Source organism: Anser anser (assembly GCF_964211835.1).
Source record: "Anser anser genome assembly, chromosome: W".
Classification (NCBI taxonomy): domain Eukaryota; kingdom Metazoa; phylum Chordata; class Aves; order Anseriformes; family Anatidae; genus Anser; species Anser anser.
The window spans coordinates 7816372-7960550 of NC_139731.1; the positions used below are offsets into that span (position 1 = coordinate 7816372).

The 144179-nt window shown below is 43.3% G+C and overlaps 1 protein-coding gene and 1 long non-coding RNA gene across 11 annotated transcripts; one reads left to right on the top strand and one right to left on the bottom strand.

Moving 5' to 3' along the window:
* Window positions 1-28310: 28310 nt before the first annotated feature.
* On the top strand, window positions 28311-104310 carry LOC310888727 (chromodomain-helicase-DNA-binding protein 1-like). Of its 10 annotated transcripts, XM_083815701.1 has the most exons (38): window positions 28311-29221; window positions 29328-29697; window positions 31542-31745; window positions 49989-50078; window positions 51520-51718; window positions 55363-55430; window positions 61157-61306; window positions 61580-61839; window positions 68420-68645; window positions 69586-69686; window positions 69945-70123; window positions 70607-70734; window positions 70807-71023; window positions 71581-71670; window positions 72466-72656; window positions 73721-73909; window positions 74079-74241; window positions 76953-77105; window positions 77413-77484; window positions 78981-79130; window positions 79806-79954; window positions 83457-83553; window positions 83648-83743; window positions 84738-84914; window positions 85096-85256; window positions 85993-86034; window positions 88732-88862; window positions 89252-89390; window positions 90133-90283; window positions 91883-92005; window positions 92361-92495; window positions 93824-94081; window positions 94524-94664; window positions 97523-97701; window positions 98680-98776; window positions 99579-99636; window positions 102403-102613; window positions 102833-104310. In XM_083815701.1, exons 3-38 carry the CDS (start codon window positions 31693-31695, stop codon window positions 103176-103178), a joined length of 5370 nt encoding a protein of 1789 aa, XP_083671827.1. In that variant the 5' UTR covers window positions 28311-29221; window positions 29328-29697; window positions 31542-31692; the 3' UTR covers window positions 103179-104310. The 10 variants fall into 10 exon arrangements, with proteins under 10 accessions (XP_083671827.1, XP_083671832.1, XP_083671828.1 ...); XM_083815706.1 differs by lacking the exon at window positions 29328-29697; XM_083815702.1 differs by lacking the exon at window positions 28311-29221 and having other exon boundaries at window positions 29251-29707.
* Window positions 104311-112468: 8158 nt separating this feature from the next.
* LOC310888731 lies at window positions 112469-134639 on the bottom strand. Its single transcript, XR_014576103.1, has 2 exons — window positions 133636-134639; window positions 112469-115585 (listed from the first exon to the last, which is right to left on the bottom strand). It is a non-coding gene; the product is annotated as an uncharacterized lncRNA (long non-coding RNA).
* Between the last annotated feature and the right edge of the window lie 9540 nt (window positions 134640-144179).

Sequence of the window (144179 nt, forward strand, 5' to 3'; positions counted from 1 at the left end):
CTAACCTCCTTAACCACACTGGCAATGAAATGTGGTCCCCTGTTTGAAGAAATACCCAATGGTACACCAAATCTAGGGATTATTTCTTGTAGTAACCATTTTACCGTTTCCTTTGCTTGGTTGGTGCGACAGGGAAGGGCCTCCGGCCATCCTGAAAAAGTATCAACCCCTACCAATAGGTATTTATAACCTCTTGCTTTAGGCAGTTCCACGAAGTCTATTTGCCAGTAATCTCCAGGCTCTATCCCAGCCCTAGTTCTTCCCATCTCAGCATGTTTCCTTGCTACCGGATTATTCTTTAAGCAAAGCTCACATTTTGACATTACTGACTTTGCCATTGTTAACATGTGTACCGAGATGACACCTCGTTTCAAATAGGTCACCATTGCTGCTGCACCCCAGTGACATTCATTATGTTTTATTTGTAAGATTTCTCGCATTACTATAGGAGGCACTATGAGTTGTCCTGTCGTAGTCACATACCATCCGTCAGGATTCTTCTGGGCCTTCATCAAATTTGCAAGTCTCTCATCTTCTGCCGAATACTTTGGGTCTTTAGGTAATTTAAAACAAGAGAGGCCTACCTTTGATGGAATTAGAGCCATTACTTTCCATACTTCACGCGCAACCTTCCGGGCCGTCAAATCTGCCAGTCTGTTACCTTCTGCAATCTCTGACACCCCTCCTTGATGGGCTTTACAATGCATTATGGCCACCTGTTGGGGTTTCTGTACAGCTGTTATTAATTTCAATATTTCTTCCTGGTATTTTATATTAGTCCCTTGTGAGGATAGCATTCCCCTTTCTTTCCATAATGCCCCATGTACATGAACTACCCCGAATGCATATTTTGAATCTGTCCAAATATTCACGTTCTTACCCTCGCTTAGTTCCAGGGCTCGTGTCAGGGCAACTATTTCTGCTCGTTGGGCTGAAGTTCCCGGAGGTAGGGAATTTGCCTCAATCACTACCTTTGATGTAGTTACCGCGTATCCTGCGTAACGAGTCCCATTTTCCACAAAGCTGCTTCCATCCGTGAAAAGTTCCCAATCCGGTCTCCTCAGAGGCTGATCCTTTAAGTCTGTTCTGCTGGCATAGGTATGTTTGATGATCTCCACGCAATCATGACTGAGGTCTCCTTCCTCCGTAGTTGTTCCTAGAAACACTGCTGGGTTCAATAAGTTAGTAGTTCTTAAGATTACATCATCTTGCTCAGTTAGTATAGCTTGATATTTCATCATTCGGCTGGGCGATAGCCAATGGCCCCCCTTTTGCTCCAATACCGTAGTCACCATATGTGGCACGAACACCTCAATTCGTTTCCCTAATGTGAGCTTCCTGGCTTCCTGTATTAAAAGGACTGTGGCTGCCATGGCCCTTAAACACGAGGGCCATCCAGCGCTTACCGCATCCAATTGTTTAGAAAAATACCCCACAGGTCTTTTCCAGCTCCCAAGTCGCTGGGTCAGTACTCCTAATGCCAATCGTTGTCTCTCATGCACAAACAGTTGGAAATCCTTTGATAAGTCCGGCAAGCCCAAGGCAGGCGCCTTTATCAGGGCTTCTTTTAATTTCTTAAAGGCCTCTTGTTGTGGCTTTCCCCAGGTAAATGTACAGGCCTTTTGGGTTTCATAGAGGGGCTTTGCTATGAGTCCATAGTCCATTACCCACAGTCTACACCACCCGGCCATACCTAGGAAAGCCCGTAGTTCATGCAAATTTCGCGGCTCGGGGATTTCACAAATAGCTTGTATTCGGTTAACTCCCAATTTTCTTTGTCCTTGAGAAATTTCACATCCCAAATAAATTACTGTTGTGCATGCGATTTGTGCCTTTTGTTTAGAAACCTTGTACCCATTTAGTCCCAATTGATTCAAAATATCAATAGTTACCTGAATACATTCTGACTCTCCTTCGGTAGCTATTAATATATCGTCCACATATTGTAACAGCAGGTATCGATCCTTTGGTACCTGAATCTGCCCTTGGTTAATCCAATCTTCTATTTCTTTAGCTAGTTGACTGCCGAAGAGGGTCGGGCTATTCTTGAATCCTTGAGGCAATCTTGTCCAGGTCAGTTGCATCTTTCGTCCGTTCCGTGGATTTTCCATTCAAAAGCAAAGAGTTTTCTACTATCCTTGTCAATGGGTATGCAGAAGAAGGCATCTTTTAAATCAATTACCGTAAATCACTTATATTTCTCTTTTACAGATGTTAACAATGTATAAGGATTAGCCACCACTGGGTGAATATCTTTTGTTATTTCGTTTATTGCCCTAAGGTCCTGCACTAGCCTGTATTCCCCATTAGGTTTCTTTACTGGGAAAATTGGGGTATTATATTCGGATTTGCATTCCTCCAGAATGTGGTAGCTAAGAAATTTATCTATAATCTTTACTATTCCTAGCCTAGCTTCTAGCTTCAACGGGTACTGTTTAATCCGTACCGGTCGGGCCCCTTCCTTAAGTTCAATTTTTACTGGCTGGGCTACTTTTGATTTTCCGGGCGCGTCCGTTTCCCAAATCGTAGGCATTACTGCATTTTCTACCTCTTTTGGTATATGAGGAACAGCCTTCTCTTTAGTCATTAATATTTGTCCCACTTTTGATTCCGGGATTCTCATAATCAATTCTCCATCTTCAAACGTTATGGTAGCGTTTAGTTTAGTTAACAAATCCCATCCCAAAAGAGGAATAGGGCATTCTGGTACATATAAAAATTCATGCGTAATTTCTTTACCTCCAAACCGTAAATCAAGGGGTTGTAAGAACGGCCGTATTTCCTCCTTCCCGGTGGCACCTACAATAGTAGTTTTCCTTTCCCCTATCTTACCACTTAATCTATTGAGTACTGAATATGTGGCCCCTGTATCAATTAAAAAATTTTACTTCCTTATTTCCTATTTGAATTTTTACTAAGGGCTCTTTAGTTTCTGCTACCGGATCTCCTAGTCAGCTACTATATTCCCCCAGAACCATCGCCTTAGCTGCTTCTTGGTTTCGGAACGAATTTCCCCCACCAACGATCAGCTGTCCACGGAGAGGGCACTCGTTTTTCCAATGACCCTCCCCCTAACAATGGGCACATTGGTTAAGACCCAGCCGGTTTCCCCCTGAGCTCGGGTAGCCTCTCCCTGTTCCTCTACCTCGACCATTAATATTTCCTCTTCCCCTGCCCCTTAATCCTGCATGTTCTCTCCCTTGAATTACTGCTAATAAGTTCTTTTGTTGCCTTTTTGTCGTTTCCTTTTCTCTGTTATTATACACTTTCCAGGCTATTTCCAACAGCCTATCCAAATTTCTCAAATCTGCACCTTCCAACTTTTGCAATTTCTTCCTAATATCCTCTTGGGCTTGTCCCAGGAAAATGAGTGCCAATTGAGCTTTAGCTTGCTCAGTCTCTACGTCTAAATCTGTATATTTCTTAGCAGTTTCTTTCAATCTCTCTAAAAAGGCGGAAGGTGATTCCGCTTTTTCTTGCTTGACATTATACAATTTTGACCAATTTATGGTCCGGGGCATGGCATTCTGTACCCCGACTTGTACCCAATCTTGATATCTCTTCAGCCTCCTTATTCCATCCCCTGTGTTATAATCCCATTGGGGATCCTCAGTGGGGAAGTTTTGATCTAGATTTCCAAGCACTAATCCATTTCGTATATCTTCTCGGGCTCTCTCTCTGGCTGCCCACAATACCATGTCTTTTTCTGTCGAGTCCATCAAAGTATCCAGGATCACCTGGAGATCATCCCAATCGGGATTTTAGGTTTTAGTTATCATTTTCATTACCCTGGCTACTTTATCTGGGTTTTCCCTGTAGGTGCCGGCTGCTTGTTTCCATATCATTAAGTCCCCAGCTGAAAAAGGCACCTTAACATATACCGGTCCTTCTGTCCCCACTCCTTGCCTGAGGGGAGCGATTATTTTCCCTCTCTGTTCATTTATAGTTTCTCCTGCCCTTCGCTGTTGCCGGGTCCTATGTGACACAGGGGAGACTAAAGTCGGGGATTCTCCATCACTACTGCTATCTTCCTTTTCTCTTTTCCCTCCCTGTCCTGGCTCTTCCCGGCGGAGCCGACGGCGCAACTTTTCCCAGAACATCTTTTCCCAGAATTCCTTTAATCTTTTTCATTTTGAGCTTATGATACAAACCCAAAAGCTGCCGGAGCAGCAGCACACTCCCCCAGAAGCTGCCGGAGCAGCAGCACGCTCTCCCAGAAGCTGCCGGAGCAGCAGCGTGCTTACCACATACCAATAATACCAGGTGCTGACCCTTCAGCACAAACCAATACAATTACCAATACCAAACCACCAATGCCGAACCTGCAGAGCTTTCGCTCTGTCTAACGGACGGCGCCTAGGCTTACCCCGGGAGCTCCCTGCCCAACCGAGCGTGGCTTTCGCCGCGTCTGACCGGCAGGCTTTCCCAACCAAATTGGTACAGAATACCCAAAGTTGAAAGCACCTTTGCTTACCGCTCCAGTGGTACGTCGTGAGCAGCGGAGGTCGGTCGCGGTCGACTGCTCCCCGAGAATCCCTCGGTGCTGGCTGGAGCGAAACCGAGACACGATCCGCCTCAGCAGTGCCCACGCCGTCCCATCTGGGTCGCCAAAATGTTAGCGTAGCAACCACATAACCACCAAGTGATTATATGAAGGTGCTTTATTCAGCGCTGGAAGCCGGGGCAGGTGCCCAAATCTGGCTTCAAGTCCCGTTACTTCCCAGCCATTATTTATACATTCAACATTACGTAAGGTATACATATTCATTACAGGTTGCAACATCAGCCTCGCATTCCATTCTAATTAGCTCTCCTCCCATTTGCACATGCGTGGTGCTCTCTGGTGGTCGTCCAGGTGGTCGTCCAGATGAAGTAAGGAGTCTTCCTCTCTGCTAAACTTTTCACCTTTCTCACTCGACGCATGCTCCCTCCGCTCCTTGGTTCTGCTTCAACTCATTTCAGCACTTCCAGGCCCTTATCCAAGGTCAGGTTGTACCTGTTCCCTCCCAGGGTTCCCCTTCAAAGATTCATTTGACTGTTCAGTATACTCCCTAAGTTTCCCAGTATACATAGATTATTTGATAATATACTCCCTAAACTTCCCAGTATACATAAATTAATTGATAATGTAAGTACATTTGGCAATGCTTAATTATACTGTATGACCCATCACCTAAGAGACATTAATAAAACATCCATTCGATTCTCCCCAACACTAAAAACAGTACTAACACTAACTGTGTATCCTCTTAAGTGAACTTCCCCCCCTCCTTACCAGCAGAGAGGTTAGGAGTTTCCTAGGACCTAACTTATACTCTTGGGGACGGGGAATTATGTATATAAATATGTTGTTTACAGGGAAAGAAATGGGAATGATCAGGAGGAGAGCTGCTATACAAAAATGGGAAAGAACTCATCCTCCAGGACCAGGGGTAATACCGGCAGGGCAGAAATAACCACTTGCTGATCCTGGCTGGAAGAATAATAGTGTGCGACACAGAAATCATATGAGAGACTTGGGGTCAGAATGAGAAAGTACTCGGGGATGAATCCTGAGGACCCGGTATCCCAAGGGCTCTTGAAAGTTCATTTTGTGATTGAAGCCTGGCAAGATACCCAGAAAATGCTCCAGAAGGTGGGGGGGATGTAGTGAACAGTCACTGGGGGGCCCTCCTGTGGGAGGCCCTGAAGGTGTGTGTCAGGAGGGGAGATGAGAAGGAAAAGCAGAGAGTGAAACTAATGGTATTGACAGTGTAGCAGGTAGTGAGGCAGAGGGTTGGAGAAAGAGGAAGAAAATCTTCAGGGGGAGTCAGGGCCAGGATGGAAAAGAGAGGAAGAGAGATGAAGGAATGGCAGGCAAGGAAAGCTACCCGTGTTGTGGCCTGAATCTCAGCAGGGACAGGCTTTGATGGGATGTTTTAAGTGTGGGCAGGCTGGCCACTTCAGGTAGGAATATCCGGAGTGGAAGAAGGAGGAGAGAAGGAAAATGGGATGAGGGAGAAAGGTATGGAATTAAGTTGGCTAATGACTGAGACTTTGGTGAAAGTACAGGCTGGAGAAAGATAAGAAGAAGTGTTAAAAAGGGTTATTGAAGGTGTTAAAGGTGTGGTATGTAATGTTTGACAGAGCTGTTTTTTGAATGAGTTGGGAAAGTTGAATGAGCAGGGAAAGAGGATGTAGGCATTATCTAAGTAACAGTCTAGAAGTTTTGGTATATTTGCTGTGGTGTTTGGTCAGTTTCCCAAGTATCGAGAAGGGGGGGGGCGGGGGGGGGGCAGCCTGCTCCACCAGGGGCCTCTCCACAGGCCACAGGGGGCTTTGGCCCCGGCACCTGGAGCACCTCCACCCCCTCCTTCTGTGCTGACTTTGGTGTCTGCGGGGAGGTTTCTCACTCCTCGCTCTCCCAGCTGCTGTTGAGCAGCAGGTTTTTGTTTGTTTGTTTGTTTTCGTGGATGTGCTCTCACAGAGGCACGGACTGTGTTGCTCATGGCTTGGCTCTGGGCAGCAGTGGGCCCCTCTGGGGCCGGATGAAATTGTCCCTTATCTGCCACGGGGCGGTTTCTGGATTCTCCTCGTGGGGGCTGCCACTGCAGCCCCCTCCCGAACCTTGCCATCAAACACAATACACTGGGGCAGCTAGGTCATTACTGGCCTGTAAAGTATCAGGGATTAAATTAACTAATGAAACCCTAACGAGTGATGGGGGTAGAAGGGGCTGGGATAACAGTGCCACCTTTGGGGGATACCAAGCTGAGACTAGGGGATAAAATGATCTCTGGGCAATTATTGTATGTACCCAAGGCAGGGACTAACTTGTTGGGAAGGGATTTGATGATGAAATTGGGCATTCAAATAGTAAATTGTTAGCCTGGAATAACAGTGGTATTAATGGAGTGTTCTCAGGCCCTGAGAGCAAAGATATATTCACCTCTGACTGGAAAGACTCTGAAGTGGGGGCGGAAGCAACAATACATATGGACAGTTTTACCTCAGGGGTTTACAGGGCCACCGATTTATTTGGGCAAAGTTCTAGAACAGATTTTGGAGCAATTCCAACCTCCCAAGGAGGAATTACTGTTACAAAATGTGGATGATTGTTTATTGTCAGGACAGGAGAAAACAGTTGTGAAGGAAGCTACTAACAAGCTATTCAACTTTCTGGGAAAGCAGGGCTTGGGAGTATTGAAAAATAAATTACTATATGTAGAAAGAGAAGTCAGGTATTTAAGGCATCTAATGTCTGAGGGAAAACGGAGAATAAATCCAGAGAGGATTCAGGGAATTGTTGAAAACTAAGAAAGAACTAAAAAGTTTTAAGAGAAAGATTTCTTTAAGGAATCAGGAGCCACGAAGTCTGAGGGAAAATGGATACTCCCTGATGGGAAAGAAATGCTGAATAAAGCACCAATAAGGCAAATATGATGTTTTACATCAAGAGAGTCATTGGGAGGTGCAAGCAATGTGTGATGTAGTGCTGAGAAAGTATGTCTGTGTAGGAATATACACTTTAGTGAAGCAAATATGCAGAGGATGTACCCTATGTCAAAAGGCAAATAAAAAGGTCATCCGTAACCCACCTAGAGGGGGATGGGAGCCAGGGATTCGACCTTTCCAAAGTATACAGGTAGACTTTACTGAGTTACCTAAAGCAGGGAGATTTAAGTACTTGTTTGTCCTAGTTGACCACGTGACTGGATGGGTGTAAGCTTTCCCCTCTGTATCTGCCACTGCGAACACGGTGGCTAAGGTATCACTGGAGCAAATAGTCCCTAGATATGGGATAGCTGAAAACATTGATTCAGATCAAGGAAGTCATTTCACTTCACAAGTATTGCAAGGGTTAATGCAGGCCTTAGAGATTGAGTGGGCTTTTCACACCCCCTGGCACCCCTCCTCTTCTGGGAAGGTGGAGAGAATGAACCAGACATTAAAGAAGCAATTAACTAAATTAGTGTTAGAAACCCAACTTCCTTGGGTAAAATGCTTACCTTTAGCACTCCTGCAGGTTCAAACAGCACCAAGAAACGATATAGGAATTTCACAGTATGAGATGCTGTTCGGATTGCCCTATCTGGGCAGAAGGGATGAGATACCACAATTCGAAACAAGAGAGAGTTTTCTTAAGAACTGTATTCTGGGGTTGTCCTCTTCTTTGTCATCTCTCAGGACCCGTGGGAAATTGGGTCCTGATTCAGACCTGGAAAGGATCAACTCTGGCCTGAATGGGAAGGACACTTCCAAGTACTACTAACCACTGAAACAGCCATAGGAACTGCGGAAAAAGGTTGGACTCACTATACTCGAGTGAAGGCATCCGTCAACCCTAGTACCTGGGAAGCTGTTCCTACAGAAGACTTGTTGGAAGCTGAAATCGAAGAGAAAAATCTCATAGTGGACTCTGAGCTGGATAAAAGCTTACAGTTGTAAACTAACCTTTTATTTTCACAGGTAACTAATGAGTGTGGCTTGTGATTGAGAGAAAGGACAGACCTATAGTGAATCGAAGTGCTCCCAAGGGGGGTTTATTATAGTAGTAGTGTATATCTTATTCTTTGTATTGATAATTATTTGGAAACCTGAGGTTTAAAAATAATGTCAGGGAAAAATCAACTATTAATTTTGTTTCTAGTGATTGTAGGCCTCAAAGAAGGCCTTGGTCAATTGTCTACTTGGAAAAGGCATGACCAGATAATAGTAAGACGGGATACCCCATAAAAATATGGGTGACTGTGGCAGAGGGTTATGTACCACAATCTGTCACGTTTGATGCTTGTGAGGTGTTAGCTTGTGGAGATTTAAATGCCCAAGGACAATTGAGCAGAGAGAACAAATAACTGGGAGGGACCCAACATCCAGATTGAGAATAGTTGTATGGAAACAATCCTCATTTCCATCAGAGAAAGGGAGAAACTCAAGGAGAAAACAGGAGAGAAAACAGGAGGCCCTCTTTGAAATGCGGCAGTTCAAACGTTTGAGATTGAAACAGGGTATGGGGATGTAAAAGCCTGGATAGAATGGGTCAATGTCCAGAGTCTCAACCATAGCGATTGCTACGTTTGTGCCTCGGGATGACCGATTGCCCAGGTAGTGCCCTTCCCGTTGGGGTGGACCAAGGAATCCCAAGGGATGCGATGTATGATTGCATTGTACCAAGAAAAGACTGCCTGGGGAAATGAGGCCTGTAAGTCTCTCTCTTTGCTGTTCCCTTCCTTGCGTGATAGCAATATCAGGGTTCCCCCTGCATTCTCCACAGCTCTGGGTAACCATACAGCTTGCCTCTCACGGCAGGGTGTGAGTGCTACCTGGCATCTGGGAGAATTTGCCTTGTGCACGAGGACCTTGAATGCTACCAAGGACTTGATGGGAAACTGCTCAAGACTTGAGATCCCCAGGGCAGATCTCTGGTGGTACTGTAGAGGGAAGATCTTACGGTCCACCTTACCATCTAATTGGGGAGGCACTTGTGCACTTGTTCAATTAGCTATACCCTTCACCCTGGCATTTCAAAGAGAAACATCACATGTATCCAGAAGAAGTAAAAGAGGCTTAGGAGTATCATTCGATGACAGAGTCTACATAGATTCTATTAGGGGTGCCTAGAGGAGTTCCCGATGAACAGGAAGCCAGGAATCAAATTGCTGCAGGGTTTGAGTCACTGTTCTGGTGGGTAACAATCAATAAGAATGAGGACTGGATTAATTATATTTATTATAATCAGCATAGATTCATAAATTATACAAGGGATGCGATAAGAGGAATCGCTGAACAACTAGATGCCACCAGCAAAATGGCTTGGGAAAACAGAATAGCATTAGATACGATGCTCACGGAGAAAGGAGGGGTGTGTGTGTGATACTGAGCAACCACTGTTGCACTTTTATCCCCAACAATACTGCCCCGGATGGCACAGTAACTAGAGCATTGCAAGGGTTTACCACCCTTGCCAGTGAATTGGCAGAAAAATCAGGCATATTTACATCCTTGATCGTAGTAGCAGGAGTTTTGACGGCCGTTGGTTGTTGCATTATCCCCTGTGTAAGAGGACTACTACAGTGGTTAACTGAAACTGCACTATTGAAACAAATGACCACAAAGCCACCACCTTACTCAGATAAGGTGATGATATTAGAGGAGATGGAAAGCAAAGAAGGTGAAGAAGAAGAAGAAATCTACCAAATTACACCTTAGAGAAAAGTTTTGCAAAAATCAACAATTTATAAAAAAAGAAAAGGGGGGAATTGTGGGAATAGAAATGTTGTTTTTGCAGTGTTACATTGTATAGAAGGAAGGAATGTGGTATTGAGATATGCTTGCAGTGATAAGAAAGCTCAGCAGGTGACCTCCTAAAATGCAGACAACCAGACTCCTTAGAGCAATCAGGTGAAAATCACTATGTTAAGTCAAGCCAGATAAGGGGAGAAAACATTACCACCTCAAAAACAGGCCGGCAACTGAAGGCCAGGCATTGTCTGTGAAGCATCAGATAGATTGTGAACCTGGATTACCCACTCCAGTGGGGAAACAGGGGAGGGTCCTGTCATCAAAAAGTATATAAACTGTGTTTTTGGAACTAGTGGGTGCGCTCTCCTGCTTGTGGGGCGCCCGCCATTGCAATCGCGAATAAATTACTACTTCACTGAGATCCTCGCCTGAGCCTAAGTTATTGGCTACGGAGTGTTTCTCACAAGAATAAGACATACAATTATTAACACTCCAGTTAGTATCCTTCCAGCAGCTGCAAATATTACCCAGGTAACCTTGTCACAACTGTGAGAGGCCCACTTACCCTTCTCCTGCTTCTTATACAGTCATTAGCAGGTCCGTCCTGGCTCCCAAAACCGGGATGCAGCGGTAAACTCGGATTTGCTCGATCTACTCCCAAGATCGCTAGCGGCCGCTCTATCGGTCAGCAAATCCCCTTAACCACTCTATCAGTCTGCCTGTAGGGTACCCTCCTCCCTTACGGGGACTATGCTGCACGCTAGATGTCTCTGCGCGATTTACCAGCTGCCCCGGCCATGCGTACAACTTACAGGCCCTTCCTGTACTGTAAAACATATCGTTTGTCTGCAGCTTCAGGAGGTCTTTGTCTGCTCCCGCGGTGAGTGGCTGGGAGTGGAGTCCCCTCTGAGCAAAATACTCGGGGTGCACCTAGGGGCGTCCGCTCTGCAGTTGATCCCGCAGCAGAGCAGAGTGTCTCCTGGCTGGCTCGCCAAAATGACTTGGGGAAAGCTGACTCCACAATCAGTAAGATTGTAAAGTAGGTATGTTTATTCAGCGCTGGGTGGCACGGGGGGTAGTCCCACCAAAGTCGTGCGCGCCCTAATGCGGCAACTTGCTTTGGTTATATATAGTAAAGAGTTACATATGCATGAAGTTTCCCAGTACGCCTATACATATGCATGACCAGTCCCCGCTTAGTATTAAAATTAGCTCCAAGAAGTCATTTCCATAAACTCCTCCCATCTGCACTTGCGCAGTGCCTTCTGGTGGTGGGTGCTGAGGGTCGTGAGGATGAAGTAAGATGTCTTCATCAGGGTTGAACTTTTCACCTCATCTCCTTGCGCATGCTCTCTGAGGCCTTGGTCACAATCTGGGCCATAAGGTTGGTTTGGTCTGGTTCTCGGGGTCCGAGGGGCTCCTGTTATCTCGAGGCCTTGCATGTTTGACATTCTTTATCTTGTCCTTTTGTGAACAGTCCTCCTTATCTCTGAGCCCTTGGTCAAAGTCCGAACCATAAGGTTGGTTTGATCTGGTTCTTGGGGTCCTAGGGGCTCCTGTTATCTGGAGGCCTAAGTGCAGCACAGGCACAGTACATCGCAAATGTAGCACATATTAAGCAATGAGTGTTGCCTACATATTCATTCTTAATCAATCACTCTAATTTCTGTAAGGAATAGTCCAGCAATTCGTGCCACTAAGGGGTGTGAAGGGTTAACATTGAGGCCTGGGTTTAGGCGAGAAGAGAACAAAGGGATTTCTTCAGAGAAAAACTGCTGACTTTGCACGGACGTGCAGTAACTTCTGACAGCCGGCCAAGAGACCACTAGATAAGGAGGAAGAATATGAGCCTCCCTGTCTGAGCGGCCCCCGAGAGACTAACAGAGACTGATAAGCAGGCGCACCTGGGAGGACTTCGGATTCGGGAAACCAATTATAATAACCCTGCCTCTTCTAGAAGTAGTAATGAATATGTATTAGCCTAGGAGCATAAAAACCAGCCGCCTTACGTAACAGGTGTGCGTCCTGGTGGAGCAGAGACTCCCGGCGCACCCAGCGCTGTTTGCTTGCCTCTATTCGTTTAATAAATTGTAAACTTTGATTGTAATCCTATTTGGGACTCAGTCATTTATAACATTTCTAATCCCATGTTTCAGTCCCTTCACCACACTAATATGAAACATATTCCTCACAATTGCTGCTTTCTTAAATTCTTCACAACTATTACATTCATAAAAAAAAAATCCAGTCCATGTTTTGCCCGTTACTTCTCTCGACTATCATCCTTATCTCAAATTCCTTGAGCCCCATGTTGGGCGAATAAAAAACCATAAGAAGTTATCACGGATTTGGGGTAGGAGGTTTAAAGAAACCAATCTTCCAGCAGTATCGGACAATAAATGGCACAGAAACTCTAGTAATGCTGATTCGTACTGGAGCAAACAATTTGTGAATAGCATATGCCAACAGAAATGTGCCTGTACCAGCAGCCCTTTTAGACTGCAGCGATGATTCACTGAAACCAAGTTTGAAGAGAACTGCAGTCATATCCACACCACTTGACACAGCCAGGTAGAAGATTCCTAGAGATACTAATGAAATTCCAACATGGAATGAAACTCCTACAGCACCATATTCTTTGAAAACTTTTTTCAGCTGCTGGGATTTATTGAGTTTGTGTTCACTGCTGAGATCTGTGGCTGCCTTTTCAGGGGATCCACCCCCATCCTTGGCCGAGCTGCCGGCGGCGGCCCGCAGCGCCAGCAGAGGGGCCGGCGGGCTGAGGGGGGGGGCCCGGCCCGGGGGGGGGTGGGCAGCAGCGGCGGCGGTCGGCGGCGAGCGGGGAGGCGGCGGCGGCGCTTGCGGCCGTGCCGGCTGTCGCGGAGCGGGGGCGGTGCGCGGCTCTGCCCGGCCTCGCAGGACGGACAGAGCGGGGGCCCGCGGGGCCACGGGCCCGGGCGCAGCGGCAGGCGGAACATGGCAGCGCCCGGTGTGCGCGGGCGGGCGCTCAAACCGGAGAAACGCAGCAGCCGGCGGCGGGGCGGGCGGGCGGCTGCCCGAAGCTGACAGCGGGGCAGGCGGCGGCGCTGGCGGCAATCGTACGGCACCAACAATTGACCAGTCATAACATTTTCTAACAGTGACTGAATAAATGGTGCGTGTAATCCATATGTAGTCACAGTCTTTCTTAATTCTTTAATTAGGTCCCATTGGAAGGCATTATATTCATTTGGACCGTTGGGTCGCACCTGCACCGGGAAAGCCATTCCTACCGGGTCCCCGTCCTTTAGCGCTTCCCGGCGCACCAGCTCCCATTGTTCCCGCGGGTCGAAAGCTCGGGCCCGCAGGGAAGCATTATCGGGGGCAGGCAAGGCGAGAGCCGAGGGGGTCAGCGGGGAGGGGCTCTGCGGCGGCGGTCCGCGGCCCTCTTCCTTGTCATCCCCCAGGTCTATCAAATTGCACTGCTCTGGTGACCTTGCAGGCTCTGATCTCGGTTCGGCTGCTGTTATAGCCTGGGCAGCGGCATTCTGTACTTTCTTTTCTGCCTGCCACGATCTTAAAGTCTCAGTCACCAGCCGCCACGTAGTCATCACCTCAGCAGCATTAGTATCCCCACTGGACGCTGCTTCCCATATTTTTTCCCCCACTTGGTCCCAAGTTTTTACATCAAATACTGTGGAAGCCATTGAGGGGAGCCCTTGTTTTCGCAAAAATTTCAATAATAGCTTTATCTTAAACGGAACATTTTTTACTCCCCTGTCTATTAGGAGTTGCGTTAGCAGTTTCACTATAGCCTCTTCCTCTGCCGAAAGGCTAGCTCCCACGATTAATGCCCAGCCGCTCACCTGTCCTTCAGGTGATGTCCCGGGGTTGAAGCTGCAGTCCAGCTGCGAGCTTGACTCGTTCGGCTGGGTTCCCTTCGGACACTCGTGCAGCGCTGCTCCTCCCCTATCACGTCGGGGTCACCATTTGAAGGGATGCAAGACACGGACTCCTGATGGCTCTTGAACAGGAGACATTTATTGCCCTTTTTCACTACTACATATACTTTCCCCGTAGCCCCACACGCTGTCCACATACCCGAATCTCTTACAATTGGTTAGAGACCCTCAGACACGCGCCTCGAGCCAGCCAGCAATTGGCCACTGCCCAAAGCTCATCTTTAACACTGTAGCCAATTTACTTTATCTCAACCTTGCTCAAGTTTTTGGTTCTACCGCTGTTTTCCTCATTATGTTTAACTCAGGGACATGTGAAACAGCACAAAGCTCCCTGCGAATTCCTTTCCCACAGGAGAAGGGGGGGATGTCGTCTTGTTATAAAGACATCTGTCCTCCCAAACAACTGCTACACATATTGAGGCCCTGCTTCCCAGGACGTGGCCAAACATCATTTGTTGATTGCAACATTCAGCAAGATTAATTTGTCATTAAACTGGGTGATTCTTACTGTAATAATATTGATATGGCATATAGCAATCATAGTAGTGATGTCATACAGTATTATATAGGAATTAAAATATCATACCATTTAAATCATGGGGTATTCTCACCCATCATTAAAGCTCCTTGAGGTACACACTAGACTTCCCCATCCTTCTGCATTACCCATGAAGTGCACCCAGATCCCTGAGCAAAAGCAATCCCAGGGATGGGTTTGCCTTTTCCCAAGGCAGAAATAACCGAGACTGTCTTACCCAGTATTTTTTTACATGGACTGGAGGGACTTTATCCCCATCTACAGTACGTAAAAGCTTTGATTGGGCAAGTCCAGCTGGACTGGCAAATCCCCTGGTGTTGACTAACCAGGTACCTTTTGCTAAATTATGGGTTTGCCTCTGCAGTGTCAGTTGCTGTATTCCACTGTTGTAACCACCCCCACAGGGTATTTGCCACCATCCATGAATCAGTATAGAGATACAGTACTGGCCACTTTTCTCATTCAGCAATGTCTAGTATCATAGACAGCACCTACTGCAGGGGTTGTTGGGTTAGCCGCAGCACCTGATGCAGGGGTTGGATCAGATCCATAGGCATTCTCTTCCCCTTGAGGGTGCTGAATAGTGTTGACTATTGTTTCATAGGTGCAGGCCAGACCCAACACAATGCAACAAACTATAACTGTGCCATTGCCAAGGTCAGGGCATACCTTTTTTATACATCCTTTCAGTTCTTTAGGATCCCACACTTTTTCATGTGTGAATTCCAAAAATATCCGAGGTGGCAATCATGATAAATACCTGTCCATATCCTCCCACTCACCTTGCCACCCGTAACTGTTTTGCCTCAGGGCAGATCTCTGGGAGATGTTCTTTAATAGTTGTTTAAACTGAAAAAAAAAAGAAACACATGTAGGAGACATAGCAATAGGATCATGCTAGTTTGAACATCCCAAAGATATTCAAAATTCTTAAGAGCTATTGTAACTAGCCTAGAGGAAAAGGGGAAGGTGAATGGGAAGGGGAAGGCATACAGCCTTTTCCCCCACCTAGGTTGGCTCCCCAAGAAAAAGTAGAGAGTGTACTTGTTAATAGTTTCTATAAGAAGGTTCCTGAAGTACAAGCATGATGGCAATAATGAATACAAATACCAGTTTAGGTTCATGACTGGTGTAACATGAGCATATGCTACATACAAACTGACAAATTCACAAACAACCGTAGGCCAGCCCTTAGAGTTGATAAACAATGAAGGGGTTAAGAAAAATAACCTTGAGAGCAAATAAATCAACATTATGGTGAGCAACTATTTAACCAACATAATGCTTATAACAAATTATATACAAGTTTGTTCTGCCATGCTCTGGTCAGATCTTATCCGAGACAGCCAGCATGGCTCCACCAAGGGCAAATCATGCCTGACCAATCTGATGGCCTTCTATGATGGAGTGACTGCATCAGTTGACAAGGGAAGACCGACTGATGTCATCAACCTGGACTTCTGCAAGGCTTTTGACATGGTCCCACATGACATGTGTCTACAAATTGGAGAGAGATGGATTTGAAGGGTGGATCATTCAGTGGATAAGGAATTGGCTTGAAGGTCTCACCCAGAGAGTGGTGGTCAAGTGTTCTACGTCCAGGTGGAGGCCGGTGACGAGTGGTGTCTCTCAGGGGTCTGTCTTGGGACCGGTACTGTTTAATACCTTTATCAATGACATAAACAGTGGGATCGAGTGCACCCTCAGCAAGTTTTCAGATGTGACATCAAGCTGAGTGGCACAGTTGGTAAAACAGAAGGAAGGGATGCCATCCAAAAGGACCTGGACAAGCTTGAGAAGTGGGCCTCTGTGAATCCAATGAGGTTCAACAAGTCCAAGTGCAAGGTGCTGCACCTGGTCAGGGCAATCCCAGACAGGAGTACCGACTGGCTGGAGAACTCATTGAGAGCAGCCCTGCAGAGAAGGAATTGGGAGTTCTAGTGGATGAAAAGCTCGACACAAGCTGTGTGCGTTGGCGGCCCGGAAGGCCAACTGCATCCTGGGCTGCATCAACAGAGGAGTGGCCAGCAGGTCGAGGGAGGTGATTGTCCCCCTCTACTCTGCCCTCGTGAGGCCCTACCTGGAGTACTGAGCCCAGGTCTGGAGCCCCCAGCACAAGAAGGATGTGGACCTGTTAGAATGGGTCCAGAGGATGGCTACAAAGATGATCAGAGGGCTGGAGCACCTCTCCTATCAAAGAAAGGCTGAGAGAGCAGGGGCTGTTCAGCCTAAAGAAGAGAAGGCTCGGGGTGACCTTATTGCAGCTTTTCAGTACTTGAAGGGGATTTATAAAAGAGATGGAGAACAACTTTTTGCTCGGGTAGACAATGACAGGACAAGGGGGAATGTTTTTTATGCACAGAATTACTATTTGAACTTATAATTAATACACAAAATATATGGAATATATGCACAATAGGGTGGCCATGGATCCATGCTTACACTGGCTATAATGGAAACACGCTTGAAACTTCCCCACCCACATTTCTAAGTTTGTCTGTAGTAGCATTATGAAACAATTTTAACTTTTCTAAACAGAAATGGGTTATAAAAGATGAGAACAAAGATCAGCGGATTCCGTCTCTAACAGGGAAAAGCAGAAACACCATTTCAATAGAATGCCAAATTGAAAACAGCACTGAGTATGCAACAGCCTCCCACATTACTATAGAATATGCTGGAAGTAAGCTTAAACACAACTTCAACCATATACATGCAAGAGTATCCTGGGGCAAGAGTGTTCTGGGCAGTAAGCTGGCTGAGCTTATCAGGAGGGCTTTAAACTAGATGTGAGGGGGAAGGGGATCCACCTCTGAGTGATGGAAGTATACCTGAAAACACTGTCACTCCAAGTAACAACAGGGAAATACTTGTGAACTGTCCCAAAGCAATCAGGAAGCGTTCTGGAAATTTGATGAGATCAGCAGAAAAATTTGATAAATTGATAAAGGAAATTTGATAGCCCAGCAGAAGTGCCTCTACACCAACGCCCACAGCATGTGAAACAAGCAAGAGGAATTGGAAACCATGGTGCAATTAGACAGATATGACCTGATTGCTATCACAGAAACGTGGTGGGATGGATCACATAACTGGAACATTGGAATAGAGGGCTACAAGCTCTTCAGAAGAGATAGGCAGGAAAGGAAGGGAGGGGGTGTTGCCCGCTACATTAGGGAAGGGATTGATTGTGAAGAAATGCCTCTGAGAAACAAACACGGACAGGTTGAGAGCTTGTGGGTGAAAGTTAATGACCACACCAATAAAGGACAGCTTGTGGTTGGGGTCTACTACAGGCCACCTGATCAAGGGGAGCCTGTGGATGAGGCCTTATTGCTCCAACGAGAAGAAGTGTTGTGCTTGCACACTCTCATCCTGATGGGGGACTTTAACCACCCAGATGTCTGCTGGGAAAACTACACAGCAGGCTGTGAGCAATCCAGAAGATTCCTATAGTGCATTCAGGATAAATTCCTGGTCTAAGTATTAGACAAACCAATCAGAGGAGAAGCATTACTGGACCTGGTTCACACCAACGCGGATGAACTCATTAAAGAGGTCAAGATTGGAGGCAGTCTGGGCTGCAGTGACCACGCCCTGGTTGAGTTTGTGATCTCGAGGAATATGGGCCTGAGCAAAGTCAGGACCCTGAACTTCCGAAGAGCAAACTTCAAGCTATTTAAAGACCAGGTGGATTAGATCCCCTGGAACAATGTCTTTAGGTACAAAGGAGCTGAGCAGAGCTGGAGACGTTGTTTTTGATGTTTTCTTTAGAGCACAAGAGACGATGTTTTCCTTAGAGCACAAGAACTCTCCACCCCCCTGTGTGAGAAAGAGAGCAGGGAGGGCAGAAAACTGGGATGGCTGAGCAAGGACCTGTTGGTCAAACCAAGGTGCAAGAAGGAAATGAACACACAGTGGAAGCAGGAACATGTGGCCTGGGAAAAGCACAGGGATGATGTCTAGATGTGCAGGGATGGGATCAGGAAAGCCAAGGCACGGATGGAACTGAACTTGGCAAGGGATGCAAAGAATAACAGGAAGGGATTCTATAGGTACATTGCTCAGAAAAGAAAGGCCAAGAAGAGTGTACCCCCTCTGATGGATGAGAAGGGTGAACTAGTAACGACAGACATGGAGAAGGCTGAGGTACTCAACAACTTCTTTGCCTCAGTCTTCACTGATAGTCTGGCTTCCCAAGTTGTTGTGGTTTAACCTGGCTGGCAGCTAAGCAACACACAGACATTTGCTCACCCTCCCCCCTCCCTCTCTGGGATGGGGGAGAGAATTATAAAGAAATGAAAGCCTGTGGGTTGAGATAGAGACAGGTTATTAGGACAGAAAAGAAAGGAAAATAATAATAATAATGATAATAGTACTACTACTAATAATGTGTATGAAACAAGTGATGCACAGTGCAACTGCTCACCACCCGCTGACCGATGCCCAGCCTATCCCCGAACAGCCAGTCCCCCCACCCTGGCAAGACCCCTGTGCTGGGTCTGTCTGGGATGGAGTTACCTTTCCCTGCAGCAGCCCATACAGTGCTGTGCTCTGCACTCGTAGCTAGAACAGCATTGGTATCACTCCAGTGTTGTGTTTATTGCTGCATCGGACTGGCACCACATCAGGACTCCCTCCAAGCCTCCAAGAGCCAGCAGGCTGGGGGTGGGCAAGTGATGGAGAGGGGACATCACCAGGGCAGCTGACCTAAACCGACCAAAGGGATATTCCATACCACATGATGTCACACTCAGCAATAAAAAGGGGGTCTCTCGGGGGGGGAGGGGGGCTGTCCTCCAGAACAACCGTTACGCATTTTGAGGCCCTGCTTCCCAGGATGTGGCCGAACATCGCTCGTTGATGGGAAGTAGAGAATAACTTTTTTTCCCTTTCTCTCTGTGCTTCTGCATGGCCTTTGTTTTTTGTTGTGGTTTTTTTTTCCCTCTCCCTTTTCCCTTTAATTAAATCATCCATATCTCAAACCTTGAGATCTTTGTGTCGTATTTTCTCCCCCTTCCTCTTTGAGGAGGGGGGAGTGAGAGAGCAGCCGTGGTGGAACTCATCTGCCCACTCGAGAAAAACTACCACACCCCCCCATATTAATTGTTCAGCATGACATCAGATGGTATGGAATATCCCTTTGGCCACTTTGGGTCAGCTGTCCTGGGCCTGTTCCCTCCCAGCTCCTGCTGCAACCCCAGCCTGCTCGCTGGCAGGACAGAGCGAGAAGCTGAAAAATCCTTGGCTTAGTGTAAGCACTGCTCTGCAACAATTAAAACATCAGTGTGTTATCAACATTATTCTCATCCTAAATCCCAAACACAGCATCATACCAGCTACTAGGAGGAAAATTAACTCTATCCTAGCCGAAACCAGGACACAAGTCTTTCGTTTCTCTGAACCTGTAGATGAGGGCTGGAGGAGTAAAGTCCCATCCACTAAGCAAAGAACAGGTTCGAGACCACCTGATGAATCTGAATAAGTACAAGTCAGTGGGGCCCTGATGACATGCATCCGAGGGTCCTGAAGGAACTGGCTGATGTAGTTGCCAAGCCTCTCTCCATCATATTTGAAAAGTCCTGGCAGTCAGGTGAAGTCCCTGGTGACTGGAAAAAGAGAAACATCATTGACATTTTTAAAAAGGGTAGAAAGAAGGACCTGGGGAAGTACAGACCAGTGAGCCTCACCTCTGTGCCTGGCAAGATCATGGAACAGGCCCTCCTGGAAGCAATGTCAAGGCACATGCAAGACAAAGGGGTGATCCAAGACAGCCACCATGGCTTCACCAAGGGCAAATCATGCCTGACCAATTTGACAGCAGAGGGATGCAAAAAAATGCATCCCTTTAAGATCCCTTCCAACCCAAGCCACTCTATGATTCTATGTCTGTCCCCATGGACATGAATGTTGGTATACTTTTACTATATTTCACTCAGTGCTCATAATATGCTCCTGGGCCAATTTCAAGACCCATTCCAGCATGGCACTCCAGTTCAAAATTGAAATTAAACAGCTATTTGTACCAACTCGGCCTCCTATTGAGCTAACTCCTCACATCTTCCATACAGGTCCTTACATAATTAAAAATATGGGATAACAAGCCCCAGTTGGTCTCTAAAAAGGGTAGAGATAGCTTTCCCAGGAGAGCCATCACATCAGTTGTTGGCACCACAGACAGGCCCTCCATCTCATGGTCTGACACCAGTTGCTGGCACTCACTGCCAGCCATCACTGCCTAGGGGTGTAGGACACATTATGGGATGCAGGGGAAGAGCAGTTTGGGATCACAAAGGATGTATGGGATGTTTAGAGGAGGAAACAAAGGTGGGAAAAAGGTGTGTGTGTGTGCAACAGTCTTTACCAAGAACTGGAGTGGGTTTGCAGCCTCAGGGACTTGTGTGTCCAGATGCCAGCAACTGGGGAGATTGGAATCCAGCAGCCAACTACTGGGCAGACTGAATATCTGAGCCCAGCTTCCAGAAGGATCCACCATGTAAATACGTATATATATATATATATATATTCTCACTGGTGGACCTTCATCCTATCCAGCCAGAGGGGGGAGCAGGATGAGGCTGTTGGTGCTATGTTCATATGAGTGCTCTGAGTGTCTGTGATCTGTGTAGCTGGCTATGTATATATGTGGTGTATATGTGTGCTCTGTGTGCATGTGCCTGTGCTTGCTGGGAATAAATTTTTAGCCTTGTTATTGGTTGGATCTAGGGACATGGAGCAGCAGCAGCCTCACATCTCTTTGGCTGTCAGATCTGGTAAAATATATTTTCCTCTAACAAAATCAGTGACACCTTAGGCACAAGAAATACTCTTACCCAGATCCTGGAAGCATGCTGAGATGCCATAAACCCATAATACACTTTCAGAAGGTAGAAGAAAAAGAGAGCTTATTCCCATAGGTGATAGTTTTTCTGTACTAACAAAAAGCTTTGCCTAACTTTCTTTAAAATGTTGTGCATCACATGTATTTGTTTCTTGATAGAGAATAAAAATTATGTGCAATAGAAGTTAATAATAATTATGGTGTGAAATGTTGCTAAGGTAGAAATGTCATGTATACTTTACTATGCTATCTGGGCAAGAACTAATTGGCTAAAGATGCAATACAAATAAATTTTGAGGTTGTCCTGGTTCCAGTTAGGACAGAGTTAAGTAGCTCATAGTAGCTGGTAGGGTGCTATGTTTTGGATTAGGATGAGAAGAGCGCTGATAACATGCTGATGTTTTAATTGTTGCAGAGCAGTGTTTACACCAGGCCAAGGACTTTTCGGCTTCTCGCTCTGTCCTGCCAGCGAGCAGGCTGGGGGTGCAGCAGGAGCTGGGAGGGGACAGACCCAGGACAGCTGACCCAAAGTGGCCAAAGGGGTATTCCATACCATCTGACGTCATGCTAAACAATATATAGGGGTGGCTAGCCGGGGTGGGGGGGGCCGGCTGCTCGGGAATAGGCTGGGCATCAGTCAGCGGGTGGTGAGCAATTGCATTGTGCATCACTTGTTTTCTTACACATTATTATTGTTAATACTATTATCATTATCACTATTATTATTATTATTGTTATTATTATATTCCTTATATTCCTTATGTAAGGAATAGTCCAGCAATTCGTGCCACTAAGGGGTGTGAAGGGTTAACATTGAGGCCTGGGTTTAGGCGAGAAGAGAACAAAAGGATTTCTTCAGAGAAAAACTGCTGACTTTGCAAGGACGTGCAGTAACTTCTGACAGCCGGCCAAGAGACCACTAGATAAGGAGGAAGAATATGAGCCTCCCTGTCCGAGCGGCCCCCGAGAAACCAACAGAGACTGATAAGCAGGTGCACCTGGGAGGACTTCGGATTCGGGAAACCAATTATAATAACCCTGCCTCTTCTAGAAGTAGTAATGAATATGTATTAGCCTAGGAGCATAAAAACCAGCCGCCTTACGTAACAGGTGTGCGTCCTGGTGGAGCAGAGACTCCCGGCGCACCCAGCGCTGTTTGCTTGCCTCTATTCATTTAATAAATTGTAAACTTTGATTGTAATCCTATTTGGGACTCAGTCATTTATAACACTTATATTATTATATTCCTGTCTTAATAAACTGTCTTTATCTCAACTCACCGGCTTCACTTTCCCGTTTCTCTCCCCCATCCCAGAGAGGGAGGGGGGAGGGTGAGCGAACGGCTGTGTGGTGTTTAGCTGCCAGCCGGGTTAAACCACAACAGTCCTTTTGGCGCCCAATGTGGGGCCCGAAGGGTTGAGATATCGACAAATCTGACCAGAGTGTGTTAAACTAAAATTGGTATAAGTATTGGACCTGCTTAATAGTTGCTAGTCACGATGTTGATTGCCTTAATCTCCAGTCTGCTGTACCTGTATTCCAAATTGAGTTTTATGGTGCGTTACTTTCTGTATGTGCTCCCTGTTGCACTGTTTATCCTTTCCGGGCCCTGGTTTAAGATTGTTATGGTACTGTGCGGTGTAGCAATGGCTTATGAAATGATGAAATATCTGGTCACGACTCTAACCTGGTATTTGTACTCAGCACTGTCGTCGACTCTATACTTTGGAACCCATATCTCGGAAACTATTAGCAATTACACCTATTGCCTGTTTTCGTTAGGGAGCCAATCTGTGAAGGGGACAGGGGAAGACATGTTTCCCTACCTGTTCACTCTCCCTTTCTCCTTCACCACCACCCTCTTATCCCCCGAGCTAGTTACGGTGGTTCTCCGAGATGTTGAATATCCTTGGGATACTCAGACCAGCCTGCTCTTGTTGTTATGTCTCCTGAATGCGCTTCAGATTTTGTGGAGGGTTAAACAACTACTTAGGAATCTCATCCGGAGATCTGTCTTGAGGCGGGATAGTTGCGAGTGGCAGGGAGTGTGGGAGGATATGGGCAGGTTTCTAGAGCAGTGGTCACCTCCAGTGTTTTGGACATTCACCCCTGAACAGCTGCAAAATCCTAAAAAGCTGGCAGAATGCTTGAAAAAAAGGTGTCATGACTCTGGCAGTTCCAAAGTGACACAAATCACTGTAGCGTGCTGGGGTCTGGCTTGTGCCTATCGAGCTGCAATTGATGCTACTAGCAACCTAGCTCCAGCTCCTGCAGCCGCTCCAGCTCCAGCTCCTGCAGCCACTCCAGCTGCAGCTCCTGCAGCCGCTCCAGTTCCAGCTCCTGCAGCCGCTCCAGCTCCTGCAGCCGCTCCAGCTCCAGCTCCTGCAGCCGCTCCAGCTCCAGCTCCTGCAGCCGCTCCAGCCCCTGCAGCAGCTCCAGCTCCTGCAGCTGCTCCCACTCCTGTGGCTGGGTCAGAGAAACGAGCTGTAGCAGTGCAAGTTGACCCCGCAGAGGGTATTCCAACCCCTGTGGCAGACCCTGTGTCTGGATTCTTCCCCTTCACCTGAACGAACCAGTGTCCACCAGCTAAAAGAGAATACCTTGGAGAAACTTTCTGAAAAGATCCACCAACTTGAAGAGAGATTATTTTCCTCCCCACCTGTACAAACCAGTGTCTCAGCTATTAGGGGTAAACGTTCATCTATGCAAGGAAGACAATATGGTGGGCACACACACCGCGCCACCCTGTGGTTTTACCTACGTGACCATGGAGAGGACATGAGAAAATGGGATGGAAAATCTACTGCGACCCTAGAGGCACGGGTACGTGAATTGCAAAAGAAAATAATCAGGAAAAACGGGTTCTCTGAAAAGTTTGCTGCTCCAACTTCCAGCAGGCAGTCCTTTAAACACAGAAATGAAGATTCTGACCAGGAGTAGAGGGGCCCTGCCTCCAGCCAGGGGGAGGAAAGGGACAATCGAGTTTATTGGACTGTGTGGATTCGATGGCCTGGCACGTCAGACGCACAGAAGTATAAGGCTTTGGTAGACACCGGTGCACAATGTACTCTAATGCCATCAAGCTATAAAGGGCCAGAGCCCATCTGTATTTATGGTGTGACGGGGGGATCCCAGCAGTTAACTGTATTGGAGGCTGAAGTGAGTCTAACCGGTAATGAGTGGCAAAAGCACCGTATTGTGACTGGCCCAGATGCTCCGTGCATCCTTGGCATAGACTATCTTAGAAGAGGATATTTCAAGGACCCAAAAGGGTTCCGCTGGGCTTTTGGCATAGCTGCCTTGGAGACAGAGGACATTAAACAGTTGTCTACCTTGCCTGGTCTCTCAGAGGACCCTTCTGTTGTGGGGTTGCTGAGGGTTGAAGAACAGCAAGTGCCAATAATCGCTACCACAACTGTGCACCGGCGGCAATATCGCACCAACCGAGACTCCCTGAGTCCCATCCATAAGCTAATTCGTCAACTGGAGAGCCAAGGAGTGATCAGCAAGACTCATTCACCTTTTAATAGTCCCATATGGCCAGTGCGAAAGTCTAATGGTGAGTGGAGACTAACAGTGGACTACCGTGGCCTGAACGAAGTCACGCCACCACTGAGTGCTGCAGTGCCGGACATGCTAGAACTCCAGTATGAACTGGAATCAAAGGCAGCCAAGTGGTATGCCACAATTGATATCGCTAATGCATTTTTCTCCATCCCTCTAGCAGCACAGTGCAGGCCACAGTTTGCTTTCACTTGGAGGGGAGTCCAATATACTTGGAATCGGCTGCCCCAGGGGTGGAAACACAGCCCTACCATTTGCCATGGACTGATCCAGTCTGCGCTGGAGCAGGGGGAAGCTCCTGAACACCTGCAGTACATTGATGACATCATTGTGTGGGGTGACACTGCAGAGGAAGTTTTCGAGAAAGGGAAGAAAATAGTCCAAATCCTTCTGAAGGCCGGTTTTGCCATAAAACAGAATAAAGTTAAAGGACCTGCACGAGAGATCCAGTTTTTAGGAATAAAATGGCAAGATGGACGCCGTCAAATCCCAATGGATGTGATCAACAAGATAACAGCTATGTCTCCACCAACTAGCAAAAAAGAAACACAAACTTTCCTAGGTGTCGTGGGGTTTTGGAGAATGCACATTCCAAATTACAGTCTGATTGTAAACCCGCTCTACCAAGTAACCCGTAAGAAGAATGCTTTTGAATGGGGCCCTGAGCAACGAGAAGCCTTTGAACAAATTAAGCAGGGAATAGTTCATGCGGTAGCCCTTGGGCCAGTCCGAACAGGACCAGATGTAAAGAACGTGCTCTACACCGCAGCCGGGGAGAATGGTCCCACCTGGAGCCTCTGGCAGAAAGAACCTGGGGAAACTCGAGGTCGACCCCTGGGGTTTTGGAGTCGGGGATACAGAGGATCTGAAGCCCGCTATACTCCAACTGAAAAGGAGATATTGGCAGCATATGAAGGAGTTCGATCTGCTTCGGAAGTGGTCGGTACTGAAGCGCAGCTCCTCCTGGCACCCCGACTGCCGGTACTAGGCTGGATGTTCAAAGGAAGGGTCCCCTCTACACATCATGCAACTGATGCTACATGGAGCAAGTGGGTTGCACTGATTACTCAGTGAGCTCGAATAGGAAACCCCAGTCGCCCAGGAATCTTGGAGGTGATTATGGACTGGCCAGAAAGCAAATACTTTGGGATATCATCAGAGGAGGAGGTGGTTCGTGCTGAAGAAGCCCCACTGTACAACAAGCTACCGGAAAATGAGAAGAAATATGCCTTGTTCACTGACGGGTCCTGTCGTATTGTGGGAAAGCATCGGAGATGGAAAGCTGCTGTATGGAGTCCTACACGACGAGTTGCAGAAGCTGCTGAGGGAGAAGGTGAATTGAGTCAGTTTGCAGAAGTGAAAGCCATTCAGCTGGCTTTAGATATTGCTGAACGAGAAAAGTGGCCAGTTCTCTATCTCTGTACTGATTCATGGATGGTAGCAAATGCCCTGTGGGGGTGGTTACAGCAATGGAAGCAGAACAACTGGCAGCGCAGGGGCAAGCCCATCTGGGCTGCGGCATTGTGGCAAGATATTGCTGCCCGGGTAGAGAACCTGGTTGTAAAGGTACGCCATGTAGATGCTCATGTGCCCAAGAATCGAGCTACTGAAGAACATCAAAACAACTGGCCCAGAAGGACAGGGGAGAGAATAGGAAAAGCAAAAGCAAGAAAACTCTAGATTAATATAAAGACAGCTTAATAAGCAAAGGAAAGAGGAAAATGAAAGAAAAAAAAATCACAAAACAAGTGATGCAAAGGCAATCACTCATCAACTCTCACAAGTAAACCAATGCCCAGCCAGTCTCTGAGCAATGGCTACCTCCCTGCAAAAAAAACCAACTCCCTTCAGTTTTTATTGCTGAGCATGATGTCATATGGCATGGAATATCCCTCTGGTCAATTTGAGTCAGCTGTCCAGGTTGTGTCCCCTCCCAGCTTCATGTCCACCCCCAGCCTACTTGCTGCAGGGGCAAAAAGTGGGAAAAAGAATAGGCCTTAATGCTGTGCAAGCACTGTTCAGCAATACCCAAAACACTGGTGTGTTATCAGCAGTTTCAGTCACAAATCCAAAACACAGGACCATGTGGGCTGCTATAAAGAAAATTAGCTCCATCCCAGCCAGACCCACTACGCCTTGGTAAAGTGTTTCAGTGTTAAATACCTTATTTTTTTTTCATTTCAATTTAAGGCAGTTACTTACATTCTGATATTTCTGAGTTTAAAGTCCATTGATTTTGTGGCATCTTTCTCTAACACAGTGTATACTCCCTTAAGCTGACTTAGGCAAACTTAAGTGCTTCAGTAAGGAATATAGTCTAATACAGCTTTTTTTGTAGACTTTGAAGCTGTTTTCTTGTCTGAACACCTTATGCATTTTTTTTAAGTCTAGGGGAGGAATAAAAGTTTATTCTGTCTTTAATCCCTGAGATTTTGAGGTATTTTCCTATGGTGTTTGAGAGAGGGACTAGTGGAAGTGCCTCATCTAGTCTCTGCTGCTTCAGTCTGGTTCCAAATGGAAATGGAGTTTCTATGTGCAATAGTCAATCCCAACACTTACTTGGTGGGTGTCCTGGTTTTGGCTGAGATAGATTTAATTTTCTTCCTAGTAGCTGGTATGGTGCTGTGTTTTGGATTTAGAATGAAAATAATGTTGATAACACACTGAAGTTTCAGTTGTTGCTGAGCAGCGCTTACACTAAGTCAAGGACTTTCCAGCTTCTCATACTGCCCTGACAGCAAGGAGGCTAGAGATGCACCAGAAGCTCTGAGAATCAGGACAGCTGACCCAAACTGACCAAAGGAATATTCCATACCATATGACATCATGCTGAACAATAAGCAGGGGGGAATTGGCCGGGGGAGCTGCTGTTGCTCAGGGATTGGCTAGGCATCAGTCGGCCAGTGGTGAACAATTGTGTTGTGCATCACTTGGCCTCCCTTCTCCTCTCCTCCCCTCCCCTCCCCTCCTTTATCTCAACCCACAAGTTCTCACACTTTTATCTTTTTCAATTTTCTCTCCCATCGCACTGTGTGTGTGAGCAAATGGCTGCGTGATGCTTAGCTGCCTGCCAAGTTAAACCACAACAGTGGGCCAAAGGAGCAGCTCCAGGAAACCCGTGCAGATCCGCTGAGGGGATGTCTTGGCTGCCCAGTGTTGCTCACCCTGGGGGGGGGGGGGGGGGGGCAGCCATAAAATAATCCCTAGGCCCAAGGTCTCTAGCTGACCAACTGTGGCTCAGATGCTGGCTCTTGGCCAACACAGCTCTTCAAGCGTGAACTGATTTGACAGCTACTGTAGCCACCTTGCTCTGATATATCCACACAAGGACTCTCCTTTCAAGCTTTTCCTTCCTTCATGAGCAAACTGTTTTCATGCTAATCTCAACTTATTTTACTCTTGCAGGGTGCTGAAGAAATTTCCAAGCCTGGTACAACATCCTCGTCAGACATGACCCCACAATCCTCCCTAGCATAATAGTGCATAATTGCATATGTGTGAATCTAAAGAGGAGAAAGCAGGTGAATTGCTTCCTCTTTCCAACACATTTGGCTGTGGAGTTGTAATGCTCAGAGTGCAGTTTTTCACTCAGCAGCCACTACTTTCTTTTGCCACTCTGTGAACATGTAGACTCCAGCGATAACACATTATTATTTTTTTAAATGAACATGACCCACCTAAACAAACAGCTTGGTCATTAATCATTTCAACTAAAGTATGATATCAAAAGGAGTGCACTGTCTCCAGCTGGGGGATGCCTTCCTCATGGAGGCATGTGTTCTCTGTGCAGCTGCATGCCAAGCCTTCCTAAATATGCTCTAATGCCACTTTTAACTGTGTAGGAAGACTAAGAAATGCATGTGTGTTTGTTAGGGGTCTCTGATTTTACACAGGAAAAACCTTAAACAAACAACCCCGCCCACACTACACTAAACGGTAACGTGGTCTAGGCTGGGTTCACTGCCACGCTGCGCTGGTCATGGGCGCCCCTCAGGCCGGACCGCACCCTGCCCCCTCACATGGGAGTTGCAGAAGGCACCAGGAGCGGTACCGGTACCGACACCGGCCCCAGCGCCCGTTTGCTGCGGCAGGCGGATACCTGCTGCCCTCGGCTCGGTCAGTATCCGATGCGGCAAGGAGGCCGCTTGCGCCCTTCCTGCCGCCATAGCATGGTGGTGCTGTCCCCTTCCAGCCGCTACTCCTCCTCCTTGCTCTGTCCCAGGGCGCAGGACTGACATCACACCCAGGATTTCCATCTGACTGAGGGGAAGAGGAGGAGATTGAGCGGAGCGGCAGCGTGATGGCGGTGGTCGGAAGGACTTAAGAAGCGGCGGCACAGCACAGCGCTTACTGTTTTTTCCCAGGCTCCTCCCTGCTTGGGGGGGGGGGGGGGAGCGAGGGGCGGCTCTATTGTTCGAATCGGTGGGGGCTGCGGGCGATCCCACTGTGCAGGGCTGTGAGGAGCCGGCGGTCTAGGCCCTGCGGCGGTCACGGGAGCAGTCTTCGGCTATAGGTTGCAGCACAAACCTCTTCGTGGAGTGTAGCTCTGTCTCGGGCTAGGGAGGCCGGCACGAACACACACACGCACGTAGGTAGGCAGAGGTCCGTCATGGTTCCTTTCCTTCTCTCGTCTGGAGTTGTGCGGTGGCTTTTGAAGATGGATGGGGAGGTGGCTGGTACTGAGGACAGGGGGCTGGATACCTACTGCGGATCTGGGCTCCTGGGCCTGCTCGCTGTTATCCGACGGGGGAGGGAGCTGTGAGAGCCGAGGCAGCTAACTGGGATTGAGGCTTTTTCACTGGCTCCTGTGGGGGGAGCTTGTGACGAACCGGCTGGGAGCGCGGCCTTCGCTCTTCTCCGCCCGTGGGGGGCGCTGGGGGAAGTGAGCATGGAGGACTGCGGCGGCCTTGGTGACTCTGCCAGGGAGCCTTGACCAGGAACAGCGCCTGCGCGGGTCGCGCCACCAGCGGAGTGCTGTCTCCGGGGGGCTAGAAGCGAATCCACGGGGGGTAGGGATGCAGTTCTGGCCTCGGCTTTTCCCGGGAACGCCTTGGGAGCGGTCGGTCACGGGAGGCCGCGAGAGCGTGGTCGGGGCACGGGGAGGATCGCTGCGGAGAAGGGAGCTGGCGACAAGGAGAGACTTTCGTGACGCTAAATAGGTATCGCCAGGGGTTCCGAGAGTACCAGACATGGAGGCAGGCAGCAAGGTGTTTGTCTGCGCCCTGGGCGCGGGAGGACAGATAGTGGGGAGCTAGGCCCTGTTGGACGCCAGCTCCTGGTTCTTGAGAAACCACTAAGCTGCCTGGCTCACTGCCGTTGGGGCCCTGGCTTCGCTTTGCGGCCGCTTTGGGGTTACAAGGTTTCTTCCTATCATTTTTCTTCCGTCATCGCCTTTGTTTGCTGGCTGGAATTGCCTTTCTGTCCGAAATAGTGCCTGAGCACAGGGCTTTTTCCACCTCAGAACGAGACAGCCCTCACCCCCATCTTAGGCTGTGGGTCGGGTCGTTAGAAGGGAGCAGTTCGAGGCAGGCAACCTGCAGATGAGCCACTAACTGCTTTCATGCCACTAAATCAGTGAGAGGCACAGCTCTTTAGCTGATTATCAGTGAGTTCATACTTGCACTACATTTAAAGTGAGTCTAAACTTCTTGTAGGTGTATCTGACACTAGTGAACTGATTGAAGATGTTCGTGTATGTGAAATGACAGTCATTCCACCTGTGGGATCTTGTTGGCTTGGTGTAGTTGAGCTGTGTTTTTTTTTTTTTTTTGTTTTGGTTCTTTTTTGTTTTTAATTGGGACAGTCCTTATTTTCCAGCCTCTGCCCCCAACTGGATGTAAACATTATGTCTGTGTCTGGAAATGCTTCTGATATTTTTTTGTGCATGAAATAATTTCACTTTTCAGATCTTAGCAGAGCATTAATATCCGTAGTTTATATTTATGCATTTGGGGAGGCTGTTTTCCTTTAAAACTTAGATCTGGTTGTTCTTAAGATAGTACTATCGCAAAAATCATGCCACCTGGTATAGTGCAGATACACAGTAAGCCATTCTTCTCAACCCAAAATACTTAAAAGAATAGCATTTTCAAAGCTGGTCTGTGGGCAGACCAGCAACTATTCTGCAGCTAGTGGTTCTGCAGAACTTGTAGTACAATCAATGAAAAGTTGCATAAAGGAAAATATAATGGTTGGGACCTGATAGTTTTTTGCCCAACTGCAAAAAAGGTCTTTTCTTCGGTGCATTTCATGTATTTCACTTAGTTATTTAAATTTTTCAGTGTAGTATAACAAAGTATATTTTTCAGTTAAAATGTGTCAAATGTGAGATATACCCTTTTAGCATTGGTGTGACAGGACAGGTAATTTTCAGTATCTTTCAGTTGTAACCATCAAATATTTCCAATTGTGTCAACATGTTGCTTTATTACTTTAGGTAATTTGGGAAAAAAAACTTGAATGCATGCAAAGAACGGTTGAGTAAACACATCACCTGGAAAACACAGAGTACCAGGAAGTGGATTCTTGACATCCACCTTGTAACCTGAGTGACTTCTATTTATCTTTTAAACTTCTTAATATTTACAATGAATGGGCACAGTGATGAAGAACGTGTAAGAAACAGTAGTGGAGAGTCAAGGTAAGCACTTTGTTGTTTCAGTCCTTGGTTATGTATTCTCTTATATTTTGTTTAATAGAACTGCTTTACCTTTTAATTTTGTGCCAAAACTTCCTAATGAGCAAGCAGGCCATATTTAGGAGGACTGGCTATGCTTTATGTCTGCTTAATCTGCTTGTTAGTTTCATATAGCTTTGTTTAATAACTGTAATAATCATGGATATACCTTACATAATAGAACTTAACTAGTATTAAAACTGTATCAGTGTCCGTTACTCTTTTTTCCTCAAAAGTTGCCTTAAGTGTCAAAAGCTGAAACAAATTGGATTGAAATCTTAAAATAAGACTCATGTCTATGAAGTGCAGGGCATGCATGCATAGTATATGCTGTATAAGCCCCGAACTGGACTATCTCTAAAGCTGGAACAATGAGCTGTTAATTCTAGTTTTTGATATGTGCTACTTTATGAGGCTTCCTTCTTTGTTGAGCTGTGAAAGCAGTATAATGGAAAGTGTTAAATTTGTTTGGTTTCCAAAGTGGAAGTACAACTTTCCCAGCTGTTTTCCTAATTAAAAAATAACTTTAAAAAATCTACTCACTATGTAGCATAGTGAGTAATGGGGTGGGAAGAAGGGGAAGAGAGAAATGTTTAGCTGATATTAGGTGCAAATCTCTAGGAAACTTATGAGCAGTAAAACTAAAGAAACTTTTGACAACTCTTGTGTATTTTTTTTGATGTCAATATTCTTGTTATACCTAGGAATATTCTAGAAAGATAGTAAACTTTGGATCTTGTGAATAAATTGTCAACTCTAATTTATTTATTTTAAATAAAGATCTCTGCTTCCAGTAAAGATGGTACTTGTCTAATTAGCAAACAAATGTTTGTTTCTAGTAAGTGGCAAAACATTCCCAGTTATATAAAATAAATAAACAAAAAAAGCTTTGTCAGTTGAGTAGAGAAATACGAACAAAATAAAATAGTGTGAATAAAGCTAATCTTCTGAACTTTTAGAGAATTATAAATAAGACCTTCAACAAACATTAATTTTTTGGGGACAACTCTGTTGACCTTGTATTTATGAAGGTTTTTACTACTTGAAAAAAGCCACCTAGCTAAAAATAATGTAGGAAAATTACTTCATATCAAGCTATGACCACTTTGATATAAAAATACCGGTATATCAAAGTTATTTAAAAGCTGTAGCAATTCTCATAAGACTAAACCAACTAAATATCATTAAAGTTTCCTGAACAACTTTATTAAAAGTAAATATCAGCAAATTACTTGAAACTTGATAGTTGCTGGTGAAGTGAGACTTTGTTCTGCATTTTAAATGTGCTGTTGAGCTATTTTAAAGCTTAAAAAAGTAAATGTTAAAACTTTTTCCCTAGTTTTTTATTAATCATTAACCCTGTAGCCTACTGAATTCACAGGCAGATCTCAGAAAGCATATTTGCATGTTTACTGTTCGCAATCAGGAAACTCCGTACATGAAGAGTGAAATTTCCTGTTTTAAAGAATTGAGCCTTTTTCTGTCGAGCCTATTTACATTATTAAAATAATTATTACAAAAGGAGTTTACATTGTTTTAAAGAAACTCTTATAATGAATTGCAGAAGTTGTGGAAAGCTTGTAATATCCTCAGCAATAGGAGGGCTAGAGAAGGGGCTAATTGGAAACCTTAGATTTTATATAAACGGTCAGCACTGTGGTAAGGAACTGTAGCTGTCTTCCATTCCCTGTGACTGGCAGTGAAAAGGCATTTTTGAAGCATGTGGGAAAGAAATGGCCAATTTGCCATGCTCCTGTGTTTCTTTCCACTCTTGAATCTCTTCATCTGTTTGGTAGATGACCAGAAATCTTTCCATTGCTGCAGATGCTGAGCCTGAAGTTTTGTTTTGCTACAAGTAGAAGTGAATCTGTTGTATTTTCACAGTTGAGTAATTGTTGCACTGTTTGGACTTTCCTTGGCCATGTCAGCAACCTCTGAAGCTATAAATGTGTTAGTACCAAGCACGATGAAGATTGTGGACTGACATAAATACTAAACTAATCTTGCTGCTAGAATTTGTGTAATAATTACAGTGAATCTACTCCAGCTTTTTCTTTATTATAAATCATTGTTTTTGATTGTTTTTAGTAGTTCTAGGTGAAATATCACAGATAACGTTCATCTGGATAGCAAGTAAATATAAGCAGAAAACTTGATAGCAATACTCCAAGAAACTTTTAAAGTTAAGCAAAGTGTTTTTGTGTATGTTCTTGAAAGCATTCTGTTGCAAACTTGAATAGGAGTAAATACATATTAGTTACCTAGTAATAAGAACAGGGAATGCAGAAGTGAAACGTTGCCAATTGAATAGCAACCTGACTTCCCATCTCTTTGATTCTACTATGTTTCCTGTAGAACAAGACATGAAGCACTTGAGCAGACCTACTCTGTAGGTAAAAAGGAGTATGCTCAGTACACCCCATCTAGAAAGTAGCTGGCTGGGGTGCATTGTACTTCCTTTTTTTAGTAAGCAGAAAGTGGCTTCATGCACCAAATATCCTTATCATTATTTACATTCTTGAAAGCTGATGTTAATACAATGCAGTAATTTCTGTGGATTTAATTTGCTTTGTTGATTTAATAGTCTGTGGACCACAAAAGACAGTTAAGTAAAACCAGCTCTTTGTTAGCAGGCTTGAATTTGCTGTATAAACTCATATCTTCCACAGAAGATTAAAAAGATAAATTGAAAGCCACTACTCTAGGATCCTGCTTTCAAGAAAACAGTGATTCTGCGAGCATACTTACAGAAGTATTCTCATCTATTGGTTTCTTTTTGGTAGATGTCTGATAGGAAATAATAATAAAAATTAAAAACTGTGCATGTATATAGAGGAAAAAAGTGTGCATGTATAGAGAATTGTGTTGTGTTTATGTGGCAAGGTGTTGGTAGCAGGGTGCTGCTGGGGTGGCCTCTGAGAAGAGACCAGGGCTGTCCCTGTGCTGGACAAAGTCAGTCCCAGCTGGCTTGGCAATGGAACCATTTTTCTTGGTTTCTCACTATCCTACTCAAATTTTAATTGGCAGTAAATTACATTCGTTTTCACCAAGTTGAGTCTGTTTTGCTCATGACGGTGATTGGTAAGTGATCTCTGTGTCTGTATCTTGACCCACAAGCTCTTCCATCTTATTTTCTCACCCTTCCCTGTTGAGGAGGGGGGAGTAAGAGAGTGGCTGGGTGGAGGTCTGGCAGACAGCCAAGCTTAACCCACCACCACAAGAGTATATACCTTAAAGTATGGATATATCCATATATTTTAATGCAGAAGACTCCTGAGATCAGAAAAAATACCTGAAAGGTAAAGGAAACTGTACATAGAACTTCATGTGAAGGGCTAGTGGATGAAGCAAGCTCTTTGCTTTTGTTAGTAATAGTCTTCTCTTTGATTAGCAAGTTGTGATTTTTACCAAGAAAATTTGTCATGGAATTAAGCATTATCAGATATTTTGGTCTAAGTTTAAAAAAAAAAAACCACATCGCTTCTCTTCATCTTACAGTTTAGACAGAATATTAATCAAAAAAAACCCCACAAGTATTTGTCTAGAACCTTTTTCTGTTAAAAGAAGAAATTCTAAATTGATGATACAGCTTTCATTGTGCATGTGGACTCTAGTTTGGCTTTGGGATTCCTGCTGAATTTTTCCAACTCCCAAATGTTGGGATGCGTCACTCTTGAGCTTAGAGGAGGTGATCCTTGAATATTAACCAGCTTTCTTGGGCCCCTCTTCCCCCCAGGGCATTATTCCATGGGATTCTACCAAGCGGATCCCTGAAGAGGCCAAAGTCCAGGGTAGCAAGCTTGCTGTGCACCCTCTCTCTCTGCCTTAAGGGTATTGAACTCCACCACTTCATGGTCACTGCAGCCAAGGCTGCCCTTGAGTTTCACATTCTCCACCAGCATCTCCTTGTTGGTGAGAATGAGGTGCAGCATAGCACCTCTCCTTGTTGGCTCCTCTATCACTTGGAGAAGGAAGTTATCATCAATGCATTCCAGGAACCTCTTGGATTGCCTATGCCCTGCTGTGCTGTCCCTCCAACAGTTATCAGGGTGATTGAAGGGTTAGCATCTAAATTATTAAGGTTTAATCTGAATTAAATCTGTGGTGGTTTTACCCAAATGGGCATCTGAACTTCACCACAACCGCTCTCTTACTTCCGCTTCTTGAAGGGAAAGGGGAGAAAACATGATGGAAAGGGCTCAAGGATTGAGATAAGGACAGAGAGATCACTCAATTATCGCCACAGGCAAAACAGACTCAGCATAGGGCGATTAAGGTAATTTATTACCTATTACTAACAAGCTAGAGCAGTGAGAAACTAAAAACAACTTCCTCCAAACAACCCTCTTCTATGTCCTCCCCCCAAGCAATGCAGGGGAATGGGAAATGGGGGTTGTGGTCAGTCCGTAACACCTTGTCTCCATTGGTCCTTCATGGTCACTCTATTCCCCTGCTCCAGTGTGGGGTCCCTTCCCCACGGGTGGCAGCTTCTACCAGATCACCTGCTCCTGCATGGGCTCCTTTCCATGGACTATAGGTCTGGTCCGGAGTCTGCTCTGGAGGGGGTTCTCCATAGGCCACAGCCTCCTTCAGGTCAGATCCACATGCTCCCCTGTGGGCTCCTCCATGGGCTGCAGTGTGGAGATCTGCTCTGCCATGGTGCCCATGGGCTGCAGGGGGACAACCTGCTCCACCATGGTCCTCTCCACAGGCCGCAGGGGAACTTCAGCTCCGGTGCCTGGAGCACCTCTCCCCCTCCTCCTTCACTGGCCTTGGTGTCTGTAAGGCTGTTTCTCACTCCTCATTCTCCCAGCTGCTGTGTTGCATCATTTTTTTTTCCTTTCTTAAATTTGCTCTCACAGAGGCACAAATAGCATTGCTTACTGGCTCGGCTCTGGCTAGCAGCGGGTCCCTTTTGGAGCCATCTGAAACTGGCCCTTATGTAACATTGGGCAGCTTCTGGACTCTTCTTACAGAGTCCACCCCTGCAGCCCCACGCTACGAAAATCTTGCTGTATAAACCCAATACATTGCTCATGTGGTAGAGTCTTATAGATAATTCCCTGACAGGGTTTAGAGGCTTGTATGCATTTTTAATAACTAAAGCTTGCTTAATGTGTCTGCGTTAGGGGAAAAAGTGTCTTCTTGTTTGTTTTTTACTACTTAGTGTTCCAGTTGTTTTGTGTTTGCAGTAAAATGGGGGGAGACTGTGGGTGGAGGATTCTGGTTTTCTTTCATGAATATATTAGCTAAAAGGTTGGTTATATTTGAGTCCTGAGGCAAGGTGAATCTGGGCCATTCTTAGGTTATACTGAGAAGTAATGACTCCTTGTTAAATTTTTACTAGGTCGGCACTAGTCAAGTGAACCAAAGGGGAAAAAAAAAAAGAAAAAGGCCAAGTAAAGATACATCCCAGTGAAGTTGCATCCACAAACGCCAAGTGCCAGAAAAGGATGGGTGGATAGTGAATTGACATGGTGTATCAAATTGCTAGTAGCTGTGTTGAAAAGAATTTGAAATTGAAAACTTACTACAGTAGTTCTTCAGTAAGATGTAATTTCCAAAACCCTAGTTTTTCTTTTGGATACTGCTTAAGATACATGACTAGAATCCTGCAGACAAACTTCTTTTTCTGTTTTGGGGGGTGGGGTGGGGATGGGATTTTTTTTTTTTTTATTCTTCTCTTTAGATAACACTTTTTTTTTTTTGTTCCAAGCAAGTCTTGGCATATTTTGGAGACTTTTTTGGTTTTAGAAAATTAGATAGGTCTGTGCTTTTTTTTATCATTGCTGCTTTCTTACATTATTTCAAAAACAAATAAAACATTACTTTATTTCAGAAGTTGATGATGCAAATTGGTAGTCTGACTGATGCCAATCTGAAACTGTTTCTTATGAGAGGTTAATAAGAGTAAAGCAAAAAAAAAAAACCTTTTTCTTTCATTTGTTCATTCTAATATATAGGTAGTTACCTTTTAAAGATAATTAAAAAAAAATGAATCTTAGGCTGAAAATTTCCATTCAACTTCTGTTTGAATAGGTAAGTAGTTTTGATAGACAGTAATTGTTTGTTTTTGTGGTGCTGTTACAAAGTTTTCTTGTAATTGCTGCAATGTTCAAATAGCTTGGTTAGGGAATAAGTTTTCCATTTTATATGTGCGTGTGTGTGTATGGATGGAGGGGTGTGTGTATATATGTATTTCCCCTAGACTTAAGAAAAAATAATCTGAGAGAGAGCAGAGAGTGTGACTAAACTGAGTACCTTGTTCTTAAGACTTTTCATGACACCTATGTTACTGTAAAATAATTTGAAATTGCAAGATGCTAGTATTAAGTTGTTTTTTTAAAAAAAGATCTTACAAAGTTGAATGTCATAGCTTGAAATGCTGACAAATCAGCTTTATACTTTGTGAAAGAAGATTGTTATTAGGAATTAAGAAAAAGATAACTACTTTGAAGATAAAACAAGGACACAGTCTGCACCTGGAAATATGTGACAGCTAGTGGTTTGCCTGGGCATAAACTTGTTCTATTCTAGTTCTTAGACTGCAGTGATCTCAGTGGTAGAAAGAAAAATGTATATGTTCTCTCTGATGGTTGGAAAAAGGTGGGTTTGTTTTATGCTGAAAACTGAGTACCCTGTAGCATTTCCTGTAGAGTGTGTGTTTTGTCTTGGATTCCTAATTTCTTAGAGGAAAGTCCTTTGATAAAGAGATTATTGCGGATATTGGGGTTTTAAGTACTGCACGTCATGCAGTGCTGCTTGTGCAGTCTCAGCAATCTGTAGTGTATCTTCAATGTAAAATGTGCTCATATACTGCTCTGCTTCCTACGTCCTCTGTGAATACAAACTTCTGATTTTGGGATTATAATACTGCCTTTGTAGGGGTTATGCCTCCAAGCCTAAATTCTACTGAAGCTTAGGGTAGAAACAGATTCTTTGCAGTAAGAACACATGATATTAAATGTGTGCTGGTAGTCCTCAGAGCCACCCATAGCTGGTCATCCTTTAGCCATTGAATAAGCAAGTTTTTCTAAGCTTCAGTAAAAATGAAGTCACAGCTATTATTAATCTTGTCTATTTTTTGTGTGCTGTAGTTACATAAAGATCTCTGGGAATGTGGCACACATGAGAGTGAACAGGCAGAAAGTTTAGTGTAGTTGCATGTATCTGCTGCACGCATCTGCATTGCTTTGGGTGACGAGTTGAAGTAAGCTCTATGCAGTATGTACTAGTCTTCTGTGCTTGAACTCCAATAGGTACTTTTTTATCAGTAAATTCGAAGCTTTTTAAAGCATGTATTGTTCTCCTTAGTACTGCTGGGGGGGGGGGGGAAGGTATGAGAAGGAGGCCACTGATAGTACAAATCAATAATTTAAAAAAGGGTAGAAAGGAGGACCTGGGGAACTACAAACCGGTGAGCCTCACCTCTGTGCCTGGCAAGATCATGGAACAGGCCCTCCTGGAAGAAATGTCAAGGCACATGCAAGACAAAGGGGTGATCCAAGACAGCCAGCATGGCTTCACGAAGGGTAAATTATGCCTGACCAACCTGGTGGTCTTCTATGATGCATCAGTTGACAAGGGAAAACTGACTGATGTCATCTACTTGGACTTCTGTAAGGCCTTTGACATGGTCCCACATGACATCCTGATCTCCAAATTGGAGAGATGGACTTGATGGCTGGACCATTCAGTGGATAAGGACTTGGCTTGAAGGTCTCACCCAGAGAGCAGTGGTCAGTGGCTCTGTGTCCAGGTGGAGGCCAGTGATGAGTGATGTACCTCAGAGGTCTGTCCTGGGATTGGAATTGTTTAATCTTTATCAGTAACATAGACAATGGGATTGAGTGCACCCTCAGCAAGCTTGCAGATGACACCAAGCTGAGTGGTGCAGTTGATATCAAAGAAGGAAGGGATGCCATTCAAAGGGACCTGAACAAGCTTGAGAAGCGGACTCACGTGAACCGAATGAGGTTCAACAAGTCCAAGTGCAAGGTGCTGCACCTGGTCAGGGCAATCCCAGACAGGAGTACAGACTGGCTGGAGAACTCATTGAGAGCAGCCCTGCAGAGAAGGAATTGGGAGTTCTAGTGGATGAAAAGCTTGACACAAGCTGTGTGCGTTGGCAGCCCGGAAGGCCAACTGCATCCTGGGCTGCATCAACAGAGGAGTGGCCAGCAGGTTGAGGGAGGTGATTGTCCCCATCTACTCTGTCCTGGTGAGGCCCCACTTGAAGTACTGTATCCAGGTCTGGGGCCCCCAGCACAAGAAGGATGTGGACCTATTAGCACGGGTCCAGAGGAGGGCCACGAAGATGATCAAGGGGCTGGAGCACCTCTCCTATGAAGAAAGGCTGAGAGCTGAGGCTGTTCAGCCTGGAGAAAAGGCGGCTTGGGGTGACCTCATTATGACTTTTCAGTACTTAAAGGGGACTTAAAAAATAAAAAAATAAAAAAAATGATGGAGAGTGACTCTTTGCTCAATCAGATAATGACAGGACAAGGGGGAACGGTTTTAAACTAAAAGACGGGAGATTCAGATTAGAGGTTAGGAGGAAATTCTTCACTCAGAGGGTGGTGAGGCACTGGAACAGGTTGCCCAGAGAAGTTGTGGATGCCCATCCCTGGAGGTGTTCAAGACCAGGTTAGATGAGGCCCTGAGCAACCTGGTCTATCAGGTGACATTGCTGGCTATGGCAGGGGTGTTGGAACTAGATGATCTTTAAGGTCCCTTCCAACCCTAGCCATTCTATGATCCAATGTTTTTATGAATAATTGGCTTTGGAACTGGTGTCAGTGACAGGGGTTTGGTTCTTTGAACATGGAACCCCTTTTGAAGATCAGCAGCTGCTTGGGATAGATGGGATCCACCTCACTAAGAGGAACAAAAACTGAGGTATCCTATTTGCCAGTAGGATGGCTGACCTCATGAGGAGGACTTTAAACTAGTAATGACAGGGGAGGGAGAGGGTTACCAGCAGCCCTGTGAGGGAGCGATGGACGGGGTTACTAAACAGAGTGCATGGGGTAATGTGACGGAGGGATCACAAAAGGGGGCTTAAGCGGAGTCACCTCCAGCACTTGTAGGTTAGCACAGAAATGCCTACAAGGAACTATTATATAAAAATCTCCCCAAACCTTTCTAGGAAACAAATATGCTGTAGTTCCCCTCTTAAGTGCCTGTACACTAATACATGTGGTAAGGGAAATAAACATGACGAGCTAGAAATCTGTGTGCAGTTGCAGGGCTATGATCTTGCTGAGATCATGGAGACATGGTAGGATGGTTCTCATGACTGAAGTGTTGCAATGGAAGGATACCTTCCCTTTAGGAAGGACAGGCTGGGGAGAATGAGGAGAGGGAGTTGCCCTCTATGTGAGAGAGTAGCTGGAGTGCATGGAGCTCTGTCTCAGGATGGATGAGTAGTAAACTGAGAGTTTATGGTTTAGGATTAAAGGGAGGAATGGATTAGGTAACATTATAGTGGGGGTCTACTATAGGACACCTGACCAGGAACACCAAGCGGATGAGGCCCTCTACAGACAGGTAGGAGCAGTCTCACCTTCACAAGCACTGGTCCTTGCGGGGGGACTTCAAACATCCTGACATCTGTTGGAGGGACAACACAGCAGGGCATAAGCAATCAAAGAAGTTCATGGAATGGATTGATGATAACTTCCTTTTACAAATGGTAGAGGGGCAGATGAGGAGAGCTGCTCTGCTGGACCTCGATCTCACCAACAGTTCTTTCCGGGGTTAAATGTTGCCATAAGACTTGCTTTTCAGGGCCCAGGATAGTGTTCCGGGTGGTGGCGTGGGGCATGGGATACGTTTCCAGCCATCCGGTGGTTGCTTTCACCATTGTAAGTATGTGGTGCTTGCCATTGCGAGTTTGAGGGAGTGTGATGTAATCAGTGCCAGGCCTCCATACCAAAGAGGCTTTGACCTTTTGGCTTGCTTGATTGCAGCACATGTTTCACAGTCATGAATAACCTGTGCTATAGTGTCCATGGTCAGGTCCACCCCTCGATCACAAGCCTACTTATGTGTTGCATTTCTTCCTCGATGGCCCGAGGTGTCATGGGCCCATCGCGCTATAAATAATTCACCCTTATGTTGCCAGTCCAGGTCCACCTGAGCCACTTCAATCTTAGCAGCCTGATCCACCTGCTGGTTGTTTTGATGTTCTTCAATGGCCTGACTCTTGGGCATGTGAGCATCTACATGGTGTACTTTCGTGAGAAATCTCAAAATCTCAAAAAATCTCAAATAATTTTCTTCAGACAGGATCTTCTGTGAAGCTGTTTTATTCACGATGGCAGATGGCCCCCCCGGCCCCCCCCCCCCCCCCCCCCGCCTCTGCTCCTGCCACTCAGCACTCCCCGGCATGACTTCTCCAGGGACAGCATCAACTGCAGTCCCTGTCTCCCCTTCTGGAGCACCTGCCGCTGCCTCCGGTGCAATATTAGGATTAGAGGGAGCATAACTTGATTCCTCCTCCGAAAATGGAACCTTATTGTTTACATACAAATTTCAAGTCTGAATTTTCATCAGACCCTTATTTTGGCCAAAATACTGACGTTCCTTTTATTAGCTTTTTAGGCCAGACAATTACACAATATCTAACCATTTTTTAAATTATATTTTTTAAATTTTTTTCCCCTAGTTTTTGGGTTGTTTTTCCAAATCCTTATCATTCTCTCCAAAGGGCTATCTTTAGGCACAATCCCGGGGTCTCCACCCCCACACTGCTGACTCTTGGAACCCTTAATCCCCATCTCTTCCTGATGTGCTGCTGTGGACTTGACCACCCACAGGGTACCACACGCCTTCACCTAGGATTAGGACAGAGGTGGGGTGTACTGCCGAGCACCTCACTTCACCGTGCTCAGGGTACCGTACGCCTAAGGGCCCAACCCCCCTGAGACTCTCTTTCACTCGTCTATCTTTCGCTTCATCCCTCTCCAGCCAAGGGGACTTCGTTCATCCCCTCGTGGGACTACAGAACCTCACAGATCGGGACTCCACACTCGCTTCTCACTAAAAGTGTGTCTCATTCACACTCCACACCAGAGTCTCCCCGAACCCAACCCGAGGCAAGATACGGTAAAGTTTCCCTTACCTTGGTCTGTGCACGGCTTCCCAGTCCGGGTTATCAGCAGTAATTCCTGTGCCTGTTCCCGATTCGGGCTGAACTATCTCTGGGCTGTGTCTGTGTATGTCAGTGCTGGCCTCCCTTCTCCCCAGAGCTTCACAGAGCCTGTCTTCAAATTAACAGTCTCGGTCCTTTGCTGGCCTTACCGAGACAACCCACCACCCCCAATGGGACCGCTGAAATCAGCAGGGTGCACCTTCCTGTCTGTGGTGGCAAGAAATCTTCAGCAGGCGACAAGGTCCCGGACGAGCCCCCTCTATTATTTGAGAAAAATCTCAAATAATTTTCTTCTGACAGGATCTTCTGTGAAGCTGTTGTGGTTTAACCCGGCCGGCAGCTAAACACCACACAGCCGTTCGCTCACCCTCCCCCCTCCCTCTCTGGGATGGGGGAGAGAAACGGGAAAGTGAAGCCTGTGAGTTGAGATAAAGACAGTTTATTAAGACAGGAAAATAATAATAACAATAATAATAATAATAGTGATAATGGTAATAGTATTAACAATAATAATGTGTAAGAAAACAAGTGATGCACAATGCAATTGCTCACCACCCGCTGACCGATGCCCAGCCTATTCCCGAGCAGCCGGCCCCCCCACCCCGGCCAGCCACCCCTATATATTGTTTAGCATGACGTCAGATGGTATGGAATACCCCTTTGGCCAGTTTGGGTCAGCTGTCCTGGGTCTGTCCCCTCCCAGCTCCTGCTGCACCCCCAGCCTGCTCGCTGGCAGGACAGAGCGAGAAGCCGAAAAGTCCTTGGCCTGGTGTAAACACTGCTCTGCAACAATTAAAACATCAGCATGTTATCAGCGCTCTTCTCATCCTAATCCAAAACATAGCACCCTACCAGCTACTATGAGCTACTTAACTCTGTCCTAACTGGAACCAGGACAGAAGCTATTTTATTTGCGATGGCAATGGCGGGCATCCTGTCAATCAGGAGCGCATTATAGTAAACAAATCATAACCTTTTATTCCCTATTACCCGACACCTGACCACCTCCCCTGTTTCCTCATTGGCTGAGTGCTACAGGTTCACAAGCTACTCGACGCTCCTCTATACCATATATGTACAATTTTTCTTTTTTTTCAAACTTTTAATTTCTCCTTTCTTATGTTTTAAGAACTTGTGATCTTTGTTTTACTGTTCTCACACTGCTCATCCTGTTATTCTCAAGCTTCTACCTTATTTTGGAACAGTGAGGCCTTCTACTGTCCGCTTATCTACTTAGCGTTTCTCCTTATTGTGACTACACAACTACCTTGGAATACAGAAAAGTAGTTCTCTACTGCAAAAACACAACTTTGTTTCTCACACTTTTACAGTCAGTTTCTCTGCTCAGACAGCAATATCTTTTCACTGTGTGGCTACCCAGATGTGTTAGTGAATGTGCTGCCAGTTGCTTTGCTTCCATTGCTGTAACCACCCCCACAGGGCATTTGTCACCATCCATAAATCAGTATAGAGACAGAGAACTGGCCACTTTTCTCGTTCAGCAGTATCTAAAGCCAGCTGGATGGCCTTCACTTCTGCAGATTGGCTTGATTCACCTTCTCCTTCAGCAGTTTCTGCAAGTTGTCGTGTAGGACTCCATACAGCAGCCTTCCACCTCCGATGCTTTCCTACAATATGACAGGACCCATCAGTGAACAGGGCATATTGCTTCTCATTTTCTGGTAGCTTTTTATACAGTGGGGCCTCTTCAGCACGTCACCTCCTCCTCTGGTGATATTTTGAAAACTTTGCCTTCTGGCCAGTCCACAGTCACTTCCAAGATTCCTGGGAGTCTGGGGTTTCCTGTTTGAGCCTGTTGTGTAATCAGTGTGATGCACTTTCCACACATGAGGCAACTGATGCTATGTTGGGTAGAGGGGACCCTTCCTCTGAACATCCATCCCAGCACTGGCAGTTGGGGTTCCAAGAGGAGCTGTGCTTCAGTACCAACCACTTCTGAAGCAGCTGGAACCCTTTTATATGCTGCCAATATCTCTTCTTCGGTTGAAGTATAGCGGGCCTCAGATTCTCTGTATCTCCGACTCCGTAACCCTAGGGGTTGACCTTGAGTCTCCTTATGCTCTTTTTGCCAGACAATGCAGGTGGAGTCATTCTCCCCAGCTGCGGTGTAGAGTACATTTTTTTTTTTACACCTTGTTCTGCCCAGACTGGCCCAAGGGCAGCTGCATGAACTGTCTCCCATTTAATTTGTTCAAAGGCTTGTCATTGCTCAGGGCCCCATTTGGAATTGTTCTTCTTCTGGGTCATTTGATAGAGAGGGCTTACAATCAGACTGTAGTTTATTATATGCATTTTGTTCCTAAAAAAATGGATCTCCTGTGCAGGTCTCTTGACCTTAATCTGTTTGAAAGCAAAACCAGATTCCAGAAGGATTTGGAGTATTCTCTTCCCTTTCTGAAAAACTTCCTCTGCAGTGTCACCCCACACAATGATGTCATCAATGTACTGCAGGTGTTCAGGAGCTTCCCCCTGCTCCAGCGCAGACTGGATCAGTCCATGGCAAATGGTAGGGCTGTGTTTCCACCCCTGGGGCAGCCGATTCCAAGTATATTGGACTCCCCTCCAAGTGAAAGCAAACTGTGGCCTGCACTGTGCTGCTAGAGGGATGGAGAAAAATGCATTAGCGATATCGATTGTGGCATACCACTTGGCTGCCTTTGATTCCAGTTCATACTGGAGTTCTAGCATGTCCGGCACTGCAGCACTCAGTGGTGGCGTGACTTCGTTCAGGCCACGATAGTCCACTGTTAGTCTCCACTCACCGGTAGAGTTTCGCACTGGCCATATGAGATTATTAAAGGGAGTGTGAGTCTTGCTGCTCACTCCTTGGCTCTCCAGTTGACGAATTAGCTTATGGATGGGAATCAGGGAGTCTTGGTTTGTATGATATTGCTGCTGCTGCGTCGTTGTGGTAGCGATTATTGGCACTTGCTGTTCTTCAACCCTCAGCAACCCCACAACAGAAGGGTCCTCTGAGAGACTGGGTAAGGTAGATAGCTGTTTCATCTTCTCCCTCTCCAAGGCAGCTATGCCAAAAGCCCACCGGAACCCTTTTGGGTCCTTGAAGTACCCTCTCCTGAGGTAGTGTATGTTAAGAATGAACTGAGCCTCCAGACCAGTCACAGTGCTTTTGCCACTCATTCCCAGTTAGTCTCACTTCAGCCTGCAGTACAGTTAGCTGTTGGGATCCCCCTGTGACTCCAGAAATACAAATAGGTTCTGCCCCTTTATAGCTTGGCATTAGGATGCACAGTGAGCTGGTGTCCACTAGAACCTTCAACTCTTGTGTGTTTTATGTGCCAGATCATCAAATCCACACAGTCTGGTAAACCTGGTTGTCATTTTCCTCTACCTGGCTGGAGGCAGCCTCCTCTATTCTTGTAATAGTATTTGTTACTCACTTCATGTAAATGTCAATCAGATGTCTTTTTCATTAAAATCAGAAATAAGATCAACCCTTCTGCTCCCTCTGGCGAACTGCCCACTAGAAACTGGAGCAGCCATTTTCCTGGAAGAACCCAATTTTTTGATTGATTTACTGTTTTATTTTGTGCCTCTGGGGTCGAGGTAGATTTCCCATCCCACTTCCTCATGTTCTCTCCATGGTCACACAGTTAAAACTGCCAGTTGTCCTTTGTGATTATCCACTGTGTCCTCTCTCTTGAGAAGAGGAATACTTACTCCTAATAGCTGAGATACTGCTTTGTACAGCTGGTGAGTAGGACGTATCCTTTGAATTGCTGGATCTCTTGGGAGATTTTCTTCACAGCTTGTAGTGCAGAAGAGAGACTTTCTTCGTACTTTCGGAGTTGGACAGCCAGTTCATCCACCGTGTGTTCTGCTCCATCTTTCCAATTCATTACTGCCGATGAGTTGGCATATGATGATGGCGCACTCCATACAAACTTCTGCCACATGGGTCACGTGTGCTTGACTTCATCTGGATCTTTGGGTAGCTGTTTGTTGTTACAGAATCATAAATCACCTCCAGCACAGCTAATTCCCTCAGGTTCTGGATACCTCTCTCCATGGTGGTCCACTTGCCTGGGTGACATATCATCATCCTTGAAGGGATACCTTTCCTTCATGCCTGACAGGAGGATTGGGTGGTTACTGCCTCATTTATGAGTTCTACCTCTTCCTCCCTCCAGGGAGTGTAAACAGCAAGTAAGGTGTTACATAACATAACTGTCAGAAGCACAATTCCGAGAGTAAAAAAAAAAAAAAAGAAAAAATCAACTTTGTGACCAGCAGCTATTGAAATAATATAATGCTTATAACAATTTTGTTTTAATGTGTTCTGGTTGGATCTCTCATCTCAACCTGTTTTGCTCCACATTGGTTGTCAAAAAGGACTGTTGTGGTTTAACCTGGCAGGCAGCTAAATAGCACACAGAGGTTTGCTCACTCCCCCCCCACCAACAGTGGGACCGAGGAGAGAATCAGAAAAAGAAAAGTAAAAAGTTGTGGGCTGAGATAAAGACAGTTTAATAGGACAGAAAAGGAAGTGAAAAAAATAATAATGATAAAAGAATATACAAAGCAAGTGATGCATAGTGCAATTGCTTACCACCTGCTGACCATAGCCCGGTCTGTCCCTGAGCAGTGGCCCTCTGCCCTACCCCAGCCAACTCCCCACTATTTATTCTTCAGCATGATGTCATATGGTATGGAAAAATCCTTCAGGCCACTTTGGGTCAGCTGTCCTGGTTCTGTCTGTGGTGGTTTTACTTTGCTGGGCAGCTAACCTCCACCACAACTGCTCTCTCGTTCCCCCCCCCTCAAAAGAAGAGGGGGAGAAGGAAGTGTGATAGAAAGAAAAAGGCTCACAGGTTGAGATAAGGATAATTTAATTAAAGGGAAAAGAAAGAGGGGAAGGAAAAAAAAACACAAAACAAGCAAAGGCCACATCGAAGCAAAGGGGAAAAAATTTATCCTCTATTTGCCATTAGTAAACGATGTTTGGCCACATCCCGGGGAGAGCAGGGCCTCAATATGCATAGTGGTTGTTTGGGAGGACAGATGTCTTCATAACAAGAGCCCCCCCCCCCCCCCCTTGTTCCCCTTTTCCACCTGTTATTGCTGAGCGTGACATCATATGGTATGGAATATCCCTTTGGTGGGTTGAGGTCAGCTGCACTGGTGATATCCCCTTCCCACTTTTTGCCCACCCCCAGCCTGTTGGCTTTGGGGGGTTTGGAGAGAGTCTTGATGCTGTGACAGCACTGCTCAGCAGAAGACAAAACTTTGGTGTGATACCAGGGCTGTTCTAGCTACAAGTGCAGAGCACAACATTATATGGGCTGCTGCAGGGAAAGTTAACTCCATCACAGCCAGACCCAGTACAGTCTCCCTTCTTGGAGATCTTCAAAAGCCACCTGGACATGGTCCTGGGCAACCTGCTCTAGGTGTCACTGCTTGAGCAGGAGGCTTGGACCAGATGACCTCCAGAGGTCCCTTTCAACCTCAGCCTTCTGTGATTCTTTGTGAATATTGATATTGCGTTTCATAATTTGTTTTAGCAATGCCTTGTTTTGAAGGAAAAAAAAAGAAAAGAAAGAAAGAAAACCCACCAAAATTAGTTTACAGTAGTCATCCTGCATTCTTCTTTGTAGATGATATAATTAGGGTAGTCCTAAAAGAATTGTAATGAACCTTATTATTTGATTTTTTTCATCTTGTTTCTTGTAATTTCCTTTCGTTGTGTTCTCATTCCTCTTTCTTCTAGCTACCAATTTGTTTTGTAGTTTTGCATTTATTAATAATTGAGTTAAATACTGACTTTGAAAAATTTTATTCTTTTCAGATGTTACTATTAGTTGATATGCAGTCTGGTAATATTACCCTGTTCATGTCTGAATCAGGTCAATTTATTTTGAGAAGCAGGGATCATGAGATAGCAGGATCAGCAAAATTAGCACTAACCCCAGTGGGGGATCCATTTCCAGGCAGCCATTGTTAAGAGGCGATGTTGGCAAGATACAGAGTCTATGTATTTTGTCTGAACACTGAATACTGTATGAACTACATTTGTTGGTGGATTGGTATTACTTAATGGAGAGCATAGAAGATAGCTAGTTGATCTCTTCAGAAAGGAAAAGATTTCAGTTTAGTTTTTTAGATTCAACTATTGAGCAACTATTTACAATATCTATTTAGACTTTTTTCCTACTATTTCACAGTCCTTTTTTTGTACTTGCCACTTAATTCCTGTCTTGAAAAACATTAAACCGTTAAAATTTCCCATCAACTGTATATCTTATTGACATGAATTTTGCTTATTTATCTAGATACATTAGAAAGTTTTTTTTTTCTTTGGTCTTTACCAGTTCTCTCCTGTATCTAGTTTGTTTTTCAGAATATTGGCAACTTGTTTGGCCCAAGATGGTTTATTTCAGTTGCAGTTCCCTCACCCCCTGCCCCTCTACCTTTGTTTTGTTTGTCTTTGGCCCTATATGTACTTGAACCTATGGGTAGTGTTATATTAGTGCATGTGAAATATTTTACCTTTCTGTGGAAAGCTAACCTAATCATCACCATACTTGTGGCTCAGTGTTTGTGCCTTTATTAGATTTGGTAATCCATGTTATTGCCCAGAGTATGGCAACTTTGGACGAGCCTTGTCCTCCTGCATGAAGGTATTTGATTCCCTTCCTTTCCTGCAAGGGTATGTAGGTTTTAAGAGTTTTTGGTGGCATTTTCTCACAAGGACTTATTTGGCAGGTATTTACTTGTGTCTCTCTGTTTCTCCTTGCTGAATTTTCTTCATTTGTAGTTAGTGCTGTCTTCTGCAGTCCATGTGACATTTACCTATGGCACTTTGCTATGCTGAGAAATGCTATTGTTTTATAATGTTCTAAGTTACCCATCATTAAAGGTAAGGTAACAGCTGTGTACAAGAATACTATTATATTAAAAAGTTTATGGTAATTCATGATGGATGCTGTCCTTAATTTCAGGTAAATAGTTTGAACAGTTATATTCTACAGTGAGTACCTTGCTTTATTTTGCAAACCAAGTTAATATGTTAGTGTTACAGCATCCTGCCTGAAGCAGGCCCCTGATGACAGGAATGGGAAGTTTGGAGGAAGCAGTTTTGTTGTTTCCCAGTTTTCTCCTCAGTAAGTGTGAGTAAACCCAGCAGTTGTATTTCTCCATATCCCCTACTTCCAAATAAGGAAGCTTCACCATGGTTTGTTTCTTTCTCTTTCTTTCAAAGTCAGCAGATGCAGATTATTTACTGAGGTGCTGTCTACAGGAATCAGTTTGTGAATTTATTTTTCCTCAATAAATTCAGTTTAATTTGTGTTAGCAACAACAGGGAGAGTAGTGGTTTCGTTTTGTGACTTTAAATGTCAATCAAGTGTGTTCTAGTGCAGAAGATGATCAGTTCCCATTGTCTGCCAGCCAGATGAAATGTGCTAACAGTGATAGGCTTAGACTTTGACATCAGCTTTAGGGTTTTTATTGTTTCGGATTTTTGTGTTATCTTTATTGTTTGTTTGTTGTTGTTTTGTGTTTTTTTTTCCTTTTTAAATACTTGCAGCCGAACTATACATAATTTGAAATTATTTTGCTGTGTGGTGGAGTGATTCCAATGTTTTCTCTTGTATCTTTGATATAGGGTAGTATTTAACCTAATGAGGAATTTGATTAAAGTTTTAGCTCAGTTCCTTTGTGAAATTATTTTAGAAAACCAAATGTTTCTGGTTTTGAAGAGTCATGAAATAAATGTTTAACTTAATGTATTTTAAAAGAAAAATATTTAAAATCTAATATAAAATGAATGTACAGGTGGAATAATCCAGTGACTCAATATGCTAAGTGTCTTGGCACAAGTCATTCAGAATTTGTCTGTGTGGGGAATTTTACTGCTGTTTTTTTTTAACAGAATAAGATGGTCTGTGTGGATTTATATTATGTGTGACAATACATTTCTGGTTTTCCAGTTACTTTTATAAACACATTGATTAAATAAAATGTTTAGTAGTATTTTGTATATAGTTGGTCCAAATAACATGAAATGTGGGTTTCAAGTACTTCCTCAAAGATTTTTTTTTCCCTGTTTTTTCATGAAAAAAATCAAACTAGGGAAACAAAACTGAGATTCTATTTTCTTTAAAGGAATGTGTGCTCAAAAAAAATGGGGGGGGATGACGGAGATGACGACTGCTGATCTAAAAAGATTTTAAAACAATCGTGTATGTGTATATGTGTGTATGTGTATATATATGTATAGAAATACATGCAAAAACACATGGGGTTTGATAAAGCTAAGTAAGGGTTTGGGTGGGTGAGAAATACCCTTGCTTGACTCCTCTGAGTTCATGTCCCATTTTTTCTGTTTCCTGGTTTTTTGTTTGCTGAAAAGTATCTGATTAAACTTTGAATTTTCACTCCTGCCTTACTTACTCCAGCGCATTCATTTGTATGCTATCCATGTGTGGGGGCTAATTTAACAATTGATTTATAGGTGAAGCTAAAGTCTTTTTAATGTGACTTTTTTTTTTAAATCCTGTTTTCTTAGCCATTGTGTAATATCCTGCTATCTTATAATTGCAGCCAATCAGATGATGATTCTGGGTCAACATCGGCTTCTGGATCTGGTTCAAGCTCTGGAAGCAGTAGTGATGGAAGTAGCAGTCAGTCAGGTAGCAGTGACTCTGAGTCTGGTTCAGAGTCAGGCAGTCAATCAGAATCTGACACATCTGGAGAGAAGAAACAAGTTCAAGCTAAACCACCAAAAGTTGGTGGATCTGAGGTAAAACAAGACATGAACCCTTTCTGGGGAAAAAGCACTGTGCAGAGTAGCTTCAAGAGCAGCCTTTATTTAAACGAACAAACAAAGCATTTTTAATTAGAATTTTAACAAAATTGGGTTAGTGAATATGCATGCTTAGCTCTCATAATCACTGAGCTCTTAAATTCTCATGTTTGTACATATTTAGTTAGCTATTTTTGTCATGCAGAAGCACCTATTAACTTATTGTATATTTTTCAAGACAAAGTGACATTATTTCTAAAATTTTATTTAAGTTGTTTCTCTAGTGCTTAGTTTCTTCATATCAATAAGTCATTGTACAGCAATTTCAGGCTTACATACGTTTTGTTTTCTGTATGGGGAAAAGTTTGCTAAAATTAGAAATAAAGTGTTATTTAGAAATCTCTTAAATCCAGCGGTTGAAAATTACCCAAACTCTCCTCTGTTTCTCTGTGACATATGGCCTTAATTTGAATGACAGACCATATCTATGAAAGGTAATAAAATATTCACTACTGTAAGATTCAAAGACTGTTAAGGATTCTCTTATTTTTTTGTCCATGTACTTCAGTATTCCCATATGAAGCAAACACGTATCAGCTAAGCAGCCTGAAAAGACTTATCTGGATCAGTTTAAAAGTTTACTTTACAAACAGGGAGTATTTTTTTTATTTTTTAAAATTAATAAAATTGAGATACTTCTTTAAGGGACTGGGGTATCTCTCCTGTGAGGAAGGGCTGAGAGAGCTGAGACTGTTTAGCCTGGAGAAAAGGTGGCTCAGGGAGGATATTATCAATACCCAAAGGGAGGGTACAAAGAGGACGGAGCCAGGCTCTTTTCAGTGGTGCTCGGTAACAGGACAAGAAGCAGTGAGCACAAACAGAAACACAGGAGGATCTGTCTCAACATCACGAAACGCTTTTTTTTTTCTTTTCTTCTTTTTTACTGTGTGGGTGATGGAGCAGTGGAACAGGTTGCCCAGAGAGGTTGTGGAGTCTCCCTCCTTGGAGATCTTCAAAAGCTGTTTGGACATGGTCCTGGGCAACCTGCTCTAGGTGTCCCTGCTTGAGCAGGAGGCTTGGACCAGATGACCTCCAGAGGGTCCCTTTCAACCTCAACTATTCTGTGATTTTAATAGTGATGCTGCTCATGTTAAGAAAAGTAAATATGTGGTAAACTGTAAAGTTTCAACATGTTTAAGTGACTCTTGTATCTGAATTCCAATTCAGTTTTGGAAGTCCAGTCCAAAATATACTTGCTGTGCAGGGATCAATAATGCTCAAGAAACAACAACAGCAAATGATAGCCTCATCAGGCAGTGGTTCAGAAGAGGTGAATAACATATAAGTTACTTTATTAAAGTCTAAACATCCATGTCTCATTGCCCCATATGTTAGAATGAAATTATGTAAAGCCAAGTTGTTCTCTTGTGTGTGTGTATAAAAAGTCTGTATTTAGTCTATAAAAGTAATGTTCAAATAAGTGACATGCATATAAGGAAACAGAAAAAAAAATCTTTGCATGTTTTCAGGTAAGTTGTGCCAAAATTAGAGTAGTCTAGATTAGTATTTTTAGCTAGATATACTGTGATGTATGGACAAAACTTTCAAGTCACGTAGTACTAAGTTTCATTGTATTTCTGCATTCTAAGTTCAATAAAGACAGCTAAAATACTAAAAGACTTTCTCATCATTGTTTCTATATATAGTTCCTGCAGTTTTCAAAAAAAAAAACAAACAAAAATCCCACAAGTCTATATAGAGTAGAAAACTAGATTTTCGCAACTTCTGTAACAGTCATAAAATAATTATTGTATTTTAAGACCCATACCTTAATTTTAGCAATTTTTAAAACCTAAAGCATAGGCTAAACAGATGTTGACTTTGTGCAGTATGAACATATTTCAAGGACATTAGTGACTGTGAATTAGAATTACATATAAAGCAGATTTTCATATTTCCTTTGTTATTAAAAAAAAAAAAGGTAAGCATTGAATCATAGATCCACAGAACGGTTTGGGTTGGAAGGGACCCTAAAAATTGTCTAGTCCAACCCCCATGCCATGAGCAAGGACACCTTCCACTAGATCACGCTGCCCAGAGCTCCATCCAACCTGACCTTGAGGACTTCCAGGGATGAGGGCATCCACAATTTCTCTGGGCAACCTGTTCCAGTGCCTCACCACCCTCACAGTGAAGAATTTCTTCCTTATATCTAATATATCTTTCAGTTCTCTCTTATATCTCTTTCAGTTTAATACCATTACTACATGTGCCATCACTACATGCCCTTGTAAAGTCTCTCTCCATCTTTCTTATAATCCCCCTTTAATTATTGAAAGGCTGCAATAAGGTCTCCCCAGAGCCTTTTCTTCATGCTGAATAACCACAGCTCCCTCAGCCTGTCTTCATAGGAGAGGTGTTCCAGCTGTCTGATCATTTTTATGGCTCTCCTCTGGACTCACTCTAACAGGTCCACCTCTTTCTTGTTCTGCAGACCCCAGAAATGGATGTAGTACTCCAGGTGAGGTCTCACAAGAGTGGAGTAGAGGGGGAGAATCGCCTCCCTCAACCTGCTAGCCATGCTTCTTTTGATGCAGCCCAGGATAGGATTGACTTTCTGGGCTGCAAGCGCACACTGCTGGCTTACATCCAATTTTTCATCCACCAATACCCCCAAGCCCTTCTTTGCAGGGTTGCTCTCAATCCATTTATAGCCCAAGCTTTGTTCATGTTTGGAATTGCCCTGACCCAGGTGCAGCGCCTTGCGTTTGGCCTCGTTGACCTTCATGAGGGTCATGTGGGCCTGCTTCTCAAGCGTGTCAAGGTCCCTCTGGATGGCATCCCTTCTTTCTCTTGTATCAGCTGCACCACTCAGCTTGGTGTCATCTGCAAACTTGCTGAAGTTGCACTCAGTTCCACTGTAGTTAGTGGGATCGATCATTTGATTCCACTATGGTCACAAGTCTTTACTTATTACTATTTAATGTTGTGTGGTGTTTTTTTTTTTTTTGGTCAAGTCTAGCTGCTCATCATTAAAACTAAACAAAGGAGTTAATCATATAGAGTTAAAATGTTAATTTACAGCTGTTGAGCTGTTGCTAAATACTCTTCCTGAAAATTCTTTTTCATTGTAAAAATGATGTAAACTTATTCCCCATTAGATTGGTTTTAGGATTTTTTAAAGATAATTTTAAAGAAAATTTTAAGGTTTTTTTTTGGTTTAGGAGTAGGAAGAGAAGAAACATACCTAGTTCTGAAAAATTTCTTATTCATGTTTAAAGGTGAGAGAACTCTCAAAGGGCAGGAAATTTTATTGAGGCTTTTGATAGAACTTAAATCTTGATTTATTAACTTCCAGCAGTTTAAACATAGACTATACGTAGGCACAATGATTATTTTTTAAGACTGTTTTTTGTGGTATCTTCTTGAGTTCTAGTATATTCACAGATGGAGAAATACAGAATCAATAGTAATCCCAATCTTACTCAATATCAGTGAGTATACTGGGGGGGGTGAAGAAGATAAGATATGAAAAATATGATTTCAGTTTGAAAGTAGGAGCTGAATTATCTTTTTAATAGTAAAAACACTTCATTCTTTTTGTGATAATGAATCATATATGTTCTTTATTTCATCTGCAGGATTTATCGAGCAGTGAAGATTCTGCAGATGACTCATCTAGTGAAACCAAAAAGAAAAGACATAGAGAGTAAGTTATTTTTCATAAATATCATCATTTTTTGTTATGGCAACATATGCTTGTAATTACCCAGACCACTTCTCTGCACTTGAAATAAATAATCTTGTGCTTCTTGATTTTGAGTGATGTTTTAGAATATTTTAAAATAAATACTCTCAAAGGAACATATATATATCATTATTCATTTCTGAGCAAAAGAGACTGTATTACCTAAAGCGTTGTTAAAGAATATTCACCAGCAATTTTTATTTTTAAAATAGTCATATTTGTGGCATATTTTTGAGCTGAAGCCTTTAAAAATTATTGAAGAAATGCGAAATTGCTTAAGTAGGTTGTCTAAGATAAAATTTGTTGTAATTCCATAGTCCATGCAAAGTTTTTAAACACTTCAGAAACAAAAGTTCCAAAAATTACTACAGGTTTGACAGTAATTAGCTTTATTGACTACCCAAGACACTTTAATTGAAATTGAGATGGTTTTAAGCTGTAAATCAAAAAGTTTATGAAAAAGATTATACCTTCTCATTGCCACAATGAGAGGAGAATAAACTTAATGACCTTGGAAGGGTGGGTGTGTCTGTTAATGAACAGTATATAGAAATTGAATCATTCTCTCTTCTTCTTCAGTTAATGAATCATCTCAATATTCAGGGTTGTCAATATGATGTCTTCAAGAAATGATAGTTGAAAAAATAAAAATAAAAAAAGCTTGCTATGCAAGATGGTACTTCTATAGTGATGAATTGGTTTTTATAGTTCACTGTTACTTAAGAATGTGATTACACCTAAAAACATACTCTGTTATAGGAAATATATATTAAGTTTAGAAACTAGTAACCAAATAATCTCATATATCCAGTGCTTCAATTTTCATTTCCAACTGTTTTGAACAAGTATGTTTGCAGTTTTATGACATGCAGATCAGATTTCTCTATATAACTTAGTACAGGATCAAACCATAGAGTATGGTGTTTTATATATTGTCTATATCATAGAATCATTAAGGTTGGAAAAGACCTCCAAGATCATCTGGTCCCAACCATCCCCTTACCACCAACATCACCCGCTAAACCATGTCTCTAAGCACCACGTCCAACCCTTCCTTAAACACCCCCAGGGATGGTGACTCCACCATCTCCCTGGGCAACCCATTCTAATACCTAACTATTCTTTCTGAGAGGAAATGTCCCCTACTTTCCAACTTGAACCTCCCCTGGCACAACTTGAGGCCATTCCCTCTAGTCCCATTGCTGGTTGTCTGAGAGAAGAGGCCGACCCCCAGCTCCCCACAACCGCCTTTCAGGTAGTTGTAGAGAGCAATAAGGTCTCCCCTGAGCCTCCTCTTCCCCAGACTAAACAACCCCAGTTCCCTCAGCTGCTCCTCTTAGGACTTGTGTTCTAGGACCTTTTGTTTTTGTTTTGAGGTCTCAAAAAGGCAGAGTAGAGAGGGACAATCACCTCCCTCGACCTGCTGGCCACTCCTCTGCTGATGCAGTCCAGGATGCAGTTGGCCTTCTGGGCTGCAAGCGTGCACTGCTGGCTCATGTCAAGATTTTGTCCACCAGAACCCCCAATTCCTTCTCTGTAGGGCTGCTCTCAATGAGTTCTTCTCATTGTCTCATGTCAGCAACCTTTCCCTCATCCACCAGGCGGGTCACTTGGTCATAGAAGGAGATGAGGTTGGTCAGGAAAGTCCTGCCTTTCATGAACCCATGCTGACTGGGCCTGATTCCCCCATTGTCCCGCAGATGCTGTGTGTTTTCATTCAAGATGACCTGCTTCATCACCTTTCCTGGCACCGAGGTCAGGCTGACAGGCCTGTAGTTCCCTGGGTCCTCCTTATGGACCGTTCTTATAGATGGGTGTCACAGTAGTAAGTCTCCAGTCATCTGGGACCTCTCTGGATGACCACGACTCCTGATAGATGATGGAAAGCGGCCCAGCAATCATATCTGCCAGCTCCCTCAGCACCCTCAGGTGGATCCCATCTGGCCCCATGGACTTGTGACAGTCCAGGTGGAGCAGCAGGTCTCTAACTGTTTCCACCTGAGTTGTGGGGGGTTTCTTCTGCTCCCTGTCCCAGACTTCCAGGTCAGGAGGCTGAGTACCCTGGGGATAAGTGGTCAGACTAGTAAAGACAGATGTAAAGAAGCTCAGCCTTTTCCTTATCCTTTGTAGTCATGTTTTCCCCTGCATCCAGTAAAGGATGGAGATTCTCCAAATAAATACAGATTGTGTAGCTGCATGAGGTTGGGGGGGTTGTTTGGTTTGGTTCTTGTATTTTTGTTTTGCTTTGGAGGGATGTTGTTTGCATGTTTCTTAATTTACTGCTTACGGAAAAAATATTTCAAGGAGATGGATGATTTTATAGCATTTCCAAGATACACATATGTATTGACCACAATAAAAATGTAATTTCTAGAACCAGTGCATATTCAAGTGAAAGAAGGGTTGAAGTACTGAATCTTAGGCTTTGTGATTGTAAATTTAATGAAGAGGCCTTTGAGTAATATTCTAGTTCTTGAAGGACTTCAGTACTGTTTGAGCATCTGTGGTGGTTTTACCCTGCTGGACAGCTGAACTCCCCCACAACCGTTTTCTCACTCCTCCCTCTCAAAGGGAAAGGAGGAGAAAGTATGATGGAAATGGCTCAAGGGTTGAGATAAGGACAGGGAGATTGCTCGCCAATTACCGTCACGGGCAAAACAGACTCAGCATAGGGAGATTAATATAATTTATTGCCTATCACTAGCAGACTAGAACACTGAGAAACTAAAAGCAAAATGAAAACACCTTTCCCCCTCCCCATCCACCTTGTTCTATGTCCTCCCCCTGAGCTGCACAGGGGAACAGGGAATGGGGGTTGCAGTCAGTCCATAATGCTTCATCTCTGCCTCACTTTCACAGTCACTCTCTTCCTGTGTCTCCAATGTGGGGTCCCTCCCATGGGATGCCATCCTTCCCGAACTGATCCTGCATGGGCTTCCCAGAGGCAGCAGCTCTTCAAGAACTGCTCCAGTATGGGTCTATACCATGGGGTCCATCTCTCAGGAGCAAACTGCTCCAACCTGGGTCCCCCATGGGCGGTAGCTCTGGCCTGGAGTCTGCTCCTGCATAGGCTTTCCATGGGCTGCAGCCTCCTCCAGGCCAGATACACCTGCTCCACTGTGGGCTCCTCCACAGGCTGCAGAGTGGAAATCTGCTCCACCATTGTACACCATGGGCTGCAGAGGGACAGCCTGCTCCACCATGGTCCTTACCACAGGCCGCAGGGGAACCTCTGCTCTGGTGCCTGGAGCACCTCCTCCCCCTCCTTCTTCACTGACCTTGGTGTCTGCAGGGTTGTTTCTTACTCCTCTCTCCCAGCTGCTGTTGCACAGCAGTTTTTTTTTTGTTGTTTGTTTGTTTTTCCCTTTTTAAAATTATGCTCTCACAGAAGCACAACCAGTGTTGCTCATTGGCTCAGCTCTGGCCAGCAGCAGGTCCCTTTTTCTGGTGGCTGAAATTGTCTCTTACCTAACATGGGGCAGCTTCTGGATTCTTCTCACAGAGGCCACCCCTGCAGCCCCCCTGCTACCAAACCCTTGCCATGTAAACCCCATACAGCATCTTGGTCAAAGACCCCTAAACCTGATAATAGATGGTAGTATAAAGATTTAGCAACCTTTCAAGAATGCATGCCAGACTCTCCCTTCCCCAAGCTATTAATATTAAATATGCTTTTGTAAACTTGGAGTCATAGAATAGCCCGAGTTGGAAGGGACCCACAAGGATCATCGAGTCCAACTCCTGGCTCCACACAAGACTATCCAGAAATCAAACCACACATCTGACAGTGTTGTCCAAATGCTTCTTGAACTCTAGCAGGCTTGGTGCCATGACTACTTCCCTGGGGCACCCATTCCAGTGCCCAGCCACCCTCTCAGTGAAGAACCATTTCCTAATATCCAACCTGAACCTCCCCGATGCAGCTTTATGCTCCCTTGCATAGGTACGCTCCCTTGCGTCTTATCAGTGTTCACCAGAGAGAAGAGATCAGTGCCTCCCTCTGCTCTGCCTTGTGAGGAGGCTGTAGACTGTGATGAGGTCACCCTTCAGTCTCCTCTTCTCTAGGCTGAACAAACCAAGTGACCTCAGCTGCTCCTCATACGTCCTGTCCTCTAGACCCTTTACCATCTTTGTAGCCCTCCTTTGGATGCTCTCTAATAGTTTCATATCTTTCTTTTATTGTGCTGCCCAAAACTGCACATGGTACTCAAGGTGAGGCCGTATCAGTACAGAGTAGAATGGGACAATCACTTCCTCCAAATGGCTAGCTCTGCCGTGCTTGATGCACCCCGGGATATGATTGGCCCTTTTGGCTGCCAGAGCACACTGCTGACTCATATTCAACTTGCTATCAACCAGAACCTCTGGATCTCTTTCTGCAGGGCTGCTCTCCCGCCTTTCATCCCGCAATCTGTGCATATATCAAGGGTTGCCCTGTCCCAGGTGCAGAATTCAGCACTTGCTCTTGTTGAATTTCATACGAAATTTCTCAGCCCTCTAATTTGTCAAGATCTCTATACAAGGCCTCTCTACCCTCAAGGGAGTCAACAGCCCCTCCCGATTTAGTATCATCCGCAAACTTATTTAGTATACATTTGAGTCCTGCGTCCAGGTCATTTATAAAAACATTGAAGAGAACTGGCCCTAAAATGGAGTCCTGCGGAACCCCACTAGTGACTGGCCACCAGCCTGATGTAATCCCATTTACTATAAACCTTTGAGCCTGACCCGTCAGCCAATTGTTCACCCATCGTATTACGTATTTATCTAGCTGTATGTTGGACATTTTGTCCAGAAGGATACTGTGAGACACAGTATTGAAAGTTTTGCTGAAATCCAAAAAGATTACATCTACTGGCTTCCTTTGGTCAACTAGATGGGTAACCTTGTCATAAAAGGAAATTAAGTTAGTTAAGCAGGACTTCTCCCTCATAAACCTGTGTTGGCTATGACCAACGACTGCATTGTCTTTTAGGTGTTTCAGGAATCTGAGGTAAGATACTGTTGATCAGTGGGTGCTTCTTTCTTGTTGCAAATGGATCATCTCAGCTAAGCAGCAGCACAGAGATACTGCCACTGGAAGTCACAAGTGGCTTACTCATATCTTGTATGGGTGTGAAGTACTGATCTGGGAGCTCAGTGAAGGCTTTTGGGAGCCAGTGCCTTTCAGATTGCCTTGGTTCAAGTCTTTCTGTGTGTTTCTCATATCTGATTCTGCATTATTTTTGGTTCCTGTGCCAAAGTTGCTGATTTCTCACATGAGGCACAATAAACATAATTATCAGAGAATTTTGGACTCTACAAAATATAATTTTAAGGGGGTTTATGATTTGAGCATAGGTAAGTTCCAGTAAACATGTATCTTTTCAGCTAAAGTCTTAAGTGCTTTTTTTATGTCAAGTTAATTCATTTCTTAAAGCTGTAATTTATACAGAAATCCAGATTTTTTTTTAATTTACATCTTGATAATAGAAAACAATTCAATTCCCTTTGAAGACTTTATGCATTTTTACCCATCTGTTATCCATTCATGATAATTTTCTGTTCTTTCTGCTGAAATAATGATTGTAACATTTTTATTTCTATGGAGAATGTTGAAATTAAAGCAGCAAACCCGTGGTGAATACCTGATTATAAAAGAAAACAAAACTAATGTGAGTTACTGTTTTGTCTTTCAATATGTACAGTGAAGACTGGCAAATGTCTGGGTCAGGGTCAGTATCGGGAACTGGTTCTGATTCTGAATCAGAGGAAGACAGAGAGAAAAGCAGTTGTGAAGAGAGTGAATCTGACTATGAGCCAAAAAACAAGGTCAAAAGCCGGAAACCTCCAAGGAGGTAAGAAGTCTCACAGTTTGGATACTCTAGTACTATTTCAAATTAGAAATTGAGTATTGTACAGGCAAATGAAAACATTAATACATTTTACAGAAACTGAAGACTAAGCTAGAAAAGATGTTATCATACCAGTGTTTTGTGTTGAATGCCTCTGTACTGTATCTGAAAGTGGTGTAACTGAGCAGTCATAAAATATATGTATTTAGAAACAAATACAGAAGGCTTGTGGTTGTACATGTTGAAACCCCGCTGTTCTATTTTATTGTTTTCAAGAATTAAGCCAAAAAGTGGCAAAAAGATTGCAGGACAGAAAAAGAGGCAGCTTGATTCATCAGATGATGATGATGACGATTATGACAAGAGAGGATCTCGTCGCCAGGCAACAGTCAATGTTAGTTACAAAGAAGCTGAAGAAGCTAAGACAGATTCTGATGACTTGCTGGAAGTTTGTGGAGAAGATGTCCCGCAGCCTGAAGAAGATGAATTTGAAACTATAGAGAAGTTTATGGATAGTCGAATTGGCCGAAAAGGAGGTATTTTTTTTAATCAGTGTTCTTAAGATCACAGAATCACAGAATGTTAGGGATTGGAAGGGACCTTGAAAGATCATCTAGTCCAATCCCCCTGCCAGAGCAGGAACACCTAAATCATGTCACACAGGAACGCGTCCAGGCAGGTTTTGAATGTCTCCAGAGAAGGAGACTCCACAACCCCCCTGGGCAGCCTGTTTCAGTGTTCTGTCACCCTCACCGTAAAAAAGTTTTGTCTCATATTTAAGCGGAACCTCCTATGTTCCAGCTTGCACCCATTGCCCCTTGTCCTATCATTAGATGTCACCGAGAAGAGCCTGGCTCCATCCTCCTGACACTCACCCTTTACATATTTATAAACGTTAATAAGGTCACCCCTCAGTCTCCTCTTCTCCAAGCTAAAGAGACCCATCTCCCTCAGCCTTTCCTCATAAGGGAGATGCTCCACTCCCTTAATCATCCTTGTGGCTCTGAGATGGACTCTCTCAAGCAGTTCCCTGTCCTTCTTGAACTGAGGGGCCCAGAACTGGACACAGTATTCCAGATGCGGTCTCACCAGGGCAGAGTAGAAGGGGGGGAGAACCTCTCTTGACCTACTAACCACACCCCTCCTGATACACCCCAGGATGCCATTGGCCTTCTTGGCCACAAGGGCACAGTGCTGGCTCATGGTCATCCGGCTGTCCATCACGACCCCCAGGTCCCTTTCTCCTTCACTGCTCTCCAGCAGGGCAGTCCCCAACTTATACCGGTGTCTAGGGTTGTTCTTGCCCAGATGCAGGACTCTACACTTGCCCTTGTTATATTTCATTAAATTTTTCCCCGCCCAATTCTCCAGCCTGTCTAGGTCCCACTGGCTAGCAGCACAGCCTTCCGGCATGTCAGCCACTCTTCCCAGTTTAGTGTCATCAGCAAACTTGCTGACAGCACTCTATTCCCTCATCCAAGTCATTGATGAATATATTGAACAATGCTGGTCCCAGTACCGACCCTTGAGGGACTCCACTAGATACAGGCCTCCAACTCGACTCCGTCCCATTGACCACAACCCTCTGGCTTCTTCCCTTCAGCCAGTTCACAGTCCACCTCACTACCCGATCGTCCAGACCACACTTCCTCAGTTTAGCTGCGAGGATGCTGTGGGAGGCAGTGTCAAAGGCTTTACTGAAATCAAGATAGACCACGTGCACTGCCTTTCCATCATCTGTCCACCTGGTTATATCCTCATAAAAGGCTATCAGGTTGGTCAAGCACGACTTCCCCTTGGTGAAGCCATGTTGACTGCCCCTAATGACCCTTTTATCCTTAATACGACTAGAGACAATGCCAAGGATTAGTTGTTCCATCACCTTACCAGGGATGGAGGTTAGGCTGACCGGTCTATAGTTACCCGGGTCCTCCTTCTTGCCCTTTTTGAAGACCGGAGTGACATTTGCTTTCCTACAGTCCTCAGGCACCTCTCCCATTCCCCACGACTTACCAAAGATGATGGAGAGTGGCCTAGCAATGACTTCTGCCAGCTCCCTCAGCACCTGCGGGTACATCCCATCAGGACCCATGGACTTATGGATGTCCAGCTTGCTTGATCGGTCCTTAACCCAGCCCTCATCAACCAAGGCAAATTCCTCCTTTATTCCGACTTCCTGTGGGGTCTCAGGTGTATGGGGTTCCTCAGGACAGCCTCCGGCATTATAGACAGAGGCAAAGAAGGCATTCGGTAACTCCGCTTTCTCTTTATCTTCTGTCACCAGGGCACCCACCTCATTCATCAGTGGGCCTACATTGCCTCTAGTGTTAGTTTTATCCACAGTGTATTTGAAGAAGCCCTTTCTGTTGTCCTTCACCCCTCTTGCAAGGTTTAATTCTAGGGAGGCCTTAGCTTTCCTAGTTGCCTCCCTACATCTTCTGACAACAGCCAAGACAAGATCCAGCAGCGCTCCTCTCCTAGTTGGCACATCCACCATTTGCATCAGGAAGTTATTATCAATATACTGAAGGAACCTCCTGGACTGCGGATGGCTGGCTGAGTAGGCCTTCCAGAAAATGTCAGGGTAGTTGAAATCCCCCACAATAACCAGGGCCTGTGTTCTCGAGGCTGCTATCAGCTGCCTGTAGAAGGCCTCGTCAACTTCCTCATTGTGATCTGGTGGCTTGTAATAGACACCCACAACAGTATCCCCCATGCCAGCCTACCCCTTAATTCTCACCCACAGACTCTCAATTCGCTCCTCATCCGCCCCTGAACAGTACTCAATACAATGTAGTTGCTCTCTCATGTAAAGGGCAACTCCGCCACCTCGCCTTGCTGGCCTGTCTTTCCTGAGCAGGACATACCCATCCATGACCACATTCCAGTCATGTGAGCTGTCCCACCATGTCTCTGTAATTGCCATGAGATCAGAGATCATAGTCTCCTGACTGAACATGGATTTCTAATTCCTCCTACTTATTCCCCATGCTGCGTGCATTGGTGTACAGGCACTTCAGGGAGCGAGCTGAGCACGCCAATTTCACCCTAGGGGGGTGGGAGGCCTCCCAGTCTTCCTCACTGTTAGAGTGCTGCCCCACCTTTGCAAGCCCAGCTACAACCCCATCCCCCTTCAGATCTAGTTTAAAGCTTTCCAAATGAGCCCTGCTAATTCCTGTCCCAGAACCCTTTTGCCCGTGAGATAAACCTTTCCCACGTATTACTGTCAGGCCTGGTGTCTTATAAAACCAGCCATTATCAAAGAACCCAAAGCCCTGCCTGTAGCACCAGTCATATAGCCAATCATTTATGGACCAAATCCTTCTATTCCGTCTCACGTCATCACCCCAGAACAGAAGGAGGGAAGAGAAAATGACTTGCGCCCCAGACTCTTTCACCAACTGTCCCAAGGCCTTGAAATCTTTCTTCATTCCCCTCAGACTACAGGATGCAGCTTCCTCCCCACCTATCTGAAAAATCAGTAGTGGGTAGTAGTCTGTGGAGTGCAGCAGGTTGGGGAGTATCCTGGTGATATCCCTGATCCAGGCTCCAGGAAGATGGTGGAGTACATTGTGCAATGTAAATGTCAGTTGTTCTCAGCTGTAGGTCACCTGCGATGTTTGTAAACAATAAGTTTAAAAATACCAGGGAGTCATCTTGTTTTTCATACTCATATGTGTATGTTTCTTTTGTAAGCTTTATAAAATAAAACATAGAAGAACTTACATAACTAATGCAAAAAGAAAAAAAATATGTGGAAAATAGCTCTATATTACACAACTGCATACCATGCTGTTAAACTACTATTTGTACAGTTTATTGATTACATGATAGGTATAAACTGTTTATACTGAGGCAGAGAAAGTAGACTGGATAGGGCATCTAACCAGTAGGCTGAACCCTAAAGGATGGTATTGGGAAGGCTGAAGCACTGAGATGGTGATTTCAGGTATTTCTGTATAATTAGTCTCAATACAATACAATGGATGGTGGAATGGCTACAAAGTGCATCTACGATTTCAGTAATGTGCTTGGATATGAATTTCTAAAATTTTATGAATTATGATAGGGGTCTCATTTTCAGTAGCTGATAGGATGCAGTATCCTACTTAAGTGTTTTTTAGTCTGAAAATTAGGGTTCAAATCATAGAAAATTTGGCCGCCCTCACACTTCAAAACTGCCTTTCTTCATGGGATGTACCTAATTTCTAGAGTTTCCGATATGCCACAGAGCTTGCACTCTCTTCCCTCTCACCTTCCTTCTCCCATACTGTCCTAAATGCCACTGTATCTTTACTCCAGCCCCTTACTCAAATGCAAAGTATCACTGCTGTGTTAAAAGCCTTTTGGACAAGGCTTCTTATATTCTGTATGCTTAGATGTTGTTACTGTTTGTGCTGTTCTTTGTTATTGTCACTCTCTGTTGCTAGATCTAGACCCTGCATCTGGTTGGGTCCACTTCCTTTCTTGGCTCTTCTCACAGAAATGAGCTTGTTTACAGATGAAGCATACTAGCAGCAGTAATACAGACTGAATGTAATTAAAATTTACTCCACATAAAATTCCAAATGTAGGGGGGAAAATGTAAAAAGAGGTTAGGAAGACATAACACAAGATCAGTACATCCCAATGAGCAAGAAATCAGACAAAAATGTTGGGAGGCCAGAATGAAAGATCGAGGAGCTCCTGGCCAAACTAAAACATAAAAAGGAAGCATACAGAAAGTGGAAGCAAGGATGGGTAACCTGGGAAGAATGCAGAAACATTGTCTGAGCATCCAGGGATGAGGTTAGGAACGCCAAAGCCCAGATGGAATTGAATCGGGCCATAGATGTCAAGGACAATAAGAAGGGCTTCTGTAAGTACATTAGTGACAAAAGGAAGGCTAGGGAAAATGTGTGCCCATTGCTGAACAAGATGGGGAACCTGGTTACACGGGACAGGGAAAAGGCCGAGGTACTGAATGCCTTCTTTGCCTCGGTCTTTACCATCAAGACTGGCCCTCAGGAATCCCAGGTCCCAGAGACCTGGGGGAAAGGCTGGAGGAAGGAAGATGGACCCATGGTGGGAGATGATCAGGTCAAGGAATACTTAAGCAAACTGGACATTCATAATTCATGGGCCCTGATGGGATGTACCCACAAGTACTGAGGGAGCTGGCAGATGTCCTCGCAAGGCCACTCTTGATAATCTTTGCTTGATCACGGTGACTGGGAGAAGTGCCTGAAGACTAGAGGAAAGCAAATGTCACTCTTATCTTCAAAAAGGGCAAGAAGGAGGACCCTGGGAACTACAGGCCAGTCAGCCCCACCTCGATGCCTGGGAAGGTAATGGAGCAGCTAATCCTGGAAACCATTTCCAGGTACATGAAGGACAAGAAAACCATCGGGAGGAGCCAGCATGGATTCACCAAGGGGAAGTCATGCTTGACCAACCTGATAAGCTTCTATAATGATATGACCAGCCTGATGGATGAGGGGAGAGCAGTGGATATAGTCTACCTGGACTTCAGTAAGGCCTTTGACACTGTCTCCCATAAGATCCCCATAGACAAGCTGTTAAAGTGGCCGTTGCTGGATGGGCAAACAGCGAGGTGGTTTGAAAACTGTCTGAATGGCTGGGCCCAGAGGGTGGTGGTCAGCGGCACAAAGTCTAGTTGGAGGCCAGTAGTAACTAGGGGCATACTGCAGGGGTCAGTACTGGACTCAGTCCTGTTCAACGTTTTCATTAATGATCTGGATGATGGGGCAGAGCGTACCCTCAGCAAGTTTGCAGATGACACAAAACAGAGGGGCGTGGCGGATACACCAGAGGGTCTTGCTGCCATCCAGAAGGACCTGGACAGACTGGAGAAATGGGCAGAGAGGAACCTCATGCAGTTCAACAAGGGGAAGTACAAAGTCCTGTACCTGGAAAGGAACAACCCCAGGCACCGGTACATGCTGGGGGCCACCCAGCTGTAAAGCAACCTTGCAGAAAAGTCTATGGGGGTCCTGGGGGTCACCAAGTCGAGCATGAGCCAGCAATGTGTCCTTGCAGCAAAGAAGGCTAATGATATCCTGGGCTGCGTTAGGCAAGGTATTGCCAGCAGGTGGAGGGAGGTGATCCATCCCCTCTACTCAGCATTGGTGAGGCCACACCTGGAGTTCTGTGCCCAGCTCTGGGCTCCCCAGTACAAGAGAGACCTGGATCTACTGGAGAGAGTCCAACAAAGGGGCCACAAAAATGATTAAGGGACTGGAACATCTCTCCTATGAGGAGAGGCTGAGAGAGCTGGGACTGTTTAGCCTGGAGAAGAGAAGGCCCAGGGGTATCTCATCAATGTCTATAAATACCTGAAGGGAGGATGCAAAGAGGATGGATCCAGGCTCTTTTCAGTGGTGCCCAGTGACAGGACAAGAGGCAATGGGCACAAATGGAAACACAGGAGGATCCGTCTCAACATCAGGAAACACTTTTTTCTTTTTCTTTTTACTGTGTGGGTGATGGAGCAGTGGAACAGGTTGCCCAGAGAGGTTGTGGAGTCTCCCTCCTTGGAGATCTTCAAAAGCTGTTTGGACATGGTCCTGGGCAACCTGCTCTAGGTGTCCCTGCTTGAGCAGGGGGCTTGGACCAGATGACCTCCAGAGGGCCCCTTCCAACCTCAGCCATTCTGCAATTCAGTTAATTGTTTTTATAGCTTCCATAGTAATAATTGAATAGTAGGTTTTTCAGGTTGCAAGGCTGATCAAGCCGAATGTTAAATATCTATTATATGCTCAGAGATGAGAAGAATATAGTAAAGATGGCATCAAGCAGTCCTTGTGGAGCGTTCCCTGGGGTTCACTAGAAAAACTAGGGGCAACAAGAAAATTCTAATAAGAAAAGATGAGGTACTGTAGGTTCGATGCAGAGTTTTTTGGTTTCTGTTTTGATTCTTTGGAATATTTTTGCATGTATTAACTTAGTTTCATCATAATATTCAAATAAGAGGAGTGACATAAGTATTGTAGGTGAAATTAATCAAGGTACATGCTTAGGTAGAAACATCAGATTGTTTTCTGCAGTAAATTTTTTACTGTTTAATTTATGGCAGTGCATTCTTAATCAAGCCTAATGGTGTGGTGTCTTATTCAGCCACTGGTGCTGCAACCACTATCTATGCAGTCGAGGCAGATGGTGACCCAAATATTGGTTTTGAAAAGTCAAAGGAGCCAGGAGAAGTTCAGTATCTTATTAAATGGAAAGGTTGGTCACACATCCATAATACTTGGGAAACTGAGGAAACCCTGAAGCAACAAAATGTTAAAGGAATGAAGAAACTGGACAACTATAAGAAAAAGTATCAGGAAACAAAACGATGGTAAGTGTTTTTATAACTACTTCCATGTTGCATGTTTTGTAACAGTATAGATGTTTTATTGTGTTTATGTATGTTCCGTTGCCTCTTTACGAAGGCATATCAACTGCCTTTACAACAGGAAGACAAAATATAAGTTGAAGCTTCCCTAATACTTATGATCCTGTAACATTCTGAGCATTCCAAATCTGGTTGAGAAAGTGAGTATACTCACACCTTTTGTAAAATCAGGCCTCTTAAGGAAGCAGCTTTTGCACCTAGACTTTAATGCATGTTATAAATGAAGTTTTAACAAGGTGAGTGGTGAGTTTTCTGGTTTTGTTTTAAATCTTACCTTTTACTAGTTTTGTCATTGATTGTACTTTGATCAGAGTTCTTCAGGAATTCCTGCAGAGATTATTAAAAATAAAAAGTAAAGAAAAAAAGAACTGAAATTCCTAAAGCACTCAAAACTTTACAGCATTTACTTTTTTGGCTCAAACTTCCTTTAAAGCCTCAGAACCAAGAACTGAAGAAATCCTTATGTTTTAGTGCTACCTTTTTGTGTTCAATTTTATTAGTGAGTTTAATATAATCTGTGAATGCTGGTGGGATTTTTAGCATCTCATACTCATAAGATGGATTCTTATTACCGTGAACCATCATTAGTGCTGTTTCACGAAAATACCACGTGAAGTATACTACTCGCTGTTGAGAATAGACATTGTAAATTATCTGCATAACTAGTACAAGCTGTAGCTGATAGAAATGTCTCTTAATTTAGCTTTCTCAGGCCAGATGCAACACTTCTATAGCAGGAATTTCATTGAGTTGTAGTTCCTTCAAAGAAGCTCTCTAAGCAGCATTCCCATGATGTTTACATTCAGAGCTTTAGAATTGCCGCATTTTCTTAGTTTTATAACTACATAATGTAATAAATGCTGTAAATAAATTTCCATTTCAGGCTGAAAAATGCTTCTCCAGAAGATGTGGAATATTATAACTGCCAGCAGGAACTTACAGATGATCTACATAAACAATATCAAGTAGTGGAAAGGATAATTGGTACGTGACAAACTTGCAGACGGAAAGCGGTGTTGAGAATATTCTGTGTTCGTTGCTTTCACGTTGCCTTTATAGTTAAGAAATTTAGGTTATAAATATCCCTAACAACTTAAGGCAAAACAAAATCTGATAAAGAGAAAACTCATTGTACTGTCTTTGCTGTGAAACTAGTTCATGTTGTCTTATCACTTAAAACGAGTGCTTTCTTAAAATACAAAAGGAAAATATTGATCTGGTATCTCTGATACATTTCTGCAGCTCATTCAAATCAGAAATCAGCAGCTGGTTATCCAGATTACTATTGCAAATGGCAGGGTCTGCCTTACTCAGAATGTAGCTGGGAAGACGGTGCTCTCATTGCCAAAAAATTTCAGGCATGTATTGATGAGTATTTTAGCAGAAATCAGTCCAAGACCACTCCATTTAAGGACTGCAAGGTGAGTGTGTAATTGCAATGGATTTATACAGTTGTGATAATTTTAAAAAAGAAAAAAAAAAGTTGAAGTATTTTATGCATCCTGAGATTAGATGCTAATTATAAAATATTTTTGAAGGTTGTTCAGAATAGTAATGATAGCTATATTTATATATGAAGTAAGTATCATTATTGAGAATAGTTTTTTGTAGATATTGTTCCCTGCTTCTTTTATTACCGTTCAAAGATGGAATTTGGTATTCTTAGTTTTTTTAAAAGTATCCTCTGTGAAAGAGTTAATGTCACTTCTGTTGTGGAATTTAGTTCAGCCATCAAGCTCCTTTCAACTTGCAAGTGAGTTGATGTTGTATGGCCTAGTTGTCTGTGATGAATAAACGGTAGAATTGGTAACTCAACAAATTTCTACTGCTAATTTGTTTCTATAGGAAAACATTTTGGTAACTTCAGTCAGTAGCAGGACTGATGCTCAGTTTGCTTTTGACAGATTCTTAAACAGAGGCCAAGGTTTGTTGCACTAAAGAAGCAGCCATCTTATATTGGAGGACATGAGAGTTTAGAGTTAAGAGATTATCAGTTAAATGGACTGAATTGGCTTGCTCACTCATGGTGCAAGTAAGTATAGTCTCAAATGAGTTTTGCTGTTTTTAAATTGTAAGCATTTATAAAACTTTTTTTTTTTTTTAGAGGGAATAGTTGTATTCTTGCAGATGAAATGGGTCTGGGAAAAACAATACAAACAATTTCTTTTCTGAACTACCTGTTCCATGAACATCAACTGTATGGGCCTTTTTTGCTGGTCGTGCCACTTTCTACCTTGACATCTTGGCAAAGAGAGATTCAAACTTGGGCTCCTCAGATGAATGCTGTGGTTTACTTAGGAGATATAACTAGCAGAAATATGGTGAGTATTTCTTTGTATCATTGAAAAAGCTTAGTGGTAAAAAGCAAGACTCATTTCATGTTCCTGTCTTATGCTAATCTCCAATATTTTGATTAATAATGAGCAAATACTTATTTGAAATATTTTATGTGTTTAAAATGCAAATTAAAAGCTTAAATTTTGTTCTGATATAAATGTATGTGAAAGATTCCCTTCCTGCTTAATAATAAAAACGATTAAAAATGCAACCTTGCATTTGAAAATAAATTGTCTTTTGTCATGCAATTATTTAGGTCCATAAAATAAAAATAAATATTTAAGTATACCAGCCACAATTTTAATTCCTTCTCTGAAATGAGGAATGTAAGTAACTTTTAAATTAAAAAAAAAAAAAAAGTTTTGTGGAAATTTTGTCATTTTTTCAGAAGTTTAAATTAATAGCTTGAGTACTGTGTTCCTGTTTTGTGATCAGATTATTGTATGTCACTTAACATTTATATTGCTGTAGTTCTTAAAGTCATACTGACCAATAAGACTGTTTTTCTTCTAGCTTACAATTCACTTGATTCTTTTTGTAGATAAGAACTCATGAATGGATGCATCCACAGACCAAACGATTAAAATTTAATATACTTCTAACAACTTATGAAATTTTGCTGAAGGATAAGGTAATCACACTTATTTCTTCAGGGTGATTAAATGAGTTTTACATTTGACAAATGTTTTTGAGTTGCACATATTTTGGTTCTGGATGTGGAGTATGACAACTTTGCTTTTAGAAGTATGACAGTGAAGTGTTCTTTTTTTTTTTTTAAACACATTTAGATTTTCTGTATGTGTGGTGTGGCTTTCTTCCCCCCCCCCCCCCCCCTTTTTTTTTCTCCATATCAGTTTGCTTGGGCTTCTCATTACTGTAGTAATTTCTTCACTTCTCAAAATGCTCTACTTCTTTGTAGACTATCATCCAGGAACTGAAAAAAAAAACAAACCAACCCATAGCCCCAAACACCTGTGATTCACAACTCTGAAATCCATGTTTTCTTTGTGTGTGCAGTAGTATGTATATTCTTACTATTTCTATGATGGTAGCCCGTAGAGTTATTGTTAATCCTAATGGCATATGAAAATTTTAACTGAAAGCCAAATGAGTGGAACTTCTTTACTTCATTTGTTTGTACATACTGGAAAGAAGAGAGTATATTCTGATTTTTTTTATTTTATTTGAAAATTTATAGATCAACTTTATTTAGCCTTTTTCTTTCCTTTTAAACTTGGGATGCTTCCATAACCTTTTGTTGAATCCTGCAAACATAAAAACTATAACTGATGCTAAAAATGCATAGGTGTCCATATGGTATTAAAATAAAAAAGTGATGGGATTTATAACCTCATGCAAAATGTCAGAAATTCCATAATATATTAACTCGTTTAATGTCTTCTTCCTCCACCCCAATTTCTTTAAGTCATTCCTTGGTGGTCTGAATTGGGTGTTTATAGGGGTTGACGAAGCTCATCGTTTAAAAAATGATGATTCCCTTCTGTACAAGACTTTAATAGACTTCAAGTCTAATCATCGTCTTCTTATTACTGGAACCCCTCTGCAAAACTCCCTCAAAGAGCTTTGGTCTTTGCTGCACTTCATCATGCCAGAAAAGTAAGGAAGAGTTTTACATGATTCTTTTTATTTATTTATCAAGTGTCTTATGGTGGAATATTTTAGTGATTGGAGAATCAACAGAGGTAGAGAATTGCATTGTGAAACAGTTTAAATATCTTATATAAAATAGATGTACATACTTTTTCATACTATTTCTGATAAATCGTTCTGGTAGCAGTTGCTGCTTTTTCTGTTTTAGCAGTCCACAAAAAGGGTGGATTGATATATGGGTCAGGTCCCTGAAAAGACGTATCTTAATCTAAAAGGAAAACCACATGGACTTACTGTATGGAAACAGAATGGGGCTGAGGATGTCTTCTTTTCTGTGTTAGTACCATTAATGAGAACAAGTTTGTACCATGATGCCCGATATGCAGTAGTTCAGTCAGGCAGCCTTATGGTTTGCATACAATACGTTTATTATATTGACATTATTCTGTAGTGACCTCTGTTTATATCTGGAATAAATGAGAGCACGTTCCTTTCAGATATCTTGTGAATACAAATCACTGTAGCTCCAATTTCAGAGCTATGCATTACACTGACTTCTTCAGAACCTTACAGTCCATTTTCTTAGTCTGTTAGCACATATCAGAGGATAATCAAATTTCAGCTAGACCATCCAATCTGCAAAAAGTATGTAAAGTGGTCTGTTCTCTTGCACTCCCCCCAGCCATGCAACTTTTTTTTTTCATGCTGCTCTTGAGAAATATAATAATGGAATTTCTGTAACCTTCTACCTGGGTTTCCATGCAGAAAAGTAAAATGCAGAGCTTTCATTGGAGAAATTAAAATTCAGTAGTTTGTTTTGAACTTTCATTTTGCAAAAGTATTTGGAAACTTCCATTCTACTATTTGCAGACAAAATGTTTAGAATTTCTTGTGAGATGAAAATTCAGAAATTTATTGAATGAAACAGAGGGGAGTGGGGAATGAGTCCATATGCGTTTGTGTGCATGTGGTATATTTATGGGTTTTATGTGTTCTGTTTCTTGGCTGTTGCTTCTTCAGGTCATTCATACTATGTCACTATTCTCCCTTTATTCTTTCTTATGTTGAAGGTTTTCTTCCTGGGAAGATTTTGAAGAGGAGCATGGCAAAGGGAGAGAGTTTGGTTATGCAAGTCTTCACAAAGAACTTGAACCGTTTCTACTCAGAAGAGTTAAAAAAGATGTAGAAAAGTCTTTACCTGCTAAGGTTGAGCAAATTTTGAGGATGGAAATGAGTGCATTACAGAAGCAATATTACAAGTAAGTAATGACACTTTTAAAATCCCACTATTTTAATTAGATGTCTGTATGAAAAGTAATGAAGTGTAATAGTTCTCATGATGCAATTTGAAATGATATTTTGAGAGCTTACCATTTATGGAAATATGACATGTTAGAAATTACTTCCACTACACATTCTATATCATAGGTGGATTTTAACCAGGAATTATAAAGCCCTGAGTAAAGGTTCAAAAGGCAGTACCTCAGGCTTTTTGAACATCATGATGGAACTCAAGAAGTGTTGTAACCATTGCTACCTCATTAAACCACCAGATGATAATGAATTCTATAATAAACAGGAGGCCTTACAGGTAATACCACCTTGTTTTTTAATTTATTTTTATAAAGTTGTTTTCCATCTCTAATATACATGCAGTAATTTTATAGTGTTCTAGCAATTTATTGGTTCTTATTAAAGTATATTAATAGAATTATATAATGTTAATATTTAATATTAATAAACAAGTTCTCTATTAAATGTACATCCTGGGTTTTACAGGTAAGTGAATTGTTTTTTATTTCTTAGCTAGAACTGAATAATAGAGAGATCAGTACTAAATAAAGCATCTCTGTGCAAATGCATGACTGGCAAAGCACCAACAGTCCATGTGATAGCAGAAAGTGATCTGCAGAATCTCTTCAAGCTTTTTTGTAAACAAACACTGTTCGCTGCATGCCTGCAAACAACCAAACTGAAAGGAAATAAAAGTAATAAACATCCAAAGCTTAGTCTGATTTTTATTGTTATAAATGAAAATACCTGTAAGCATCACTACTAAAGATGATTTGTGATTGTTTTATTTTTTCTTCAGGGTTTTGTTGCATTTTTTGTTTGTTTGTTTGCTTTGTAAATGTTAACCAATCTTTGTACTTGTATTGAGTTCATGTCGCAAGGTTTTGGTAGCAGGGGGGTTGCAGGGGCAGCCTCTGAGAAGAGACCAGAAGCTGCCCCAGGTCAGATAACAGCTTACTCCAAAAGAGACCCACCACTGGCCAAAGCTGAGCCAATGAGCAATGCTAGTTGCACCTCTGTGATAACATATTTAAGGAAGTTTAAAAAATGCTGCACATCAGCTGTGAGAGAGACGAATGAGAAAATGTGAAAAACAATCCTGCAGACACCAAGGTCAGTGAAGAAGGGGGAGGTGCTCCAGGTAGCCTGCAGAGAAGACAATGGTGAAGCAGGTTGTCCCACTGCAGCCCTTGGAGGACCATGTCAGAGCACATATCCACAATGCAGTCCATGGAGGACCCCATGCCACAGCAGGTGGATATACCCTGAAGGAAGCTGCAGCCCATGGGGGACCCACACTGGAGCAGTGTGTTCCTGAAGGACTGCACACTGTGGAGAAAACCCATGCTGGAGCAGTTCTTGAAGAACTGCAGCCTGTGGGAAGCCCACGTTGGAGCAGTTTGTGAAGGACTGCATCCCATAGGCGGGACCCCACACTGGAGCAGGGGAAGAGAGTGACCGTGAAGGAGTGGCGGAGATGAAGCGTTATAGACTGAACGCAATCCTCATTCCCTGCTCCACTCAGGGGGAGGATGTAGAAGAGGATGGATTGGGGGGAAGGTTGTTTTTAGTTTGCTTTTAGTTCTCACTGCTCTACACTGTTATTAATTGGCAATAAATTAAATTAATCTTCCCCAAGCTGAGTCTGTTTTGATCATGATGGTAACTGGTGAGTGATCTTCCTGTCCTAATATCAACCCATGAGTTCTGTTGTTCTTTTTTTTTTTTTTCATCATACTTTCTGCCCTTATCCTGCCAAGGAGGGGGAGTGAGAGAACGGCTTGGTGGGCACCTGGCAGCAGTTTATACCAACATAAATATTTCTAATGATCAATTGTTTTTTTCTGTAAGCTTTGAAGTTCATAATTTCAAGACTTTCCCAAAACTACTAGATTGTGCAGTGACAGCTTGTGATTTCAAGGTGTTTTATATTATAAAGTGTTTCTCAAAGCTAAAGGGTATTTAATTTACAACATGGCATACTCTAACTACCTAAATTATAATTAAACTCTTTAGAACTGTTCAGCCATTATTTGTAATAATTGCATATTTTTAATAATGATTTCCTTGGCTCATCTGAATAAGCTTTGCTAACTCTTATTATGAATGATACATCCTTATCATTTCAGGCAAAAGGAATAAAAGCACCTAACTCCAGTTTTTTTTATTCTACATAATTCTATCCTGAGCCTCTTCACCTTAAAGAGGCCTAATGTTTTCAACATTAAATTAAATGTGCATCTGAATTTCTCTTCTAGTTGTTCCCACTGGAGCTGAGAAGGTATAATGCTGTAAGCCATCTAAAGCTTCTTGGGCTATACAAACAAAATTCCTCTCACTTTTAACTTGCCTGAGAAACTTGACAGATTAGTTATTGTTTAAAAATAATTAGAGGGTCAAATAGCAGTGCTTATTTCTGTTCAAAAGATGGAAAGCAAGGAGTAAGTAGTACTAAATTAGTAAGGTAATCTTACTTCTTACCAAATGATTATTTGGTAGGAAAAAATTGAGTCTATATCTCAACTGCTCTAACTTGTAGCACAGTTTATTTGCTTACATTTTTTTTATGAAATGTTAAGATGATGTTTTATTAGCCAAAGCTGAGAAATGCATTTCCTTTAAAACATGCTAGTTAGTATTCCTGTTGCTTTCAATTAGAGTACTCTATGCTTTTATAATGAGTTTTTACGAGATCAGGACTGACTAAATCCTTATTAAACTTTCATATTCAATTAATGCTGCATACTAGTAAATGTATATAGTGGTATAGTATGGTCATCTGAATGTGTTATTTAGTTCTAGGAGACTATTGTGTGCACATTTTAAAACATATTTTTAAAGGAATGTCAAAATTTCTGTCATTCTTCCCATTCCAGTAGACAAGAAAGCAAACCTTAAACCTTAAAAAAACTTAAACCTTAAAAACCTTAAAAAAAGTCTAACCAACTGCAGTGTATATTAGTGTTAAGGTGAACTTATTTTGCAATACACCTTTTCTTGTCTTTGTAGCATTTAATACGAAGTAGTGGGAAACTAATCCTTCTTGACAAGCTACTGATTCGTCTACGAGAACGTGGCAACAGAGTACTGATTTTCTCTCAGATGGTGAGGATGCTAGACATCCTAGCAGAATATTTGAAGTATCGTCAGTTTCCTTTTCAGGTAGGAATTTTGCTGGTAGTAGCCAAGAAGCCTTGATCTTTGCCACTTTAGCTTAAGAAAAGGAAAAGTGTCCTTTTTTGTAGAAGGATTTATAAAAGTTTAATTTTATGTACAGAAAAAGACGACTGACAATTACTATATGATAAATGGTGTTTTGAAATGAAACTGATAAATTAGAAAGGTGGTGTAAAATGTTACATTACTTTTTTCCTTGCCCCTAATTGTTTTGGCAATTGAGATTTCAAGTTGCTCTGATTTGAATATAGTATGAGAGTTCCTCTTTAACTGTAATATTTGATCTCTTTAGAGACTTGATGGATCAATAAAAGGGGAATTGAGGAAACAAGCACTGGATCATTTTAATGCAGAAGGATCAGAGGTATGGTATTAGTGGGTGGTGGTTTTTAAATCTATACAGCTTTATTTTTTTCCCAAGAAATATAACAAATATTACCAAAAAAATGAAGACAGAAAAAAGTGAGGGATGTATCATGTTGAAATTTTGTTATTGGTAACCTATATATTACAAGATTTACAACTCTTTTTTTCTGAGAAGAGGTTAAATAGGAAACAGAATTTATGAAAATGACGTTTAACTAATATAACTGCATAGTTATCTTTTTAGATTTTTGACAGTGCTTTTTATCAAAGTAATTTTCAGTACTGTATAAACACTGAAGAATTTAACCTGTTTTGTTTTTTTTTTGTAGGACTTAGTCCTTCAGTTTTTACAGGAGCACTGAACTTTTGCATAAACCTTTGACATTGAACAAGTACTTAGGGAATGGGCAGAACTGAGTTGTGTATATCCTTGCATGAAGAAAAATTGTTTTAAATATTTTTTAAATCTGGCTTCTGTTATCTTTATATTCTATTTTTTATTTCCTTGCCCTGGAAGAAACTGAAGAACTGATTTATAGCCATCGTGTACCACTATTAGATTCCTAGTTTATTTAGCATTCCTACTATGGAAGCCATTCCATACCTTTGATAATCTTAGGTCTTCTGTTCAACACTGGCAGGGTTTTTTCAGCAATAGAAGCATAGCATTTGTCAGTTGCTATTGGGCTTATATTTATGTTATGGTTGAGGGGGAAGGACTTAATTTCATAACATAAACTTCAGATATTTGTTAAAACAACTAACTTCTGTATGTAAATTTCTTATATAGACATCATTGCCTTTTTCTGGAATTCTTGTAGTTGTACTGTATGTTTTTTTAAGATGAAGGGGGATTCAAACTTCACATGGTATTCAGAAAAGGAGGTAAATTATAGACTTGTGCAGCAACAGAATTGTTTCCTGTTTTATTCTCTATTTCTTTCCTAATAATCCATAAAACTTCATTTTACCTAATCAGTTTTCTTGGCTATTACTGAGTGAAGGTCTCAATATCTATGACAACTCCAAGGACTCATTCCTGTGCATTAATGGTTTGCTATTACTTGTCACTCTATTTAATATTCAAAATTGTTTCCTATTTCTCTTTATCTTGAATTTCATCTGCTTTTTTTTTATTGCCTGTCTCATAAGATCCTTCTGCAGTCCTTCACAGTTGTCCTTGAATAATTCCATATCATCTGAAAACTTCGATCATACCATTTTCATATTGTTTCTGAGTGTGTTGAAGAGCACTGACCCTGACAGAACTCGTTTCGTATCTCTTAACCAGTTACTTATATGCTCAAGGATCTTCCCTCTTATGCCATGGCTGCTTAGTTTTCTTTAAATATATATATATATATTTATATTTAAGCTTCATACTTAAAGAAGCTTCACCTATGGAAGAGCTAGTGTATGAGTTGATAGTCTGCTCCACAAAGCATTATTATAACTAATACATATATAAAGCTATTTCTTATTTTATAATTTCAGGATTTCTGCTTTTTGCTGTCTACCAGGGCTGGAGGATTAGGTATAAACTTGGCATCTGCTGACACTGTAGTTATATTTGATTCTGACTGGAATCCACAAAATGATCTGCAAGCGCAGGCTAGAGCTCATAGGATTGGACAGAAAAAACAGGTATGCATATTTGTCTTCTAAGCTTCAAACCTGAAGGAGGGTTTCACACAGTAGCCATAAGCTGTTTGTCTGGCCATCGCAGTCTTTGTGTATTTTGAGAATAACTAGTACTTGCCAGGTATATCTAAAAATGTTAATAATGCTCATTTGACTTTTAAAATAAATAAATAAATAAATAAATCTCTCCCTGTATGGAGAGATGGCATAGTAACTGTAGTATATGGATGAGTAGAGAGAAGAGTTCTGGGCTTGTCTCACATTCATTGGCTTCATGTCATCCTAGAAAATAGCTGTTATATTTAAGGCACATCTCCTTTACCTAATGTTAAATAATTAGTAGTTCTCTTTAGGTTTCTTTCTTGCGGAAGACTTCAAGTAATAATCAGATATGACACTGTTCCTTATGGCCATGCTTGTGCCTAATCACTGAAGTTTAAAGAGGAGAGGTCTAAGAATTTTTCTTTTATTTTTTAAAAACTTTACGTAGAGACAATGGTAATGTGATTGACTGGTTTCATATGAGAAATACTAGTTCAATGAGATAGAAGATTAGAAGTAAAGTCTAACATTGTTGTTGTTCAAGGTGTTTTTTTTGTTGTTGTTAATTTTATCTGAATATTGTTTTCCTGTGTAATTTGTGAGCATGTAAGTAAAGCCTATTTATAATATACATAGGTTAATATTTATCGGCTAGTCACAAAAGGATCAGTAGAAGAAGATATTCTTGAAAGAGCCAAGAAAAAGATGGTGTTAGATCACTTAGTGATTCAGAGAATGGACACTACAGGGAAAACAGTACTACATACAGGCTCTACTCCTTCAAGGTATATTTATATATCTTACATATCAATTTAGGGTTAAGTGTACTTGACTATTTGAGTAAAAGTGCAAGTCACTTCACTTGGTTAACAAAAGGCAAAAAATGTATGGAAAGGGGTTATATCATAAAATCATAGAATGGCTTAGGTTGGAAGGGACCTTAAAGATCATCTCGTTCCAACTCCCCTGCCATGGGCAGGGATGCCACCCACTAGATGAGGTTGCTCAAAGCTCCATCCAACCTGGCCTTGACCACTTCCAGGCATGGGGCATCCACTACTTCTCTGGGCAACCTGTTCCAGTGCCTCACCATCCACCAAGTGAAGAATTTTCTCCTAACACCTAATCTAAATCTCTTCTCTTTTAGATTAAAACCCTTCCCCCTTGTCCTATCATTATCTGTCTGAATAAAAAGTCAATCTCCATCTTTTTATATAAACCCCCTTTAAGTACTGAAAGGCCACAATGAGGTCTCCCCGGAGCCTTCTCTTCTCCAGGCTGAAAATATAATCATAGATTCATTAAGGTTGGAAAAGACCTCCAAGATCATCTGGTCCAACCATCCCCCTACCACCACTATCACCCACTAGACCATGTCCCTAAGCACCACGTCCAACCTTTCCTTAAACACCCCAGGGATGGTGACTCCACCACCTCCCTGGGCAACCTGTTCCAATGTCTGACTACTCTTTCTGAGAAGAAATGTCTCCTAATTTCCAACCTGAAACTTCCCTGGTGCAACTTGAGGCCGCTCCCTCTAATCCTATCGCTAGTTATCTGGAAGAAGAGGCCGACCCCCAGCTCCCCACAACTTCCTTTCAGGTAGTTGTAGAGAGCAATAAGGTCTCCCCTGAGCCTCCTCTTCTCCAGACCAAACAACCCCAGTTCCCTCAGCCACTCATCACAGGACTTGTGTTCTAGGCCCTTCACCAGCTTTGAAGCCCTTCTCTGGACACGCTCCAGGGCCTCGATGTCTTTCTTGAAGTGAGGGGCCCAAAACTGAACACAGTACTCAAGGTGCGGACTCACCAGAGCTGAGTACAGGGGGACGATACTCTCCCTGGTCCTGCTGGCTACACTATTCCTGATACTAGCCAGGATGCCGTTGGCCTTCTTTGCCACCTGGGCACACTGCTGGCTCATGTTCAGGCGAGCATCGTCCAACACCCCCAGATCCTTTTCCTCTGCACAGCTTTCCAGCCACTCTGCCCCAAGCCTGTAGCGTTGCATGGGGTTGTTGTGGCCAAAGTGCAGGACCCGGCACTTAGCCATGTTGAACCTCATCCCATTGGCCTCTGCCTTTCGATCCAACCTGTCCAGGTCCCTCTGCAGGGCCTTCCTACCCTCCGGCAGATCGACACTTCCCCCCAACTTGGTGTCATCTGCAAACTTCCTGAGGGTGCACTCAATTCCCTTATCCAAATCATCAATAAAGATATTCAAGAGGATGGGCCCCAACACCGACCCCAGGGGAACACCACTCATGACTGGTCACCAGCAGGATTTCACTCCATTCACCACTACTCTCTGGGCCCGGCTGTCCAGCCAGTTTTTAACCCAGCAAAAAGTGTACCTGTCCAAACCATGGGCCTCCAGCTTCTCCAGGAGAATACTGTGGGAGACTGTGTCAAAGGCTTTGCTGAAGTCTAGATAGACTATGTCAACAGCCTTTCCATCATTCAACAGGCAGGTCGCCTGCTCATAGGAGATGAGGTTGGTCAGGCAGGACTTGCCTTTCATGAACCCATGCTGGCTGGGCCTGATCCCCCAGTTGCTTGATTGCATTCAAGATGACCTGCTTCATCACCTTTCCTGGCACCGAGTTCGTGCTGACAGGCCTGTAGTTCCCCGGTTTCTCCTTACAACCATTCTTATAGATGGGCCTCACGTCCCCAGCTCTCAGCCTTTCTTCATAGGGGAGGTGCTCCAGCCCTCTGATAGTCTTCATGGCCCTCCTCTGGACCCATGCTAATAGGTCCACATCTTTTTTTGTGCTGCGGGCCCCAGACCTGGATGCAGTACTCCAAGTGGGGCCTCACGAGGGCAGAGTAGAGGGGGACAATCACCTCCCTCGACCTGCTGGCCACTCCTCTGTTGATGCAGCCCAGGATGCAGTTGGCTTTCTGGGCTGCATGTCTGCACTGCTGGCTCATGTCAAGCTTTTCATCCACCAGAACCCCCAATTCCTTCTCTGCAGGGCTGCTCTCAATGAGTTCTCCAGCCAGTCTGTGCTCCTGTCTGGGATTGCCCTGACCCAGGTGCAGCACCTTGCACTTGGACTTGTTGAACCTCATTGGATTCACAGAGGCCCACTTCTCAAGCTTGTCCAGGTCCTTTTGGATGGCATCCCTTCCTTCTGTTTTACCAACTGTGCCACTCAGCTTGATGTCACATCTGAAAACTTGCTGAGGGTGCACTCGATCCCACTGTTTATGTCTTTAATAAAGATATTAAACAGTACCAGTCCCAAGAAAGACCCCTGAGGGACACCACTCATCAGTAGCCTCCACTTGGACATAATGCCGTTGAGTGCAACTCTCCATTTCTTAACATAGAGGGCAACACCCCCACCCTTTCTTTTCCCTTTCTTTCCACCCTTTTCCCCCCGCTTTCTTCCTTGTCTATATCTTCTCTAAAGCTTTTAGCCCTCAATTTCAGTGTTCCAGTTGTGTGATTCATCCCACTGTGTTTCCGTGATAGCAGTTATGTCAGAGTTTTCTAATTGGACTATGGTTTCCAACTCCTCCTGTTTTTTTCCCTTGATGCATGCATTGGTGTAGAGGCACTTCAGCTGGGCTATTGGCTGTATCACCTTTTTAGAGGAGCCCTTCCTAATTCCTTTGGGACAATTCACGGGTATTCCCCTGTTGCTTCCTAAAGTGTCGGTGTTCCCAAGTTCTTTTCTGTCACTAAGAGGTACATCCCCTTCCCCCACTTCATCTAGTCTAAAGCCCTGCTAATAAATCCCACCTGCTTACTGCCCTGAACACTCTTGCCCCACTTGGTCAAGGACGCCCCATCCAGTGTCAGCATGCCTGGTCTCTCAAAAGTACATCCAAGATCGTAGAACCCAAAACCTTGAGCATGGCACCAGCCATGCAGCCAGTCATTCACTTGGTCTGTTTGTCTCCTTGGGTCCCATTCACCAACTGGGAGGATACAGGAGAACACTACTTGTGCTTCTAATCCCTTCAACATCTTTCTGAGGGACACGAAGTCTTTTTTGATATTTCGACGTCTCCTGGTTGCAGCCTTATTTGACCCTACATGATAGAGTAGGAATGGGTGGTAGTCCTCTGACCCCAACAGTATATAATATAATAATAATAATAAAATAACAACCTTATAAGTAAAGACTGCAAAGTATAATGTCTTTCTACATTTTTTTTACATATTAAATAGAGCTTTTGTTTAACAGTCAGAAGGAAGCTTGATTAATTCATGGTTATAGTAATTTGAAAAAATTCTCAAAGATAAAATGCTTTTCTGAAATTTCCTGTATTTCAGCTCAACACCTTTTAATAAGGAAGAGTTATCAGCAATTTTGAAGTTTGGTGCTGAGGAACTCTTTAAAGAACCTGAAGGGGAAGAAGAGGAGCCTCAGGTAAATGGAGCAGTGCATCTACACTTTATGGATACAACAACTAAAAAATATGTATGAATTATTTTGTTATAAAAAGAAACAACTTCTGTTTCAGGAAATGGATATAGATGAAATCCTGAAGAGGGCTGAAACTCGAGAAAATGAGCCAGGCCCATTAACTGTAGGAGATGAGTTACTTTCTCAGTTCAAGGTATTACTCTGTTCCCTCCCTCCTCCCATAATTATGATTTTCTTTATAAATGCTACTTTATAAATGCTACTTCTTATTTCCTTTCATGTAACTTTTCTTCATTCTTATGAAATTGTCAATTTGTTGACAATAGGTCAACTCTTTCGCATAGCATGTCTTTTCACCTATACAGGATAGTTACCACCAGTGCAAACATTTAAAAATGCATAATGTATTCTGCTAGCAAAATAAGAAAGACATTTGCAAATACATTAGTCTTTGATTTAATGATTGTAATATTGGGGAGGGCTGTTCTTCATTTAATGCTTTACACTGTTAAGCAACTATGGCACTTCTGAAAACAGAATGAAGTTTGGATTTCTTAGTTGATGACCTTTAGAAATTCCTTTCAACACATATGTAAACTTGAATGCCAGATGTATTTAACTGGATAATACTTAAAATATTATGGTGGATCTAAATTGTGGGTGTGTCTTGTGTCTCTGTGTGTGTGATTTTGTTTGTTTTTTGTTTAAAGTGGGGAAGGACTTTTCTTTAGATCAGAGTACTAAATCACCTTCCTGCTGATCATTCATTTGCAATATATTGTGGTTTCTACAGTTTATTAATGTTTGGTTAGTTCTGCATAATAATGCAGAATTTTATATCAACTTGAGCATTCAAATACTGTTAGCTCTGCTTTGAAGGAAATTAAACAACAATCTCACAGCTATCAAGGAGGTATTTCATAGTGTTTCTATATTAGTCAACTTTTAAAAGAAGAAAAATATTCTCATCTGTATATTCAGCCATGTTGCATGGAGCATGTGCATTTCACATATGAAATTACTTTCAAGACAGTGATTCATGAACTATTTTATATGTATATATTTTGTATACATAAATAAAATATGCCATTCCAAACTAAGTTTTCTTAAAACGTTAGTTGCTGACTCCTTGTTTAAATAAAACCATGTACTCATTTTGTGAAAATACTTATGTTCCAATACATAAGGTAGCTAACTTTTCTAATATGGATGAAGATGACATTGAATTGGAACCAGAACAAAATTTAAGAAGTTGGGAAGAAATCATTCCAGAAGTCCAGCGGCAACGAATAGAAGAGGAGGAAAGACAAAAAGAACTTGAAGAAATATATATGCTCCCAAGGATGAGGAACTGTGCAAAACAGGTATCTCTGGGTTTTGACCAATTTTCTTTGATATGTGCATTGATGTTGTTTTGGCTTGTACTTCTGTGTTGGATGGTTTTTGCGTGTGCCCCCCCCCCCCCCATATTTTTGATGGGCTAGATAACAAATGAATAAAATGTTTTAGTCACATAGCTTTGAACTACTTACTCTGAAATTCCAGATTAGCTTTAATGGAAATGAAGGGAGATGCAGTAGGAGCAGAAGATATTCTGGATCTGATAGTGACTCTGTCTCAGAAAGAAAACGACCAAAAAAACGTGGACGACCACGAACTATTCCTCGAGAAAATATTAAAGGATTTAGTGATGCAGAGATTAGACGGTAAGATGTGGGGGGGACATGTGTGCTTAATGGGACAAAACATTTTTTTTATCATTTTGAGTTTGAAAATATGGAAAACAATCTATCTTTACATTAGTTGAAATTTTTTATTCTAGGCATTTAAAGCTTTACTTTTTGTAGTTTGTGGTGCTGAGATAAAGAACTGTCACATCCAGATTTTGAACCCATTTAGGTAAGGGATAAAATTGGGTTGGAAAAATATTCTTGATTGTTTACAGTCTTTTAATATGTGTTATTCTTCCTGCATCCCCTGAAGGCAGTGATTTCAAAAACAGTTGTTACAGTGGGTGAGCTTTTTTTTTTTTTTTAAAAAAAATGTAAACTTCCCATCATTTTACCTAAAAACTGTAGTTGAAGAAAGGATATGTATATCTTTGTGGAAATACCTACAAAATGTTGAGAGAGTTTTGTTTTAAACTTTAAACTTTTAAACTTTTGTTTTAAACACATTGTGTTGCTGAATGCTTTGACTTGTAAAACTACTAAAGTAACCTTTGAAATGAATTGTATTTTCTATTTTATTTGCATCAGTTAATAAACCAAATAGAACTCTGGCTTTAAATGTGGGTTAATTAAAATACTAATCTGCCTTGGTCTCTCTAGTTCTTTTCTTTGCATTGTCCATATAGCATTGTACTAAGACTTTACAAATAAATTTTGAAAGCGGTGTAGTTAAGCATACATTTTTAACTGCAGAATTATTTTCTGTTACTAGATTTATCAAGAGTTACAAGAAATTTGGTGGTCCACTTGAAAGGTAAACTCATTTGGTTATATTTGTGTAGCAATTTGGAATCTCGTTTACATTAAAATTAGATCAGTACAACAAAAATCCTTAGGCTGAAGAGAAAATAGTATATAATAGTATATTTGCCTTGATTATAACATGAAATTAAATTATTATTAAAATATTATTATTATTAAAATATTTCCTTTCTTCATATGTGGTATTTATGTAGAAAGCCAGAAAGACAAACCTTTCAATTTTGGAAGGACTTTTTTTTTTGGACTTCCTCTTTTTTTACACTTTACCTATTATCTTGTTTAATCCACATTAGTGACAATCTGAATAGTTTTCAGATTAGTTCAGATTAGTTCAGATTAGTTCAGTTTGTCAAATAGTGACAAACTGAATAGTTTTCTCGTTTGATAGTATGGTAAAAGCCTATGGTTTTATGCACTGTAACTACCAGTTTTGCATTCTTATTGTCAGTTATTATTTTAAGCTTTCTGTATTACTCCATATTCTGTATTTCCCCATATTCTGCAAAAAAGTTACCACCTTCATTTTCTTTAACAATACTTATATTCTATATGATCATACAATATATAATAGTTCCTTTTATTTTCAAAAGAATATACAGAAACATATTGAAACTGTATAGTTAGGGTCCTTTATAGTTCCTATTGTGTTGTCCTCTAATATCTGAAACACCTTTAGTATTTCCTTTTTTTTTTAAATAATATTTTCTGTATTCTTTTCTATAGCTACTTTTAAGTGCATGGATTAAAAATGCACACAGCATAGCAAGTGTGGGTGAATGCTAGCTTATTTGATAACTTCTCTGGTTTCAAAGTCTGAAGGAGTCATTCATGAATACATTAGTGACAAAAGGAAGGCTAGGGAAAATGTGTGCCCATTGCTGAACAAGATGGGGAACCTGGTTACACGGGACAGGGAAAAGGCTGAGGTACTGAATGCCTTCTTTGCCTCGGTCTTTACCATCAAGACTGGCCCTCAGGAATCCCAGGTCCCAGAGACCTGGGGGAAAGGCTGGAGGAAGGAAGATGGACCCATGGTGGGAGATGATCAGGTCAAGGAATACTTAAGCAAACTGGACATTCATAATTCATGGGCCCTGATGGGATGTACCCACAAGTACTGAGGGAGCTGGCAGATGTCCTCGCAAGGCCACTCTTGATAATCTTTGCTTGATCACGGTGACTGGGAGAAGTGCCTGAAGACTAGAGGAAAGCAAATGTCACTCTTATCTTCAAAAAGGGCAAGAAGGAGGACCCTGGGAACTACAGGCCAGTCAGCCCCACCTCGATGCCTGGGAAGGTAATGGAGCAGCTAATCCTGGAAACCATTTCCAGGTACATGAAGGACAAGAAAACCATCGGGAGGAGCCAGCATGGATTCACCAAGGGGAAGTCATGCTTGACCAACCTGATAAGCTTCTATAATGATATGACCAGCCTGATGGATGAGGGGAGAGCAGTGGATATAGTCTACCTGGACTTCAGTAAGGCCTTTGACACTGTCTCCCATAAGATCCCCATAGACAAGCTGTTAAAGTGGCCGTTGCTGGATGGGCAAACAGCGAGGTGGTTTGAAAACTGTCTGAATGGCTGGGCCCAGAGGGTGGTGGTCAGCGGCACAAAGTCTAGTTGGAGGCCAGTAGTAACTAGGGGCATACTGCAGGGGTCAGTACTGGACTCAGTCCTGTTCAACGTTTTCATTAATGATCTGGATGATGGGGCAGAGCGTACCCTCAGCAAGTTTGCAGATGACACAAAACAGAGGGGCGTGGCGGATACACCAGAGGGTCTTGCTGCCATCCAGAAGGACCTGGACAGACTGGAGAAATGGGCAGAGAGGAACCTCATGCAGTTCAACAAGGGGAAGTACAAAGTCCTGTACCTGGAAAGGAACAACCCCAGGCACCGGTACATGCTGGGGGCCACCCAGCTGTAAAGCAACCTTGCAGAAAAGTCTATGGGGGTCCTGGGGGTCACCAAGTCGAGCATGAGCCAGCAATGTGTCCTTGCAGCAAAGAAGGCTAATGATATCCTGGGCTGCGTTAGGCAAGGTATTGCCAGCAGGTGGAGGGAGGTGATCCATCCCCTCTACTCAGCATTGGTGAGGCCACACCTGGAGTTCTGTGCCCAGCTCTGGGCTCCCCAGTACAAGAGAGACCTGGATCTACTGGAGAGAGTCCAACAAAGGGGCCACAAAAATGATTAAGGGACTGGAACATCTCTCCTATGAGGAGAGGCTGAGAGAGCTGGGACTGTTTAGCCTGGAGAAGAGAAGGCCCAGGGGTATCTCATCAATGTCTATAAATACCTGAAGGGAGGATGCAAAGAGGATGGATCCAGGCTCTTTTCAGTGGTGCCCAGTGACAGGACAAGAGGCAATGGGCACAAATGGAAACACAGGAGGATCCGTCTCAACATCAGGAAACACTTTTTTCTTTTTCTTTTTACTGTGTGGGTGATGGAGCAGTGGAACAGGTTGCCCAGAGAGGTTGTGGAGTCTCCCTCCTTGGAGATCTTCAAAAGCTGTTTGGACATGGTCCTGGGCAACCTGCTCTAGGTGTCCCTGCTTGAGCAGGAGGCTTGGACCAGATGACCTCCAGAGGGCCCCTTCCAACCTCAGGTATTCTTTGGTTCTCTGATTGTGTAGTTACTAATGTTTTAGAGTTGTGAAACCATACTTCTTTTTTTATAGGTTAGATGCTATAGCTAGAGATGCTGAGCTAGTTGATAAATCGGAAACAGACCTTAGATGTCTGGGAGAACTTGTACATAATGGATGCATTAAGGCTTTAAGGGACAATGCCTTTGGACAAGAAAGATCAGGTAAATTGTATTTGGGAGTTGGCAAGCGGAATAAAAAGTGTCAAGAGTTATGAACTATTCTTAAGATCTGATTATAACATTTATTTTCTTGGGGGAAAACAGAAACAAAAATGTTACTGTGCTTGGTGAATTAAAAACAAAATCCCCATTCCCTGTGTATTTTGTCACAGTGGAATGCGACATGATTTTGCTTTATCATGACATTTGTTATTAATCTACTAGTATTTGGAAGACCTTGAGATTCTGGAGTTTAGAGTGTTTGGTTAGAAAAAGTAAGTTTTTCTAATTGAATGTCATCTGCTATAGCATCAATCTGTTTTTTCTTTACGTTTGTGTATAACATACACCTAAAGGCTGAATATTTTAATAGTTTTGTCCTTTATTTTAAGGAGGTGGACTTGGGAAAGTTAAAGGCCCAACATTCCGAATATCAGGAGTGCAGGTGAATGCAAAGCTAGTCATCTCCCATGAAGAAGAATTGGCACCATTGCACAAATCCATTCCTTTAGATCCAGAAGAAAGGAAAAGGTATTTTTTTTATTCTCCTCCTAAAGGAAATAATTATCTAGAAAATTATTCAAGGCTTGTAAGCATATATTTAACCAATCCAGACTGTAAACATGCTGGGACACCAGTGTTGCTTCATTCCCTGTAAGAACTGGCAGCATAATCTGATCCACATTCTTTGTTTATTCTTTCTTCCCTCTCCTTTGTATTCAGTATTTGCTTTGGCTTCTGAACTGTATTCACTGGGGCCTGGGTTCAGTTACTCTTAAGTATTTCAGAGTAGAAATTAGGCTTGTTGAGGAGCTGCTTTGTGTCACCTCTGCCTGAGGGAAAGCAATATCTGTCAAAGGGGAACAGATACTAATTGTTGGTGATAGTTTCAGCCCTCTGAACTTCTTAGCTTGCTGCCTTCTGTATCACAGTCCCTAGACTATGCTTATTCAGTTAGCAGTTACACAAGACTGATATTTTAAGCTTGTCTTCATTGTTAACCAATTCTGTCTCAATCCATGACCACAGATAGATATCTGTTGTTCTTTATATCTTAATCTAGATCTGCTTTAAAACTTGTTTCAGTACTGATTTCAATAAATATTTTATAGAAATTGTAAGGAAATCTGATGATAGTTATCTGGATTACTTACCTAAATATACCAGCATTTTAGTGGTGTAACATCTTTGTTTCTACTCTTAGCATGTTCCTTTCTCCCTTGCTAAGTTTGAGAAGATGGCTTATTTATGTTTCTAATTTTTTTTCTACTAGATATGTCATCCCATGCCACACCAAGGCAGCTCATTTTGATACAGATTGGGGTAAGGAAGATGATTCCAATCTGTTAATAGGTATCTATGAGTATGGTTATGGCAGCTGGGAAATGATAAAAATGGATCCTGATCTCAGCTTGACGCAGAAGGTATGTCATCTATGAAATTTCATGAAGGACTTTTTTTTTTTATGTTTAAGTAATAATACTAATAAGATCAGTTACTGAAAGAGCTTATTTTATGATCGCTGAAATTGCACAGATGTTAGGACAGTTGTACTCCTTTGTATTCTTGTTGTACATTTATTAGAATTCAAGATCTTGTGTATTCATTTGAATTATACCTTCTTATAGTCTGTTACATTATTTTTGTATATTTGGATCTCTGTCACTTGAATTTTCTCTCTTCCATCTGTTGTTTCCCTATTTTAGATGCTCTAGTTATGTTAATTTTATTCTTGATCTTTTGGAGGGAAGGCTGTTTTGGGGTTTTGGTTTGGTTTTCTCACCCCTCCTTTCTTTCCCATCCACAGTTTCTTTGCTTGAAACTGCCTCTCATTCACAACATGAGAATAGCTGTGTTCATTAGACAAGTAGTAGTGCAGTGTCTGCCTAGAAGTAGTGAGAAACAGATATTTAGGGAAAGACTGAAGTGAAGCAAACTCAGTGACATTGTCAACAACCTGTAGCTTTGGGATTTGAGAGGTCAGGATTGTATCCAAATCTGTTTAATGATATCCTACTGTTGTGGTTTAACCCGGCTGGCAGCTAAACACCACACAGCCGTTCGCTCACCCTCCCCCCTCCCTCTCTGCGATGGGGGAGAGAAACGGGAAAGTGAAGCCGGTGAGTTGAGATAAAGACAGTTTATTAAGACAGTAATATAATAATAACTATAATAATAATAATAGTGATAACGATAATAGTATTAATAATAATAATGTGTAAGAAAACAAGTGATGCACAATGCAATTGCTCACCACCCGCTGACCGATGCCCAGCCTATCCCCGAGCAGCCGGCCCCCCACCCCGGCCAGCCACCCCTATATATTGTTTAGCATGACGTCAGATGGTATGGAATACCCCTTTGGCCAGTTTGGGTCAGCTGTCCTGGGTCTGTCCCCTCCCAGCTCCTGCTGCACCCCTAGCCTGCTCGCTGGCAGGACAGAGCGAGAAGCTGAAAAGTCCTTGGCCTGGTGTAAACACTGCTCTGCAACAATTAAAACATCAGCATGTTATCAGCGCTCTTCTCATCCTAATCCAAAACATAGCACCCTACCAGCTACTATGAGGGAAAATTAACTCTGTCCTAACTGGAACCAGGACACCTACCCCTGCCTTCCATAATTTTGCCTGTTTTATGAAATCACTCGTTTATATTTTTGGCTTCTGAAATATTCTGTGGTAATGAGTTCTGCATTTAGAAGAAGCACAAGTCAGAACTAGATCTGTGGATGACAGTGGTACAGGAGCTCTGAATTTCTTAGATAAACTATGAAATTGGAAACAGAAATTTGAGGCTAGTTTTTTGAGTTTACTGTAAATTTTGTGAGGCCATTTCCAAGACTCTACATTACTTGTGTGTTTGCGGAAAATATATAACATTCAAGAAATTATACATTCCTTCAAGTGTGCTGTTATGCTTGCCAGGTATAGTTGGAGTGAATTGGTTTTCTACCTTTTTTTTTAATGCAGCTTCCAAATTTGATAATGTGTACTTATAGTTGATACTACCATTGCTCTCTTCAGATTTTACCTGATGATCCAGACAAGAAACCCCAGGCCAAGCAATTACAGACCCGTGCAGACTACCTCATTAAATTACTGAATAAAGACCTTGCAAGAAAGGAAGCACAGAGACTTGCTGGTGCAGTAAGTAAAGCTTGACATTCAGTAGCGAGATAACATATTATGCTTATGGGCATATCAATAGATCCTTCTTTTTCCTTAGTTCTACTCTTTGTGCAATTTTCTCCATATTGCTAATCACATTATATGAGACTAACTTGAGGAATGAATTGCAAGTTTAATATTGTTTTATTGTCTCTTATTTGTATATATACTCTACTGTTGCACTAGGTTCAGTCTCCAGTCCTGCGAACAGTGTTAGTCGTTAGTGTTAACAAATACAATTAATGTTTTATTTAACATAAAAACAATTTTTTTTCTGCAACTATGGTGCAGATACTTGTCAGTTCACATAATAAAGGTACTGATTTGCATTCAGGGCAATTCAAAGAGGAGGAAAACAAGAAGTAAGAAGAGTAAAGCAACAAAGGCTGCAAAAATAAAAGAAGAAATAAAAAGTGACTCCTTGTCACCACCCTCAGAAAAATCTGATGAAGATGATGAAGATAATGAGGTAAACATCTTTCATATGGTAAAGATGGGTTATTCAGTTGTTTATTAGTAACACTTTCAATTTGATCTGCTGTTTGACTTAATAAAATTGAAACACTTGAATGGCATTCTCCTTCTGTGGCAGATAACATTGCATCAATATAATCACATGGAAGACTGTATCTATTTTAATTTAATGATAAGCCTGTAGCTGAGGCATTTATGATTAGTTGTCCAAATTATTATGTCCTAAAAGAATGTTGTAGCCCAATTACAAGTGACATCATGCAATTTCAATGCTCTTTAAACGCTTGAGCATTGTATCTGCTAGAAATGTAATTTTAATGTAACGTGAAAACTCAATCATCATAAATACTCCAATGTTTCTGACTAATCCGTTGTTACTACTGATAATGATTCTTCAGGTAGCGACTTTTTTCAGGCTCAGGAAAAAAAATCAAGCTTGATTAGAAAGCACAGCATGAATAAATGATGTTTTGATACATACAAGTGAATGTTCCTGTATATGTCAAGGGTTTCATTATTCTAATAGACTACTTGACTTTCTTATATTTTTATTACTTCCAATGAATTCCTTTAGGCCTCTGTTTTTGTTGGGTCACTTATTTAAATTTATCACACAGCAGAAATCACTGGGGGGACGGGGGACAAAACAGATCACAGAATCACAGAATTGTAGGGGTTGGAAGGGACCTCAAGAGATCATCGTGTCCAACCCCCCTGCCAAAGCAGGTTCCCTAGAGCCAAAGCAGGTTCCCTAGAGATGATGAAGTCTAGGGGCTGGCCATGTTGCTCACCTAATTTTGTGACTTTGAAGGTAGATAAAAGAACGCCAGATTCTTCAGAACACCTCTGGAAAAGAGGAAGTTGGAACTCCGTTCCCTTTTCCTGTGACTGTGAATGTTTAATTTGTGGTCAGTAAAAAAGTTACTAGAAGAAAGCTAAACAAAACAGAGGTCTTTTATCCTCACCATCACTTGAGTGCCCTCAAAAATCAGCTGTTTTCTGATGCCTACTTCCTTATTGATTTTAGCTCTTTAAAGCTTAACTACCTTTTACAGGGGCAGATTTCTTTGGGGATATGGAAGTTAAATGGGCTTAATCTCTCACCCCCCATTACCACTGCCTAATCAATACTTGTTTTGTGTCGCATCAAGGAAATGAGTGAGTAGTCCTCATTTTTCTTTGCAACTGTATCCAGCTCTAGTTGATAGGTAATAAACCTAAGAAATCACACACATACTAAAAAGTAAATTTTTATTTGATGGTTACAAAACTTGTATAGCTAAGAACTCAGTTGGATGTGATATATATGCTTGTGTATTGCAGGATGAGATTGTTTCAGTGAAACATCCGCATAAAAAAGTAAAAGCAGAAAAAGAAAATGAAGAAAAGCATGAGCCAGATATTGGTATAAAAAAGGAAGCTGAAGAAAAAAGAGAGACAAAAGAAAAGGAAATTAAGAGGGATTTGAAAAGGGAGAAAAAAGAAAAGGAGGATAAGAAAGAATTTAAATATATTAAAGAAAAGAGAGAAAACAAAGTAAAGGAATCCACACAGAAAGAAAAAGAAGTAAAGGAAGAGAAGGTAACTAGGTTTACTTTTCTTATATAGCACTAGAAAAGGCCACCAGCTTTTGTGAATGATTTTGAGTTGAAAAGGTATTTTGGATCACTTTACAGTTGTCATTACATTGAAATCTTTTGTGTCATTTGAAGTTTTATTTTTACCACTTGCAACTACAAAGACAGGCAAATGAAATGGGAAATTGCCCCTTTAAAGATACATAGCTTAATGGGACCGTGAATGCAAGTAATATAAGAAACTCTTTCCATTTCCAAACTTTTCCATTCTCATTCTCCATCCCTCAGAGAGAGAAAATAAAATGTACCATAATTGAATGTCAGAATATATTTTTCTTGCTATTACTGAAGAGAATGCAGTAATTATGGTGATTGCCTAATTACAGTATAATTCCAGTCCAAAAATAAGGTTTGCTGATCAGATACATTTTCATATTTATTCTTAGGTAAATGAAATCAAATCTGAAAATAAAGAAAAAAATAAAAAAGTTCCATTGTTGGATATTCCAGTTCATATTACTGCAACTAGTGAACCAGTTCCTATATCTGAAGAATCTGAAGAACTGGATCAGAAGACATTCAGTGTGGTAAGTCCCTTGTTGATAACTTAGTGTTTACACTTGATATTCTAAATGAACACAATTTCGGATGTTCTTGATTCTGCTAATTAGGCATTATAACAAAGATATCTATTGTCAGTAAAATCTCAGAACAATGAAGGATTATCTATACGATACTAAAATCAGTTTTGTTTTCGGGTCAGCAGTTTTGTTTTATTGTATTTATGCGGTATAGTGAGGAATATTTGTCCATTGGTCTGTGCACTGAATAGTTTTAAAATACAGACTATAAAGATCCATAATCAAGAATAACTCGTGTCCTTCTTAAAGGACAGAAACAAATGAGTTTTAACACAGTTGTTGTAGCCACTGGCCTGACCTTATCAAATACCCCTTTGTTCTTTGTAAGCGAATGAGAAAAATTAAGTTTCAAAGTTGATCTTGAAGTATTACAGACTTCCTGTGTTAGACACAGGAAGGAACAAATCCAAAAGTCCTTAGAAATATCTTGCCAGAGTGATCTCTCTGATACAAAAATAAAATAAAATAAAATAAAAACAATTAAATCACTACTTTTGACCACAACAGGATCAATATTGGAAGAAAAAAAGTTAGGTAAACTCAATCTATACAATTTTATAGGTTGATTGGGACCTTTGGAAAGGTGCCAAGGAGTTATTCTGAGCAGCTAATTTTCTGCTGTGGAACTTCTATCATTCAGTTTTCAACAGTTGTCTGCTACTGCCAGATGGGTCTACTGGATCTACTGTAATGTTAACTGTGAGAGGCAAATTATCTTGTTTTCTCATCGGTATGGTAACTGACCAGTATGTGGGTTTGGGGGATTGATTTTTGTTTGTTTTGTTGTTGTTGTTTTTTAATCTAAACATTATAAGCAAATTGTCCATGATTTTCAGGATATCTTATATGTGGCTAGGTGACTGAAAATCACTTGATTCCCATGTATAGTTATGCTTCTCTGATCACCTCTACATTAACTTAAGCAATGCACTCTGTAAACTGTCTTTAAAAGGTTGCTTTAAGCTGTGGTTAGTGCAATATATAATGTAGCTGTTTAATAAATTAATGGCATGAACTGGCAATGGAACAACAGCTTCACTGATTTCTGAATTATCCCTTGATGTTGATAGGGGAGCGGAGATGTTCTTCAAAAGCCCTCAGTTTTGATTCGGGATCCAGGAGGTTCCTGGAATGCATTGATGATAACTTCCTTCTCTAAGTGATAGAGGAGCCAACAAGGAGAGGTGCTATGCTGGATCTCATTCTCACCAACAAGGAGGGGCTGGTGGAGAATGTGAAATTCAAGGACAGCCTTGGCTGCAGTGACCATGAGATAGTGCAGTTTAGGATCCTGAGGGCAGTGAGGAAGGAGTACTGTGTTCAGCTCTGGGGCCCTCAGCACAAGAAGGACACGGAAGTATTAGAATGAGTCCAGAAGAGGGCCACAAAGATGATCAAGGGGCTGGAGCACCTCTCCTATGAAGACAGGCTGAGAGAGCTGGGGTTGTTCAGCCTGGAGAAGAGAAGGCTCCAGGGAAACCTTATAACAACATTACAATACCTAAAGGGGGCCTACAGGAAAGCTGAAGAGGGACTCTTTATCAGGGAGTGTAGAGATAGGGCAAGGAGTAATGGCTTTAAACTAAAAGAGGGTAGATTTAGATTAGATATTAGGAAGAAATTCTTTACTGTGAGCGTGGTGAAGCACTGGAACGGGTTGCCCAGAGAAGTTGTGGATGCCCCATCCCTGGAAGTGTTTAAGGCCAGGTTGGATGGAGCTTTGATTAACCTGGTCTAGTGGAAGGTGTCCCTGCCCATGGCAGGGGGGTTGGAACTAGATGATCTTTAAGGTCCCTTCCAACCCAAACCATTCTTTGAATGTATGTTTCTATGATATACAGACTTGCCTCTTTTCCGTAGTGGGAGCAATTCTAATTTGTGTTTGTGTATAGAACATTTTTGGACAGGCCCTCTCTTCTGGAATGTATATTCATCATTAAGCCATAGTCAGATGCAGTCTAATTAGTATGTTTACCTTTTCAAATGGAAATATACCGATGAGGGTTGTTGAAGCCAACTCATTTGACTTCTCTGCCACGTGACAGGTAGAATATGCATTTCATCTGTCTACTTTGCTGTTGTGATTGGATGGTATTTCCAAACAAGTGTCTTTAATTTAAAACATGCTTACTGGTTTATCTCCATCTATTATTAATACATTTGAATTAGTGTGAAAATTCAGAAACACACATATTAAATGTATATATGGGTACATCTGTGTTGTACACTGTTGCTAATTTAGGCATACCTAAAGTAGCTTTATCCTAGATAGGTTAGTTTCTCTTAATATCTGCATAGAACTCGGGCTTATAAACTGCTCAGAGAAGGAATGTTGATCTTCTGCTGAATGCCAAGTTTAATTGTTGCAGAAAGTATCTACTTGAAATATACTGAATCTTGACACTGAGTTTGTATAGCTTTCAAAGTCCTAAAAAGTAAAATAAATCTTATCCTATATACTCGTGCTGTTAAACCCATGATTTTAAAACTGCGTTATAATAATTCTTTTCCCTCTGATTTTTTTTATATTAAATTAGTGTTTTATTTAATATCTGTGTTGCATATAATCTAATGCTTTCATATAGGAATAAATTTTCTACTTGGTTTCAAATACTTCTTTTTCCAAATTAAACCTCTTGTAAAACTAAATGTAATGAGCTGTGAGTGAAGTCTTTTTCATTTTCATTTTTCATTTTTTAGATCAGTACTGTCTTTGCCTGTATAAATAGCACAGTAAGGGTGGGTCATGTTGTAGATTTTTTTTCCCATTTGAATTAATGTATTTCTTTTTTTCCATTTTACAGTGCAAAGAAAGAATGAGGCCTGTCAAAGCAGCATTGAAACAACTGGATCGACCAGAGAAAGGCCTTTCTGAAAGGGAACAGCTAGAACATACTAGACAGTGCCTAATCAAAATTGGGGACCATATTACTGAATGTCTAAAGGAGTACCCAAATCCCGAACAAATTAAACAATGGAGAAAGTAAGTTATTCTACATGATTTTTCTTGGAAAAAGGAAAATCCATAATAGCTTCTATTAAGCCGAATATTTTTTTAATTATTTCTCTTGTTTCTTATTTCTTTCTTGTATTTTTTTGCTGTTTTAAATAAATACTTATAAAAAAGATGAATGTAAATGGCCCCAGCTTTTAATGGATTCACATTTTCATACTTGCATAGCAATGCATTTTGTCCAGTAGTGGAGTCATCTTATTTCGTCAAACAAAAATCAAACAAAATAACTGTATTTAGAGTGTATTTAATGCTTAGATAAAAGAGTTCTTATCATTAAAAAAAAAACTTTTTTTTCAACTTTGAGGGTTTTATATTCGTGCTAAAAATAGGCCTTTATTAAATTTGTGTGTTGAAGTTTTAATGATTTTGAACTTCAGAATCATTTCTTTTTAAAAATATATATAGTTTAAAATGTAATAACATATAAACTATGACTTTCTAAAAACATTTATTGAAATGTACTCAGAGGTGTACTCAGAAAAAATCCTGTTTGATATTTGTAGGAAATAAGGCATGTAGGTCAAATGTCTTACTCTATAAGAGATTTCAAGTTTGGAAGAATCATTACTGGGTAGTAAATACTCAGGTTTTCTGACATATTTCAGAAGGCTTTCACAAGAAATAGAAAATTAGGCAATTTTTAGGCAATTGCACAAATCATTCTGTTAACAGAATTGTCATGAATACTACTTTTCATGCACACTGCATTTTGAAGTTGTGATAAATATTACAGAATGATAAATTATTAAAGGAATTCATTTTTCAAATGTTTGAAATACAACTAAGTAATGTTTGCTGTGCAGCTAGGTAATATTCTGTGTAATGGACTTCACAATTATTTCAGTTTACTGAAGTACTGTTGAAATAATATAAGTCCATGTTCTCTTGTATGGTACAAGAAAAACTAATATGGAAGAATTATAACCTCTCTTTCTTTCTCCTCAGAAACTTGTGGATTTTTGTCTCCAAGTTTACAGAATTTGATGCCAGAAAGCTGCACAAGCTGTATAAACATGCAATCAAAAAACGCCAAGAATCTCAGGTAATACTTTAAAACTCTCTGTATACAAATATGTATTCTAATTATTATAACTTTTTTTTAGATTATCAATTTAATAGATTATCAGGATGTCCTGATTTCAGCTAGGATAGAGTTAATTTTCCTCCTAGTAGCTGGTAGGGTGCTATGTTTGGGATTTAGGATGAGAATAATGTTGATAACACACTGATACTGTAATTGTTGCAGAGCAGTGCTTACACTAAGCCAAGGACTTTTCAGCTTCACACACTGTCCTGCCAGTGGGCAGGCTGGGGGTGCAGCAGGAGCTGGGAGGGGACAGACCCAGGACAGCTGACCCAAACTGGCCAAAGGGATATTCCATACCATATGATGTTATGCTGAACAATTAATATGGGGTGGCTGACCAGGGTGGGGGGGAACTGCTGCTCAGGGTCTGGCTGGGCACTGGTCCGTGGGTGGTGAGCAACTGCATTGTACATCTCTTATTTTGTACACATTATTAGTAGTAATACTATTATCATTATTATTATTATTTTCCTTTCTTTTCTGTCCTAATAAACTGTCTTTATTTCAACCCACAAGCTTTTACTTTTTTCCGATTCTCTCCCCCATCCCACTGCGGGGGGAGGTTGAGCGAATGGCTGTGTGCTGCTTAACTGCTGGCTGGGTTAAACCACAACAAAGGAAAAATAACAAAATGATTAACCTGAAGAGTATTTTTCTGTTCATTGTAAACTAGTCTATTTTGTTAGGATATTTTCTGAAGAATTCAGATGCAACTTTGGGATTTATCAATTACAGTTTCTGTAATTGTCTCTTTCAGCAACATAATGATCAGAACATTAGCAGCAATGTGAATACACAAGTAATTAGAAATCCAGGTAAGAAATCTTAAGTATATTCTTGTGCTATGTACCTTAAATGTGGGATGTAAAATGAAATAAGTTTTAAAAATGTCTCCTAGAACTCCCATATTGCTGGATATAATAGGGATAGGCTGACTTGGCATAACTTCACTAGTTTGCTGATGAAATTCAACTGAACAGAGACTGAACCTGGTACTTACTGATTTTAGTAGCAAGTTATTTGGCCGTTCTTTTAAAATAAATAAAAAGCAAATATTTGTATTTAATTTTGGCAAGGGAGAGAGGCCTACTCAAAACTTGTAAACTTCTTGGAGGCTCTGTGCATATTTGTAGCAGTTGTAATGTCACCATGGCTTCAGGAAATCTGGGATGTCTTTTATTGTTGACAAAATCAGTTTTTCTGTGCTCCCACACTTACCTTCTTTTAATACTTATTTTTATATCATGTAATGTAAAACCTTGAGTATGTTATCATTGGTTTAAAATGAGCATAATGTGTTTTAGGAATACCATTAAAAATCTTTCATTAATAAGTTGTACCTTTAAAACTGACGTTCATGATACAGCTCTCTCTCCTTAGAGAGGAACTTCCAACCATTCTGCCTAAAAGTGCACTGTTGAAGGCATATGGTCTCTACTCACCTCTCATTTGGACCACACTCATCCTCTCCATTCAGTTTATAAGGCTGAAAAGCTTAGCTTCTCAGCCTTACATATTCCTAGCTTGCATGCCTTCTATTTACTTCTGAGGTCTCTCTCAGTTCACTCACATTAGTGCATTTGTCTTTAAACTGTTTAGATCTTCTTTCTGTCAAATGATAATGTCATTTTCATATTGCTTTAAATCTGACAGATAGAAGTGCTGTTTGAATTAGGTGAAGAAAAAATGTATAGTGTATAAGACTTCCTTATAGAATCATAGAATCATTAAGTTTGGAAAAGACCTCCAAGATCATCTGGTTCAACCACCCCCTACCACCAATATCACCTACTAGACCATGTCCCTGAGCACCACGTCCAACCTTTCCTTAAACACCCCAGGGATGGTGACTCCACCACCTCCCTGGGCAACCTGTTCCAATGTCTGACTACTCTTTCTGAAAAGAAATGTCTCCTAATTTCCAACCTGAAACTTCCCTGGTGCAACTTGAGGCCGCTCCCTCTAATCCTATCGCTAGTTATCTGGAAGAAGAGGCCGACCCCCAGCTCCCCACAACTTCCTTTCAGGTAGTTGTAGAGAGCAATAAGGTCTCCCCTGAGCCTCCTCTTCTCCAGACCAAACAACCCCAGTTCCCTCAGCCGCTCCTCATAGGACTTGTGTTCCAGGCCCTTCACCAGCTTTGAAGCCCTTCTCTGGATACGCTCCAGGGCCTTGATGTCTTTCTTGAAGTGAGGGGCCCAAAACTGAACACAGTACTCAAGGTGCGGACTCACCAGAGCTGAGTACAGGGGGACGATACTCTCCCTGGTCCTGCTGGCTACACTATTCCTGATACTAGCCAGGATGCCGTTGGCCTTCTTGGCCACCTGGGCACACTGCTGGCTCATGTTCAGGCGAGCATCGTCCAACACCCCCAGATCCTTTTCCTCTGCACAGCTTTCCAGCCACTCTGCCCCAAGCTTGTAGCGTTGCATGGGGTTGTTGTGGCCAAAGTGCAGGACCCGGCACTTAGCCATGTTGAACCTCATCCCATTGGCCTCTGCCTTTCGATCCAACCTGTCCAGGTCCCTCTGCAGGGCCTTCCTACCCTCCGGCAGATCGACACTTCCCCCCAACTTGGTGTCATCTGCAAACTTCCTGAGGGTGCACTCAATTCCCTTATCCAAATCATCAATAAAGATATTCAAGAGGATGGGCCCCAACACCGACCCCAGGGGAACACCACTCATGACTGGTCACCAGCAGGATTTCACTCCATTCACCACTACTCTCTGGGCCCGGCTGTCCAGCCAGTTTTTAACCCAGCAAAAAGTGTACCTGTCCAAGCCATGGGCTGCCAGCTTCTCCAGGAGAATACTGTGGGAGACTGTGTCAAAGGCTTTGCTGAAGTCTAGATAGACTATGTCAACAGCCTTTCCCTCATCCACCAGGCGGGTCACTTGGTCATAGAAGGAGATGAGGTTGGTCAGGCAGGACTTGCCTTTCATGAACCCATGCTGACTGGGCCTGATTCCCCCATTGTCCCGCAGATGCTGTGTGTTTTCATTCAAGATGACCTGCTTCATCACCTTTCCTGGCATCAAGGTCAGGCTGACAGGCCTGTAGTTCCCTGGGTCCTCCTTATGGACCGTTCTTATAGATGGGTGTCACAGTAGTAAGTCTCCAGTCATCTGGGACCTCTCTGGATGACCACGACTCCTGATAGATGATGGAAAGCGGCCCAGCAATCATATCTGCCAGCTCCCTCAGCACCCTCAGGTGGATCCCATCTGGCCCCATGGACTTGTGACAGTCCAGGTGGAGCAGCAGGTCTCTAACTGTTTCCACCTGAGTTGTGGGGGGTTTCTTCTGCTCCCTGTCCCAGACTTCCAGGTCAGGAGGCTGAGTACCCTGGGGATAAGTGGTCAGACTAGTAAAGACAGATGTAAAGAAGCTCAGCCTTTTCCTTATCCTTTGTAGTCATGTTTTCCCCTGCATCCAGTAAAGGATGGAGATTCTCCTCTTACTGTTAATGTATTTGTAATAACATTTTTTGTTATCCTTAACCATAGTGGCCAGGTTGAGCTTGTGCTGGGCTTTAGCCTTTAAGGCTTATAACCTTTATCTACTTTATTAAACAGATGTCGAATTAATGAAAGAGAATACAAACCATGATGACAGTAGCAGGGACAGTTATTCTTCTGATAGACATTTGTCACAATACCGTGATCATCATAAGGACAGGCATCAGGGAGATGCTTGTAAGAAAACTGACTCTAGGAAAAGGCCCTATTCAGCCTTCAGCAATGGAAAAGATCATAGAGAGTGGGATCACTACAAACAAGACAGCAGGTAAGTTGCTTCAGCAATTGTAAAGTCTCTTAAGAATTCCCTTCCTGTAGCTTGCTTGTAGTAAGCAACAGTGTGTTTTTTTTTTGTCTTTTTTTTGATTAATACAGAATTGCAAAGAAATTTCTCTAATGCACTTCTGTTGAATTGACATAATTGTAGTTCTTACTGTGTGTTCAGTAATACTAATATAAGGGTGTTTTGTTTGTTTGTTTGTTTCAGATACTATAGTGATAGTAAACATAGGAAGTTGGATGACCACAGGAGCAGAGATCACAGGTCAAACCTGGAAGGAAGTTTAAAAGATAGTAGGCCTCATTCAGATCACCGTTCCCATTCAGACCACAGGATGCATTCAGATCACTGTTCAATTTCAGAGTACAGCCATCATAAATCTTCCAGAGATTATAGGTACCACTCAGACTGGCAAATGGACCACAGAGCTTCTGGTAGTGGCTCAAGGTCACCATTAGATCAGAGGTCTCCTTATGGTTCAAGATCTCCATTTGAACGCTCATCTGATCACAAAAATACACCTGAACATACATGGAGTAGCCGAAAAACATAACAAAGACTGACATTTTCTGGACCTTCTTTTAGCCATATACAGTAAGCTAACACAGTAATTGCCTTATGTGACTTGAAAGACTGGATATTCTATCAGTAGCAGCATTGTTACTTCTTCCCAGGATGCAAGGTCTATTATCCCAACAAAAGAAAAATATTTTTGTATTTAAAGTTTATGCTGCACAGTGCTGCAAATGTTGTGGTACTTTTTCTCTCTCTCTCTTTTTTTTTTTACAGGGACCTCAACACTATCCCATCAAGACTGGATCTTATAAAACTGTTTTTAGGCTGAACACAGTTTAAATTGTTTATAAATGAATTTTTAAACACTGCCATATGATCATGTTTCAAGAAGGAATGAGGAGTTTGCTTTGTTTTCTTAGTAAAGAATTCTCACTTTCCAAAACTGTATGTTTACATTGTACACTGCAACCACCTTGCCGCTTTTCATAACAAGCTCGAATATTTAAATTCTTTATCTATAACTGTAACATAGCCAGGATTTCTTCTGTTTGTGATCAGTTGTAATAATGCCTTTTTACAAAAAAACCCCACCAAACATAAATAAATCACTGCAAATTACTGCAAATTAATTAAATTAACTTTTTTTTTCTCTTGTTCCTTTCCCCACCAGCTCAGGCCTTCTTGTCACAAGTATGAAAAAAAAGTCAGTGTGCTAATTCTTTTTAATAAAATATCTTGATGAAACCACTGTTCAGAATGTAGAAATGGGGAAAGGGAACATTTTTATTCCATTTGTGCCCCTTTTTTATTTGATAATTCAGATACATGGTTTTTTTTTTTTGTTTGTTTCTATTAAACTGTCAATATTGTGATTTGTTGTAATGAAATGATGAGAAATATTGAATTAAATTGTGTTCTGGAAAGTATTTTTCCGGTCCATTAGTTTTAAAGGAGGAGTGTTCAATATCTGAACACTTAAGAATCAAAATTAGCCAAAATTTATTGTACATCCATTTGTTTTCCTTCTTAAAATGGGCAATAATGGCAAATGTGCTATGCAGCCAGATAATATTTTAGAAGATTTGAATGACTTTATTAATAGAATTGTTACAATGCACACTGATTGTACATAGATAACATCTATCTGACAAATTAAATTTAAACTAAAAGTGTGTGTGGGCTCTTGTTTTTAGCTGGTATTTTTCTACAGTGTACATTTCTCATATTAAACTATGTACTAAATTTTAGTACACAACATAATTAGGGAAGATAAATGTCTACAGTGGCGTGTGGTTGGAGCTACTCTGTTGCTTCAGTTTTTCTTGTCTTACAACGTGTTGAGCGTTTTTTCTGATTAATTATGTTTACAGGAACAAATCGACAAATCTGGTGGCCTTCTATGATGGGATTACAGATAATCCCTTCTATGATGGGATTATTGGTAGATAAGGGAAAAGGAACTGCTGTCATCTACCTGGACTTGTGCAAAGCATGCAACGCTTTCTCACACAATATCCTTGTCTCTAAATTGATAGATGGATCACTCAGTGGCTAAGGAATTGGCTGGATCGTCACACTCAAAAAGTTGCAGTCAACGGCTCAACGTCCAGGTAGAGAACAGTGATGAGTGGTGTCCCTCAGGGCTTGGTATTGGGACCAGTGCTGTTTAACATATTTGTCGGTGACATGGATGGTGGGATTGAGTGCAACCTCAGCAAGTTTGCTGATGACACCAACCTGTGTGGCGCGGTCGACACGCTGGAGGGAAGGGATGCCATCCAGAGGGACCTTGACAGGCTTGAGAAGTGGGCCTGTGCAAACCTCATGAAGGTCATGTGTAAGGTCCTACACCTGGCTCAGGGCAATCCAAGCACAAATACAGACTAGGTGGAGAATGGATTGAGAGCAGCTCTGAGGAGAACTTGGGAGTTCTGGTTGATGAGAAGCTTGACAAGAGCAGGCAATGGGCACTCGCAGCCAAGAAAGCCAGCCGTATCCTCGGTTGCATCAAAAGAAGCATGACCAGCAGGTCAAGGGAGGAGATTCTCCCTCTCTTCTCTGCTCTCGTGAGTACTGTGTTCAGCTTTGGGGCCCCCAATATAAGAAGGATATGTACCTATTAGAATGAGTCCAGAGGAGGGCCACGAGGATGATCAAAGGGCTGGAACACCTCTCCTATGAAGACAGGCTGAGGGAGCTGGAGTTGTTCAGCCTGCAGAAGAAAAGGCTCTTGGGAGACATTATAGTGGCCTTCCAGTACTTTCAGGGGGCTTACAGGAAAGAGGGGGAGGGCCTCTTTGTCAGGGCATGTAGTGATAGTGTGAGAAACAAAGTTGTGTGTTTTTGTAGTAGAACATGTTTTTGCAGTGTAAAATTCCACTAACCTTGCATATTCAAAAGTGATTCTGCAGGCATAACAGAGGCATAGCAGTGGGGAGTATATTAAGCAGATAAGGGGAAGGTCCCACTGTCCCAAAATAAGGAGAATAGCTAAGAAAAACAAGATGAGCAGTGCCAAATCAGTAAAAACAAAAATCACGGGCCTTCTAGCCATGAGATAAGAAGGAAAAAAAAAGGAAAAGGAGAAATTAAAGGTTGGTGAAAAAAAATTGTACATATATGGTATAATAATAAGGATCGAGTAGTTTGTGAACCTGTAGTACTCAGCTTATGAGGAAACAGGGGAGGAATCAAGCGTCAGGTAATAGGGAATATAAGGTTATGATATACTTTGCTGTGCGCTCCTGCTTGCAGGACGTCCACCATTGCAATCGTGAATAAAAATGCTACTTCACTGAGATCCTTGTCTGAACCTGTGTTATTGGCTACAGATTGTTTCTCACAAACTGGGAGCTCATCCGGGATCCAGTAACCTTCTGGGGAGCCCCATTACCACCGCAGCAGGACGGCATGCCCCACTGATTTCAGCAGTCCTGTGCCTTGGTGATGGTGGTTCTGCAGAGAGCTGACAAAGGAACCGAGACTGGTGAAGAAGGCAGGATCGGTGAAGAATTAGGGAAGAAAGGAAGGTAGGCACTCCGGTTTCGAGAATTGACCTGGTAACTGTGCACAGACCGAGGTAAGAAATATTAAGTATTGCCTTGGTGGTCAGATAAGACTCTTGTGTGAAGTGTGATGGGGATGTACTTTTGTACGAAGCGAGTGTGGAGTCCCGATCCCTGATTCCGTAGCTCTGTGATGGGTGCGGCCGGAGATGTATGAAATGAAAGTTAAAAGTGAGAAAGGAAGAGTCTTGGGGAAGTCTGGAGTACGGTACCCCCCTTGCACGGTAAAATGCTTGGCAGTACACCCCCATTTTCTAGAACTGGAATGTTAGTGTGTGGTACCCTGCAGGAGGAAAAAATTCTGTAGCAGCACACTGACAAGGACTAGGAAAAATGGGAAATAAGGGTTCCAGGGGACAGGGAGATATTCCTGGGGCAGTGCCTACTGACAGTCCTTCAGGAAGAATGATAAGAAATTGGAAAAATAATCCCAAAATTAGGGGAAATGATAAAAAGAAAATGATTAAATACTGTGTATTAATCTGGACAAAGGAACCAATTAAGAAAACAGCAGTATTTTGACCAAAATTCCGGTCTGATGAATATTCGGGCTTTAAATTTATATGTAAGCAATAAGACTCCTTTTTTGGAGGAGTTATGCTGCTTGCTGGGTGCAGGGGGTAAGTCAGTTTTTATTGAAAAAGGGTTGGGACCAGGAGAAAGAAGAGTCAGAGGGAAGGATGGGTCGATGGGAACCCTTGGATAATTTACCCCTTCCCTCTAATCTTAATATTGCATTGGTGGCAGCAGCAGCTACTCCAGGAAGGGAGTCAGGGACTGAATTAACACTGTCCCTAGAGAAGGAGTGCACTCTAGGCTCTAGCAAGAATTAGAACAAGGAAGAAGAGAGAGAGAGAGAATTTCCCCTTCCCTGATACTAACAGTACTAACACTCCTATGTATCCTCTTAGGGAGGCCCCAGTGAGGCAAGGACAAATAGGTTATGTGACCCCCCCCCCCCCCCCTTACCAGTAGAGAGGTTAGGAGTTTTAAGAAGGAAATGAAGTCTCTGACTGAGGACCCTATAGGACTAGTGGAACAGTTGGATCAGTTTCTAAGGCCTAATTTGTATTCCGGGGGGGGGGGGGGCGGCACGAAATATCAATCTTGAGTATGCTATTCACTGGAGAAGAACAGAAGAATGTTTAGGAGGGGAATGATTAGGTGGGCAGCTATGCAAGAATGGGAGAGAACCACCACCACCCCAGACTGGGAGTAATGTCGATAGGCAGAAATATCCACTTATCCAGCTGGGTTAATAACAACCCACAACACAGAAATCATATGAGAAGTTTGGGTTCAGAATGAGAAAGTACTCGGGGATGAATCTTAAGGACCTAGTAGCCCAAGGGCTCTTGAAAGCTCATTTTGTGATTAAAGCCTGGCAAGATATACAGGAAAAGCTCCAGAAGGTGGGAGGATGGAGTGAACAGTCACTGGAGGCCCTCCCGCGGGAGGCCCTGAAGGTGTATGTCAGGAGGGGAGATGAGAAGGAAAAGCAGAGAGTGAAACTAATGGTATTCACAGCATACCAGGTAGTGAGGCAGAGGGTTGGAGATAGAGGAAGAAAACTCTCAGCAGGAGTCGGGCCCAGGATGGAAGGGAGAGGAAGAGAAACGAAGGAATGGCAGGCAAGGAACGCTACCTGTGTTGCAGCCTAAATCCTAGCAGGGACAGGCTTTGAGAAGATGATTTAAGCATGGCTGGGCCGGCCACTTCAAATAGGAGAATCCGTAGTGGAAGAAGAAGAGATTGTTTGCTGTTATAAATTCAGAATAGGGGAGTCAGAGCTTCTTAGAAAGCTAATCCCATTGAGTCCCAAGCCATGGGCTGCCAGCTTCTCCAGGAGAATACTGTGGGAGACTGTGTCAAAGGCTTTGCTGAAGTCTAGATAGACTATGTCAACAGCCTTTCCCTCATCCACCAGGCGGGTCACTTGGTCATAGAAGGAGATGAGGTTGGTCAGGCAGGACTTGCCTTTCATGAACCCATGCTGACTGGGCCTGATTCCCCCATTGTCCCGCAGATGCTGTGTGTTTTCATTCAAGATGACCTGCTTCATCACCTTTCCTGTCACCGAGGTCAGGCTGACAGGCCTGTAGTTCCCTGGGTCCTCCTTATGGACCGTTCTTATAGATGGGTGTCACAGTAGTAAGTCTCCAGTCATCTGGGACCTCTCTGGATGACCACGACTCCTGATAGATGATGGAAAGCGGCCCAGCAATCATATCTGCCAGCTCCCTCAGCACCCTCAGGTGGATCCCATCTGGCCCCATGGACTTGTGACAGTCCAGGTGGAGCAGCAGGTCTCTAACTGTTTCCACCTGAGTTGTGGGGGGTTTCTTCTGCTCCCTGTCCCAGACTTCCAGGTCAGGAGGCTGAGTACCCTGGGGATAAGTGGTCAGACTAGTAAAGACAGATGTAAAGAAGCTCAGCCTTTTCCTTATCCTTTGTAGTCATGTTTTCCCCTGCATCCAGTAAAGGATGGAGATTCTCCTCTTACTGTTAATGTATTTGTAATAACATTTTTTGTTATCCTTAACAATAGTGGCCAGGTTGAGCTTGTGCTGGGCTTTAGCCTTTAAGGCTTATAACCTTTATCTACTTTATTAAACAGATGTCGAATTAATGAAAGAGAATACAAACCATGATGACAGTAGCAGGGACAGTTATTCTTCTGATAGACATTTGTCACAATACCGTGATCATCATAAGGACAGGCATCAGGGAGATGCTTGTAAGAAAACTGACTCTAGGAAAAGGCCCTATTCAGCCTTCAGCAATGGAAAAGATCATAGAGAGTGGGATCACTCATGTCAGTGAACACATCATGTCAGTGAACATGCATGTTTACTCATAGAAAGCTTTCAAAGATTCAAAACATGGATAGCTCATCACTGAAAGATTCAATATGTATTTATTGAAGAGCTTAAAAAAGTCATGGGGGGAGGGGGAAGAATGAGATTGCCACGTAAGTAGGCACACCTGAAATTATTGTCCACCTGAGGCATCTCTACAACTGATTTCACAGTCAGAATATTTATCGGTACATAAAGGCAATATCATTTGTAAGAAGTGAGACTTACGACCTCATTTAATAAGCAAATTAAAAAAAAAAAAAAACAACTTCCAAACTGGTGGCCTTTCAAGGACTCGCAAGCATGATTTGTGCAACTCACAGAATAATTATCTAGGGTCTTTTTATAGGATTTAGAATTAATAAATGTACATTATATTACTTTTTAACTTGCCGTAGCCAGCAGAAGGATTGGCTGCTACTGGGCTAGCTCTACAGAGAGAGCGACAGTTAGAGAGAGAGAATTCCTCCTCTGACATGAAATGCTACCTCATTCATAGAAAGTGGGAGTGATGTGTTGTCCTGGTTTTGTCTGGGCTAGAGTTAATTTTCTTCCTAGTAGCTGGTATGGTGCTGATTTAAGATGGGAATAATGTTGATAAAACAGTGATGTTTTAAATGTTGCTGAGCAGTGCTTACACTAAGTCAGGGACTTTTCAGCTTCTCATACTGCCCTGACAGCGAGAAGGCTGGGGATGCACAAGAAGCTGGGAGGGGACAGAGCCAGGACAGCTGACCCAAACTGGCCAAAGGGATATTCCGTAGCATATGACATCATGGAGAAACTTTCCCAGGAGGTCCACCAACTCAAAAAGAATATATCTTCCTCCTCACATGTATGAACCAGTATCTCAACTATAAGGAATAAGAGTCCCTCTGCTCAAGAGAGAGGATGTAGTGGGTACAGACCACGAGCCACCCTGTGGTTTTACCTGCATGACCATGGGGAGGACATGAGGAAATGGGACAGGAAATCTACCTCGACCCCAGAGGCACGGGTACATGAGTTGCAAGGAAAAACAGTCACAAAAGAGGGTTCTTCTAGGAAAACCACTGCTCCAGTTCCCCAGAGTAATGAATACTATGACCAGCACTAGAGGGGCCTTGTCTCCAGCCATGGGGAGGAAAGGGACAATCGGGTTTATTGGACTGTGTGGATTCGATGGCCCGGCACATCAGACTCACGGAAGTATAAGGTTCTAGTGGACACCAGCGCGCAGTGTACCCTAAAGCCATCAGGCTACCAAGGGGCAGAACCCATCTGTATTTCTGGAATGACAGGGGGATCCCAACAATTAACTGTATTGGAGGCCGAAGCTGAGCCTAACTGGGAATGAGTGGCAAAAGCACCCCATTGTGACGAGCTTAGAAGCTCTGTGCATTGTTGGCATAGACTACCTCTGGAGAGGATATTTCAAGGACCCAAAAGGGTACCAAAGGGCTTTTTGGCATAGCTGTCTTGGAGAAGGAGGAAATTAGAGAGGTGTCTACCTTGCCTGGTCTCTCAGAGGACCCTTCTGTTGTGGGGTTGCTGAGGGTCTGTCGTGTTAAAGGGGACTTATCAGAGTCAAACGTTTGCCTGTTTCAGAGCCCTGCTAAGAGCTTTCACTGAAACAGTTTCACAAAGTTGAAAGTATTTGTAGTCCAACGTTTGCCTGTTTTAGAGCCCTGCCAAGGACTTTCACTGAGACAGTTTTGCAAAGCTGAATGTATTTAATATGGCGACATATAACAGATTCGGAATTGCCGTTAATAAATACACTTACTGCAATAGCGCTAATATATGATAATAGCGCTAGCAAAATGCTATCCTGGGTATTCCTCACCAAAGGAGCAGAGCTTACCGAGAAGGCATCCCTGTCTTGGTGGAGGAGGCACAACCCGTCAACTGCCTCTTCTAAGTTTCCAAATTCTTTCTTTTTTCTCCCCACCAGCTCTTCTTTTTTCTGCACTCTTTTTTTTTTCCCTAACACTAACTTTACACTAAATCCTAGCACTCTTTTATATCCTAACCTAGTCTCTTCCCTCTCTGGGATGATGTTTAGCATGATTTGGCTGAAGAGCCGAGTACCATAGTCATATATGTTTAGCATGTACTTCATTAAGCTCATTATCATATTCAGGGGTGTTAACTTTAATATTAATTTTAAAAATAATGAAGCAAAAGGTTTCACTCCAGGCACTGTGGCCTTCAAGATTCTGTTCTGCCACCAAAACAGGGCTGTCTCACCAACACAAGACTCCCACCTTCGGCAACCTCTTATACCAAGCCCGCGGAACTGCATCCACGAAGTTTATATGAGATAAGCAGGAGAAAGCTGCTCAACTCCCCTTTGCTCAAGGCTGGTGCTTATCAGTGACATTAACAAGTCTGACTGTTCTCCACATTATCCACCCTGTGACTATAGTCACTTCTTGATTCAAGATCTGAATCATGCTTGTATAGAATCAGTCTTGGGGGTATCTCTTGTGTTCAAATTTTCTTCCTCTCCACCTGGACACAGCTCTAATTTGGTCCACCCAGACACCATGCACACTTGATGAATCAACACCTGGGTTAGCATGGATTTGATGCAAGCTAATAATGTACAAAACAATAATTACAATGATTACTGTTAATGTAGATTGCAATAAAGAAGCAAGCTATCCTGATAGTGAGAATCCTAATCCATGCAAAAGTTTGTTCAACCATCTGCCTTCCATACTTTCCCTAAGGTCTCTACTCGCTTTTGCCACATGCCTCATGCGGCCTAGTTGTTCATTAAGTAACACAAGACCTTAATTCTTTAATACCTTTGGTATACGGATACAGCAAGTGTTGTTGGCCAAGTTCAAGTATCCACACACTCCATTTTCATGCAACAGTAACAAATCTAATGTCAGTCTATTTTGTAATGCCATGTTCGATGTGGCCTGTAGTTGCATGTTCAGTTCTTCCAACCTGACACAAGTGGCACTAGCCAGTGCTTCAGTCTGTCCAGTGAGGTTATACAACATCCTTTGATTCTGGAATGCTGTGATTTGAGGTGTGAAAATTGATTCCAGGGCCCATCCAACAACAGTCCCTGTTCTGGGGTATTGCCAAGGGTCTTTCGATTCCCTTTTGGTTTGTCCTCAAGAAGCTGGTTCAAGGTGTTGTTCTCTCCAGAGGGGGCAAAGTGTTAACAGCCCCAATGCATGTTGGTGTCATTGACCTTCCACAGGTAAGTCTGTAGTCCATGTTCCTTCACTACTAAACCACTCAGTGTGTCCCATAGAGGGTATACCGAGTTCTGAACAAATTATATCAGACCACGTTGTTGTGGTTTAACCCGGCTGGCAGCTAAACACCACACAGCCGTTCGCTCACCCTCCCCCCTCCCTCTCTGGGATGGGGGAGAGAAACGGGAAAGTGAAGCCGGTGAGTTGAGATAAAGACAGTTTATTAAGACAGGAAAATAATAATAACAATAATAATAATAATAATAGTAGTATTAATAATAATAATGTGTACGAAACAAGTGATGCACAATGCAATTGCTCACCACCCGTTGACTGATGCCCAGCCTATCCCCGAGCAGCCGGCCCCCCCCACCCCGGCCAGCCACCCCTATATATTGTTTAGCATGATGTCAGATGGTATGGAATACCCCTTTGGCCACTTTGGGTCAGCTGTCCTGGATCTGTCCCTTCCCAGCTCCTGCTGCACCCCTAGCCTGCTCGCTGGCAGGACAGAATGAGAAGCTGAAAAGTCCTTGGCTTGGTGTAAGCACTGCTCTGCAACAATTAAAACATCAGCATGTTATCAGCACTCTTCTCATCCTAATCCAAAACATAGCACCCTACCAGCTACTAGGAGGAAAATTAACTCTGTCCTAACTGAAACCAGGACACACGTATCATTGTTAGTCAAATGAGACCAAGTGTCATTAGTTGAGGCGGTGTAGTTACGACGAATACAACCTATTTGGAGGGCTTGAGCTACCAGGCCCAACCTCTGAATTTCAGTCTCTCGACTACTGCAATTATAGACTTTAGTACAATTCCAATTATAGTGTTTTGGGCTATCTGAATGAGAAATACTGAAGTTTGTGTTATAAATGACTGAGTCCCAAATAGGATTACAATCAAAGTTTACAATTTATTAAACGAATAGAGGCAAGCAAACAGTGCTGGGTGCGCCGGGAGTCTCTGCTCCACCAGGACGCACGCCTGTTACGTAAGGCGGCTGGTTTTTATGCTCCTAGGCTAATACATATTCATTACTACTTCTAGAAGAGGCAGGGTTATTATAATTGGTTTCCCGAATCCAAAGTCCTCCCAGGTGCGCCTGCTTATCAGTCTCTGTTAGTCTCTCGGGGGCCGCTCGGACAGGGAGGCTCATATTCTTCCTTCTTATCTAGTGGTCTCTTGGCCGGATGTCAGAAGTTACTGCATATCCATGCAGAGTCAGCAGTTTTTCTCTGAAGAAATCCCTTTGTTCTCTTCTCACCTAAACCCAGGCCTCAATGTTAACCCTTCAAATCCCTTAGTGGCACGAATTGCTGGACCATTCTTTACAATTCCTCCCCTTCTTTTTAATATCATCAATTCGTGTCTCTTCTTCAACCTTTGTTAGTAGCAATTGGATTTCATCAGTCAGTTCTCGGGGTGTCCATTTCTTAAGCATCATTATCAACACATCACCTTTTCTCTCCCAAAGTCATCACAAATTGGGTGCTATTTATTATTCGCCATATCAACAACGTAAAGCAAGGTATCATACAAGGTATAAACAATAATGTCATTACACCACATAAAAATAAAAATAGCATCCTTTTAACCCATGGTCCACCGGGCAACCATGAAAAGAAATCCCAATCCATACCCTTCCAAGTTTGTAATGGGACGTGGGCTAGCTTTTTAATTTCTTTTGTTATCTGCTTAACCACTTTTCCATTATCATCAATTTGTAAACAACAATTAGAATCGTTCAGTTTTCCACACACTCCCCCTTCTTCTGCTAGTAAATAGTCTAAGACCATTCTATGTTGAAAGATAGCATTCCTCATCTGAGTGGATTGATCAGCCAGAAGATCCAAGGTCGTCGCTGTTTGATTGGTTACAACTTCGAGGATAGCTTGCGACCTAATTATTCGGTTCAAATTATAAATAGGTTCTCGGGCTCCTGATACCAACTCATTCGGGTTCCAGGTAGCTGGCCCATAATGCTGTATGATTCTTTCAGGAGGCCATTCATCCTTTCCCCATTTTTGGGCACTATCCCCAGCTAAGGAAGTATCAATAGATCGTTTTACTCTGTTCAGGTCATCATATAATCTTATTCCTGTGGGAATGGAAATGTTGAATGTCCCATTTTTGGGCACTATCCCCGGCTAAGGAAGTATCAATAGATCGTTTTACTCTGTTCAGGTCATCATATAATCTTATTCCTGTGGGAATGGAAATGTTGTTTTTGCAGTGCTATGCTACCCACATAGCATATTCCCGACCAGTTTCCCGACCAGTTTCCCGACCAGTTTCCGGGTAGCCTCTTGTAAGCATGTTTGCCACACACCCAATAATGTCCCTTTAGGGCCCATGTCCCGTTTGGAAAAGGACCATCCCATCCCTCTTTACCCTTTGGGGCGTGATAATACAGAGTGTCCTTGTTACCGAGTGGTCCTGTTACAATGTCTGCCCCGTTCGTACTCGTATATGCGCACTTCCAAGCTCCCACGTTGGGTTTCCACTTACAGTCACAATTCAGTTCTCTTTGGCGGCCTGTCATATTATAAGCTGACCAGAAATGTTTAAAGAACACTCGCCTCCCATTCTCATCCTGCCATTTCCAACGATAGACCCGCACCACATGCTATTCCTTAGAGGTGTTATCATGCTGACAGCTCAAGATTTGACCATCAAATTGTCCCCCCGCTTGTGCTCTTGCCACAGTTTCACATCCGGATCCAAAAAATTCTCAATATGAGCATTTCAGCCAAGTCCCGTTTCTCAGCTGAACATGCGTGGTGTTCCATTTCCCACTACGTGCTGTACAGCTTACAGGACTACATCCAGGATCGGTACAATCATATCCGGGGGACAGAGTCCAATTGCAAATGCTTTTTCCCACCGCCACTGTTCCTGTTCTGTTCAAGCAGTATACACCCCGAGCTGACGAGTGCAACTGCCATGGACCTCCTTCCTCTTTCCAAAATTGCGTCCCATTATGAACTTCGCTCAAATTACTAACCCACCACTTGGGTTCGACCGGGCCTGCTACCCAGGGCCAACTTTCAGTTCCCCCCGGTCCTCCACAAATCCAGCAGTTACTAAGGTTAAAGGCCTTGGCCACTTCCTCCCGCAAAGTGAAAAAGTTATTCCTCCATTCCTCCATGGCCCAATTGCCCCTGTAAAAACAATACCAGGAAGTATAGCAGTTCTTATCCTTTTTCACCGTCCAATCTTGAGAGTGTGGGAAGCGCCTTCAATCATGGGGTTGGGCCCGCTTTCAGAGCTTGTGTTACCATTCAGCCCTTCGGGGTGATCCAGCTCCTGGAAAAACTAATCACAATTTTATTATGGGTTTAAAAGGTTCTCATGTTATTTTTCTCAGGACAACCTGATCTTGGTGTGGGAGAAGTCCGGTCGAGGCACCCTCACTCGGCGGTCAATACCCATAGGGGTTGCGTCCCTCGGTAGACCATACACGCCGCAGTGGAGGGTCCTACCCCGGTCTTGCCTTCTCCCTTTCCTCCCTTCAGCCTTGTCCTCTTTATCCAGTGCCCTTAATTCATGCAGAACCTCATTGCTGGGATATCAGTTCCTCTTTAGTCTCAGTTTCAGTTCCCCAGGAGTGGACTTGTGGGAATAGAAATGTTGTTTTTGCAGTTTTACATTGTATAGAAAGAAGGAATGTGGTATTGAGATATGCTTACAGTGATAAGAAAGCTCAGCAGGTGACCTCCTAAAATGCAGACAACCAGACTCCTTAGAGCAATCAGGTGAAAATCACTATGTTAAGTCAAGCCAAATAAGGGGAGAAAACATTACCATCTCAAAAACAGGCCGGCAACTGAAGGCCAGGCATTGTCTATGAAGCATCAGGTAGATTGTGAACCTGGATTACCCACTCCAGTGGGGAAACAGGGGAGGGTCCTGTCATCAAAAAGTATATAAACTGTGTTTTTGGAAATAGTGGGTGCGCTCTCCTGCTTGTGGGGCACCCGCCATTGCAATCGCGAATAAATTACTACTTCACTGAGATCCTTGCCTGAGCCTAAGTTATTGGCTACGGAGTGTTTCTCACAATTTGGGGGCTCGTCCGGGATCCAGTCACCTACTGGGGAGCCCCACCGCCGCAGCAGCAGGAAGGCATGCCCCGCTGATTTCAGCGGTCCTGTGCATCGACGGTGGCGGTTCTGCGGAGAGCTGACAGAGGGCCCGAGACTGATTAAAGAGGCAGGATGCATGAAGTAGTGGGGAAAAGGAAGAAGGTAGGCACTCCGGGTTTTAAGAATTGATCCGGTAACTCTGTGCACAGACCAAGGTAAGAAATATTAAGTATTGCCTTGGGGGTCGGGTGAGACTCTGTGTGATGTGTGATGTGTGATTGAGACGTACTTTTGTACGAAGCGAGTGTGGAGTCCTGATCCGCGGTTCCGTAGCTCCGCGAGGGGCGTGGCCGGAGACGGACGAAGCGTGAGATAAGGGAGAGAAAGGAAGAGTCTCGGGAAATTTGGTGTACGGTAATCCTTGCACGGGGTAGTGCTCGGAAGTACACCAGGGAAATTTGGTGTATGGTAAGCCCTTGCACAGGGAAGTGCTTGGCAGTACACCAGGGAAATTTGGTGTATGGTAAGCCCTTGCACAGGGAAGTGCTTGGCAGTACACCAGGGAAATTTGGTGTGCGGTAATCCTTGCACGGGGTAGTGCTCGGAAGTACACCAGGGAAATTTGGTGTATGGTAAGCCCTTGCACAGGGAAGTGCTTGGCAATACACCAGGGAAATTTGGTGTGCGGTAAGCCTTGCACGGGGAAGTGCTTGGCAGTACACCAGGGAAATTTGGTGTATGGTAAGCCCTTGCACAGGGAAGTGCTTGGCAATACACCAGGGAAATTTGGTGTGCGGTAATCCTTGCACGGGGGAGTGCTTGGCAGTACACCCCCATTTTCCAGAATAGGAAAAATGGGAAATATGAGTTCCAGGGGACAGGGAGATATCCCTGTGGGAGTGCCTACCGGAAGTTCTTCCTGAAGAATTATAAGAAATTGGAAAAATAATCTCAAAATTGGAGGAGATGGTAAAAAAAAAAAAAAGAAAAAAAAATGGTTAAATATTGTGTATTAGTCTGGACAAAAGAACCAATTAAGGAAACAGCAGTATTTTGGCCAAAATACGGGCCTGATGAAAATTCAGGCTTGAAATTTATGTGTAAACAATAAGATTCCTTTTTTTTTTGGAGGAGGAGCCAAGTTATGCTCCCTATAATCCTAATATTGCACCGGTGGCAGCAGCAGTCGCTCCAGGAAAGGAGACAGGGACTGCAATTAACACTGTCCCTAGAGAAGAGCATACTCTAGGCTCTGGCAAGAATTAGAACAAGGTAGAAGAGGTACTGAGAATTTTGCCTTCCCTGATACTAACAGTACTAACACTAACTGTGTATCCTCTTAAGTGAATTTCCCCCTGTCGTTACCAGCAGAGAGGTTAGGAGTTTCCTAGGACCTAACTTATACTCTTGGGGAGGGGGAATTATGTATATAAATATGTTGTTTACAGGGAAAGAAATGGGAATGATCAGGAAGAGAGCTGCTATACAAAAATGGGAAAGAACTCATCCTCCAGGACCAGGGGTAATACCGGCAGGGCAGAAATAACCACTTGCTGATCCTGGCTGGAAGAATAATAGTGTGCGACACAGAAATCATATGAGAGACTTGGGGTCAGAATGAGAAAGTACTTGGGGATGAATCCTGAGGACCCGGTATCCCAAGGGCTCTTGAAAGTTCATTTTGTGATTGAAGCCTGGCAAGATGCACAGAAAATGCTCCAGAAGGTGGGGGGATGTAGTGAACAGTCACTGGGGGGCCCTCCTGTGGGAGGCCCTGAAGGTGTGTGTCAAGAGGGGAGATGAGAAGGAAAAGCAGAGAGTGAAACTAATGGTATTGACAGTGTAGCAGGTAGTGAGGCAGAGGGTTGGAGAAAGAGGAAGAAAATCTTCAGGGGGAGTCAGGGCCAGGATGGAAAAGAGAGTAAGAGAGATGAAGGAATGGCAGGCAAGGAAAGCTACCCGTGTTGTGGCCTGAATCTTAGCAGGGACAGGCTTTGATGGGATGTTTTAAGTGTGGGCAGGCTGGCCACTTCAGGTAGGAATATCCGGAGTGGAAGAAGGAGGAGAGAAGGAAAATGGGATGAGGGAGAAAGGTATAGAATTAAGTTGGCTAATGACTGAGACTTTGGTGAAAGTACAGGCTGGAGAAAGATAAGAAGAAGTGTTAAAAAGGGTTATTGAAGGTGTTAAAGGTGTGGTATGTAATGTTTGACAGAGCTGTTTTTTGAATGAGTTGGGAAAGTTGAATGAGCAGGGAAAGAGGATGTAGGCACTATCTAAGTAACAGTCTAGAAGTTTTGGTATATTTGCTGTGGTGTTTGGTCAGTTTCCCAAGTATCGAGAAGGGGGGGGACCGGGAGGGAGGACAGCCTGCTCCACCAGGGGCCTCTCCACAGGCCGCAGGGGGCTTCGGCTCCGGCGCCTGGAGCACCTCCACCCCCTCCTTCTGTGCTGACTTTGGTGTCTGCGGGGAGGTTTCTCACTCCTCGCTCTCCCAGCTGCTGTTGAGCAGCAGGTTTTTGTTTGTTTGTTTGTTTGTTTGTTTTCGTGGATGTGCTCTCACAGAGGCACGGACTGTGTTGCTCATGGCTTGGCTCTGGGCAGCGGTGGGCCCCTCTGGGGCCGGATGAAATTGTCCCTTATCTGCTACAGGGTGGTTTCTGGATTCTCCTCGTGGGGGCTGCCACTGCAGCCCCCTCCCGAACCTTGCCATCAAACACAATACACAGGGGCAGCTAGGTCATTACTGGCCTGTAAAGTATCAGGGATTAAATTAACTAATGAAACCCTAACAAGTGATGGGGGTAGAAGGGGCTGGGATAACAGTGCCACCTTTGGGGGATACCAAGCTGAGACTAGGGGATAAAATGATCTCTGGGCAATTATTGTATGTACCCAAGGCAGGGACTAACTTGTTGGGAAGGGATTTGATGATGAAATTGGGCATTCAAATAGTAAATTGTTAGCCTGGAATAACAGTGGTATTAATGGAGTGCTCTCAGGCCCTGAGAGCAAAGATATATTCACCTCTGACTGGAAAGACTCTGAAGTGGGGGCGGAAGCAACAATACATATGGACAGTTTTACCTCAGGGGTTTACAGGGCCACCGATTTATTTGGGCAAAGTTCTAGAACAGATTTTGGAGCAATTCCAACCTCCCGAGGAGGAATTTCTGTTACAAAATGTGTATGATCGTTTATTGTCAGGACAGGAGAAAACAGTTGTGAAGGAAGCTACTAACAAGCTATTCAACTTTCTGGGAAAGCAGGGCTTGGGAGTATTGAAAAATAAATTACAATACGTAGAAAGAGAAGTCAGGTATTTAAGGCATCTAATGTCTGAGGGAAAACTGAGAATAAATCCAGAGAGGATTCAGGGAATTGTTGAAAACTAAGAAAGAACTAAAAAGTTTTTAAGAGAGATTTCTTTAAGGAATCAGGAGCCACGAAGCCTGAGGGAAAATGGATACTCCCTGATGGGAGAGAAATGCTGAATAAAGCACCAATGAGGCAAATATGATGTTTTACATTGTTAGTGTCGGGGAGAATCGAATGGATGTTTTATTAATGTCTCTTAGGTGATGGGTCATACAGTATAATTAAGCATTGCCAAATGTACTTACATTATCAATTAATTTATGTATACTGGGAAGTTTAGGGAGTATATTATCAAATAATCTATGTATACTGGGAAACTTAGGGAGTATACTGAACAGTCAAATGAATCTTTGAAGGGGAACCCTGGGAGGGAACAGGTACAACCTGACCTTGGATAAGGGCCTGGAAGTGCTGAAATGAGTTGAAGCAGAACCAAGGAGCGGAGGGAGCATGCGTCGAGTGAGAAAGGTGAAAAGTTTAGCAGAGAGGAAGACTCCTTACTTCATCTGGACGACCACCTGGACGACCACCAGAGAGCACCACGCATGTGCAAATGGGAGGAGAGCTAATTAGAATGGAATGTGAGGCTGATGTTGCAACCTGTAATGAATATGTATACCTTACGTAATGTTGAATGTATAAATAATGGCTGGGAAGTAACGGGACTTGAAGCCAGATTTGGGCACCTGCCCCGGCTTCCAGCGCTGAATAAAGCACCTTCATATAATCACTTGGTGGTTATGTGGTTGCTACGCTAACATTTTGGCGACCCAGATGGGACGGCGTGGGCACTGCTGAGGCGGATCGTGTCTCGGTTTCGCTCCAGCCAGCACCGAGGGATTCTCGGGGAGCAGTCGACCGCGACCGACCTCCGCTGCTCACGACGTACCACTGGAGCGGTAAGCAAAGGTGCTTTCAACTTTGGGTATTCTGTACCAATTTGGTTGGGAAAGCCTGCCGGTCAGACGCGGCGAAAGCCACGCTCGGTTGGGCAGGGAGCTCCCGGGGTAAGCCTAGGCGCCGTCCGTTAGACAGAGCGAAAGCTCTGCAGGTTCGGCATTGGTGGTTTGGTATTGGTAATTGTATTGGTTTGTGCTGAAGGGTCAGCACCTGGTATTATTGGTATGTGGTAAGCACGCTGCTGCTCCGGCAGCTTCTGGGAGAGCGTGCTGCTGCTCCGGCAGCTTCTGGGGGAGTGTGCTGCTGCTCCGGCAGCTTTTGGGTTTGTATCATAAGCTCAAAATGAAAAAGATTAAAGGAATTCTGGGAAAAGATGTACCTATCCCGCGGACATCCCCACTGGGGTGTTTGCTAGCACATTGGAAAGAGGGAGGTTTTGGTCAAGAAATGCGGAAAGGAAAGCTGATTGATTATTGTAATATTTGGTGGCCACAGTATAAACTAGAGGACCAAGAAACTTGGCCTGAGAATGGAACATTGCAATATAATACAATTTTACAATTAATGCTATTTTGTAAGCGGGAAGGAAAATATGATGAACTGCCTATGTGGAATTATTCTTTTATTTGCGCCGAAAGCCTGAATGGCAGCATGCTTGTGGAATAATGGTGCTTGAAGTTTCAACTGAGGAATGTTGTTGTGCATGTACTAAGGAGGGACGCTGTATACAGCATCAGGCAATAGAGAATAATAAGTATTATGGGGAAATGAATAATGGAAATATTGATTTGGAAGTTGCGCCGTCGGCTCCGCCGGGAAGAGCCAGGACAGGGAGGGAAAAGGGAGAAAAGGAAGATAGCAGTAGTGATGGAGAATCCCCGACTTTAGTCTCCCCTGTGTCACATAGGACCCGGCAACAGCGAAGGGCAAGAGAAACTATAAATGAACAGAGAGGGAAAATAATCGCTCCCCTCAGGCAAGGAGTGGGGACAGAAGGGCTGGTATATGTTAAGGTGCCTTTTTCAGCTGGGGACTTAATGATATGGAAACAAGCAGCCGGCACCTACAGGGAAAACCCAGATAAAGTAGCCAGGGTAATGAAAATTATAATTAAAACCCAAAATCCCGATTGGGATGATCTCCAGGTGATCCTGGATACTTTGATGGACTTTACAGAAAAAGACATGGTATTGCGGGCAGCCAGAGAGAGAGCCCGAGAAGATATACGAAATGGATTAGTGCTTGGAAATCTAGATCAAAACTTCCCCACTGAGGATCCCCAATGGGATTATAACACAGGGGATGGAATAAGGAGGCTGAAGAGATATCAAGATTGGGTACAAGTCGGGGTACAGAATGCCATGCCCCGGACCATAAATTGGTCAAAATTGTATAATGTCAAGCAAGAAAAAGCGGAATCACCTTCCGCCTTTTTAGAGTTCAGACGTAGAGACTGAGCAAGCTAAAGCTCAATTAGCACTCATTTTCCTGGGACAAGCCCAAGAGGATATTAGGAAGATATTGCAAAAGTTGGAAGGTGCAGATTTGAGAAATTTGGATAGGCTGTTGGAAATAGCCTGGAAAGTGTATAATAACAGAGAAAAGGAAACGACAAAAAGGCAACAAAAGAACTTATTAGCAGTAATTCAAGGGAGAGAACATGCAGGATTAAGGGGCAGGGGAAGAGGAAATATTAACGGTCGAGGTAGAGGAACAGGGAGAGGCTACCCGAGCTCAGGGGGAAACCGGCTGGGTCTTAACCAATGTGCCCATTGTAAGGGGGAGGGTCATTGGAAAAACGAGTGCCCTCTCCGTGGACAGCTGATCGTTGGTGGGGGAAATTCGTTCCGAAACCAAGAAGCAGCTAAGGCGATGGTTCTGGGGGAATATAGTAGCTGACTAGGAGATCCGGTAGCAGAAACTAAAGAGCCCTTGGTAAAAATTCAAATAGGAAATAAGGAAGTAAAATTTTTAATTGATACAGGGGCCACATATTCAGTACTCAATAGATTAAGTGGTAAGATAGGGGAAAGGAAAACTACTATTGTAGGTGCCACCGGGAAGGAGGAAATACGGCCGTTCTTACAACCCCTTGATTTACGGTTTGGAGGTAAAGAAATTACGCATGAATTTTTATATGTACCAGAATGCCCTATTCCTCTTTTGGGACGGGATTTGTTAACTAAACTAAACGCTACCATAACGTTTGAAGATGGAGAATTGATTATGAGAATCCCGGAATCAAAAGTGGGACAAATATTAATGACTAAAGAGAAGGCTGTTCCTCATATACCAAAAGAGGTAGAAAATGCAGTAATGCCTACGATTTGGGAAACGGACGCGCCCGGAAAATCAAAAGTAGCCCAGCCAGTAAAAATTGAACTTAAGGAAGGGGCCCGACTGGTACAGATTAAACAGTACCCATTGAAGCTAGAAGCTAGGCTAGGAATAGTAAAGATTATAGATAAATTTCTTAGCTACCACATTCTGGAGGAATGCAAATCCGAATATAATATCCCAATTTTCCCAGTAAAGAAACCTAATGGGGAATACAGGCTAGTGCAGGACCTTAGGGCAATAAACGAAATAACAAAAGATATTCACCCAGTGGTGGCTAATCCTTATACATTGTTAACATCTGTAAAAGAGAAATATAAGTGATTTACGGTAATTGATTTAAAAGATGCCTTCTTCTGCATACCCATTGACAAGGATAGTAGAAAACTCTTTGCTTTTGAATGGAAAATCCACGGAACGGACGAAAGATGCAACTGACCTGGACAAGATTGCCTCAAGGATTCAAGAATAGCCCGACCCTCTTCGGCGGTCAACTAGCTAAAGAAATAGAAGATTGGATTAACCAAGGACAGATTCAGGTACCAAAGGATCGATACCTGCTGTTACAATATGTGGACGATATATTAATAGCTACCGAAGGAGAGTCAGAATGTATTCAGGTAACTATTGATATTTTGAATCAATTGGGACTAAATGGGTACAAGGTTTCTAAACAAAAGGCACAAATCGCGTGCACAACAGTAATTTATTTGGGATGTGAAATTTCTCAAGGACAAAGAAAATTGGGAGTTAACCGAATACAAGCTATTTGTGAAATCCCCGAGCCGCGAAATCTGCATGAACTACGGGCTTTCCTAGGTATGGCCGGGTGGTGCAGACTGTGGGTAATGAATGGACTATGGACTCATAGCAAAGCCCCTCTATGAAACCCAAAAGGCCTGTACATTTACTTGGGGAAAGCCACAACAAGAGGCCTTTAAGAAATTAAAAGAAGCCCTGATAAAGGCGCCTGCCTTGGGCTTGCCGGACTTATCAAAGGACTTCCAGCTGTTTGTGCATGAGAGACAACGATTGGCATTAGGAGTACTGACCCAGCGACTTGGGAGCTGGAAAAGACCTGTGGGGTATTTTTCTAAACAATTGGATGCGGTAAGCGCTGGATGGCCCTCGTGTTTAAGGGCCATGGCAGCCACAGTCCTTTTAATACAGGAAGCCAGGAAGCTCACATTAGGGAAACGAATTGAGGTGTTCGTGCCACATATGGTGACTACGGTATTGGAGCAAAAGGGGGGCCATTGGCTATCACCCAGCTGAATGATGAAATATCAAGCTATACTAACTGAGCAAGATGATGTAATCTTAAGAACTACTAACTTATTGAACCCAGCAGTGTTTCTAGGAACAACTACGGAGGAAGGAGACCTCAGTCATGATTGAGTGGAGATCATCGAACGTACCTATGCCAGCAGAACAGACTTAAAGGATCAGCCTCTGGGGAGACCGGATTGGGAACTTTTCACGGATGGAAGCAGCTTTGTGGAAAATGGGACTCGTTACGCAGGATACGCGGTAACTACATCAAAGGTAGTGATTGAGGCAAATTCCCTACCTCCGGGAACTTCAGCCCAACGAGCAGAAATAGTTGCCCTGACACGAGCCCTGGAACTAAGCGAGGGTAAGAACGTGAATATTTGGACAGATTCAAAATATGCATTCGGGGTAGTTCATGTACATGGGGCATTATGGAAAGAAAGGGGAATATTATCCTCACAAGGGACTAATATAAAATACCAGGAAGAAATATTGAAATTAATAACAGCTGTACAGAAACCCCAACAGGTGGCCATAATGCATTGTAAAGCCCATCAAGGAGGGGTGTCAGAGATTGCAGAAGGTAACAGACTGGCAGATTTGACGGCCCGGAAGGTTGCGCGTGAAGTATGGAAAGTAATGGCTCTAATTCCATCAAAGGTAGGCCTCTCTTGTTTTAAATTACCTAAAGACCCAAAGTATTTGGCAGAAGAAGAGAGACTTGCAAATTTGATGAAGGCCCAGAAGAATCCTGACGGATGGTATGTGACTACGACAGGACAACTCATAGTGCCTCCTATAGTAATGCGAGAAATCTTACAAATAAAACATAATGAATGTCACTGGGGTGCAGGAGCAATGGTGACCTATTTGAAACGAGGTGTCATCTCGGTACACATGTTAACAATGGCAAAGTCAGTAATGTCAAAATGTGAGCTTTGCTTAAAGAATAATCCGGTAGCAAGGAAACATGCTGAGATGGGAAGAACTAGGGCTGGGATAGAGCCTGGAGATTACTGGCAAATAGACTTCGTGGAACTGCCTAAAGCAAGAGGTTATAAATACCTATTGGTAGGGGTTGATACTTTTTCAGGATGGCCGGAGGACCTTCCCTGTCGCACCAACCAAGCAAAGGAAATGGTAAAATGGTTACTACAGGAAATAATCCCTAGATTTGGTGTACCGTTGGGTATTTCTTCAGACAGGGGACCACATTTCATTGCCAATGTGGTTAAGGAGGTTAGTAGGTTACTGGGAATCACCCAGAACACCCTATCCCACTTACTCCACCCCCATCCTATAGTACTAGTGTTAACAACCAGGCATAGAGGAATCAATAAGATAGTAGACTAACGAAGATGCGTTAAGATTATACTTACTAATCTCTATATCAAGTTATACTCACTAACCTCTACTAACCTGATTCAACCTAATAGTAATGAAAATACTTGCTCTTGGTATGAGTGAAGTATTTTCAAAGGGGGGAAATGTTAGCGTTGGGGAGAATCGAATGGATGTTTTATTAATGTCTCTTAGGTGATGGGTCATACAGTATAATTAAGCATTGCCAAATGTACTTACATTATCAATTAATTTATGTATACTGGGAAGTTTAGGGAGTATATTATCAAATAATCTATGTATACTGGGAAACTTAGGGAGTATACTGAACAGTCAAATGAATCTTTGAAGGGGAACCCTGGGAGGGAACAGGTACAACCTGACCTTGGATAAGGGCCTGGAAGTGCTGAAATGAGTTGAAGCAGAACCAAGGAGCGGAGGGAGCATGCGTCGAGTGAGAAAGGTGAAAAGTTTAGCAGAGAGGAAGACTCCTTACTTCATCTGGACGACCACCTGGACGACCACCAGAGAGCACCACGCATGTGCAAATGGGAGGAGAGCTAATTAGAATGGAATGCGAGGCTGATTTTGCAACCTGTAATGAATATGTATGCCTTACGTAATGTTGAATGTATAAATAATGGCTGGGATGTAACGGGACTTGAAGCCAGATTTGGGCACCTGCCCCGGCTTCCAGCGCTGAATAAAGCACCTTCATATAATCACTTGGTGGTTATGTGGTTGCTACGCTAACAACATCAAGAGAGTCATTGGGAGATGCAAGCAATGTGTGATGTTGTGCTAAGAAAGTATGTCTGTGTAGGAATATACACTTTAGTGAAGCAAATATGCAGAGGATGTACCATATGTCAAAAGGCAAATAAAAAGGTCATTTGTAACTCACCTAGAGGGGGACGGGAGGCAGGGATTCGACCTTTCCAAAGTATACAGGTAGACTTTACTGAGTTACCTAAAGCAGGGAGATTTAAGTACTTGTTTGTCCTAGTTGACCACGTGACTGGATGGGTGTAAGCTTTCCCTTCTGTATCTGCCACTGCAAACACGGTGGCTAAGGTATCACTGGAGCAAATAGTCCCTAGATATGGGATAGCTGAAAACATTGATTCAGATCAAGGAAATACTTTCACTTCACAAGTACTGCAAGGGTTAATGCAGGCTTTAGAGATTGAGTGGGATTTTCACACCCCCTGGCACCCCTCCTCTTCTGGGAAGGCAAAGCAAATGAACCAGACATTAAAGAAGCAATTAACTAAATTAGCGTTAAAAACCCAACTTCCTTGGGTAAAATGTTTACTTTTAGCACTCCTACAGGTTCAAACAGCACCAAGAAACGATATAAGAATTTCACCGTATGAGATGCTGTTCGGATTCCCCTATCTGGGCAGAAGGGATGAGATACCACAATTCGAAACAAGAGAGTTTTCTTAAGAACTGTATTCTGGGGTTGTCCTCTTCTTTGTCATTTCTCAGGACCCGTGGGAAATTGGGTCCTGATTCAGACCTGGAAAGGATCAACTCCGGCCCGAATGGGAAGGACACTTCCAAGTACTACTAACCACTGAAACAGCCATAGGAACTGCGGAAAAAGGTTGGACTCACTATACTCGAGTGAAGGCATCCATCGACCCTAGTACCTGGGAAGCTGTTCCTACAGAAGACTTGCTGGAAGCTGAAATCGAAGAGAAAAATCTCATAGTGGACTCTGAGCGGGATAAGAGCTTGCAATTGTAAACTAACCTTTTATTTTCACAGGTAACTAATGAGTGTGACTTGCGATTGAGAGAAAGGATAGACCTATAGTGAATTGAAGTGTTCCCAAGGGGGGTTTGTTATAGTAGTAGTGTATATCTTATTCTTTGTATTGATAATTATTTGGAAACCTAAGGTTTAAAAATAATGACAGGGAAAAATCAATTATTAATTTTGTTTTTAGTGATCGTAGGCCTCAGAGAAAGTCTTGGTCAATTGGCAACTTGGAAAAGGCATGACCAGATAATAGTAAGACGGGATACCCCATAAAAATATGGGTGAATGTGACAGAGGGTTATGTACCGCAATCTGTCATGTTTGATGCTTGTGAGGTGTTAGCTTGTGGAGATTTAAATGCCCAACGACAATTGAGCAGAGAGAACAAATATGTATGGAAACAAAGCTGTATGGAAACGATCCTCTATTGCCATCAGAGAAAGGGAGAAACTCAAGGAGAAAACAGGAGAGAAAACAGGAGGCCTTCTTTGAAATGCGGCAGTTCAAACATTTGAGATTGAAACAGGGTATGGGGATGTGAATGCCTGGATAGAATGGGTCAAATATACTGTCCAGAGTCTCAACCATAGCAATTGCTATGCTTGTGCCTCGGGATGACCGATTGCCCAGATAGTGCCCTGCCCATTGGGGTGGACCAAGGATTCCCAGGGAATGCGATGTATGATTGCATTGTACCAAGAAAAGACTGCCTGGGGAAATGAGGCCTGTAAGTCTCTCTCTTTGCTGTTCCCTTCCTTGCATGATAGCAATATCAGGGCTCCCCCTGTATTCTCCACAGCTATAGGTAACCATACAGCTTGCCTCTCACGGCAGGGTGTGAGTGCTACCCGGCATCTGGGAGAATTTGCCTTGTGCACGAGGACCTTGAATGTTACCAAGGACTTGATGGGAAACTATTGACTTGAGATCCCCAGGGCAGATCTCTGGTGGTACTGTGGAGGGAAGATCTTACGGTCCACCTTACCATCTAACTGGGGAGGCACTTGTGCACTTGTTCAATTAGCTATACCCTTCACCCTGGCATTTGAAAGAGAAACATCACAAATACCCAGAAGAAGTAAAAGAAGCTTAGGAGTATCATTTGATGATAGAGCGTACATAGATTCTATTGGGGTGCCTAGATGAGGTGCCTAGAGTTCCCGATGAACAGGAAGCCAGGAATCAAATTGCTGCAGGGTTTGAGTCACTGTTCTGGTGGGTAATAATAAGAATGTGGATTGGATTACTTATATTTATTATAATCAGCAGAGATTCATAAATTATACAAGGGATGCGATAAGAGGAATCGCTGAACAACTAGATGCCACCAGCAAAATGGCTTAGGAAAACAGAATAACATTAGATATGATGCTTGTGGAGAAAGGAGGTGTGTGTGTGTGTGATAGTGAGCAACCATTGTTGCACTTTTATCCCCAACAATACTGCCCTGGATGGCATAGTAACTAGAGCATTGCAAAGGTTTACCACCCTTGCCAGTGAATTGGCAGAAAAATTAGGAGCAGACACTTCCATCACAGGATGGTTGGAATCTTGGTTTGGTAAATGGAAAGGAATGGTAGTGTCCATATTTGCATCCTTGATTGTAGTAGCAGGAGTTTTGACAGCCATTGGTTGTTGCATTATCCCCTGTGTAAGGGGACTTGTCCAGTGGTTAATTGAAACTGCACTTTTGAAACAAATGACCATGGATCCACCACCCTACTCAGATAAGATGATGATATTAGAGGAAATGGAAAGCAAAGAAAGTGAAGAAGAGGACGACATCTACCAAATTACATCTTAGAGAAAAATTTTGCAAAAATCAACAAATTATAAAAAGAGAAAAGGGGGGAATTGTGGGAATAGAAATGTTGTTTTTGCAGTTTTACATTGTATAGAAGGAAGGAATGTGGTATTGAGATATGCTTACAGTGATAAGAAAGCTCAGCAGGTGACCTCCTAAAATGCAGACAACCAGACTCCTTAGAGCAATCAGGTGAAAATCACTATGTTAAGTCAAGCCAGATAAGTGGAGAAAACATTACCATCTCAAAAACAGGCCGGCAACTGAAGGCCAGGCATTGTCTATGAAGCATCAGGTAGATTGTGAACCTGGATTACCCACTCCAGTGGGGAAACAGGGGAGGGTCCTGTCATCAAAAAGTACATAAACTGTGTTTTGGAACTAGTAGGTGCGCTCTCCTGCTTGTGGGGCGCCCACCATTGCAATCGCGAATAAATTACTACTTCACTGAGATCCTTGCCTGAGCCTAAGTTATTGGCTACGGAGTGTTTCTCACAGACTCAACCCTCCAGGCTTCGGTAGTTATTGGTCCTTTTATTCTGGATGCGTGGGTCCAACCCCTTTCTGCTGTTCTCACAGCTGTTTCAGTAGTAAGTAAAACAAGGTACGGTCCCTCCCATCGGGCGTTCAATGATTCTTCTCTCCAGGTTTTTATTAAGACCTTGTCTCCTGGTTGTATTTTATGAATAGCAAATCCTAAAGGTGGTGTCTGAGTCATCATCCCAATTTCTCTTAGCTCCTGTAATCTCCTTCCAATGGTAATTATGTATTTCTGGATACTATGATCCTCAACTACATTGTTCCCTAGGGGCATCCCTTGAGAATAAGGCATACCATATAACGTTTCATATGATGATAATCCAGTCTCACTGTGTGGTTTAGTTCTTATGTTTAAAAGTGCCAATGGTAAGCATTTCGTCCAGGGCAGCTGTGTCTCGATCATTAACTTAGCCAATTGTTGTTTTATTGTTTGATTCATCCTTTCTACTTTCCCTGAGCTTTGTGGGTGCCACGGAGTGTGGTATTCCCACTGAATACCTTTCAAGGGGTACATCCTTCAAATCTTTGTGGCTGGCGTATGTTCGATTATTTCCACACAATTGTGTTCCAACGGTCCTTCTTCTGGAACGGTTCCTAGAAATACTGCTGGATATAACAGGCTAGTCGTTTTCAAGGTTATGTCATCTTGTTCAGTTAGGATTGCCTGATATTTCATCATCCGGCTGGGTGATAACCAGTGCCCCCCCCCTCTTTGTTCCAAAACGGTTGTTACCATATGTGGTCCAAAAACTTCAATATGTTTTCCCATTCGAAGGCAAATAATTTTCTGCTATCTTTATCAAGAGGTATGCAAAAGAAGGCATCCTTTAAATCTATCACGGTAAACCATTTATATTTCCCTTTCACAGATGTTAACAATGTGTAAGGATTAGCTACTACCGGGTGAATATCCTTTGTTATTTCATTTATTGCTCTAAGATCTTGTACAAATCTATACTCGCCATTCGGCTTCTTTACTGGAAAAATTGGAGTATTGTATTCCGATTTACATTCTTCCAGAATCTGATATTTGAGAAATTTGTCAATAATTTTCACCATTCCCGTGCCTAGCTTCTATCTTAAGTGGATATTGTTTGATTCAAACAGGTTTGGCTCCTTCCTTTAATTCCACCTTTACCGGTTGTGCCAGTTTCGACTTCCCTGGTACATCTGTTTCCCGTACTGTTGCTATAACTGCATTTTCTACTTCTCTTGGAATATTAACAAAGGGTTTATCTTTGATCATTAGGATTTGTCCTACTTTGGACTCAGGTACCTTCATTATTAATTCTCCATCCTCAAAGGTTATTGTTGCATCTAAGTTGGCTAATAGATCCCGTCCCAAGAGTGGCATCGGGCATTCTGGTACATACTAAAATTCATGGGTTAGTTCCTTACCCCCAAAACGCAAATCAAGGGGTTGTAAGAATGGCCATTCCTCCTCTTTCCCTGTGGCTCCAATTATTGTAGTTGTCTTAGTTCCTAATCGTCCTTTTAAACTATTTAACACTGAATATGTTGCTCCTATTACATTTACAGCCTAATTAACACAGAGAAAGAAGCTCCCATAACCAACAAAAAATTCAAGCCTCTGTCTTCGTTTCCTAGCTTTATTTCAACTAGTGGACCTGCTAGGGTAGATGCCCCAGGTCCCCATCATTCCTGACTGTTGTAAGTTTGTCCTGCAGCCTAAGACAATTTCTTTCTGATATCAGGGGCCAATTGCCCTGGAAAGAGGCTAGCCAATTGCTTTTTTTTTTTTTTTAAAGCCAGGTCCATTTTTTTTTCTCATTGCATTTCAAAGTTGGTCCAAAAATTAAAAAATTCCATAAATTCCATAGGGGTTTCTTTTGGACCTTGTTGGAACAGATTCTCAATTCCCAATAGCCAATTTAACCAGATTTTGGTATTTACATAATTTCCGGGGTGATTAGGGTCTCAGTGAGGGGGTCGGTCAGGGGAATGCAATCGTTGAAAGTTCCCTGAGCGGTCCCATTGGCAATCTGAGCTCACACAGGAACTCAGGTTGTTTTAAGAGTTAGCTGCTTTTCTGTTTCCATGACAACTCTCTCGGACCCATCATGGTCCCTCTGCCCCAGAGGGCTCACACCCGCGATTTAGAGATCTCAGCCTCGGGTTGAGACGGAACTATTAACATTCCTACATCCTCTTTCCCTGCTCATGCAAATTCAAACAGCTCTGTCAAATACTACATGCCACACAACCTTTAACACCTTCAACAATCCTTTTAACACTTCCTTTATCTTTCTCCAGACCGTACTTTTCTAATGCCAACACCAAAGGCTCAGTCAGGGGCCAACTTAATTCCAAACCTTTTCCCTCCAACATGCTGAAACAACATATCACTATACAACATTTCATCCTATTTTCCTTCTCTCCTCAAAAACAACATTAATTGCAAGACACTGTTATAGTCGATTGATCCATAAAGTGGCCATTTAGTTTATATAGTGGCCACCATTGATTGCAATACTTAGTGAAAGTCCTCTTGCTTTCTGTGCCCCCATTTCTAACAATATCCTTCCAATGTGCCAATATGCACCCAAGGAGGCTTCCCTTTTATTTATTTATATTAGTTACTGTCCCTTGTTTCAATTTCCACGCAAACCTTTTTATTGCAGGTTTTTTCTATCTTTTCCTAATCTTCTTCCCAAATGTCCCAGTTCTCTGGGATTAAACTCTTCTTTCCACATACAAACTTCACTATTTCAGATTATTGATGAGCCCCGTTCCAATCATAAATCCACAGGACTTCGGGAAAACACCAGAAGCACTCAGCCTTCCGTCTTCTAGACAAACAATACCACCTTTTCCACAAAATTTACATTTCAAAAGGACCGAATTTCAAGCCGAATGCTAATTTTTCTCATGCACTTTGTTAGTAAGCCTACACAAAACAAGGAATCACTCCTGTGTATCCGTCAAGATGGGGGTTTAAAAGGTATTGAGGCCTAAATAAATTCGCTCTCCCCCTTCTTACCAAATTCCCAGGGCTCAGGCCCGAACCACCGAAGAAGTGACTCTCCGTTCTACCACTTTGATAATCAGTCAGCCCCCCTCCCCCGATACTTGGGAAACTGACCAAACACCACCGCGAATATACCAAAACTTCTAAACTGTTACTTAGATAATGCTCCCACCTTCCTCCTTGACACAGTCAAAACATTTAAGAACAAAACAGGATTACAAGATGCACCACCGGGGGTGGATTGTTAGGATATAGAGGTGGTAGGTTATCCAATGACTCCCATTCATCATCTTTTTCCTTTTTTTTTTTTTTCTTCTTCTTCAAACTTCTCGTCTGCTTTTAGTGTAAATATTGAGGCTGGAAAAGGACGTGAAGTCCTGATCCATAATCCTGCATAATCACTTTCCTCCTGGCTAAAAAGATTCCTTTGAATTAACATGTATATTTAAGGCCTGGCAAACCCAGTCTTCAAAGGATCCGAAAACGGGCCAAAAGACATGTGGTCTTAAAGGCTCCTTCGGCCATTCTGTCATACAATACTGAACCATTTTTAATTTACTTTTTTCCTTTTCTGGGGCCCCTATCGTTCCAATTTCTAATCATTATCCCTAATGGACTTTCTGGTGGTATGTCTGGTAATTTGCTCCCTTTTCTCTGGTCCCGGGTCTTCAATTTTGTCTGACCCATCTAGGAATTTTACTGTGGCAATTCCTACAGCCCTTGGTTGCCTTAGTGAGAGTGTCTTGCAGGGGGTTTAGGACCTATCACCCACCCACGAATCCTATAGGAATCGCTTCGGTCCTTCACCGGCCAAGTCCCTCGCGGGAGATTGGAACCGCGGTTAGAAGACCTCCACAATCGCTTCGGAACTACGTTCCGTCTCAGTCACACTCTCACACACACAGGCAACCGAATCCCACCCAACCAAACGGTATACGCCTTAAATACTTACGACTCCGTCGTCTTCGTTCGGATCTTCGCGCACAGAACTACGGGCAAAATATAGTGCTGCAGCCGGCAAAGGGAGCTCATAAAAAAATCTAAATCTTTGCTTGCCCTTATTCAGGTTCAAGATGGTGTTAATCCCGACCCAACTCGAACAGGAGCCACCAAATGGTGGGGGCGCCCCTCCTAGATCAAGTCAGAATTCAGGAACCAAGACCATCCCGGACGAGCCCCCAATTGTTATAAATGACTGAGTCCCAAATAGGATTACAATCAAAGTTTACAATTTATTAAATGAATAGAGGCAAGCAAACAGTGCTGGGTGCGCCGGGAGTCTCTGCTCCACCAGGACGCACGCCTGTTACGTAAGGCGGCTGGTTTTTATGCTCCTAGGCTAATACATATTCATTACTACTTCTAGAAGAGGCAGGGTTATTATAATTGGTTTCCCGAATCCAAAGTCCTCCCAGGTGCGCCTGCTTATCAGTCTCTGTTAGTCTCTCGGGGGCCGCTCGGACAGGGAGGCTCATATTCTTCCTCCTTATCTAGTGGTCTCTTGGCCGGATGTCAGAAGTTACTGCACGTCCGTGCAGAGTCAGCAGTTTTTCTCTGAAGAAATCCCTTTGTTCTCTTCTCACCTAAACCCAGGCCTCAATGTTAACCCTTCAAATCCCTTAGTGGCACGAATTGCTGGACCATTCCTTACAGTTTGCATATCGGTTATCAACCTTTATGGGATCGTCCGGTAATCCAATGATCCATCCCAATAAATACACCAGTCAGTAGTCTGCATGTAATACCAGTCACCATGCTGTCGTGCTCCCCACACGCTAGGAATATGCATTAAAATCATAGAATCATAGAAGCACTTGCCGAGGCGATCGGCTCCGGGGCAGACGCGTTCTGCAGCGGAGCGGGGGATCGGGACAGGCAGGGCTTTTTTTTCCGGCATCGAGGCCACTGGAGGGAGCCGCCAGGACCCGGCAGCCCTCGCGAGGGAGGCTGACGAGGCGTAGGCGGAGCCAGCAGCGCCCCCTCCCCGGCCGTTCAAAAGCAGCCCCTAGGGAGCGCGAATGACCAGGAGCGCGGTGCATCAGAAGGGCGGGGCGTGGCAGTTTGCGCGGCAGTGCGCGCAGGCAGGTCGAGCAGGGAGGGCAGAGAGGGCAGAACGTTCCCCCCCCCCCCCCCCGCCCATACGAGCAACTCCTCTAACGGCTGTTGACCGCTAGCTGGGCTGCAATGGTCTACACCAGGCAGAGTGCTCTCTCTAGAAATTCTGTAACCACCCAGACTGACTGCCTGCTCAAAAATGCGGCAGTTCAGGTCTCTGGATGCAGGGAGTGTCTGAGCCTGTTGCTGCCATCTGAGGGAGGCAGAGGGTCCGCCTAGTGTCAGAGCTCAGGGAGGAGGTGGAGAGGTTGGGGGCTATCAGGGAGTGTGAGAGGGAGATAGACTGGTGGAGCAACTCCCTGCAGGGCCTGAAGGAGAGGTACCGAGGTGAGACACCCCAAATAGGGGTGGACCCCCTGCCCTATCGGGCAGAGGGAGGGGACCTAGGAGTTAAGGAGGAATGGAGACAGGTCCCTGCTCGACCTCGCAGGCAACGCTCCCCCCACCGCCCCCACCTTCCCACGTGCGCATACACAACAGGTTTGAGGCCCTAGAGCTTGAGAGACCGGTGGGTGAAGATGAGGTAGAAAGTCTACCCAGGAGGATACCTAGGGCGAGGAGGTCGACTCCACGCCTCAAGACTGCCTCCACCAAGAAAGATAGAAGGGTAATTGTTGTAGGCGACTCCCTTCTCAGGGGAACAGAGGGCCCTATTTGTCGGCCTGACCCTACCCATAGGGAGGTCTGCTGCCTCCCTGGGGCCAGGGTCAGGGATGTTGCCAGAAAGCTTCCCAACCTGGTTCGCCCCTCTACACTACTATCTGCTTTTGATAGTCCAGGCTGGCAGAGATAATATTGAAGAGAGAAGCCTGAAGGCTATCAAACGGGACTTTAGGGGACTGGGACGGTTAGTGGATGGAGCGGGAGTACAGGTGGTGTTTTCATCTATCCCTGCAGTAGCAGGGAGGGGTACCGAGAGGACACGGAAAGCCCACCTGATTAACACGTGGCTCAGAGGCTGGTGCCAACACAGAAATTTTAGGGTTTTTGACCATGGGGCGCTTTACTCGGCACCCGGCCTTATGGCCGCAGACGGGTCCCTATCTCTAAGGGGAAAACGGATCCTAGCCCAGGAGCTGGCAGGGCTCGTTGAGAGGGCTTTAAACTAGGAAAGAAGGGGGATGGGGCTGAAAGAAGGCCTGTTGGAGCTGTGCCGGGGGGAACAATGGCAAAGCCGGGGAAGAAGGCAATGGCCCGACTGAAGTGCATCTACACTAATGCACGCAGCATGGGCAACAAACAAGAGGAGCTGGAAGCCATCGTGCAGCGGGAAGGCTATGACTTGGTTGCCATCACGGAAACGTGGTGGGACCACTCTCATGACTGGAGTGCTGCAATGTCTGGCTATAGGCTCTTCAGAAGGGACAGGCAGCACAGAAGGGGTGGTGGTGTGGCTCTCTATATTAGAGAACGTTTAGATGTTGAGGAACTTGAGGCTGGGAATGATAAGGTTGAGTCCCTATGGGTTAGGATCAGAGGGAAGGCCAACAAGGCAAGCATCCTGGTGGGGGGTCTGTTATAGATCGCCGAACCAGGATGAGGAGACTGATGAGGAGTTCTACAGGCAGCTGGCAGAAGCCGCGAAATCGTCAGCGCTTGTTCTCGTGGGGGACTTCAACTTCCCAGACATATCCTGGACATGCAATACAGCCCAGAGAAAGCAGTCTAGGAGGTTTCTGGAGAGCATGGAAGATAGCTTCCTGACGCAGCTGGTTAGAGAGCCTACCAGGGGAGGTGCCCCGCTAGACCTTCTGTTCACAAACAGTGACGGACTGGTGGGAGATGTGGAGGTCGGGAGCTGTCTTCGGCAGAGTGACCACGAAATGGTAGAGTTCTCTATTCTTGGTGAAGTCAGGAAGGGGACCAGTAAAACCGCTGTCTTGGACTTCCGGAGGGCTGACTTTGAGCCGTTCAGGACACTGGTTGGCAGAGTCCCTTGGGAGGTGGTTCTGAAGGGCAGAGGAGTCCAGGAAGGCTGGGCACTCTTCAAGAAGGAAATCTTAATGGCTCAGGAGCGGTCTGTTCCCACGTGCCCAAAGACAAGCCGGCGCGGAAGAAAACTGGCCTGGCTGAACAGAGAGTTATGGCTAGAACTTAGCAGAAAAAAGAGGGTTTATAATCTTTGGAAAAGAGGGCGGGCCACTCAGGAGGACTATAAGAATGTTGCGAGGCTGTGCAGGGACAAAATTAGAAGGGCCAAAGCTCATCTGGAGCTCAATCTGGCTACTGCTGTTAAAGATAACAAAAAATGTTTTTACAAATACATCAACACCAAAAGGAGGACTAAGGAGAATCTCCATCCTTTACTGGATGCGGGGGGAAACTTAGTCACAAAAGATGAGGAAAAGGCTGAGGTGCTTAATGCCTTCTTTGCCTCAGTCTTTAGCGGCAAGACCAGTTGTTCTCTGGATACCTGGTACCCTGAGCTGGTGGAAGGGGATGGGGAGCAGGATGTGGCCCTCATAATCCACAAGGAAATGGTTGGCAACCTGCTACAGCACTTGGATGTACGCAAGTCGATGGGGCCGGATGGGATCCACCCAAGGGTACTGAGAGAACTGGCGGAGGAGCTGACCAAGCTGCTTTCCATCATTTATCAGCAGTCCTGGCTATCAGGGGAGGTTCCAGTCAACTGACGGCTAGCAAACGTGATGCCCATCTACAAGAAGGGTCGGAGGGTAGACCCGGGGAACTATAGGCCTGTTAGTTTGATTTCAGTGCCAGGGAAGCTCATGGAGCAGATTATCTTGAGTGTCATCACGCGGCACTTGCAGGGCAAGCAGGCGATCAGGCCCAGTCAGCATGGGTTTATGAAAGGCAGGTCCTGCTTGACGAACCTGATCTCCTTCTATGACAAAGTGACGCGCTTGGTGGATGAGGGAAAGGCTGTGGATGTGGTCTACCTTGAGTTCAGTAAGGCTTTTGACACCATTTCCCACAACATTCTCCTCAAGAAACTGGCTGCTCATGGCTTGGACTGGCGTACGCTTCGTTGGGTTAAAAACTGGCTGGGTAGTTGGGCCCAAAGAGTCGTGGTGAATGGAGTCAAATCCAGTTGGAGGCCGGTCACTAGTGGAGTCCCCCAGGGCTCAGTACTGGGGCCAGTCCTCTTTAACATCTTTATCGATGATCTGGATGAGGGGATTGAGTGCACCCTCAGTAAGTTTGCAGATGACACCAAGTTAGGTGCGTGTGTCGATCTGCTCGAGGGCAGGAAGGCTCTGCAGGAGGATCTGGATAGGCTGGACTGATGGGCTGAGGCCAACTGTATGAAGTTCAACAAGGCCAAGTGCCGAGTCCTGCACCTGGGGCGTAACAACCCCAAGCAGCGCTACAGGCTGGGAGATGAGTGTTTGGAAAGCTGCCTGGCAGAGAAGGACCTGGGAGTACTGGTTGGTAGTCAACTGAATATGAGCCAGCAGTGTGCTCAGGTGGCCAAGAAGGCCAACAGCATCCTGGCTTGTATAAGAAGCAGCGTGGCCAGCAGGTCTAGGGAAGTGATTGTCCCCCTGTACTCGGCTCTGGTGAGGCCCGCACCTCGAGTACTGTGTTCAGTTTTGGGCCCCTCGCTACAAGAAGGACATCGAGGTGCTTGAGAGAGTCCAGAGAAGGGCGACGAGGCTGGTGAGGGGTCTGGAGAACAAGTCTTATGAGGAGCGGCTGAGGGAGCTGGGATTGTTCAGCCTGGAGAAGAGGAGGCTCAGGGGAGACCTTATCGCTCTCTACAGGTACCTTAAAGGAGGCTGTAGAGAGGTGGGGGTTGGTCTATTCTCCCACGTGCCTGGTGATAGGACGAGGGGGAATGGGCTAAAGTTGCACCAGGGGAGGTTTAGGTTGGATATTAGGAAGAACTTCTTTACTGAAAGGGTTGTTAGGCATTGGAATAGGCTGCCCAGGGAAGTGGTTGAGTCACCATCCCTGGAGGTTTTTAAGAGACGTTTAGATGTTGAGCTTAGTGATATGGTTTAGTGAAGGACTTGTTAATGTTAGGGCAGAGGTTGGACTGGGTGATCTTGGAGGTCTCTTCCAACCTAGACGATTCTGTGATTCTGTGATTCTGTAAAGGTATGGATTGGAAGGGACCTTAAAGATCATCTAAATCCAACCCCCCTGCCACGGGCAGGGACACTTCCCACTAGACCAGGTTGCTCAAAGCTCCATCCAACCTGGCCTTAAACAACTCCAGGGATAGGGACAGCTGTCAATTTGCCAGACAGGAACTCTATTTACCTTCCAGCCATTTGCTGCCCAGTGGCCTATCCACTCTGTGGCTCCTTTATAAACTGCATACGAATTGGTATAGATATGACTGGCACCATGTTGTGCAGCTAGTAAGACTGACCTGAGTTGAGCACTTGAGCACTGCCTTTGCCTGTTTCATCTAATCTTTGTCCTGTGGCTACTTCTAAAGCCACGGCCTTATATTTCCACTCATTATTTTGCTTGGCAGGGTTTGGAACAGTAAAGTACTCTATATATCTTTCTGCAATTTAGATACCTTAACATTGCCTTCTGTAATAGGCATATTTTCATTGATACCTTCCAGATAGGCATACCACTTACGGACTGTGGGTTTCAGGGCAATACCTGCAGGTGGTACAATACCCTTGCGAACTATATCTAGGAGACGGACAGGACCCTGAACAAACACACTGTTCTCTTCTGTTTTGCCTGCACTAGAGACAGCAAGCCTTTTTCAAGATCAGAATGTCTCATTTTGGTGTCATTGAAAGAGTGGGAGCTAAACTCTTATGGTTTCTTTGGTCCTTCTTGTCCCTTTTGCCAGAGATTCAAATGGGAATCATGTTCAATGAATCCCCATTCTACATGGATAGGGTCGATCGGGTGTAAGGGGCCTAGCTGTGGAAATAACCTCAGTTCTTTTATTAATAATTCTAACACATCCTCATGCTGTTTAGTCCATTCCCATGATTCCCCTTTTCTAAGCAAATTGTATAAGAGACCGGCCAAGATAGAAAAAACAGGGATATGTTTACGCCAGTAACCTAAAGCTCCCAGAATTTGCTGTAATGCCTTTGTGCTAGAGGGACTCTGCCCCTGCTCTATTTTCTCCAGGGTGTCGGGAGGAATACAAGTGGCTCCTTTAATCCACCAGACTCCCAGGAACTTAACCTCTTGTGCAGACCCCTGACGTTTTGATGGAGGAATGTCTAATCCCAAAGCTATCCATTTTTCTTGTACAGCTTCCATGGCATGTCGGACTCCCTCTGCATTTTTCCCTCCTATCAATATGTCATCAATGTATTGATATATCATAATGCCTGGCAAGCTGGGGATTTCTGTTAAAACCTTTGCCAAGGCATTGTGAGCAATAGAAGGGGAGCGTTTATATCTTTGAGGCAGTCTATTAAAGCTATACTGTATCCCTTTCCAAGTAAAAGCAAATTGAGGCACCTGGAGCACTTCCTCCCCCTCCTTCACTGACCTTGGTGTCTGCAAGGCTGTTTCTCACTCCTCGCTCTCCCAGCTGCTTTTGCACAGCAGTTTTTTTTCCCCTTTCTTAAACCTGCTCTCACAGAGGCGCAAACAACACTGATATGGCATATAGCAACCATAGTAGTGATGACATACAGCATTAAATAGCAATTAACATCGTACAATTTAAATCACTGAATATTCTCACCCAACATCAAATCCCCTTGAGGTACACGTCGGACCTCCTCATTCTTTTTGCATTACTCACCAAGTGCACCCAGGTCGCTGAGCAAAAGCAATCCCATGGATGTGTTTGCCTTTGCCTAAGGCAGGAATAGCCCAGACTGTCTTCCCCAGCATGTTTTTTACATGACTACAGGGACTTTGTCCCGCTCTACAGTACATAACAGGTTTCATTGGGCAGGTCCAGCTCGGTTGGCAGATCCCCTAGTGTTGACTAATCAGGTGGCTTTTGCTAAATGTATGTCCCAGTGCCCACTGCCTTCAGTGTAGTCTTTAACAATCCATTATATTGCTTGATTTTCCTGGAGGCTGTTGTATAATAGGGGATGTGATATACCCACTCCATACCATGCTCTTTCGCCCAGGTGTCCAGCTAATTTCCAGTGTTGCAGAAATATTTACTCTTGCCCTTTCAAGTTCTATTATTCCCAATGAGAGGATTAAAGCCCTCCACAAAAGCATGAAACCAGGTATTCCTGTCTGAAAGGGGATTATAAATTTCTCTTTTTGTCCCAAGGCATCGTAAAGATAGCCTGTGATCTTAACCAACCCCTTATGTCTGAATGGTTATGGAGCCTAACATCTGAAACTAAGGCTCCCAGGGCAGAAGTCTCATACTATCCAGGAGGAAATGCTTTACGTGCTTGTGGACCACATAGCTGATATACTCCTTCTGGGGCTATTCACCAATGGAGGCCCACTGCTATTTCCATAATCTTTAATGACAGTGTAATTGGTAGTTTCAATTGCAATAACAGTTCTGCATTGCCTGGTCAGATTCCAGGAATGTACATAGAATCATAGAATGGTTTGATTTGGAAGGGACCTTAAAGATCTTCTAATTCCATCTCCCCTGCCATGGGCAGGGACACTTCCCACTAGGCCAGGTTGCTCAAAGCTCCATCCAACCTGGCCTTAAACACCTCCAGGGATAGGGCATCCACAACTTCTCCGGGCAAGCTGTTCCAGTGCCTCACCACCATCATAGTAAAGAATTTCTTCCTAACATCTAATCTAAATCTACCATTTTTTGGTTTAAAGCCACTACTCCTTGTCCTATCACTACATGCCCTGACAAAGAGGCCCTCCCCAGCTTTCCTGTAGGCCCCCTTTAGATATCGGAAGGCCTCTCTAAGGTCTCCAGCCAGCCTTCTCCAGGCTGAACAACCCCCAACTCCCTCAGCCTGCCTTGGAGGGAGAGGTGTTCCAGCCCTTTGATCATCTTCGTGGCTCTTCTCTGGACTCATTCTAATATGTCTATGTCCTTCTTGTGCTGGGGTACATATAATCCCTGGGTGGCATTCTCCTTATTGTTCCTATTAACTGAGTATATACATGACAGATTTTCCCTTTCAATAGGATACACAGGGATGGAGGAAATCTGTGATGGAGAGGAGATACTAGTATTGCTCGAGTTTGCTAATTGCCACACATTTGTCTTATTCACAGCGAGTGGTATAGCATAGATGGGAGTTCCCTCATTTACCAAGACAGGTGCATGGGTGCACACCCAACAAGATGACATCTGTAAAACGTGTTATGTTCAAAGCTATCTCAACTGTAGAATTATGTGTCCAAGGACTGGAACCATAAGTCAGTCACATTAAGGAAAGTATAACTGGAATAAAAACAATTTTGTCCCTTTAAACAGAAATTTCAAGTCCTCAGTTGGTTCAACTTGCCATGAAGTTTTCTGTGCTCCTTCTTCTGATGGTATGTCTTGCTTCTTTTCCAGTGCTGCTGCTTTTATGTGGTTGTAATGTATCCACAGTTTGATCCCTTCCACTTTGATTGCAGTGTGGGTGTGGAGCAAGACAGTTTAAGATCCTTTGCACTTTCCTTTAGGGGCTCATCTTTCCACATTCGGCTCAGCACCTGATGTCCAGGTCAGAATGGATGCACCAGAACATCCAATGGAACCCATAGTCATTCCTGTATATATCTATGAAGAGAGGACAACATGGCAGACAAAGACAGCAAATACTGTCTTACCCAACCTTCCCCCCCCCACATGCATTTGACTCCCTACTGTCACCAATTCATTTACAGGGTACAGTTTGCCATATAACAATTCAAATGGGCTAACTTTTTCCCTAGCTCTGGGGGCTATCCTAACTCTCAAGAAAGCTATTGGTAAGGCCTCTGGCCATTTCAGTTGAGCTTCTTGGCACTTTTTAGTTAACTGTTTTTTCAGCATTTGATTCATTCTTTCTACTTGTCCGCTCAATTGCGGTCTCTAAGCAGTATGTAAATCCCACCTAATCTGTAACACTCTCAATATTCCCTGAACTACTTCTGATGTAAAGTGAGGTCTGTTATCTGAGGAGAGTCCCTCTGGTATTCCAAAATGAGGGATTTCTTCTTTCAGTAAAGCCTTGTGAGAAACAAAGTTGTGTTTCTGCAATAGAAGGTGTTTTTGAAGTGTAAAATTCCACTAACCTTGCATATTCAAAAATGATTGTGCAGGCATGACAGTAGCCTAGCAGTGGGGAGTATGTTAAGCAGATACGGGGAAGGTCCCACTGTCCCAAAATAAGGGGGATAGCTAAGAAAAACAGGACGAGCAGTGCGAAATGAGGAAAAACAAAAATCACGAGCCCCCATCAACCACTCCTTCATGGTCGCTCTCTCCCCTGCTCTAGTGTGGGGTCCCTCCCTCGGGGGTGCCGACCTTCTTGGGCTGGTCCTGTGTGGGTTTCTCCACGGGCCGTGGCTCTTTGGGTGTTGCTCCAGGTGTGGATCTATGCCGTAGGGTCTATCTGTCAGGAGCAGGTTGGTCCAGCTTGGGACCCCCTGGGGTCACCCCCCCCATCACGTGCTCCTGCATGGGCTCCTCTCCACGGGCTGCAGCGTGGAGATCTGCTCCGCCATGGTACACCATAGGCTGCGGGGGGGGGAGCCAGCCTGCTCCACTATGGGCCTCTCTGTGGGCCACGGGGGAGCTTCGGCTCTGGCACCTGGAGCGCCTCCTCTCCCTCCTTTTTCACTGACCTTGGTGTCTGCAGAGAGGTTTCTCACTCCTCACTCTCCCAGATGCTGTTGAGCAGCAGTTTTTTTTCCCTTTTCTTGGATGTGCTCTTATAGAGATTTAAACTGCATTGCTCATGGCTTGGCTCTGGGCAGCGGTGGGCCCCTTTGGAGCCGGCTGAAACTGGCCTTATCTAACATGGGGCAGCTGCTGGATTCTTCTCACAGGGGCTACCACTGCAGGCCCCCCACTACCAGAACCTTGCCAAGTAAACCCAATACACTAGGGCAACTAGGTCATTACTGGCCTGCAAAGTATCAGGGCCTAAATTAACTAATGAAACCCTAAATGTGATGGGGGTAGAAGGCGCTGGGATAACAGTGCTACTTTTTGGGGACACCAAGCTGAGGCTAGGGATAGAATGATCACTGGGCAATTACTATATACACCCGAGGCAGGGACTAACTTGTTGGGAAAGGATTTGATAATGAAATTGGGCATTCAAATAGTAAATTGTTAGACTGGAATAACGGTGTTATTAATGGGGTGCTCTCAGACCCTGGGAGCAAAGATATATTTGCCTTTGAGTGGAAAGACCCTGAAACGGGGCGGAAGCAACAATACAGATGGACAGTTTTACCTCAGGGGTTTACAGGACCACCAAATTTATTTCGAGCAATTCCAACCTCCAGAGATGTTACTGTTACAATACTTGGATGATCTTTTATTGTCAG

Coding starts and splice junctions, on each gene's coding strand:
- LOC310888727 (XM_083815701.1), top strand. CDS start 31,693: ATGAATGGGCACAGTGATGAAGAACGTGTAAGAAACAGTAGTGGAGAG. Junction 51,719..55,362: donor CAAAAGTTGGTGGATCTGAG/GTAAAACAAGAC, acceptor TTTCATCTGCAG/GATTTATCGAGCAGTGAAGA. Junction 71,024..71,580: donor ATATAACTAGCAGAAATATG/GTGAGTATTTCT, acceptor TTCTTTTTGTAG/ATAAGAACTCATGAATGGAT.